The sequence below is a fragment of the Centropristis striata genome, chromosome 7 (assembly GCF_030273125.1).
Source record: "Centropristis striata isolate RG_2023a ecotype Rhode Island chromosome 7, C.striata_1.0, whole genome shotgun sequence".
In the NCBI taxonomy this organism is placed as follows: Eukaryota; Metazoa; Chordata; class Actinopteri; order Perciformes; family Serranidae; genus Centropristis; species Centropristis striata.
The window spans coordinates 7,503,437-7,647,615 of NC_081523.1; the positions used below are offsets into that span (position 1 = coordinate 7,503,437).

At 37.3% G+C, this 144,179-nt stretch overlaps 3 protein-coding genes across 3 annotated transcripts in view; 1 reads left to right on the top strand and 2 right to left on the bottom strand.

The window, feature by feature from the left end:
- The window catches only part of selenoe (selenoprotein e), a 5,263-nt gene extending 814 nt beyond the window's left edge, over positions 1-4,449 (bottom strand). Inside the window, exons 1-3 of the mRNA XM_059337641.1 lie at positions 3,792-4,449; positions 2,600-2,676; positions 1,317-1,395 (exon numbers count right to left, since the gene is read on the bottom strand). Coding sequence (XP_059193624.1) covers positions 1,317-1,395; positions 2,600-2,676; positions 3,792-3,899 — 264 coding nt within the window. The 5' untranslated portion in view covers positions 3,900-4,449. The remainder of the gene's footprint in view (positions 1-1,316; positions 1,396-2,599; positions 2,677-3,791) is intronic.
- Positions 4,450-21,219: 16,770 nt separating this feature from the next.
- scarf2 (scavenger receptor class F, member 2) lies at positions 21,220-59,675 on the bottom strand. Its single transcript, XM_059337831.1, has 11 exons — positions 59,013-59,675; positions 52,733-52,791; positions 51,856-51,957; positions 50,191-50,710; positions 49,471-49,689; positions 48,723-48,851; positions 47,144-47,247; positions 41,502-41,616; positions 41,096-41,193; positions 25,816-25,971; positions 21,220-24,075 (listed from the first exon to the last, which is right to left on the bottom strand). Exons 1-11 carry the CDS (start codon positions 59,120-59,122, stop codon positions 22,850-22,852), a joined length of 2,838 nt encoding a protein of 945 aa, XP_059193814.1. The 5' UTR covers positions 59,123-59,675; the 3' UTR covers positions 21,220-22,849.
- Positions 59,676-65,059: 5,384 nt separating this feature from the next.
- prodhb (proline dehydrogenase (oxidase) 1b) lies at positions 65,060-86,837 on the top strand. Its single transcript, XM_059337384.1, has 14 exons — positions 65,060-65,515; positions 67,203-67,411; positions 73,189-73,223; positions 73,313-73,462; positions 74,002-74,066; positions 74,170-74,286; positions 75,438-75,511; positions 76,353-76,434; positions 76,853-76,945; positions 78,220-78,366; positions 80,380-80,555; positions 83,237-83,335; positions 83,472-83,560; positions 86,284-86,837. Exons 1-14 carry the CDS (start codon positions 65,144-65,146, stop codon positions 86,472-86,474), a joined length of 1,899 nt encoding a protein of 632 aa, XP_059193367.1. The 5' UTR covers positions 65,060-65,143; the 3' UTR covers positions 86,475-86,837.
- Positions 86,838-144,179: the final 57,342 nt, after the last annotated feature.

Below are 144,179 nucleotides of genomic sequence, written 5' to 3' on the forward strand. Positions count from 1 at the left end.
ACACTTACAGGAATAAAAGTCAGTGGGAAACACAGAACAGTTGTAATTCCAGGGCATAAAAATGTTCAAATTCATATCAGCATTCATACACTCTAAGAAAAGATTCAGGAGGTTAGTCTTAGTGACTTAAAAACATGAGCCTTTTCAGCATGAAAAATACTATTTGTTACATGTCCATTGTTTTATTAAGTTAATAACTTATTTCAAGAAGTTGATCAAAATTAAAAAATGAAGGATGTCTTAACTTAGAAGTATATTGATTTTAGATAAGCATTTCTGCCTTCACTTAACAAGGAAAAGTATTAAGGTAATGAAACTTAATATTGTATTACAATATGTCTGACTTAAGTGAAATTAGTTACTTATACTCAATAAAATTGAGGTAACAATTTGACACAAAAATTACTAAAAAGACACAAAATTACTAAAAAAGACACAAAATGACCAAAAAAACGATACAAGAAGACTAAAAAAAGACACAAAATGACTAAAAAGACACAAAATTACTAAAAAAAAAAGACACAAAAGACCAAAAAAAGACACAAAAAGACCAAAAAAGGCACAAAAAGACCAAAAAGACATAAAAAGACCAAAAAAAGACACAAAATGACTAAAAAAAGGCACAAAATGACAAAAAAAAAAGACACAAAAGACCAAAAAAAGACACAAAATGACAAAAAAAAAAGACACAAAAAGACTTATACTCAATAAAATTGAGGTAACAATTTGCATGGACTTTTCTGTAGTAGAAAGAAAGTAAAATAAAGGAGTTATAGCAACTTAAATAGAGTAATTTGACCACTTATTAACACTAAAACGTTGATATAAAAACTGAGTTGGTTCAACATAATGAAGCTTCTAGAGGACAAAACAAATCATGTTAGTTGTACTTGACTATTTGAGTTCGTCCAGCGATAAAAGTCTCATAGGAAATACTCAATAATGTCTTAGTTGGAATTACTTAAAAAGATAAATGCAAATTGTTACAACAATTTTTTTAACTTGAGCCGGTGTCATTTTTTTAGAGTGCACCAACTATGCTGTTTCTGTACAAAAAAATATAACTCAGCTGTCAGAAACTCTAATTTATATACTCTCTGGCTCTCTCTCCTCCTTGCCATCTGTTTTTTCTGTAACTCTGCCTCGCTCTTTCAAACACACGCCGTCTATGTGACTTGCTATCTGACAGAGGATCTCATATCAGATGCAGCAGCCTTAAAACTTCCCTACATGAATCTGTCTTGACATCCCGGAGCTCCCTGGATAAGCCCCATCACAAGCCGGATGTGTAAAAGATCCCTGAACTCACGTCTCACCTTTACAACCTCGTCCTTTTCGTTATAGAATATCAGACGGGGTTTCTTCTCCTCCGATGAATCGTATTCCAAGTTGTGGCTGCACAGGAAAGAACGGATCAAGGGCAAACAACAGGTAGGCAGTGTTGTGAAGAATAAAGCATCTGCGTTTTGTTATTTTTAGCTTTCACTCAACATGATTTTTCAACTTGGAAGAGCTTGGGAAAAGCTCACGGAGCCGCCTGGTGCTGGACTTGGCACCTTGCTACAAACAATGCTTTGTTTATGAACGAGGTCATGAGAAAATCTGTGGTGTTTTTTTATGGGAAAAGGTCATTTTTTTAACCCTCTGGAGTCTCCAAAAGCACCAAATCATGACTTCTTGATCACATCCAGACTAGAAAACAAAGCAGCGTGGAGCCCTACTGTAAATTTACCTCTAAAGTTCTGGCTGTAAACTCCATGAGGCCAGTTTCAGTTTGATGATGATATACCAAGTAAAACTGGAGACAAGCTCAAATATATTTAGTATAAAATGATAGAACTGGATGTAACCCTCTTATATGTTAGATTTGACACCTTTGTTCACATTTGCAACATTTCAGATTCTTTATTGAGCATGATAGTGTTTTGAAAGTAAAACAAGATTCAAAATCACATTTTATGTTGGACTAAATGACTAAAAAAGACACAAAATGACCAAAAAAAGACACAAAAACACCCAAAAAAGACATAAAAAGACTAGAAAAAGACACAAAATGACCAAAAAAAGACACAAAAAAGACACGAAAGGAGAAAAAAAGGCACAAAATGACAAAAAAAAGACACAAAAAGACAAAAAAAAAAGACTAAAAAAAGGCACAAAATGAGAAAAAAAGGCACAAAATGACTAAAAAAAGACAGAAAAAGACCAAAAAAAGACACAAAAAAGACACAAAATGAGAAAAAAGGCACAATATGACTAAAAAAAGACAGAAAAAGACCAAAATAAAACACAAAAAGACTAAAAAAAGACAAAATTACTAAAAAAAGACTAAAAAAGACACCAAATTACTAAAAAAAGACACAGAAAGACCAGAGAAAGACACAAAAAGACTAAAAAAGACACAAAAAGACCAAAAAAAGACAAAACGACACAAAAAGACCAAAAAAGACACAAAATGACAAAAAAAAAGGCACAAACTGACTAAAAAAAGACACAAAAAGACCAAAAAAAGACACAAAATGACAAAAAAAGGCATGAAAAGGATTCACAAAGGACAAACTAGCCCCAGACTCCATAGAGTTAACAAGCAGAAGGATACTATAAAGCCCAGCGCTCCAGAAGGAAATGATGGAGCTCGGGCATTTTCTTTATACCTCATCCGACCACACTGGGAGCCTGCAGGGACGACAACAGACATTTGTTAAAGCAGCATGACAAATAGCATCGTGCATGCTTCGTTATATGTGTGATCAAAGGTGCCAGGAATAGGTTTCATATCTCAGCAGAATGAAAACTGACATGACAGCACATGGCTTATCCCTAATCTTACTCATGTTCCCATTCACGGCGCCCCCTGTCCTTTTGCCATGTGAATATTTACTGTCAGACTTGATTTTCTCTCAGGAACATTTTAAGAACATGAAGGTGAAGGCGAGACACTACAGGCAAAAACTGGTACATTTTGAGGGTTTTGGAGCTATTTTTCACGAAAACATTTCTTCTTTTAGAATTAGAAAACATCAAAAACAAATATTTAAGGCAGGGGTCTCAAACTCAAATTACCTGGGGGCCACTGGAGGCAGTATCAAAATGACCAAAAAAAGACACAAAATTACTAAAAAAAGACACAAAATTACAAAAAAAGACACAAAATTACAAAAAAAATATACAGAATTACTAAAAAAAGACACAAAATGACCAAACAAGACACAAAATTACTAAAAAAAAGACATAAAATGACAGAAAAAAACTAAATTAATTAAAAAAGACACAGAATTACAAAAAAAAGACACAAAATGACAGAAAAAAGACACAGAATTACAAAAAAAAGACACAAAATGACCAAAAAAAGACACAAAATTACAGAAAAAAACTAAATTACTTAAAAAAGACACAAAATGACCAAAAAAGACCCTAAATCACTTGAAGAAGAAACAAAATGACCAAAGAAGACAAAATCATTAAAAAAAGACACACAATTATTTAAAAAAGACACACAATTACTAAGAAAAAGACACAAAATGACCAAAAAAGACACAAAATGGCAAAAAAAAGACACAAAATGGCAAAAAAGACACAAAATTATTTAAAAAAAGACACAAAATTACCAAAAAAAGTAATTAAAGGGACCTTCCACAAAAGTAAAGCACCATTCATATAAAACTCACATTAAACTTTCATATCAAGGTGAGGGCCACAAAATATCGTCACGAGGGCCGCAATTGGCCCGCGGGCCGCGAGTTTGAGACCCCTGCCTTAAAGTAAATAAAAATATTTCTACGTGTACTCACCAGCAGTTTTCCTCTGGCGATTTCAAGCTTTTCTTCAACCGCGGTGTCGTTGTCAGAGTCTGATGCTCTGACAGTGAGAGCCAGAGTGAGCACCAGGAAGGCCCACATGTTTAAAAATCACAAATTAATATTCCTGACTGCTTTTGCTCAAGTTACAACCAACAATATCTAACCTTCTAATCCACTTGGACAGTTTCTCAGTGTGGACCAGACCACCACACCCTCCTGTGGGGGAGCAGTGCCCTCCTGTGTTCAGTATTTCTAACTGTTTATTGTAGTTTTCCCATCACAAAGTCTTTAAACTCTGAGAAGTAGGTCACTGGTTCGCCATATTCTTCTTTTTTTTTGTAGCTTTTAGTTATTAGGCTGGTTTTGATTTTCCAAAAGCCACTCAGAGCCCCCCTGGCTTTAAAATTTTTATAGTTTCTTCCACATCAGATGTCATTGGGGGTCCACAGAAACCACAGAACATCTGGGCTCTTATCACTTTTTCCCATACAGTTAAGTTACAGGTGGCTGATGGCCACTCAGAGCCAGACACGCTCTCACAGCAGCTCACAAGACTATTTTAGCTAAACTGGGTTTATATAGACATCCTTAACCCTCTGGAGTCTCCAAAAGCTCCAAATCCAGACTTCTTCATCACATCCAGACTAGAAAACAAAGCAGCGTGGAGCCCTACTGTAAATTTACCTCTAAAGTTCTGGCTGTAAACTCCATGAGGCCAGTTTCAGTTTGATGATGATATACCAAGTAAAACTGGAGACAAGCTCAAATATATTTAGTATAAAATGATACAACTGGATGGAACCCTCTTATATCTTATATGTGCAACCTTTGTTCACATTTGCAACATTTAAAATTCTTTATTGAGCATGATAGTGTTTTGAAAGTTAAAAAAAAGATTCAAAATCACATTTTATGTTGGACTTAAGGACTAAAAATATATTAAATGACCAAAAAAGACACAAAAAGACATAAAATGACTAAAAAAAAGACACAAAATGACCAAAAAAAGACACAAAATGACCAAAAAAGACACAAAATGAGAAGACAATATTACCAAAAAAAATCCACAGAAGACAAAAAAATAACTAAAAAAGACACACACAAGACACAAAAAGACCAAAAAAGACACAAAATGACTAAAAAAGACACACACAAGACACAAAAAGACCAAAAAAAAGACACAAAATGACCAAAAATGACACAAAATGACTAAAAAAAACCACAAAATGACAAAAAAAACCCCCACAAAATGACTAAAAAAAGACACATGGGCCTAAAGTAACCCCACTAAGTTTTTATATTCTATATCTTTGCTATAAATTAATTTCATCATTCTGTATTGCAGGTTTTCCTCAAATAACTTAATCATACATCCTATTTTTTGGTTTTCATTTCTAACTTTTTGAATAAAACCCCCTTTTTTTTGTATCAATACACATTTTTGACCCATGTGTGTAAACTTGATGTAATAATACAAAAACTATTTTTCTTCACAAAGTATAAAAGGAAAATGGATATAATGATCTGTTGTATTAAAAAAAGAAGATATTCAAACACACAGCCAGCATGAAATAACATGAGTCACTCAAAGTGTCAAAAAGCAGACATTTGAAAAATGTCTCCTCAGAAATCATGACCCAGTTTCTCATGATAACCCACAGACATTGTTGTGAGCATTTTCATGAAGGAACTGTTCACTTTCTATTATATTTCCTACATGAAAGTGCACAAAAAAGCTCTTTTTTTTTTTTAGTTTTGGGCTATTTTTGAATACTTTTCCTTATGCCTGTATATATACCACTTAAATATGCTTACCATGCCATGTTGGTATCATATTTCCAGCACAACCTGACATCTATGACCTCATCATTATTTTTTTTGCACAATCATGCTCAATGAAGAATGTTAAATGGTGCAAATGTGAACACAGACTGCAAATATAAAATATACCAGGAAACATTAGGAAAACATCAAATTAAATATGTTTATCCTAAATAAATTGGACTATATCTCTGGTTTTACTCGGCCTATCATCATCAATAAAAAAAACATGGCAAACAGCATGGAGCGTCAAGCCAGGAGTTTAGAGGGAAGTTGGTGTCAGAGCTTGTGACTTCATGAAGGAGTCATGTGATTTAGTGACCAAAGCATGACTTCTTCACCTTTTACCTCTAAAGTTCTGGCTGTAAACTCCATGAGGCCAGTTTCAGTTTGATGATGATATTCCAAGTAAAACTGGAGACAAGCTCAAATATATTTAGCATAAAATGATAGAACTGGATGTAACCCTCTTATATGTTTTATTTGACACCATTGTTCACATTTGCAACATTTAAAATTCTTTATTGAGCATGATAGTGTTTTGAAAGTAAAAAAAAGATTCAAAATCACATTTTATGTTGGACTAAAGGACTAAAAAAGACACAAAATGACTAAAAAAAGACACATAAAGACACAAAATGACACAAAAAGATACAAAATGACAAAAAAAGACACAAAATTACTAAAAAAAGGACACAAAAAGACACAAAATTACTAAAAAAAGACACATAAAGACACAAAATGACACAAAAAGATACAAAATGACAAAAAAAGACACAAAATGACTAAAAAAAGGACACAAAAACCACAACATGACTAAAAAAAGACAAAATGACTAAAAAATACACAAAATGACCACATTTTAAAAAAATAAAAAAAAAACACAAAAGAAACACACAAACACACCAAAAAATTACAAAAAAAACCATAAAAACACATAGAACATACACATAAAAACCACAAAAAACACACAAAAATCACAGAAAACACAGATAAAAGCACACAAAATATTACAAAAAACACAGATAAAAAGACACTAAAACAAAAAAAGATTAAAAATGTTGAAACACACACTGCAAAATCTGCAAAATCTCTGAAAAAAAAAAAGGAAAATCATGTTACACTTGGTCGTGGTGATGTAAACCATTGCTGAAAAAGTTGATGCATTAAATTGGACATGGAAACTTTCGTGGACTCCAGAGGGTTAATGACATCCCCTGCCCTGCAAATCTTAAAACATGTTTTCCCCACTGCATTCTGTATACATAAAGTAGTTTTTAGACCAAAACATCAGCCACAGATGCAATGAGACAACATGGCGAGCCTCCGGTGCATTTCTTCCTCACTGTGCTGGAAGTTGCATGAGAAGCAATGTTTAATTCCATTGTGTGCTCGTGTATGAAATCAGACCTCATGACAGCGCAGCACATTTGCACTGTGTTAACACCCTGGAAGAGGAAAACATCTCTCCCCTCCAAGTTTTACCCTCTGTGCTGTAAAAAAAAAAAAAAAAAAAAGAAGAAGCAATTGCATCAGGTCACCACAAGAGGGCGGCAACACCCACATGTACACTTTATGGCTGTTTGGCGGGTAAAATGTACTTCCAAATCCTAGCCACAGACAATTATGTTTCCAACAAAAATAAACCATTCCTGCCTGGAATGCTAAAGAAAAACCATCTCTGTGTCTCTATCTTTTCCAGACACAGAGCCGTGCAGCTCTGCATGTACTGTTTGAGATTATGTGTCAAATGGCAGTAAAACAGTCCCCTTTTTTAACAGGGTTTCCTCCCCTTGGCAGCCATCATAAATCCGTGGGCCTGTACGCTTCTCTTGGAGTTAAACATTTGCATCTTTTTTTAAAGTTCCACTCCTGTTTCTCACAATGCATGGTGCAGCCTGAGAAAAACTTTATGATTTAAAAGGGAAGAAAGAGTTGATGAGAAAGGGGAAAAACACAAAGAGGGTTAATGTGGGGGTTGGGTGCTCTGGCTTTGGCTGACTCCTCACTCTATATGTGTGGATGCATACCATATGTGTTCACATTCAGCATGTTTCAGCTTACATCATGTGGCTCATGCCAAAAAGGGGATGTTGTTATTATTAATTTGCTGACGAAGGGGGAAAACGCAGTCGTTTATAACTCGCGGAAAAGAGAAGATGAAGACGTACGCGACTCTCGTTCTGAGCAACTTTTTCCAACTTTTTTTTTTTACAAATTGCAACACTTGCAGCTGGCTCCAGATCAAACGCCAAAACACCTCACTGTAATCCTGCCCCCCTCGGAGAGCTTGTTATAAGGACACACACACTTCCTGTTCCTCCAAAGCACCGGATGCTGCCAACCAGCCAGCAGGACAGTAGTTTGTGTGTCTGCTTTCTTATGATGTGTGCAATTCAATTTGGTGAAAAATATTTTGGCTCTGGTGTCTATTTCTCTGTGCTTTGGTGGAGATATTTATTTATATGTTTAAGGATGAACAAGGGAGATGAATAAGAATATAACTTTGAGTATAAACAGTTATCTATGTATGTGTGTGTGTGTGTGTGTGTGTGTGTGTGTGTGTGTGCTTATCTGTCTGGAGCCTCGGGGCAACTGGGAGGGGGGGCAGCTGCCTGTCTGCCTGCTGTGCTGCAGTCTGCTTATAAAGAAGAGAGGCAGTGTTGAAAGAAGTGAGGGCCATGTGGAGGCCTTCATTCAATAAGAACACAATGCTAATGAGTGTGCTGCTGCTGTACACTGTACGGAGAGTAGACATAACCTCGCCGAGGTCCAGGTTCAAGGTGCAAAACATTATTTCCTCGACTTGGAAAACGTGTTTGTCCACCACAGCGCATAAAAAAACATCACATCTGGTTAAGAAAACTAAAAAGTTCCTGTGTTAGCAGGCCTTTCTTTAGAGAGAATAACTTTCATATTAAAGGCTAAACAGCATGTATTTGAGGACATATTCACTACAAAAAAGCCAACTTGTATTTTTTGGCTTAAAACAGTGATTTAAGTTGGTAAAACTTGGAAATATAAATTATTGACATTTACGGCAATAATGTAAGTTAGCACAACAAAGGAAGCCAGTTGTCTGCTCAAAAACAAGTTGGGGAGTTGTTGTTACTTATATCTTTAAGTTGGGGTTCACAACAAGGGACAATAGTTCTGCTAGCTCTTGTTTCTTTGTTGTGAAATGCGGGAAAGCGGTGAAATTCGGTCATTAGCGAAAGCTAGCGGCTAACTGATGCTAGCGGCTAACTGATGCAAGCAGCGCTGCTTGTTACAGCTACAACAGTAGCCATTAGCGTATCAACGCTAACTCAAAATTGTGGTCGCAACATTAGCTGACATTTCATAGCGGTGTTACAATCGTGCCACTTCAGCACATTGCAGAAGTTAGCAGAAGTAAGGATTAAAAGTTATTACAATGTAAAATTATAAGTTAGTACAACTTACAATTGAGTTGACAAAAATCAGAATTCAGAGTTGAGCAAACTCAAAAACAAAACTTAAAATATTTAGTTTAATTGTCCAACTTAAAATTTTATCGAAGTTTGTTGCCTTGAAATTTTGAGTTCACCCAACTTTTCCTTTTTTTGCAGCATGGAGCCTTTCATCAACTACATTAAAGACTTAGATTTAACGGATGAAGAAGTGGATAACTAGTCTTTGTGGACAATGCAGTTTCCGATCTTGTCAGATTCATATTGCTTTTATGTGTTTTAATTCACAGCAATTACAAATGATACTCAATTGTATATAGATTACCATTTTATTCAACAGGAGGAGCATACCTGTTCGAAGTGTTATGTTTAGTTTGTTTTTATTTTTCTGTCTATCTAAATGCAGCTATCTTAAAATGGAAGGGTAATACTTTACAATAACCAACTAAGTGATGTTTATAGATGGTTTATAAACCAATTATTAACCATTTACAAAGTGCTATACCTATTTAATCTTTAAATGTTTTCAACCAATTTCTTAAAGGTGTATGAATCATTTCAAAATCATTAACATACTAAATATGGTGTTAAAAATGTTAAAATGAGTGCAACTAAAACTATTGATAAACTATTAGTTATAATGTATTGGTTTGTTAATGGTAAAGTAACGATAAACATACATTAATACACCATCTATTTGTCATTTATGAATGATGTAGTTAGTTAAACATTAATAAATTGTGTATTTACCATTCTAAATGGTCTTTATATGGTTTATAAATGCTGATTAAACATTAATAAACTCTGTTTACCATTTATAAATGATGGTTATTGTAAAGTGTTACCTATGGAAGTTGAATGATGATACATGAATGTAAAAGCTGTATGTCAAAGTGTTAAAAACTAAAAAAGTTCCTGTGTTTATTGTATTAGATCTACATGGAAACTTGTTTTCTGCAGCATTTGACTGTGATAATGTTGCTTTCATGGCCTTTAAAAACAAGGCGTAATGTCCAATAGAATTAAAAATAATCACGGTAAACTCTGCAATAAAAACAGGGGTGCTGAGTGAAATGTCTATGCGTGACACTAACCGTAAGCAAATTTACAGCTCATGGAGTAAACGAGAACGTCACAGAGTTTGATTTAGCTTGTGGTTGGCTTGAACCTACGACCTAAAATAAGTGGCTCCAATTTTCCCCACACAGGGAGGCCGCAGAAGGCTGCGAGACGCTGCTGGCCTTGGCAGAGGATGTGTGTTGTACAGGCACGGATGACGAGGATGGTTTGCTGCCAGTGACCTTGTTTACAGGGTCTTTGTTGGGTTGTTGTGGAGGCGAGAAAAGCTGTTTACTGAGATTACGGCCTCTAGGTATGCTATAGGAAAGATTAGAAAGATTAAAATAAAAAAAATCAAATACTTTACATACTTTCAATACATCTCCCCATAAAACTTCTATACCTAAGTTCAAATTTAAAGAGAATTTTTACACAGTGATACTACTTTACTTGCTGGAATAGTTCAGGACAGGGATGGGCAACTTAGAGGGGGCCACAATTTTTCATCAACACTACCACAGGGCCACATATAGGACCGTGCACTTAACCAGATATGATGAAACTGCAATTTTAAATATGTTTACAGAGCAGTAACTTAACATATTTCATGCTCAAATGCATGTATAACTGTATAAATAGGAATACAAAAGGTTTGAAGCAAATAAAAAATAAACACTTACTGTGATTTCTTTCATTTTCAGTGCAAAAACAGAAGACTAACATTACTTTTTTCATGCTCAAATGAATGTAGTTGTACTGAGGGCCACTTCAAGTGAGGGTGCGGGCCGTATGCGGCCCCCGGGCCCCCAGTTGCCCATCCCTGGCTTAGGAATTACACTATTAGTTAGATGGGAAGATTGATATGGAAAACAATAGGAATTCATTACACCCAGCCAAGAAAAAGTCCTGCACATGATCCCACTTAAAACAGTGAAGTGCCATATTTAGAGAGAGTGAGGCTAGCTGTTTCCTCTCAGATTCATTATAGAACTTACAGCTAAGTTTCCCCCAGTGGCCACTTGCAGTATTGCAACAAACTGCATTTTCCCCATAGACCACTATTATAAAACAGGTGTAAACTGTTGAAAAAACTCCTTCTATTATGAACTTTGATCCATAGAGGTTTTATATTAAATATTACAACTTTTCTAAAGCAAAGAAAGGTGTTTTAAAAGCAACATGGTCTCACAGAAATCTGTGAAATAGCCATGGATTCACTTAACTCAAAATCCGTGGAATAGCCACGGAATCACTCAAATTTCCGTGAAACTGACACAGATTTTTCTACAATGCAAGTTAATGACAGTCATATCCCGTGGCTATTCCAACATACAAAGTGATTATGTACATTCACTGAGTGAAGATATAGAAAATAAAACATATATTTCTCGCTAGAAATGTGATCAAAATCAATTTTTATGCAGATACTAAGTCAAAATATTGATTTTTTCACTAAAAATTAGAGAACTGTCCGCCATGTTTTTTTTTCTGACCGCCAGAACCTTGAAAGTCACGTGACTTGGACACAAACCAATAGGAAAAAATATCCATGGAATAAAACAGAAGAATCCTTATTCTCCTTTATAATAATTCATTATATGCAATGATTAAGATGAATAGTTGCATTAGAATGTGCGAGAATCATCAAATTTAGGCTTTTAGGGGAAAAATGTTCTCCGGGGGAGCATGCTACCGGACATCTGGACTTTGTTTGGGTCCTTCCATCATAGTCTCAGAAAATCCTGACAGACATGAAATGCCCAGCAGTATGTTCAGGGTAATGAAAGGAGGAGAGATGTTTTTGGGTTCTTCACTGAGTCAGCTTCAAGTCAGTAAATTTGTTTGGCTGCACTGGGAATTTCATGCACAAACTTCTTTTTATTTATGTAAATATGTTGGTTGTTGTTTACACTAACAGTTCATTTAATAATGTTTGAATAAAACACATTTTGGTTAAGGCATGGAGTGGAAAAATAAATCATTGGGTTGAAATAATTGGCTTGACAGTTCAAAAATCCCATCTGCGCCCCTGGTTGCAGCTGACCCCGACCTCCGACCTCCCTACAGGGGGCAAATCAAAAGCGAATTTCCCTGTGAGGGTCGGATAAGTATCACAATGCTGAAGCAACAACAAACACAATACTTGTCTTGTGTGGTCACACGCCAGAACCACAACAGTGTTTACGATTTAGCAACGAGCGCTCATTCTCAAGAATACAGCGGTGACAGCTGGCTGCGTCTGGCACGATATTTAGGTCAAGTAGTTTCACTCACAAAGATTCCAGTGTTTGCATATTTAAATAGCTAACAGGATGAGAAGATACACAGCAAAATCGGGAGTGTTAATTCAACTCACAGACTGTTAAATTGAACACTTTTTCTGAGTTTATATAGTTGTCATGGATTCTGAGTTAAGTTACACTTTGAAAAGTGTTAATATTTTAACTCTTTAATAGTGTTAAATATTTGACACCCTTGATGTTTTATGACACCACATAAGTGCACTTTTAACTCGAAATTGTGTAATTCCTTTTCACTTTGAGTGTTCATTTTTAACATACATCGTGTTATTTTATGACACATTAAACTGTATTTTTAAAACTAAAATTGTGTTTTTCCCTTTCACTGTGAGTGTTCATTTTTTAACATGCATTGTGTTACTTTGACACATTAAAGTGTATTTTTTAACCCTAAAATCATGTTATTTCCTTTCACTAATGTGATAATTAACATTCATTGTTTTGTTTTACTAAAAGTGAATTCTGTCTTTAGCCGAACATACAAGTCACAAAATCCAACTGAAGTGAATCTAACTCAGGTGTCAGGTTTTAACATGTAACTCAAGTGATTGACAACGCTGGCAGAAGTTTTTGATCACTACAAGTGTCACTCCAAAATCAACACACTGCAAAAAAAGAAAAGTTGGGTGAACTCAAAATTTCAAGGCAACAAACTTCGATACAATTTTAAGTTGGACAATTAAACTAAGTTTTGTTTTTGAGTTTGCTCAACTCTGAATTCCGATTTTTGAACTTATAATGTTACATTGTAATAACTTTTAATCCTTACTTCTGCAATGTGCTGAATTGGCACGATTGTAACGCCGCTATGAAATGTCAGCTAATGTTGCGACCACGATTTTGAGTTAGCATTGATACGCTAATGGCTACTCTTGTAGCTGTAACAAGCAGCGCCGCTAGCATCAGTTAGCCGCTAGCTTTCGCTAATGACCGAATTTCACCGCTTTCCCGCATTTCACAACAAAGAAATAAGAGTTAGCAGAACTATTGTCCCTTGTTGTGAACCCCAACTTAAAGATATAAGTAACAACAACTCACAAACTTGATTTTGAGCAGACAACTGGCTTCCTTTGTTGTGCTAACTTACATTATTGCCCTAAATGTCATTGTCAATTTATATTTCCAAGTTTTACCAACTTAAATCACTGTTTTAGGCAAAAAATACAAGTTGGCTTTTTTGCAGTGCACTTACCAACTCAAAATTATTAACACTGAAAAAACGACACTACAGATTTTGCTGTGTAGTTAGTAAGGCCTGGGAGTGACGTCATAGATGGTGGAGGTGAAGGTTTTTGACGTTGAGTTGGGAAGGAGGCGATGGCGAGGGCGGATTTGCACTGATGGATGTCCAGTTGCTGGCCACATCAGAAGAGCCGGGGGGCAAGCAGACAGCAACCGCTGCTCCCCTCCCTCTAATCTGTGTCTGGGTAATCAGAAACACATGGCTCCCCATAATGGCTCCAGTGTTGTTGCTGTGAAGTAGAACAGGGCTGTGAGGGTCGGGTACACACCAGCACACAGCCACGGCGACGGTAAATATACAGCTAACACTTCCCGTCACATGCCACCGCACTGCAGCCATAAAATAGATCCGAGGAAAGGTTGCCGTGGATACGAAGGGTGTGAATAATCCCAAACCTGGAGTGTGATGAAAACAGGGACATGTTCCTAAAAAGATAAACAATAGCTACTTAATAAAATTGAGGCAACAGATTGCACGCAATATTATTAATTAAATCTAACTATGTTACAAGTTGAGTTAATAACTTAACAGGAAGTGTTAAGTGTCAATTAAAAACAGACTAATTTTATTGTGTTGGATTCATTCAAAATTCTCTAGATTTGGAATTACAAACACATAAAGATTATATTTAATGTGGTCAAAATAAGTAGATACTATCTCAAACACTTTTATATTATTAATACAATGATGTAAGGGTCTCTGGGGGGAGTGGAATGGCTGTTGGGTTATATAACAAAATGAAAATATGTCTCTTTGATTGTACTGTTTACTGCAACTGTGAATCAATAAAAAAAATATATATAAAAAAAACATTTTTATATTAAACGTACTTAAACAACTGACTCAAAATCAAAGACGCATTTATATTTAATACATTTTATCAAATATATTAAGTAAAATGAAATGAGTACATAATAATTTATTACAGTGCACGCTAAAAGACGAGTACATTGACATGTGTTTCTGTGACTGGATTTGGCGAGAAAAGAAAAAAAATCTGGAGTGAAAGTTTGCGTCTCAAACAACAAAGCTGTTGTAAGCTACAGTTCGTCGGTCACAGACAGGACTGATTGTCGGGACAGTTGGGGTTCAGTGCATAAAAACATAAGCCATCTGCTTATTTTCCTTGGGTTTGGGCAGACACATTCGGTCTTGTGATCATTTTCCGTCCCAATATCTGGAATAAGGCAGCAGCTCTTTCTCTCTTTCTCTCTCTGCTGCTGCTCCAGGTTGGAGTGAGTGAAAAGCACAGAGAAGAAGAAGAAGAAAAAAAAAGGAAAACTTTGGATCAGCCTGTGGAATTATGTGAAAGCTGAAACCTCAAGCCACATTATGAAGTCTGAAGTCCCACTTTACTGCACAGATAGCGGATGGATGGGTGTGTGAGGGAATAAAGCACGGGGGGAGGAAGGAGTGAATGAGGGAGAAGGAAAATAGGCTACGGAGGAAAAAACACAAGAGAAAGAGAGAGAGAGAGGGTTTAAAAGAAAGAATGGAAGCGAGAGAAAGAAAGAGCATCTGACTGATCTGCTTTCTATTAGCCGTCCAAATCTTCTCCACTAATACACTCATTCCATAGAATTATGCTGACAAAGGGGGAAAAATCCAGGGCAATTTGAAGCCCCAGACAACTTTTTGCACACCCCTCCATGTGAAAGAAAAAAAAAGGGGGAAGAAAAATCTCCATCTGGGCAGAGAGAGAGAGCAACTGTGGCTTAATTACATTCCTGGCTTTTCATATTCATTTGTATTTCCACATTTACAGAACTTGTCAAGATGAAAACTCTGCGCATGTGTCTTCCAGAAGCTCTAACAACTGCTGGAATAATGATGCATGGGTCCGGTTTGAAGTGCTTTGACATGTCACGGCTCAAGCAAAGTAAACAGCAGTTTTCAGTCTCGTATAATAACTTTTCTGACCAGCTTATTCTTCCCAAACTGAGACTCCTTCAGCTTCAGCTTTTCTGACCTAGTTTCTAAAGTTCTCCAGCTCGTCTGAGCGTCTATTTGGGAGGTCGGCTTGTTGTGCGGTTGCTCTTAATTTGTGCATTAAAAAAGTTACTTTTTTGCATGACTCAAGTTAATTAGGACAGCCACAGATTTCATTGTGCTAAGATGACAACCCGCTTAAATACTCTTCAGTATGTACTGTACTTCTCTAATGTTTTTTGCTTGTTTTTTTGTTTTGTTTTTCTGTAAAATTCTCTCCTTTTTATGCTTATAGATGTCCTCTTTTACAACATACTTAACTTATATTGTCTTAGATTGAGTCATCTATTAATCATTATTATTATTATTGTTGTTTATCTATCCATATATTTACTTGTTTTCGCTTTCTGGGGTGGGGATTCTGTTCTGAGTCTTCCTGTATGTCTGTGTTTTATTGTGAAAAAAACGTAATAAACAAAGTTTAAAATTTTTTTTTTTTAAAAAGTGACTTTTTTTAAGCTTCGGTGGCACTGCGAGAGAGTTTAGGGTCTATTATAATGACGGTTTTAAATCGCGGCGTGATTAGATGTCACTGGAAATCTATAAACACACATTTGATGCTGGTGCTGTGTCTCCTCCCCATCCTGGTTGTGCGCTGACCTCAGTTCTCAGTGGTTTTGGCTCAAGAAAAGCACCAGCTCCATTTCCAGTAAATGTCATTTCATAGTTACTGCATTTCCACAGGGCTGAGAAACAACATTTAACGTGTGAGGGGGGACTGCAATTAGACAGTGTTTCTCGCAGACAGCGCGTCGACAGGGATAAAGAGACGAAAACAGCATTTTCAAAAAATCTCCTCTGGCCGTGTCTGATGCAATGAATCAGCCGGGGATATGACTGCATTTTAGGAAATCGTGCTGCAACAGACACACAGAAAAGCTACATTTCAAGAAAACCTTACACTGTTACATCGAGGGAAATAAATGCACTGATTACAGGAATAGGTTGCAACAAATAAGGGGATCTGCAGAGTGAAACAGCTTTCTGAATGAAATCTCGCCTTTGTTTCTATGCTTGCATGCAAAAAAAAGTTCCGCTTAAACGCCTCTTACAAGATTTCAGTGGACGAAAGCTTAATCCATTATCCTGAACTTATACGGCCACTTAAAAAACTTCTCTTCACCGAGTCCACGCTTTTTAGAATTAATATTTTCAGCCCCTTTCAAGTGTAACTCGACTCCACTTTCTTTCTGCTTTGCATTGCAGAAAATATTTGTCTTTTTCCCCCTCACTCATAAATTTCTTTCTTCCTCTCCTCGCAGGGACTGAAATGGCTACCAGATGTGGGTCCAATCTGTTCCCGTTGCCATGGAAACACAGGGACTGGAATAGGTTTTCTGAGTCCAGGGCTTTTGGCTGACTCATAGGGCCTGAGTTTTAAAGCCTCGCTGCTTCTATAGACTTGGCATGCTGCGGACGCCCCTGCTCCAAGTCATGTTTAGACTGGCAGTCGACATGTCATTGAACCCCCTTCCCACACTCCTCACTCTGACATTTTTTCGACCACGCTAGTGCGTTATCCTGCATAGTCTCTCCTTTGTGTTGCAGCGCCGGAGCCAATTTATGTTTCACACGTCAGCCTTCAATAACAAGTCAATAAAAATGAGCAAAATATTACTCTTCGCTAACTGCAGAGGGGGACATGAAAGGGCCAAGTTCCCTAATCACACGCAGGCCTTTCCCATTTACATCCATTCAAAAGCAGCATGCTCAGAAATCCATCACAAGTCGTACACATGTTCAATCAACACAGTTTATCCTGAAATGCTGTGCAGTGGCGAAAAAAGCAAAGCACAAGCTGTGACTTTCCCACAACGTGTCAAGGATAGAAAGCCAGAGCCCATGTGTTGGTATGCTCAGCTGAGAATCTTCTCCATCTGCGTGTTGAAGATGGGCAGATGGAGGCAGTTGTGTCAACATTCCTCTCAGTCCTGGCAATGAATCAGACTTCAAGCCATTGTCACATGAAAAATGGGGTGATTCAGGGGGGGAAAGTGTGTAGATTCCAATATGGGGTTTGGCTGACAGTCTCTATAGGAAGCTAAAGGAAGATTGATTTGGAGTCGTCGAGGTTTGTGGTGGTTGAGTAAGACTTTAGATCACATCCAAAAAAAAGGAAAGACATAAACCAGATCAAGGTGTGACCAAGGAGAGAACTGTGGATGTGGAAGCGCCTTAAACCTGCATTTTTTTTAATGGCCAGCAGGGGGCGACTTCACTGGTTGCAAAAAGGAGTCCGATTATTTAGAAGTTTATGAGCAAATTACCTTATTTCTCACTTGATTTACCACCTCAATAAGCATTTTCTGAGTTTGTTTATGGTCCCAATTCCTAGTTTTGCTTGACTCCTTGTCTTAGTCTTAACCCTGAGTCAGTTAATTGTAACATTTTGCTCACCTAAAAGCTTTGACCTAAAAAAAGACACTCCAGTCAGCTGTTTATTTTTCTGGTAAGTACATTTTGTTTTAGGCCTATTCTTTGCTAGCCAAAATTAGCATCCCAATTAATATCACATCTATTATGAATTTCAGATGCTTGCTAACCAAGCTAGCGCTAGTGTTAGCTTTTAACTGAGCGTTCTCCTTCCAAGCTCTACCCTCTCACCCAAATATTGTTACTTTTAATTAGGGACCGAGCACTGAAAGTGCGAGGACTCTATTGTAATTATTATTATTATGGTCACTCCAAAAAAACAAGATGGTGGCCAAATTGCCAAATTCGAGGCTTCAAAAACAGCAGTCCTCGTGCCAACAGATGATTTCCCGGTGGCTACCCTTCATCCTTTCATTACATCAGCTTGCTCACGGTGACACTGTTAACATAATTATGTTTAGTACGTATAATGTTCATCATACATACTAGCATGTTACCATGAAAACACATGCTAATTAGCACTAAACATGAGCCACAGCTGAGGCTGATGGAAATGCCACTGGTTTATGACCAAATAGTTAATTAGTACAATTCAGCCTGTGGGGAACATGAATGCCTAAACCAAATTTCATGTCATTTCATTCAATAGTGGTTGAGACATGTCACCTAAAACCACAAATAACATCATGGCGACCCAAGAGTACAAGTCAGAGGATCACAAAAGTCATAAGAATACATTGTCTGGGGACCATGAATGCCAGTACAAAATGTTATGTCAATTCATCGAATAGCTGTTCAGACAATTCATTTAAACAAAAAAAAAGTGAGGCTCACAGTGATGCTAGAGGAAAAGTCAAGGGACCACCAAAGTTATCTGGGGTTATCCTCTGGGTACCATGAATGTCTGTACAACATTTCATGACAATCCATGCCATAGTTGTTGAAATATTTCAATGGGAGAAAAAGTCAAGTTCATGTTGATGCTAGAGGAAAAGTCCAGGAATCACTTAAGTTATCAAAGACTATCCTCTGGGTACCATGAACGTCTGTATAACATAGTTATTGAAATATTTTTATTCTAGACCAGTGTGGTGGACCAACCAACACTGCCTTCCTAAAGCTATTAGCATTAGCTGTGCTATTATGGCATTAGCATGGCTTAAAAGGCAAAACAAAAAGCACTATATGCCTTTAAAAATGTGGAGATTATACAGAATCTAGAGAAAACAAGGAAATGCAATCCATGTTTGCAGTCTTTTCAATACTTTTTTTTGGTCTATAGAGATAAGATCAGCATCCATTTGTTGTCAACAAGGCTTAATCAAAACAGGCCCCGAATGGTCCACAAGTGGACCATAAATCACACAAGTTCTACAATCCTGAGAATCTCAGATAACTCCACATTTTTGTATGAATTAAACACATGTACACAGTAAGTAGAACACCGTGTCGAAGAACCTAAAACAAAGCCGCTTTGCCTTCTGGTTCCAATTACCCATCACATGACCTATCCATCTATCCTTATATCCATCCATTCATGCTCCTTCACTGCCTTGTGGCCCTGTGCTGCAATATCCCTCTCCTCCCTGCCAAAAGAGGACACATATGCAGCGCGTGATTAACTCCTTAGCACAGAGTTTCCACTGTTTTTACCCTCATGAAAGGAGCTCTTGTCCCCCCCATCCTGAAGGAGCCAAACGAACAGTTCCCTGGTTCCCTCAGGCTCTTTGAAGAGCCGCTGTGACCGAATGACTCTGGAGGACTCCTGCCTCGTCCGTGGGACCCAGCAGCCCAGTAGCCCGGAGTCACAGGAAAGGGTCAAATATCAATCAGCATCTGATTAAATCTGTTTGAAGACTACAATAAGTGATTTATGTGTTGTATTTCCAATAATACATCCCCTTTTCACCACATTGTTGTTTTAGTTGAGTGTTCGCTGGAATAAGATATTTGGAGAAGATGCCAAGGAAAGGTCAGGCCACCATAGGAATGAATGGGGTCTTAGTGAATCATGATGACTGTCACTGTAAAGCGATTAAATGAGGACGGATTTTTAAGTTCTCGTTTGACTAGAGCTACATGTATTGCTTTTTTATTCCAAAGAAGTAAATGAGGAAACACCAATTTAATAACCATACACAGATAGAAATCAAAGTTGCTAAAAACAAACCACAAAAGACAAAATATACCTTACAGTTGGTAACGTTTTTGCAGCTTTTCAGGCCCTTTTTTTTTTAAACAAAAATGCACTGTACGCCTGTAAAAACAGGCACGGGCCAGTCAGATAAAAATCGCCACTTCATAATTACACAATGTTATGGTTTTTAAGTATATGCAATTGTTTCAACAGTGGTATCATAGTAGTATTGTACAATCCTTTCTGTATGAGTTAAACTTTTTTTATGGGAGGCAATAATAACAACTGGAGGGAACAAGAAGGTTACAGATTTCCGGTGCAGCTATTAATGCCATATAATTACACTCTGCGTCATGCAGTTAAGTGTTACACAAACAATAACATCAACAGAGAACAATTACAAAGCCAATGTAAACTTTACAAGATGGAAAGTACTCATACTGTAGATTTGCTTCAGAGCCCAAAATAAGCAACATACCAAAAGAAAAAAAAAGGGAAAAAAAGCAAATACAACATGAAAGCCAGTTCATTGACACCAAAGAAAACAGAAAAACTAAAAAAAAAGGTCATATAAGCACAGCTTACAAAGATAATAAAAAGTACACAATGTATACAAGTAGAAAATGTTGAAAAAAAAAACAAAGACATGTGTTGTACCTTGATAAAAACACATAAAACAATTTTTCAAATTAGCTGTAAATGTAAAATATTCTTCATACCAATGGCACGTTAACGTAAAAACCTGTCATCCATTGTTCATAGCTCATGTTTTGAATGCTACTTTCAAAAATACCCACGTGAGCGTGGACGTTGTGGCTGGGGAGAGGGACGTCTGGCCCTGCTTAGCTGGCTGCCCACGCGACCCGGCCCCGGATAAGCGGAGGAAAATGGATCGATGGATGGATGGACTTTCAAAATAGCCATCCACCAAGTTAAAAAGCTTAATCCTCTTTTACAAACTGAAGACGTCCAGTTTAAGTTCCCACCCCACAAACTTATTTTGGTGTTTTAGCATCGACACTTGAAATAATGATAAAGATGGCAACAGCATTCAGGCAAACATGGCTTCTTCTTTTGCTTAAACTGATCCACAGTTGAGGCACATTTCAACACTCCAGGCACGGTACCATTTAGCCTTACCCTTTAACAAATGGAATTAAAGCACCCTGTTACTTTGAGTCTACTAGCATAAGATAATATGATCCTTAAGGGAGAAAACAACCTTGACAGGGTTTTCTTTTTTTTCCACACAATACCCCGATGGCGTAAACAAATTCATGAGAAATGGGAGTAGCTCGATTGGTGATATTGACCTAGTTTCTCGACTAAACTGAAAGAGCAGATAAAGACACATGGCAATCTCCTTTTGTACTCTGGATCTGTGGAGAATACTACTAACAGTCGTGACTTTTACAAAACTATCCATTGCATCTGATTTTACAGCACGGGGGAAACTGCAGAGGCTGCTGTGTTGCAGAGAAAGAAAGAAAGAAAGAAAGTGAGTTTAAAGTGATTTATAAGCATGACATAAAGTGAGGACATAGGATAGCTTGGGATTTCATTTTTGGTTTAGTGGTTTAGCTGACTGAATAAAACTTACAGTAAGAGCACATTCTGGTGATTTGGTGTTAGCCGAAGTATGAAAGAGGTTTAAAAACAGCCCCTTTTGCAGAAAGATCAAAGAGCTTGTTTGGGTTTCAACAAACCATGTCTGACGGAGTCGGACCAAAGGGAGCAAAGACTTTAAATCCAAAAATGTAACCTTTCTGTATGGAAAACCCTTGAGACCCAATGCTATAGCTCAGTGAGGAATTAAAGGTGACTTACAAGCACAATTGAGTGCTAAATATAGCATAACCTGTGCACTTTGGGGTGATTTAGTTCTTTAAGGTAAAGCGCTCCTTATGATGTGGTATATCAACCTGGAAATTGCTCCTGCAGCAAAAAAAGGAGGGAAATAAAAAAACTTTCTTTTCTTTGCACAAGAAGTTCTCCAACAACTCAGACTAAAAGTTATGCTCCTAATTGACAATAATTAAGTAGATCCTCACCTGCAAAGAACCGCCTAGACATAAAGAAGGAGGAGGGTGATTTAAGGTATTGAACTGCATTTATGCATGTTGGTCCACAAACAAACAGAAACGAAATAGCTTGCAATCCTCACAGGATCTCATTTTCTTGTTATTTTTAGTACCCTTAGTACCTTTGGAGAGCGTACATTAAAAAAAAAATAGGTATCTTTCCGGCACCTGCATAGCAAATTAAAATTATGCAACCTCAAAAGAAATCCGTATATAAATATAGTGGTGGACGTACTGCAGAGGAATAGAGATGAATGAACTATGGATTATGTCTGTGCACCACTGTTCTCACAGTTGTGTCCGGCTTAGCCACAGGTTGTGGTGTGAGATTGATACATACTTGTTACATAAAAAAAAAAAAAAAAAAAGGATTCTTGAAATGAAATACTATGGTGTATAGAGGTCATTATAATACAACTCACCAATACGACTCAACTTCGCCCTCCATTTAAAAGCATTTCTCACTCTCGACTGGTCCTGGAGTCGCAGCACACTCACACAGAAAAGGTTAAAACTCCTCGATTGAAAAACTACTTTGGTTCACCTTCCAACAAATCCATTTTAGTCTCTTTGGAATCCATCAAAAGCTTTCGCCGTTTGTCTTTTAAAAAACGCTTATTTCACTACCTGTGGTGGCATGATGGCTGTCTTTTGCTGGGGTGTTTTACTTTCCGATGTATCCAAAGTGCCCTCCTTGCCTTTCTTCCTGGGCGGCTTTTTCATGGGCGTCTTCTTTGGCGTGGTATCCAACGTCGGGTCCCCTGCCCTCGAGCCGTTCAAGTCCTGCTTCTCCGGGCTCTTGGCGTCGGGGTTCCCGAGGTCGGTGGCGACGGGCGCCACCATCTTCTGGAGGCTGCTCGTGGTGGGCAGCAGGGGCTTGGTGGAGCTAAAACCGCCGGACGCGGTCCTCTTGGCTTTCTGCGGGGGCGTCGGCTTCTCCCGGTGTCCTTTTGGCGTGGAGAGCCCGTTTGTCTTCGTCAGACCCGTCCCCTCGTTCCTGTTGATGCTTTGGGTTTTCTCCTTGAGCTGAGCGGCCAGCAGCGTGGCCGCCTCAGAGTTCATATGAGGGTGGATCACCTTGGGGCTCTTTGGCGGCTCCTTGGCGGTCTCCTTTGGACTGTCGGCGTTCTTCTTCTCGGACGAGGAGCTGTGGAAGTTACTTATCTTCTTGAGGGCGTTCTGAACCACGCCGTTAATGTGCTCCATGTGGCTGGGACTGCTGTGCTCGTCCCCGGACTTCTTCCCTCGCAGAGGTTTGTGTTTGCTGGGGGAGCCGTTGGCGTCCGCCTCCTTCCCGTCTTGTTTCTTCTGCTCGCGGCTTCTCTCCTTCATTTTCTGGCGCTCCTCGCTCTTGGCCGAGCCGTCGCTTGAGCTCCTCTTTTTCTCCTTCGGCACCGAAAGGGACTTCATTCCCCCATGCCCCTGCTGCTCGGGCTGGGGCGCCCCCGTAGTATTTCCGTGTATCCACGACACCTTGGGCTTGGTGGACGGGTCTGGTGGGCGTGGTTTGGGTTTGCCAGGTGAAGGTGGAGGCCGTCCGTTGCGTTTAGCCTCCGGTGTCGGAGTGCCGTCGCCATCCTTCCCGCTGCCGTCGTCCTCCTTGGACTGCTTGGAGAGGCGGGCGATGCGAGCGTAGAGGGCCGCGGTGGTGGACTCGGAGCCGCTGGTGGAGCCCTCGCTGTCGGAGGACTTGAGCAGGGGCTGCTCGCTGCCTTCTGGTTTTGTGATGCTGGTGTCTTTCAGCGAGGTGTACTCTCCGGCGTCGTCCTCATCAGGGACGGCTTCCAGCTTCTCTGTCGCCGGGCTGGGGCTGCGCTTCTCTTTGCTCTCGTTCACAGATTCTGTTGATCATCAGAAAATCAACATGTATTAGATAATATATCAGCAGCCCGAGATAAAAAAAATAAAAAGTACATTTTAATTTGACATTTTTAACCCTCCTGTTATGTTGCGGGTCAAATTGACCCATTTTAAAGTTTAAAAAACTATTTTAAAAATGTATTTTTTCATAAAAATTTAAAAATTAAAAATGTTAAAAAAAAAAAAATCTATATCATGTTAAACCATTGTATTTTATGTGTAGGTCTTTCCAATGTTCATAAAAAAGTTTTAACATGCATTTTTTCAATGAAAAAAGAGTGAATTATCCTCATTGAACCATGATCTGTGAAAGGTAAATAAAAAGTTTAATATTTAACTTTACACTGTAAGACTTTGCTGTAAATGTACAGTCAAATTCTAACAGTAAATTGCTGTATAATGATTGTACATTATATTGCTGTGAAAACAATGCATTGTGGGAGTTAGGCTATCATGATTGCTCAGGCATTCCAACGGTTACTGTTTTCAGCTGAGCATGTCGGGAAAATAAAGCCATTATTTTCGAAAAGAAGAAAAGTTTTATTTTATTTATTTTTTGTCTGGGATGAAATAATCATAATATGTTGTTTTCCCAGTAATCATAACATAGAGTTTAAATGGATTAGTTGTAATATAATTTAGAGTTAAACATTTAAAAGTTGCGCTATTTTTCTTCTTCGTAACGAGACAGTAAACAGACCTGTATTTCTATAATACAGTAGAGGTACTGTAAATTTTACAGTAACTTACTGGCGAAACTGCTGCCAGTAATTTACTGTAATTTTACAGTAAAAAGTTTTACAGTGTATTTTTTTTTCCTCATTCGAATCAATGGTCTAAGATAGAGGGCGTCATATGCTATAGAGACTCTGAAGCCCTTCAAAGGAAATTAATTATTTTGAGCGATGACAGACCACATAACTTTTAAATCAGAAACATATAAACAATGTGATTTATCTGCGACCTTCACAATTAGCAGCAGTTCATTGTTTTCGTCTGTAGAGACATTTTTTCCTTAAATCTTCCCACCAGAAAAGCCCTAATGCTCGTGTTATTTAGAGACTGTTATCTGTACCACTTCATTTGCTAATTTGTCTACACATACTTGAGACTGGAGTGGCTCCAATGCAACTGATCGTACTGTTGTGACTCTAATTCGAAACCCTTTTGTTATGTTTACAGCAATTATTTTGTGCCCAAGGCTTCTCGCTCGGAATCAATTGTTTCAAAGCCCTTGAACCATTCATGAGAAGAATGAGAAGTAAGCCAAAGTACTTTAAGAGAGCACTAAAAAGCAAGCATCAATCACTCACGCTAAAATCCCCCATAACAAAACCTGACTTGCACAGTCAGACTTCGAGAATAGAAACTGATGGAGCGGGTGTTTTCCATCAAACTTGAAGGAGTTAGTCACTGTTTGGATTCCAGCCATGTGCTGACTTGACCATTCGGTTTCCTGTTTATGCTCGCCTCGTTCTTGAAGCAGAACCTGGGCCGAGATGGGCATATGATAAAGAAACTATCTCCCTAATGAGATTCACAGAAGTGGGTGAGTCACTAAACGGTCACACTGGGGATCTTGACTCCTTCAGAGACCTGGGTCTATCAGTGTGTGTGTGTGTGTGTGTGTGTAACAGCTCCTACATGCCAAAGACAAATTAGGGATTTATGTGCGTCACACCAGATAACTAAACTGTTTATTTATTCTGACGATGACTCACCTTCATGGGGCACACAGTAAACTGGCCCCTCGTCTCCGCTCTCAAAGGAAGAGAAGGACTCCTGGGACGACCAGGAGGAGGGGGAGGGCTGCTCGGCCACCGAGGGGGGCTCGATGAAGCTGCAGTTGAAGGTGTTCTCCGGGTCGTGGTGGGCTACTGAGAACAGAAAACAAACGCAGAAGCCAAAAGGTCAGCCAGAGGGTATTGTACCATGTTACAAGAACAACAGTCTGTTCTCACTCACTCTCACAAGTGCTGCAGAGATGGAGAAAGTGTTGGTTTAAGTGAGTCTGCGGCAAAACTGTTTTTTATTGGTTTTGAATTCGAGTTAACAAAGGCCTCCACATTATGGGTTTTTAGAGGGTGAAAGTAGATATTTTTCGTGTAAGCTGTTTCTTTTGTTTTTCTTTGTCAACAGCTGAAGTGACTCAGGTTTTCCCCAGGGTTCTATTCTTAGCAGGATAAAAGGCAAACAACAAAAAAGAGCAAAGTGACCGCCGTACGAGACAGAAATCCTCAATCAGCCCGAGGCAGCCTGCATTGTTTTTGGTAGGTATGCAGCTCCTCGTTGACCCAAAAAACTAAATAATGAATTCATGTATAAATGAATAAATTATTGAGGAGTGTGTGAACTATAATCTATTGTTATTATCTCAATCTACGTGAAATGAAAGTGAAAACAATGCTGACATTGTCTTTAAAGGTGCAATGTGTAAGATCTTGCCAGAATTTTAGTTTAAACAATTCTGACCGACATTATTTACAGAATGTGAAGACGAAACGGTTTTGACATCTTTGTGTTGTGTTGCAGAGATTTCCACTGAAAATAGCATGCTAACCAGTTAGCCCAGGGGAGAAAAAAATGCCGGAATGGAGCCGCAAAAAACTTATTTTGAGCCTTACAATGAAGATAAAAGTTTAATAAGTCTACTAAGTCTAAATTACCATACAATCATTACTAAAAGGCCTTCTCGGCAAGTATGAAAACAGGCAGACTACATGTCTCTACAACTCATCTGTGCTGCTCATTTTAATCACTATGGATGCTGAATACATTCTTAAATAAAAAAATGTATAATACACATTTTAATTGGTCTTTCTCAACAGCACCGAGTTGGTCTTGCTATTCCGCTAACGCTAGCACGCCATCAATCCCGGCTAATGTTAGCATGCTATCGATTGGCCACTAGCGTTAGCACGCTAGCGTTAGCCTGTATCAATCACATTGTAGTTAAACAAATCAAATAAATGAATGATCATACACGTTTCAGTTTGGTCTCTTTCAAATGCCGAGTTGGTTTTATTGGTCAGATAACCCCGCTCCCAGGCCCTGATGTTGCGGTTCACGGTACAAGATCAGCAAAAAGTTGGTGCTGCTATGGAACCCGTTTTCCCAGCCTGGAGCCGGCTCTTTGGCGGTGGAAAACCAAAGAACTGTTCGCAATTGGCCACAGGAGAAATCCTACTGAAGGATCATTCAGCATTTTGGGAAATATGCATCTCTCTCTGAAATGGGGATTAAAAAAAACCCTAAGCAATGTCAACTCATTTAAACTAAGTATTACATGTCTCACCTATCTTAGCATACAGACTGTAAACTTCTGCCCTGAATGTGAACTTTTCCTCTAAAATTTAGGGAGATGTAATACTTGAGAATCCTACAGTAATGTCCAGTGTGATATCTGATATACTAATCTCTTGTTGTGGTAATTATGTGTTAAGGAAATGGTTTATTGCGTCATCTTCCACAGAATCCTCTCCCTTAACAATATGTAGGTCAAGTCCTGTTTCTCTCTGCCTGTCTGGCTCTCTCTCTCTCTCTCTCTCTCTCTCTCTCTCTCTCTCTCTCTCTCTCTCCTCTTCCTTCCTCCCCTTCAGACACAGCAGCTTTCTGCTGACCCTTCAGTCTCAGGACAGCTGTGGTTTATGAGCGATACTTGCGGCTGGATCTTCCCATCTGGCGTGAGTTTTGGCTTAAACTGTTCTGGGCGTTAACTTGACATGACCGACCACATCAGATGCTCCTGTTTACATGCCCGATGACACATGGGTCCATCCGATTGTTTAGACCTCAGATAAACCCTAGGTGGAAGAAATCCCCTAACTGTACCAGGACCCTGGCCAGGAACAAATCCCAGCTCCTTAGCTGTTGTTGTTTGACTGTAACAGAAAAAGATGAGCTACTTTAAGTGATCTACAGGGGGATTTTTGCAGACTTGGTGACTTGGAGATGCACTATCAGAGGAAAAGCTGCATTTAATGTGTAGTATCACAGCATGGGGAGCCTATTTCACACATTTTTGTTTACATTCTCACTGTATCTCCCCTTGTTGGTGTTTGATATGCATGTGATTTTAAAATGTTACAAAACAGAACATTTTTTTGCTTTCAACTTTAGCAGATGATGTGTTTGGTGGTTCCTCTCACCAGAAAGTGTAAACTAAACATGTCTGGTTTATTTTTCATCTTAAGCCCAACTGATGTTTATTCTCTCGCTTCCTGCGTCCATCCGTCTGCCTCACACCATGTGACTTTCTGTTGTGCTTTCAACATTTTCTCAAAAAACAACGACCAGATTTAGTCACAGTCTAATCAGAACTTGTGCACAGACATGTTTGTACAAAGCCCTTTTCAAGGTCTCAAATTATAATTTTTTTCCCTTGAACCTGCAGAGTTATATTACTATTCCGAAATTATAGTTTTGACTAAGAATTACACTGCAAAAAAAGAAAAGTTGGGTGAACTCAAAATTTCAAGGCAACAAACTTCGATACAATATTAAGTTGGACAATTAAACTAAATATTTTAAGTTTTGTTTTTTGTGTTTGCTCAACCCTTGAACTCATAATTTTACATTGTAATAACTTTTAATCCTTACTTCTGCTAACTTCTGCAGTGTGCTGAATTGGCACGATTGTAACGCTCTTATGAAATGTCAGCTAATGTTGCGACCACGATTTTGAGTTAGCATTGATACGCTAATGGCTACTCTTGTAGCTGTAACAAGCAACGCCGCTAGCATCAGTTAGCCGCTAGCATCAGTTAGCCGCTAGCTTTCGCTAATGACCGAATTTCAACGATTTCCCGCATTTCACAACAAAGAAATAAGAGTTAGCAGAACTATTGTCCCTTGTTGTGAACCCCAACTTAAAGATATAAGTAACAACAACTCACAAACTTGTTTTTGAGCAGACAACTGGCTTCCTTTCTTGTGCTAACTTACATTATTTAAGTTTTATCAACTTAAATCACTGTTTTAGGCAAAAAATACAAGTTGGCTTTTTTTGCAGTGTACGACCTCAGATAGTCTGTTTTAAATTCTAGCTGACATACTGAGAAACCAAATGAATTAGGTTAATATTTATTGCTACACTGGTCTGAAAACATTGTTCTGTTAAAAAGTCATGTAAACCTCTGAACTACATGTTGGAGTTTGGGAGTCTTTGTGTTACTCGCAGGGTGGATAATGTCAACACAGGTGCAACATTTCTACAATAAGCAAGTACAGATGTGTGTAAAAGGGGAGAAAAAAGACCAAAAATAACAAGCGATGTGTACTGTATGTAGGGGGGGACTTCCATCCAAGGGCACCCATTTATGTGATTATTTAAGGATATCCTGTTTACCAGAATAGTGCCACTCTGCTCTCTCTACATGTGGAGTGAATGTTGTGGCTACATGGCTCTATTATTCTGACTGGATTAACTTTAAAAAGGAAATCAGCTTTGTGTGGATGTAGTAGATTAATAATAATATACAATATACAGAACCCAGATAGAAATGTTTATCCAGAGGTGTGGATGATAAAAAAATATTATGCTTGAATTCAATGAGAGGAATAAATAAATTAATAGGATCTGGTCTTCAGTGGTGGAATGTAACTAAGTATATTTACTCAAGTTCTGTATGTGCAATTTTGAGGTACTTGTACTTGTTTTGTACTTGAGTATTTAAAGTTTATGTAACTTTATACTTCTACTCCACTTCATTTTGAGAAAAATATTGTACATTTTACTCCACTACACTTAGCTGACAGCTTTAGTTACTTCCCAGGGTCAAGATGTAACATAAAAACGTCATAAATGTAAAGCAATTAGATATTTTCAAATAATTTTAACCCTCCTGCTATGTTGTGGGTCAAATTTACCCATTTCAAAGTATAAAAATGTAAAAAATAAATAAATAAATAAATAAAAAGTAAAAAAAAAAAAAGTAAAAAAGTATTTTTTCAGAAAAAGAAAAAAAGAAAAATGTAAAAAAAAATGTTTTTTTTTCAAATCAATGTCATATAAAACCATTATATTTTATATGTAGGTAAACATACATTATTTTTTATGAAAAACAAGTGAATTATCCTCATTGAACCATGATCTGTGAGAGGATAAAGAACAAAGAACAAAATTGCACTAAATATTGATTGAAATGGTTAGTAATGGAGTTATTATTGAAATATAAACAAAGTTTACTGAAGTAAGGGATCTGAATACTTAAAGTGTCTACATGGATCCACACCTCAGAGTTTTAATTTAACACTTTTTCAAGTGTTGGTACCTTTACACTAGTTAGTGTAAATTTGACTCTTTTTGGTGTTAAATTTTAACTCCAAAAAGAGTCAAATGTACACCAACTCAGTGTTAATATGGGTATGCTGATTTTACTGTGTACTGTGCAGCAGCGGGCAGACAGACAGAGACTCTGAGGGACTGAAGAATGTGGAGCAGCCAACCTATGCAAAGACCGCAGTTAAGTTAGTCAACAAGCTAACACATGGGTATTTTGCGACATTACTCGCATGCAGTGACGAACAACTGCTGCCCTTGAAACCTGCTCCCTCCAGACTGCGGGTCTAGTGGGGCAGATTGTTCTGCAGACTGGACGCCACTGTGATCCCTCCCTACATGGAGGCCAACGCACAACGGGCCATTATTGACACATCCCAGCTGCAGAGCTCCGCCACCACAGTTGCTCAGTGGGGGGATGCGTTCACAGACCTGAGGCAGAGGTAGACTAGAGGCCACAGAGCTGGGCTGAGATAAGGAGGTTGCTAGTTCAAATGCTTGGTCCAGCTGTGGAAAATCTGGGCATCGAATGTGGATAGGACTTGCCAATAATAAGAAGAACAATATGTTTGAGCCTGAAATAGCTTGTGTCAGGGTTACACGATTCCCTGCAGAGTCTAAAACAAACACAGTACGCTGAGTGACATCCAACAAACTCGTGCTGACCTTTTCTTTTTTTGTTCCATTTTGATTAATACTCTGGAGTCCATGAAAGCACCGGCACATTACTTCTTCTTCTTTCTACGTCGCCATGACGTCACAATTCAATTCAATTCAATTCAACTTTATTTATAGAGCGCATTTCATGCACAAGGCAGACTCAATGTGCTTCACAATGGATATACATAATCACAGTTAAAAAAGAAAAGAAAAGAAAAGAAGAGAAAACAAACAAACAATTAAAAAAAAACAATTACGAATTAATTGAAGAGTGCAGGTAGACAAGCTATGCCATATTCACCACATACACACTCAATTACTCACACATGCGCATCCACTCCCACAACCACACATGCACACACGCACACAGTTCAACCGAATGCTGTTGAAAAAAGAAAAATCTGACTGATAGCCAAGTTTGTGTGGAGAAAAAGGAGCCATGCATGTGATGTAAGGACAGACTGAAAGATGCTAAACAGAGACAGAAATGAATGCATAGGAAGTTGACAAATTTGAAGCAAAATCTCCTGGACTTCAGAGGTTTAAACCTGAATGCTTATCAGCTGCCCACAAGACATCATGTCTGACATCTTTTTTCAGGCTTAACAAGGAATGCTCATAAATAGTAAGAGGGACCTCCTTTATTAAAATAACTCCAGTTACAGGCTGGTTAAAGCACTGAGAGCGACTTCACGGGGTAAGAGAGATACCTTTTGGTGTCTCACACCTGCAAAAATCTACAGTTGCTGCAAACACATACACTGCAAAAAAAAGAAAAGTTGGGTGAACTCAAAATTTCAAGGCAACAAACTTCGATAAAATTTTGAGTTGGACAATTAAACTAAATATTTTAAGTTTTGTTTTTGAGTTTGCTCCACTCTGAATTCAGATTTTTGTCAACTCAACAAGACTGTAACGCCGCTATGAAATGTCAGCTAATGTTGCGACCACAATTTTGAGTTAGCATTGATATGCTAATGGCTACTCTTGTAGCTGTAACAAGCAGCGCCGCTAGCATCAGTTAGCCGTTAGCGTCAGTTAGCCGCTAGCTTTCGCTAATGACAGAATTTCACCGCTTTCCAGCATTTCACAACAAAGAAAGAAGAGTTAGCAGAACTATTGCTTCTTGTTTTGAACCCCAACTTAAAGATATAAGTAACAACAACTCACCAACTTGTTTTTGAGCAGACAACTGGCTTCCTTTGTTGTTACATTATTGCCCTAATAATACATACTGTAAACTGCAAAAAAGCTAGCCAACTTGTATTTTTTGTACTAAAACAGTGATTTAAATTGGTAAAACTTGGAAATATAAATTACTGACATTTAGGGCAATAATGTAAGTTAGCACAACAAAGCAAGACAGTTGTATGCTCAAAAATAAGTTGGTGAGTTGTTGTTACTTATATCTTTAAGTTGGGGTTCAAAACAAGAAGCAATAGTTCTGCTAACTCTTCTTTCTTTGTTGTGAAATGCAGAAAGCCAACTTTCCGAGTTGCCACTAGGCACTTGAAGTCTCATTGTAGCTGTGCTGCCTCGAGCTGGAGTCCACACATGTAAACAACCCTTATCATGTTTCAAATTACAGTTGAGTTGACAAAAATCAGAATTCAGAGTTGAGCAAACTCAAAAGCACAACTCAAAATATTTAGTTTAATTGTCCAATTTAAAATTTTATCGAAGTTTGTTGCCTTGAAATTTTGAGTTCACCCAACTTTCCTTTTTTTTGCAGTGTAATCACAGTCAACTTTTCCTTGGTAAATAAAGATGAAAAAAGCAGGTGGTGCTGCTCTCAGCCCTAACCCGTGGGGAAGCATTTGGACACAGAGGATGCAAGGAATGCCGGACAGACGTGAATCTGTTGGGCGTGGAGTAAATATGCTTAGAATGGAATGCCAAACTACAAGCAAACAAACTGAGATGAGCCAAGAAGCGAATAGGTGACAGTGTCCATGTTGCTGTTCCTCTATCAGAGGTTGTTGTCTTCCCCTCCTGTTCCTTTCTCATTTTGCCTTGCCACATCTGTTGCCACTGACCCTGGTGTGGATAAATCACAGTTCTGACACGGGCTGGGGTAAATTTGACCACTTCCTGTTTCCAGCCCCATTGGGCCCCCTCTGGAATGTGTGTGCAGGACTGTGAAGCCCCAGTCAGAGTTTGAGTTTCTAAATGTTGGCAGAGCATGCTTCTGTGGGTAGCCCAACAGAAAGCAGAGTAGCAAACATTTGGATAGGACAAACCAACCAGGACCAGGAAGGACAAGAGACGCATGCAAGTTGTAACAGATTTCACTGGGTATTAAAGGTCTGATCGGTACATTAATGTAGCAGCTTCTTACCGGTTTAAACAGATGACATCACATCACCCCGATTTTAGCTTCTTTGCACTGGCTCCCTGTTTGTTTTAGGATTGATTTTAAGATTTTACTGATCACTTTTAAAGCTCTTTTAGGTCTGGCTCCTAGCTATTTAACAGAATTATTAACTCCATACGAGCCGACCTGCGTCCTCAGATCCTTGGTTCCTTCTGACCGTTCCTAAGTCAAAACTAAGAACTAGTGCCGGAACTTTAACGTTAATTTTTGTGTAATTAATTAATCTTAATTAACGCTTTAAAAGAATTGACGCATTTTAATCTCACTTATTTTTGCACCGCGGAACGTTTCTCACTGGCTGAGTTTCAGGCGGACCGATTATACTGGAGCACCAACTAGCGTTGATGAGTTGAGACAACAACAAACCACAGTGAACATGAAGGAAGAAGCTGATGAGACCTTTGGTTGGCCCCGTGGATGATGGGACATTTAGTTACTAAAAACCAACGGATGGAAGCGTCCATAAGAGCATGGTTGTGTTGCTATGCAACAAGGAATTCACATATCACCGCAGCACATCCAGCCTCAAGTATCACCTCAATGCTAAACATATAGCAGCTAGCGGCTATTGTGCTAGCTAGCGTGGGTTGTGTTTTACTTCAAAAACCAAAGTATTCTAGTTTACAGAAGGTCTACCTACCTATAGGCTACCTGAATTTATGAAATGTACTATATTCCTATATATGCTACTGCTACACTTAATGGCAAAAATTGCACTGGTCTGTTGGACTTGAACAAAAATAAACAATATTTTTGTTGCTTAAGCTTATGTATTCAGTCATTATTCAATGGTAAACTAAAAATGTGAAAAAAATTACTTCTCACTGAGAAATAAAAAATAATAATATTCATAAAAGAAGACAAAGACAAAATAACCAAAAAACAATAAATCAAATTAGAAATAATTATAATAAAAAAATATAATAAAAAACAACAGAACTTTTCAAATTCTGTAGCTACGAACCAGGGTACTTTTAATTGGCATAATTGGTTTTATGTACTCTACCCAATTTTTCCATAGTCTTTTAAATTTGTCCTCCTCTAGTATAATGGGAAAAGTTAACTTTTCCATCACATAAATATTATGTATAACCTCCACCCAGTCCTCAATCTTAGGTTCCTCCTTCTTCATCCACTTTCTGGTAACTGCTTTTTTGCTTGCACTTTTTTACTCCTTTTATTTTCTGTGTATCTGTCTTGTGATTGTTCCTGCTCTGTCCCTTATTGTTTTTCTTTTAATGTAAGAATTGTTTTTAGCGTTATGGCATCATTCTCATCGTTCTCTGTCCAAGCGCTTTGTAAACTGCTGTTTTTAAAAGGTGCTATATAAATAAAGTTTTTATTATATAAATAAAAGTTATTATGGTAGTCTTATTTGCTGCTTGGGAATTAAAATATGCTGACAAAAATAGATTTTGCAGATGTGAAAACGATTATTTGTTTGCCTGAGATGACGTTGCTGTTTTAGCCCTGCGGCTCGCTGCTTCACATGGTCAAACTGTTCACAAACAAGCGTATAAATATCCAATATGTGACGACAAAGGCCACTCTGTCCCAGTGTTGTTTTTTTAACCGAGGCGTAATAAAGACGGAGTCTCGCTTAAAGAATCAGCTGAATAACTGAGAAGGCACATGTTGCTCAGACATGGAAAAGAAACCAGGTCATCAACTCGTTCCACAGCACGCTGGCGTCAACAAAGCCCTTCAAAGAGTCACATTACAGTTTCATAATGACGCTTAACTCTGTGGAGTCTGGGGCTGTTTCGTCCTTTTTTTATTATTTTCATCCTGCCTGTATACACCACTGAAAACATGTTTAAATGCCATGTTGGTATATGTTTTTTCAGCACAACCTCACCTATATGACCTGATAATAATTGTTCCTTTTTGGTTCAAAATGTTGATACAGTAAGTCAGAATAAAAAGGTTTTTATTCTAGTGTGACTGTATTTTATTTGTGTCTTGTTTATCGTAACAATTTTGGTCATTTTGTATATTTTTTAGTCATTTTGTGTCTTTGTAAGTCTTTTTTTTGTATGTATATATTTTGTGTCTTTTATAGTAATTTTGTGTATTTTTTGGGTCATTTTGTGTCTTTTTTGGGTCATTTGTGGTTTTTTTTAAAGTAATTTATTGATTTTTCAGTCATTTTGTGTCTTTTTTGTTTATTAATTTTGTGTCTTTTTTGGTCATTTTGCTTCTCTTTTAAGTAATTTGGGTTTTTTTCTGTCATTTTGTGTCTTTTTAAGTAATTTGGGTTAATTTCTGTCATTTCATGTCTTTTTTTTTTTAGTAATTTTTAGTCTTTCTTGGTCATTTTGTGTCTTTTTTGGTTATTTTGTCTTGTAATTTTGTATCTTTTTTAGTCATTTTATTGTCTTTTTTTTGGTCATTTTATTGTCTTTTTTTTGGTCATTTTGTGTCTTTTTTTGGTCATTTTGTGTATTTTTTGGGTCATTTTGTGCTTTTTTTTTAGTCATTTTGTGTCTTTTTTGGTTATTTTGTCTTCTCATTGTGTATCTTTTTTAGTCATTTTGTGTCTTTTTTTGGGTCATTTTGTGTCTTTGTTTGGGTCATTTTGTGTATTTTTTAAGTATTTTTTGTCTGTCATTTTGTGTCTTTTTTATGTAATTTTGGGGGTTTTTTTGGTCATTTTGTGTATTTTTTGGTCATTTTGTGTCTTTTTTAGTCCTTTAGTCCAACATAAAATCTGATTTTGAATCCTTTTTTTTAACTTTCAAAACACTATCATGCTCAATAAAGAATTTAAAATGTTGAAAATGTGAACAAAAGTGTCAAATATAACATATAAGAGGGTTCCATCCAGTTCTATCATTTTATACTAAATATATTTGAGCTTGTCTCCAGTTTTACTTGGTATACCATCATCAAACTGAAACTGGCCTCATGGAGTTTACAGCCAGAACTTTAGAGGTAAATTTACAGTAGGGCTCCACGCTGCTTTGTTTTTTAGTCTGGATGTGATGAAGAAGTCTGGATTTGGAGCTTTTGGAGACTCCAGAGGGTTAAAGCTTAAGCAAAGTTCGGAGACTGCTGTGCAACACTTTGATCATGTTGTTTTCCAACCGATCACTCATTTCATCTATAAATGTCAAAAAAATAGAGACAGATTCCCATAACGAGTTCCCACAGCCTGCTCCCATGGCTCGCTTTGTCAGAACAACAGTCCAAAGATTCACAATGACAAACGGGCAAAAGCAGCAAATTTGACAAGCTGGAGCCAGGGAGAAGTTTAAACAGTAAATCGATCACAAGACTGCTTGAATATTAACTTTCTGTCTCTAATTCATTAGCTGACTAATTGCTTCAGAGTTCTGCAAATGCCACTTTCTGTCAATGTTGTTAGCCATTATTTATCTCCTACTTCAATTTGTAACAAAAAACATGGTAACACTTTACAATAACCATCATTTATAATGGTAAACTGATTATTAATGTTTAATCATCATTTATTAACCATATATAGGCCATTTAGAATGGTAAATACATAATAAATGAATGTTTAACTAACTAAATCATTTAAAAATGACAAATAGATGGTATATTAATGTAAGTTTATAGTTACTTTACCATTAACAAACAATTAAAGGTAACACTTTACAATAACCATCATTTATAAATGGTAAACAGATAGTTTATTAATGTTTAATCATCATTTATAAACCATATATAGGCCATTTAGAATGGTAAATATATAATTAATTAATGTTTAACTAACTACATAATTTAAAAATGACAAATAAATGGTATATTAATGTAAGTTTATAGTTACTTTACCAATAACAAACAATCAAATTATCATGAATAGTTTATCAACAGTTTCAGTTGCACTCATTTTAACATTTTTAACACCATATTAAGTATGTTAATGAGTTTGAAATTATTCCTATACCTTTAAGAAATTGGTTTAAAACATTTAAAAATTAAATATGTAATAATTGGTCTTTAAACCATCTATAAACATAATTTAGTTGGTTATTGTAAAGTGTTGCCAAAAACATTTGCATAAGGAGAAGGGCTCTTGGAGGGCGCAGGATTCTGCCAAGGCATCTTGCAATGTCAACGTTCCGACTTGATGTGAATTGCGGAGCAAATTTCCCATCGGAACTAATTTTCCGATTATTCCGACACCACATGAATACAGCACAAACACCCTATATTGCAACACTGATGATGATTTATTGTATCTGCCCTGTAATTTGGATCCCCTCCAAAATATAATGGATTCTTCCTTGGCCTGTGCTACACCCTTCCACGAGTTTCATTAAAATCTGGCCGGCGGTTTTTCCGTAATCCTGCTGACGAGACATATAGAACTTAGAGCATGGGTCTCAAACTCGCGGCCCGCGGGCCAATTGTGGCCCTCATGACGATATTCTGTGGCCCCCACCTTGATATGAAAGTTTAATGTGAGTTTTATATGAATGGCACTTTACCGTGTTGTGTGTGGAAGGTCCCTTTATCGCGCAAGCTGGCGTTTTGTTTCACTTGTTTCTATGACGACGTTAACAAAAAGAAAGGCAGCTGCTACCGGACCGTTTATTATCTGCCGTGTTGTTGTTACCGCAAGAAGTGGAAATGTTATGTAATGTCATTATGTGTCTTTATTTGGTAATTTTGTGTCTTTTTTTTTGGTAATTTTGTGTCTTTTTTGGTAATTTTGTGTCTTTTTAAAAAATAATTTTGTGCCTTTTTTTGGTAATTTTGTGTCATTTTTTAAGTATTTTTGTGTCTTTTTGTATTAATTTTGTATCTTTTTGTAATAATTTTGTGTCTTTGTTAGTAATTTTGTGTATTTTTTTGTCATTTTGTGTCTTTTTTTGTCATTTTGTGTCTTTTTTTAAAGTAATTTAGTTTTTTTTCAGTCATTTTGTGTCTTTTTTTTGGTCATTTTGTGTCTCTTTTTTAGTAATTTTGTGTCTTTTTTTTGGTCATTTTGCGTCTTTTTTGGTCATTTTGTGTCTTTTTTAGTAATTTTGTGTCTTTTTTTTGCAAATTTCGATACTGCTTCCAGTAGTCCACCTCTGCTTATACAAACACTTGAATCTTTAAAGAGATTCTGTGTATTTTTAAACTGTTTTTGAACCCAGAACAAAACCATCCATTTTAAACTGTGTGTGGCAATGTTTTAAAGATCATCATATCTCTCTCTGTGTCTGCTGTAAAAAAAAAGAAAAGAAAGACTGGGGTCACAGACAGATCCGTCACAGACCACGAGACCTCCGCATGGAGCAGCGGAGCCGCAGCGTCCACCCAAACAGTGCGTCCTTTGATAGCGCGTCACTCAGCACGGCCCGGGCCCCCCGACAACCGCTGGCCTTCTTTTAATAACACGGCCTCCTCCTCGGCCCAAGAAAAAGTTTCTTGGGGAGGAAGAAGACGATGGAAACGAGTAAAGAAAATGGGAAGAAAAGAAGAAGAAGAAAAAAAAGCCCCAGTTAAGGGTTGTAATAATATGAACACATGGCATTTGAGGGTGCCAAGAATAATAAGGGGCTCTAAAACCAGTGCATTCCTTTCAAATGAAACCCCATACTCGCCTGGCTGCCACCATACACTTTTCAACCCTGTTCATCATCGAAGAAGGTAGCACCAGTAGACGGAAAAAATGCTCTCTGACTGCCACTCACTGCTGTCACTGTCTGTTTTCAAATCACACGGCGTCTAAATGTCAAGATCTGAACATCTGACATTAATGACAGGCTATTAATGCAGCTATGAGTGATTGTAGCAGACTGTATTGTACCAGTAAGTCCCGAGAGGATGATTACATAAAACGCAGAGGCTTCTTGCACTGCGGTGGGATATGAGAAAGAGTTTTTGGGGGCAAAATGACCAAAAAAGATACAAAATGACCCAAAAAAGACACAACATGACCAAAAAAAAGACACAGAATTACCAAAAAAGACACAAAATTATTTAAAAAACACATAAAATGACCAAAAAGGACACAAATGTATTTAAATTAAGACACAAAATGACACAAAAAAGACACAAAATTACTAAAAAAGACACAAAATTACCAAAAAAGACAAACTTATTTAAAATAAGACACAACATGATCCAAAAAAGACACAAAATTACCAAAAAAGACAAACTTATTTAAAATAAGACACAACATGATCCAAAAAAGACACAAAATTACTAAAAAAAGACATTAAATGACCCAAAAAAGACACAAAAGGGGGCGTCCCGGTGGCTCACACCGGTAGAGCGCCAACCATGTATGCCGTGTGCTGCAGCAGAGCCGGGTTCGAATCCGGCCTGAGCTCCCTTTGCCGCATGTCTTCCCCTCTATCACCCCCTTTCTATCTCTCACTATCAATAAAGCAACAAAAATGCCAAAAAAAATAATAAAAAAACCCCCCCACAAAATTACCAAAAAGACACAAAATTATTAAAAAATAAGACACAAAATTACTAAAAAAAGATCCCAAATTACCAAAAAAGACACAAAATTATTTAAAATAAGACACAAAATGACCCAAAAAAGACACAAAATTACTAAAAAAGACAAACTTATTTAAAATAAGACACAAAATTACTAAAAAAGACATAAAATGACCCAAAAAAGACACAAAATTACTAAAAAAGACACAAAATTACCAAAAAAGACACAAAATTATTTTAAAAAAGACACAAAATGACCAAAAAAGACACAAAATTACTTTAAAAAAAGACACAAAATTACCTATCTTTATTATCAAAACTACTATACTATAAAAAAAAAACGCTCACTCTGACTGCCACTCATTGCTGTCACTATCCATTTTCAAATCACACTGCGTCTAAATGTCAAAATCTGAACATCGTTACATTAATGACAGGCTATTAATGCAGCTATGAGTGATTGTAGCAGACTGTATTGTACCAGTAAGTCCTGAGAGGATGATTACATAAAACACAGCAGCTTCTTGCAGCACTGCGGTGGGATATGAGAAAGAGTTTTTGGGGCAAAATTACCAAAAACAATCACAGAATTACCAAAAAAGACACAAAATTATTTTAAAAAAGACACAAAATTACCCAAAAGACACAGAATTACCAAAAAAGACAAAAACTTATTTAAAATAAGACACAAAATTACCCAAAAGACACAAAATTACCAAAAAAGACACAAAATTATTTTTTAAAAAGACACAAAATGACCCAAAAATGACACAAAATTACTAAAAAAAGACACAAAATGACCAAAAAAGACACAAATGTATTTAAATTAAGACACAAAATGACACAAAATTACTAAAAAAGACACAAAATTACCAAAAAAGACACAAAATTATTTAAAATAAGACACAAAATTGCTAAAAAAAAGACACAAAATTACCAATAAAGACAAACTTATTTAAAATAAGACACAAAATGACACAAAAAAGACACAAAATTACTAAAAAAAAGACACAAAATGACCCAAAAAAGACAGACACAAAATTACCTATCTCTATTATCAAAACTACTATACTATAAAAAAAAATGCTCACTCTGACTGCCACTCATTGCTGTCAAAATCTGAACATCGTTACATTAATGACAGGCTTTTAATGCAGCTATGAGTGATTGTAGCAGACTGTATTGTACCAGTGAGTCCCGAGAGGATGATTACATAAAACACAGCAGCTTCTTGCAGCACTGCGGTGGGATATGAGAAAGAGTTTTTGGGGCTTACCGACTACTTTGGGCAGTTTCTGTCGCCTCAGTGGAATACGGGGAAGTTTAGTGCTGATTCGGCTGAATCGTCCGCACAGGATCCGCTTGGCTTTTTTGCTGTTGGTAGAGATGTCTTGGTTAGGAATCGAAAAAAAAGGGATGACGCCATGGAAATCCAAATGAATCATTCAAAAGAGGCATATTAAAGCTGGCCCCGTGCCTCCTTTGAGGGCTCGGGCTGCAATGTCAATATATAAAAAGTACTTAAAATACAATTTGAATGCATTTATTCATTTGACAACGTGGTACCTGAGAGAGAAAGCAGAAAGAAAATAATTTCCTCTGTTTTCTTAACCTCCTGCTTGGAACCGGAGCCCCCCCGTGGTGCACTATACTAGAGGTGAAGACAACTATCTGTCACTCACTTGTGGTCGTCTTTGTGTCGACACAGGCAGCAGCAGCAGAGCAGCGAGAGGAGGACGATCAGCAAGAAGGAGACCAGGGTCCCCGCCGCGATCACACCCATCCGCTGGTTGGGCTCTGAAACAGGAGACACAGAGAGGGAATTCTGGGTGTGCCACATTGGTGAAAGTGCCAGTTTCAACAAATCTCTCTCTCTGTCATCACTAACTCTAGAGACCTTGGACATACAGCAAATAATTATGATTTACTGTAAAGGTGAATCCAAATGACTGGAGGAAAGGATTTAGATAACTGTTTATAATCCTTATTGATGTGATAGTTTGATAATAAAGATTTTGTAGCCCCCACCTTGATATGAAAGTTTAATGTGAGTTTCATATGAATGGCATTTTACCGTGTTGTGTGTGGAAGGTCCCTTTAATTACTTTTTTTTGGGTAATTTTGTGTCTTTTTTGGTAATTCTGTGTCTTTTTTTGGTAATATTGTGTATTTTTTTGGTAATATTGTGTCTTTTTTTAAATAATTTTGTGTCTTTTTTAATAATGTTGTGTCTTTTTTTGGTAATTCTGTCTTAACTAAAGGAGACGCAGGGAATTCTGGGTGTGCCACATTGGTGAAAGTGCCAGTTTCAACAAATGTCTCTCTCTGTCATCACTAGAGACTCTAGAGACCTTGGACATACAGCAAATAATTATGATTTACTGTAAAAGTGAGTTCAAATGACTGGAGGAAAGGGTTTAGGGTTAGGGTTAGGGTTTTTTAAAATATTTTTTTGTCTTTTTTAAATCATTTTGTCTTTTTTTGTTAATTTTGTGTCGTTTTTTTTAATAATGTTGTCTCTTTTTTGGTAATTTTGTGTCTTTTTTTGGTAATTTTGTGTCTTTTTAAAAAAATAATTTTGTGTCTTTTTTAATAATGTTGTGTCTTTTTTGGTAATTCTGTCTTTTTTGGTAATTTTGTGTCTTTTTTTGGTACTTTTGTGTCTTTTTTATAATTTTGTGTCTTTTTTTAGTAATTTTGTGTCTTTTTTGTCATTTTGTGTCTTTTTTTTAAATAATTCTGTGTCTTTTTTGTCATTTTGTGTCTTTTTTTTTAATAATTCTGTGTCTTTTTTGGGTAATTCTGTGTCTTTTTTGGGCATTTTCTGTCTTTTTTAATAATTTAGTGTCTTTTTTAATAATTTAGTGTCTTTTTTGAGTAATTTTGTGTCTTTTTAAAATAATTTTGTGTCTTTTTTGGCCATTTTGTGTATTTTTTAAGTAATTTAGTTTTTTTCTGTCATTTTGTGTCTTTTTTTAATGATTTTGTGTCTTTTTTTGGTCATTTTGATACTGCCTCTAGCGGCCCCCAGGTAATTTAAGTGTGAGACCCCTGGAGCAAAGCGTTGCATTAACTGATTTCCAATAGCTGCTTGACATGAAGCATATCTGAGGAATACCGCAACAGGCTGAAATTCACTACAAATGATACTCTATTAATCTTATCTCCCTCAAGACGCGGGGCCACTTACGCTTTCATTGCCCATTTCCTGCCAGCAGCTTCCTCCCCTCGCCCCTCTTTATAGCACGCCCCATCCCGCCATGACTAAAGGAGATGCAGGGAATTCTGGGTGTGCCACATTGGTGAAAATGCCAGTTTCAACAAATCTCTCTCTCTGTCATCACTAGAGACTCTAGAGACCTCGGCACACAGCAAATAATTATGATTTACTGTAAAAGAGAATCCAAATGACTGGAGGAAAGGGTTTAGATAACTGTTTATAACCCTTATTGATGTGATGGTTCGTTTTGATAATAAAGATAGAGCACAGCACGGGTCTCAAACTCGCGGCCTGCGGGCCAATTGCGGCCCTCGTGACGATATTTTGTGGCCCCCACCTTGATATGAAAGTTTAATGTGAGTTTTATATGAATGGCACTTTACCGTGTTGTATGTAGAAGGTCCCTTTAATTACTTTTTTTTTTGGGTAATTTTGTGTCTTTTTTTGGTAATTCAATGTCTTCTTTTGGTAATTTTGTGTTTATTTGGGTAATTTTGTGTCTTTTTAAAAATAATTTTGTGTCTTTTTTGGTAATTCTGTGTCTTTTTTTAAATAATTTTGTGTCTTTTTTTAGTCATTTTGTGTCTTTTTTTTTGGTAATTTTGTGTCGTTTTTGGGTCATTTCGTTATTTTTTTAAAAATAATTTAGTGTCTTTTTTGGTAATTCTGTCTTTTTTTGGTCATTTTGTGTCTTTTTAAAAAAATGTAGTGTCTTTTTTGGTAATTCTGTGTCTTATTTTGGTAATTTTTGGGTCTTTTTTAAATAATTTAGTGTCTTTTTTGGTAATTGTGTGTCTTATTTTGGTCATGTTGTGTCTTTTTTAAGTAATTTAGGTTTTTTTCTGTCATTTTGTGTCTTTTTTCTGTAATTTTGTGTCTTTTTAAAATAATTTAGTGTCTTTTTTGGTAATTCTGTGTCTTTTTTGGTCATTTTGTGTCTTTTTTAAAATAATTTTGTGTCTTTTTTGGTCATTTTGTGTCTTTTATAAAATAAATTTTGTGTCTTTTTTGGTCATTTTGTGTCTTATTTTGGTCATGTTGTATCTTTTTAAAATAATTTAGTTTTTTCTGTCATTTTGTCTCTTTTTTTGTAATTTTGTGTCTTTTTTGGTCATTTTGACACTGCCTCTAGCGCCCCCCAGGTAATTTGAGTTTCAATAGCTGCTTGACACGAATCATCTCTGAGGAATACTGCAACAGGCTGAAATTCACTACAAATGATACTCTATTAATCTTATCTCCCTCAAGATGCGGGACCACTTACGCTTTCATTGCTGATTTCCTGAGCAGCTTCCTCCCCTCGCCCCTCTTTATTGCACGCCCCCCCCTGCCATAACTCATCGATGATTTATTAGCGCCCCTCCCTCTTCAAGTGGGATACACCCCAAAGATAATAACGGCTGTATTGCATGAGCATGGACGGCGTTAGGGCGCTCCCAAGGACAGATGACAGCAGGAGAGCAGCGAGCCATCAGTTAAGGGCTAAGTAGCGTCGGCCCGCCGCTCTTTAACTGTCACTGAGGCTGAGATGGATTGTCAGGCGGCCTGGGCGTGGCGTCTTGTCACTGCGCTGTGCTCACAGATGGATAAAGGATGGAAAACAGTTTGGGTGGGGGGGTAAGGTAAAGTGACAAGGGCTTATGAAATCACTGACTAACTTGTCACCGCCCATCACGTCCACCGGCCAAAATCAATGCTACCTAAACAACAATATTCTCCCTGCCGGCCGGCCTGCAGTCCACTTTTTCCTTTTACTCTCACTCTCCCTCAAATTTATTCTAGTTAACAGGGTTCGTACGGTGTTGTATTTTCAATAGGGCCGGGACATTAATTAAGATGAATTAATTACACAAAAATGAATGCGTAAAAAAATATTGACGCATTTTAATCGCACTTATTTTTGCACGGCGGAACGTTTCTCCCTGGATGAGTTTCAGGCGGACCGATTATACTGGAGCACCAACTAGCGTTCATGAGTTGAGACAACAACAAACCACAGTGAACATGAAGGAAGAAGCTGATGAGACCTTTGGTTGGCCCCGTGGATGATGGGACATTTAGTTACTAAAAACCAACGGATGGAAGCGTCCATAAGAAATGATAATAGTCAGGGTTTCCAATGTTCTGAATGTACTTGAAAGTATTATGTTTTACTTAAAAAAACAAAGTTTATAGAAGGTCTACCTACCTATAGGCTACCTGAATTGTACTATATTTCTATATATATATATATATGTCATTTTGTGTCTTTTTTGGGTCATTTTGTGTCTTTTTAAAATAATTTAGTGTCATATTGTTTCTTTTTTAAGTAATTTAGTTTTTTTCTGTCATTTTGTGTCTTTTTTTTATTTTTATTTTGCCTCTTTTTTTGGTCATTTTGATACTGCCTCCAGCTGCCCCCAGGTAATTTGAGTTTGAGACCCCTGTTATAAAGCTATTGCTACACTTAATGGCAAAAATTTCTCTGGTCTGTTGGACTTGAACAAAAATAAACAATATTTTTGTTGCTTAAGCTTATGTATTCAGTCATTATTCAATGGTATACTAAAAATCCATGTGAAAAAAATGACTTCTTACTGTTCTCAGGTCAAATATTTATATGCTTTTAAAATGTGATTCATTTCGATTAATTAATTACAAAGCCTCAAATTAATTAGATTAATTTTTTTTAATCGCGTCCAAGCCCGAAAAAAAACTAAAACTAATAAAAAACTAAACTAAACATTTTCAAAAACTAAAAACTAAACTAAAACTAGCAAACTCACTTTAAAAACGAATTAAAACTAACTGAATTTGAAAACAAAAATTCACAACGAAATTAAAACTAAAACTAATGAAAAATCCATTTGGGCTAAGATAAATAAACCAAAGGAAATAAAGGCAAAAATGTAGTATGACCTCTTTGAATCTGGCACCCAACACATAGCCCATTACAAAAACACTAAAACTAATAAAAACTAAAAACTAAACTAAAACTAAGCATTTTCAAAAAATAAAAACTAAACTAAAACTAGCGAACTCACTCTAAAAAAGAATTAAAAGTAACTGAATTTGAAAACAAAAATTCACACTGAAATTAAAACTAAAACTAATGAAAAGTCCATTTGGGCTAAGATAAATAAACCAAAGGAAATAAAGGCAAAAATGTATTATGACCTCTTTGAATCTGGCACCCAACACATAGCCCATTACAAAAAAACTAAAACTAATAAAAACTAAACTAAAACTAAGCATTTTCAAAAACTAAAAACGAAACTAAAACTAGCAAACTCACTCAAAAAACGAATTAAAAGTAACTGAATTTGTAAACAAAAATTCACAACGAAATTAAAACTAAAACTAATGAAAAGTCCATTTGGGCTAAGATAAATAAACCAAAGGAAATGAAGGTAAACATGTATTATGACCTCTTTGAATCTGGCACCCAACACATAGCAAAACCATTACAAAAACACTAAAACTAACAGTAAAACTAATAAAAAACTAGACTAAAACTAAGCATTTTCGAAAAATAAAAACTAAACTAAAACTAGCAAACTCATTCAAAAAAACGAATTAAAACAAACTGAATTTGTAAACAAAAATTCACAACGAAACTACAACTAATGAAAAATCCAAAACTATTATAACACTGGTCTCCTTCCAGAGTTTTCTTCTCTCTCATATTTTCTCCATCCCCCTCTTTATTTCTTCCTCCTTCCTCTCTCTCCCTTCCTCTCTCTCCCTTCCTCTCTCTCTCTCTCTCTCTCTGGCTGGACAGGAACAGAGCCAACAAACACAAGCCATAAAAAGGACACCGGTCTGGGTCTGGAAACGCTATCAAGGGCTCGCTACGTTAACTCTCCCACTACACACGCTGACCTGAATAGATGTGTTTGTTGGTGCTCAGTGTGTACAGCCAACTATTAGACATTTAATACACAGGCAGCACTAGTGGCATCTGGCTTTTTGGACACTTCACAGGGTTATAATTCTTTCGGTATGTGTAGTAAGACTGAGAAATAACTGTTTGTGTCTGAAAAGGTATGTTATTAAAGCGCAGAAAAGCCTTTAAAACATAAGCATGTGGTTGCTGTTTTGAAAAAAAAAAGGAGTTTTTCTTACGGAGGAAGCAAGCGCCAGACACAGGATCACAGTTCTTGTCATTGCACGAGCAGGTTTGGTTGCAGTTCACTCCATACTGGCCAGGTTGACAGGTCATATTGCAGCTTGAGTACAGACAAAAACAACATCTGTTTAATGTTCATTCCAAGTGACAGATGCATAAAATAGGACACAGAAGAAAGAAAAAAAAGACAGAAAAAGGCAAAAACTGGATCAGGTTTTTGTTCCAGGCTAAATCTTTTCCTGTGATGGAAGTTTGCACACTCTAAGAAAAGATTCAGGAGGTTAGTTAGTATGCTTTTTCAGCATAAAGAAATACTATTTGTTGCATGTCCATTGTTTTATTAAGTTGATAACTTATTTCAAGAAGTTGATCAAAATTAAAACATTAAAATATGTCTTAACTCAGAAGTATATTGATTTTGGATAAGCATTTCTGCCTTCACTTAGCAAGGAAAAGTATTAAGGTAATGAAACTTAATATTGTACTACAATATGTCTGATTTAACCCTTTGATGCACAACATGGGTCTAAAGTGACCTGACAGAGTTTTTATGTTCTATATCTTTGCAATAATTCATCATTCAGTATTGCAGGTTTTCCTAAATGAGTTTGTTTTTGATCATCATACATCCTAATTTTTATGTTTCCTTTATTAATTTTGAATAAAATCTCTTTTTCTGTCACTACTCTTCTAATACACAACATGGGTGAAAAATGAGCCTGGTCCATTTTTTTAGCTTAGTAGCTTGTTAAGCTAACTTCTTAGCTAACTTCTTGGCTAAGTATTTAGCTGAGTAGCTTGCTAAACTAACTACTTAGCTAACTTCTTGGCTAAGTAGTTAGCTTAGCAAGCTACTTAGCCAAGTAGTTAGCTATGCAATAATACAAAAACTTTTTTTCTTCATAAATTATGAGAAGCAAAATGAAAATAATGATCTGTTTTTATCAAAAACAAGATATTTAAAGAATACTTAGAATATTCAATGATAAAATAAGTTGATATCAAAAGATAGAGCACAGAAACACACAGCAAGCAATGAATAACATGGGGAAATAAATGCGGGTCATTTTTGACCCATGTTGTGCATCAAAGGGTTAAGTGAAATTAGTTACTTATACTCAATAAAATTGAGGTAACAATTTGCATGGACTTTTCTGAGTAGAAAGAAAGCAAAATAAAGGAGTTATAGCAACTTAAATAGAGTAATTTGACCACTTATTAACACTAAAAGTTAGTTCGGCTATAAACGTCTCATGGGAAATACTCAATAATGTCTTAGTTGGAATTACTTAAAAAGATAAATGCAAATTGTTAACAATTTGTTTTAAGTTGAGCCAGTGTAATTTTTTACAGTGCAGGAGTTTAACTTTTCTTTTTACAAGAGTGTTCTTTATCAGAATCTGTCAAAAAAAAAAAAAGTATGCCTCAAAACACAGGCTCACTCATTCAATTCCCAAGATATAGAAGCGTGTGACAAGTAATAAGAAAGCCATCAACCATTTTCCCAGTGAAAAGTATAAACACAAAGTTTTTTTTTGGGGGGGGGGGGGGGGTATGAGGTGTCTGATGACTTACTAGGTGCCATAAAATCCAGCGTCACACAAGCACTCTCCGGTGACAACGTGACAGATGCCGTTAAAACAGTGACTGCAGTTGTTTTCACAGTTCTCGCCATATGTGCCGTTGGGACAGCGCACCTCGCACCTAGCACACACAAAAGGAATGTCATGATTACAGTCATTTTCAAGCCACAGGCATTATCACAGTATGGAAAATTATATTACAGTAGCTACTAGTTAACCCTCTGAAGTATTCGGCTATTATGTCAGTTAAAAAAATCTGTTAAAAAATCTACACCATGCCATGTTGGTATCAGTTTTTTCAGTGTTACCTCACCTATATGTCCTGATGATTAATTTCTAACTTTGACTTACTTGATCAAAATTTTGAACCCAAAAGAAACAAAGGAAAACATAAAATCTGATCTTGAAAATGATGTTTCACACACAAAAATCTACATGTTGCAAATACGAACACAGGTTGCAAATATAACATATAGCAAAAATGAGGATAATCTCTAGTTCTATGTTTTTATACTGAATATATTTGACATATATCTCCGGTTTTACTTGGCCGAATATCATCAAAAAAAAAAAAATCTGGCATGGAGTTTCAAGCCAGAAGTAATGTGCAGGTTGTTTCATGGACTCCAGAGGGTTAAAAGCACTGCTATTATGTTTTTGACACGGGAAATGATCAAACAAAATGTGTTTTTCTGCATGTTTCTTTTACACGTTTCAGAGTTTTGTGTGTGCTTTCATACCTGTCCCCAATCCAGCCGGGGTTACAGTGAGAGCACTTGCCATGAATGGGGTCGCAGTGGTGGCCGTCTTTACAAGTCGGACACACTTCCTGGCAATTTTCGCCAAAGAAGCCTTTTGAGCAGAGCTGGTCGCAGCGTGTCCCGTTCCAGCCTCGGTCACAGGTGATGCAACGTCCCTCTGTCACCTTACAGGGCTGCTGGCCCTTGCAGTGCCCACATCTTCAAGTAAAAACAGAAAAGGACTTGTCATTTCTTACACACACAGACAAAAATTCCTCCATGCAGTAAAACTGATTAAGAATCTGGAACCTGATGAAAGGAATCTGTATTTGTATGCTAAAAAATGCTGCTTTCATGGTCAGATAAACAACTCAAACAGTGTTCTTTTCAGTATAGCAACAGTATCGTGTGAGAATGTCACAGTCCGTGGAAGGTAAAGTACTTAACCTGAATTGCTTTTACATGTTGGCTGATGATTATGGGATAATGTGAATACCAACTCCCAAATCTCACTTTATTATTGCTCCATTAAGTGACACGGTCAGATATTTTGAGGGTTATCAGCTGCAGCATATATCAAATCTTATTTCCTATTAAAACCACAAAAACCGCACCATAATATGGATCAGACAAGGGAATTGAGCATTAGGCATCTGTAAAACTGCATGTTTCCTGTGCTTTTTATATGGTACATTTGCTCTCTGCCAAGATTTTTCCCACCTGTTCCTGCAGTTTTGACCATAGAATCCAGCAGGACACGGTTCCCTGCAGAACTTCCCACGGTAGCCCGGCGTGCATGTACACGAGCCGTCCGCCTGGTTGCACTTGCCGTGGATGCACTGGCAGTAGCGTTCGCAGCGCGGGCCCCACAGCCTCTCTCGGCACTGGCAGCGTCCCGTGAACTGGTCGCACGGTGAATTGTTACAGTTGCACTGGATTGCACAGTTCCTCCCCGTCCAGCCGGGATTGCACATGCAGCGCCCCGTCATTGCATCGCAGATGGAGTTGATGCTGCAGTAGCAGTTGTTGTTGCACTGCGGGCCCCAGACGCCGGGGTGGCACGTGCATTTGCCCGTGTCTTGGTCACACTTGCCCTTTTGGCACAAGCAAGCATTCTCGCAGTTAGGCCCCCAGCGGTTGTGGTTGCAGGTACACTGGCCGGTCAAGTCGTCGCACTGGCCGTTGGGGTAGCAGTTACATTTCCCCTTGCAGTCCGGGCCCCAGAACTGGGCAGGGCACTCTGTTGAAGACAGAGCAGTAATCAGGAAATGGGAAAGAAATCTTCTGATTTATCAGATATCCTTAAACTGCAGCCATGCTAGTGACTCTGTGAGGCTGTACAGCATGGGTCTCAAAGTCATGGCCCGCGGGCTAATTGCTGCGGCCCTTGTGACGATATTTTGAGGCCCTCACCTTGATATGAAAGTTTAATGTGAGTATGAATGGCACTTTACTGTGTTGTGTGTGGAAGGTCCCTTTAATTATTTTTTTTGGTAATTTTGTGTCTTTTTTTATATTTTTGTGTATTTTTTTGGTAATTTTGTGTCTTTTTTTTATATTTTTGTGTATTTTTTGGGTAATTTTGTGTCTTTTTGGTCATTTTGTGTCTTTTTTTGTAATTTTGTGTCTTTTTTTGGTCATTTTGTGTGATTTTTAAGGAATTTAGGTTTTTTTCTGTCATTTTGTCTCTTTTTTTTTAGTAATTTTGTGCCTTTTTTTGGTCATTTTGATACTGCCTCCAGCGGCCCCCAGGTAATTTGAGTTTGAGACCCCTGATGTACAGGCACAGCTGTGCTTTGCAGTAACAACATGCTTTTGTTTTGCAGGTACAATGTTAGATATCAGAATCTCAATTTGTATTTGCCCAATACCTGCATTTATTACCAAAATTATTACCATGTATCTTGTGCAGAATTTGAATGCCTGTACCATATTTCATGGCAATCCTTTCAATAGTTTTCATAACATTATAGTGTCATACATGTCATACATGACTATGCTATGCTTTTTTTTCAGTGCAAGAACAGCAGACCAACATTAATTACAAGAAGTAATTTTGTGCATTTCTACACTGCACTCAAATGCATGTAGTTGTACTGAGGGCCACTTTAAGTGAGGGTGCGGGCCGTATGCAGCCCCCTGGTCTCCAGTTGCCCATCCCTGTCCTATGGGCTTCAATATGATATGGCTATCCAATAGTTTTTGAGATAATTCAATCCAAAACAAAGTGGTGGACCAGCCAATACACCAGTATTCCCATCTCCAGAGCACGAGAGCTGAAACTTGTGAAATATGTTCAATTCATTTGACCTTTAAACACCACAGCCAGGTGACAGAGACAAAAGGTAGAAATGGTGATTAAAAGAAATGTAAGAAATCCCTTACTGGTGTCACAGCTAGCTCCAAAGTATCCATGACGACAGCGGCATTCATTCGGCCTGACACACACCTCGTTCTCCTTGCAGGTGAAGTTGCCTTCGCAGAGAGCTTGGGTGAACAAGAATAGACTGCATTATTCAACAGCACAATGAGCTGTGTGACATGTGCTGATTAAACCTCTGAAGTCAACTTCCTATACATTCTGTCTCTGTTTAGCATCTTTCAGTCCGTCCTTACATCACATGCATGGCTACTTTTTCTCAACACAAACTTGGCTATCAGTCAGATTTTTCATTTTATTTTAATTAACAAAGTATAAAGCTGCCAGGAACCCAAAATACAAACAAAAGACACAGGTGTCTATGGAAATGTAGTTTTTTTTTAACCATTTATACACACAAAAACAACAGAAAAAACAGTCTATTTGCATATAAATTAAACATAGTAATAGTTTTCATTGTAGAAAGAAAATTCACATTTTAACCCATTGATGCCTGAAACTGTCTGTAAAACCTCTGGGCGATTTTAAAATAAGCCCCCAAAACATGAAGTTTTTCAGGAAATTCAACAGAAGTGTCAACGCTTCTACTAAATAATCGATTTTTCAGCCTCTGTAGCAGATAGAACTGAAATTCAAAAAGTATTTGAGAGCTAATACAAATACTACAAAACGATGTATCCGCTTTCCAGGCTTCAATGGGTTAAAAATGGTCTAGAAACATAAATGCCACACTGTGAAAACTCCTATGATTGCACTTTCAACTAGCTTTCTCAGCTTTTCTACATATAATATATAAATAAAGTTATTACTGTAAATAAAACATGTGTATTTTCAATAAATAGATGGATTCCAGAGGGTTAATGATCTCTTCATGGTACATACGTGTCAAGCATTCATCCCCTAGCTGCCCCCATCCACTGCAGCACACTGATCCTGGTGATCTGGAAAAGAAGTTATGGGATTCAGAATGAGAAGACCTGGCGAAAATACAGCGAAACAAGCACATATCAAAGCGAAGGGGTCCACACCCAGAGCCTTTGATCTTACAGTTCTTATTGATGTGGCTGATGCCAAATCTGCAAACGTATGCAGGGCATTGTGTGTGAAACATATGCTGCGAACATGGTTGTGTAATTATCTGAATGTGGGTCATTCCCATCTGTATACAGTATGTACACTACAGAGCAAAAGTTTGGAAGCAAGATCAATCAATCCATCCATCCGTTTTCCTCCGCTTATCCGGGGCCGGGTCGCGGGGGAAGCAGGATCAAATTTGTACAAAATAAGATCATAGTTTCATTGCTGTACTTTGCAACAAAATAAACATTATTTTTTTAATAAAGAGTCACCTATTAGAACACATTTTTACTATAATTATCAAGTCTTTGGGTTTTTATTGCTTAGACTTTAAGTATCCTTCTTTCCTTAATGTATAAATCTGAACTCTTGTTTTTTTACTCAGCTGCTTCAGTTTTAGCCATTTCTGTGGTAGTTTGTCAGAGATATGAACACAGTTGAGATTTATTGGGATTTTTGTATCCAAACTCTCAAAAGCCAAAGAGCTAAAGCGAATAATGCAAACTGTGATTTTTTTTTTTTTTTACTTTTGCACTGAAGTAGTGACTCTTCCAAATCTTCTCACCCCTAACTAAACTAAAACTCTTTTCTGTTGTTAACATTTATTCAGCAATGGCTATACCTAAAGGTAAATTGAGGAAGAGGGTTCTATTCAATAAAGGTAAAGTCTGATCATGCACATCCAAAAATCCAAAGAATCCATACTGGTTTTTAACCCTTTATCGGGCGAAGAACTTTATTATATATATATACTATATTATAGATTAAAGTGGCAAATCTACAAGAAAAAAAGTTGCAGATTTAAGAGATTTAAAGTGGCAAATCTATGCGAAAAAAGTCGCAGATTTACGAGAAAAAAGTGGGGGAAAAAGCAACTTTTTTCTCCCAGTTTCACTTTAAATCTCATAAATCTGCTCATTTTTCTCTCATAGATTTGCCACTTATAATATTATTACCCCCCTCCCCTGGGTCCGTATGTTTTTTTGCACATTCCACAGTCCACATTCTGGCAGTATGTAATATCCTCCAATATTCTCTAGAGCTGAAATTTGGAATTTGCAAGTATTTCAATGAGTGCCCTATTAAGGGTTAAGAAAGCCATTGCATACAGAAAATGTAAGTTGCTTCCAAACTTTAGGCCTGTAGTGTACATTGAAAAGCCCTTAACGCCTGAATCTGTGTAGTTAATCAGTTACTTAAGGTTGCCTCAGCCTTTGGGGAAGTGTGATAACTCAGAGACAATATTTTGCAGCCAAGTTTTAGGCCTGTCAGGAAAGGACGGATGCGTCTCCTCTTCCTCCCACGCCTCTGACCTCTGTGGGGCCCCTGCAACACGTCAGCTTCCCCTTAAGTGTTTGAAGATGGCAGTTTGCTCTCAGTGAATGAGCAGGGAGCCACGCTGTTTTTTATGCTGCCAAAATAGGCGCGTGGTCGAGATCACAGGTCTACGCTCTGTGTGCTTTCACTTGTTATGGCAGGAAGATGGTGTCTAAATAAGCCTTGGAGCGTTTAATACTCTGGAGTCCATGAAAGCACCGGCACATTACTTCTTCTTCATTCTACGTCGTCATGACGTCACAATATAAAATCGAAGCAGCGTCGATCCATCGGGGGTCATGAATCCCTCTTGATTTCAAGGGATGTAATAAATCTAATGTGTTAAATATAGATGAGTCAGCATTTAATTCATTAGTAACTAAATAAGGGCTACATTAAAGGTTTATTAATGTATTTAAATAGAAAAATCACTATAGAAAAGTTTAAAAATAAAGGCTATATCGCGAGAATAAGGACATGTGTAACATCTCTCCTGCAGTATACACAGGTAACCTCACCTAGCGGTAAACTCACCTAGAGGTAGCCTCACCTAGTGGTAACCTCACCTAGCGGTAACCTCACCAAGCGGTAACCTCACCTAGAGGTAACCTCACCTAGAGGCAACCTCACCTAGCGGTAACCTCACCTAACAGTAACCTAACCTAGCGGTAACCTCACCTATCAGTAACCTCACCTAGCGGTAACCTCTCCTAGCGGTAACCTCACCAAGCGGTAACCTCACCTAGCGGTAACCTCACCTAGCGGTAACCTCTCCTAGCGGTAACCTCACCTAGTGGTAACCTCACCTAGCGGTAACCTCACCTAGCGGTAACCTCTCCTAGCGGTAACCTCACCTAGTGGTAACCTCACCTAGCGGTAACCTCACCTAACAGTAACCTCACCTAGTGGTAACCTCACCTAACGGTAACCTCACCTAGCGGTAACCTCACCTAACAACAGAAACACAGAGCTAATGGAAAAATGGCGAAGCGTCAGGGAGACGAAAATGCTGAATGGAATGAAAGAAAAAGAGAGGGTACCATGAAAGTCACATTGAGTTCGGCTTCATAGAAGCAATGGACAATGGGGGGGTCGCCAAAGTTTACAATGGTAAAAATGTGGGTCCCTCAAGAAAAAGGTTGGGAACCACTGATCTAAAGGATTGGCTTAAACTACATCCTAGTTTTTGATTGATGGTGACAGTACAAAGAAGAGATTTAATATATTTAGTATAAAAAAGTTTTTAATAGTTTTACATTTTTTTATATTATATTTGCAACCATTTGGAAACTTTAACTCACATGTGATCTATGCACTTTATTCCTATGACTAAAACTAATTTGCACATGTATTCCAGGCACTTTATGTATTTGCACTCAGAAATTTTGTTTCCATATGAAATAATCTTACATATTTGACTTGATTGAAAATTCTTCATTGAGGATGAAAATGGCTCAAAATGTTGATCCAGTAAGTCAAAGTGAAAAATAATTATCAGCTCATTTAGAGGTTGTGCTGAAAAAACTGATACCAACACCACGGCATGGTAAAGATTTTTTAAGTGGCAGAATGAAAAGTATTCAAATACTGACAAAATAGCAGCACTGGATGCAGCTTTATGCAGCCCATATTTTGACATTCTCCAGGCCACATGTATGGTGTTGGCCCTTGTTGACCCTTAACACAAGGCCAATCCATGTCAGAATTAGAAAAGAAAAATCACAAATTAATGAGGTGTTTGAAAGCATGGCTGCACTCCTGTTTTGCCTTTCATTATTACATAAATAATGTATCAACTACCTTTGCCAAGAAGTTCAATAGCTGCTCTTTAACTGATTCAAAACCCCATTTTTCTGCTCCAGCGCTGAAAGCATTGCATTCAAGTCGGAAAAAAACACAAACATAATGGGCAGAAAGGGAAAATAAGTGAGTGGTGAGTGGAGAGTTCTCTGCAGTGAATGTTGAATACTGGATGCAGGGCAAGAGGTCAAACTTGTGGAGCAGTGAAAGCCAGGACTAAATATATATCGCACTGAAAACTTCACAAAGCACTAAAATAGGCTATATGAGTTGCTTTTAAATGACAATTTGTTACCCGGTGAAGCAAAGAACAATCTTTGTGATGACGGCACAACTTGATTACTCCACATTTCAGGTGAGTGCACAAAAAAGATGCAGCGTGTGGCTTTTCAGATAAGCTATGTTTTTAGTTTTGCTCCAAAAAACTTTGCTTATGTGACAAGATAAAAGAGAAAGAAAGAAACTAAGCTGATTATTTCTTATCTCACATATTGGAGAACAATCCCTGGATTACAACGGCTGTTTCTTGTCTACTACAATTTCACGGACATCAGTCCAACAAGTTTGGATGCTGCAGTCAGTAATTGTGGACTTTTGGGTTTGTTTTTTTCTTGGACACTAGTTACTCTGGCTCAGCTTTAATCCTAGAGGTCATCACACTATGTTTTGGGATACCTTAACAGTTGAAAGAGCTCTCTAGATATGAAGACTCCTAGAAAATAACTATATCACTATTCACAATATTGATCTACACTACAGACCAAAAGTCTGGAAGCAACTTACATTTTCTGTTCATAATGGCTTCCTTAAAAACCAGGATGGATTCTTTGGATTTTTGGATGTGTTTAATGTATGATCAGACTTTATCTTTATTGAATTGAACCTAGGGGTGTGCTATATCGTTCACGATAATATTGGTATATTTTTTTATGATTAAAAAAAATGCATATCACGATATTGGCAACATTCCTACTTCTTGATGTAGTGGTTAAAGTTGTTTTAATCACTAAAAGCTACTTACTCTCTGTCGCTAAACACTTGCAGCTTTCAAAATAAGAGCACGGTGTGTTAACAGAATCCACCACAGAACTTACAAGAAGACTGTCAAAATAAGATGCCTTAAATAAAACATACGAGAACCTTTATTCTCCTTTACAAAATGTAATTAAAATATGCCCCTAAAAACCCTATATGGTTATTTTTTATTATTTGCTCATACTCAAGAGTCAAGAGTAAACTTTTTTGTATTTGGCAACTGTTGAGATTTGCACTTCAAACTACATTTTAGATTTTTTATTTTTTATACAGACTAAAAAAAACATATTTTCTATATCTTTTTAAGTATTTTGTAATATCGTGAAGAATAATCGTTATCGCAAAAATAGCCTGAAATATGTGAAATATGTACGTGATATTCTTTTAGGGCCATATCGCCCAGCCCTAATTGAACTATTTTTGTTAATTGACCTTTAGGTATACATTGATGTTACCAGACCATTGCTGAATAAATGTTTAACAAAAGAAAAGAAGGACTTAGTTTTAGTGTTGAGAAGATTTGGAAGAGTCACAACTTCAGTGCAAAAGTAAAAAAAAAAAAAAAATCACAGTTTGCATTATTCACTTTAGCTCTTTGGCTTTTGAGAGTTTGGGTACAAAAAATCCCAATAAATCTCAATTGTGTTCATATCTTTGACAAACTACCACAGAAATGGCTAAAATTGAAGCAGCTGAGTAAAGAAACAAGAGTTCAGATTTATACATTAAGGAAAGAAGGATACACAAAGTCTAAGCCAGGGATGGGCAACTGGAGGCCCGGGGGCCGCATACAGCCCACACCCTCACTTGAAGTGGCCCTCAGTACAACTACATGCATTTGAGCATGAAATCTTAAAAGTGCAGTGTAAAAATGCACAAAATTACTGATTGCAATTAATGTTGGTCTGCTGTTCTTGCACTGAAAAAAAAAGAAATCACAGTAAGTGGTTATTTTTTATTTGCTTCAAACCTTTTGTATTCCTATGTATACTGTTAAACATGCATTTGAGCATGAAACATGTTAAGTTACTGCACTGTAAACATTTAAAATTGCAGTTTCATCATATCTGGTTAAGTGCACGGTCCTATTTGTGGCCCTGTGGTAGTGTTGATGAAAAATTGTGGCCCCCTGCAGCATTTAAGTTGCCCATCCCTAGTCTAAGCAATAAAAAACCCAAAGACCTGATAATTATAGTAGAAATGTGTTCTAATAAGTGACTCATTATATAATAATCACGTTTATTTTGTAGCAAAGTACAGCAATGAAACTAGGATCCTTTTTTGTGCAAATTTGATCTTGCTTCCAAACTTTTGGCCTGAAATATCAACTGTAAACCATAATTTATTCCTAATACATCTTAGAAATTCCACCAAAAGTGCTTTATCAACCACACCGAGTTATCAAACGGTGCCACGAATACTGTGGAGGCCAATGAGAGCGCCCCCTACAGAGAGACAGAAACCAGAGCTCCTGTTCCAGATGTACACATCTGTTTAGCTGCTTTCTTCAATGGACTCCTCCTCCTGCTGCTGCTGCTATACAGCGGACTGTTAACACGTTATAAGTGGAAAAGAAAGTGGCATATGCGAGTATTAAATAAATGCATATAAGAAAACTTGATATAAAAGTAAAAGAAAAGTTTGCAGAATGAATCCGGTGGTTGATTTTGGATATTAATAGCGACTTTTTCACTCTAGTGAGAACCGTTATTCATGCACATAAGGCCACCACTGCAAGTTATGAATGTCGTGTACTTTATTATTCTGCATGCATGTTAAAAATACTAATACTGGAATAAGATGACGCACTTGTTTTGGTGGAGCTATTTTGTAGAAAGTTGCATCCGGAAGCAAGTGAGAATGAAGCAAACAAACTTAAAAAAAAACACGTATTTGTTGGATAAATCCTATTTCCTTCTGCACTGATGCTTACCCAGGTGTTTTGCATACATTCCTGCCTTTGGAGTTGAGTTCTTGGCTGAAAGTGGAGCAAAAGAAGAGACAAACCACCGCAACAACAGCAAAAGAGTTCTTCACTTCCATTGTACAAGCAGCAGCATCCTTCTAGACGCCGTTTTCTCTCCGCATTCCCCCCTCTCTCTCTATTTCCCTCTCTCTCTCCGAAAAGTGATGATGAAGGCTTTTCACTCGTTTTTACGCGCTCGGAAATGTTTTACGCACATAATCCACATGCATCAGCGTGATAAATATCAAATCCTGGTCCAAAAGGGCGATTTAAAAACTCTCGCAGCCACCTACGCCATCGAGAAACTCAGCAGCAAGAAGAAAAAAAAGTGACCAGCGACAGATCCCAACCGAACAGATGAAAAAAAAGTCATAAAACCAAAACTTGCAAATCGTAGTATTCTTGATTCTCGCCGTTTACTCCATCAAAGTTTCTAAAAGAGGCCATCATGCAAAGCTCCTGGGTCCAGACTCATTATGGAATAAAAACAACTTTTTTTTTCTATCCAACAATAATGTCCTCAATGCGCGTGGAAACGTGTAGATATGATGAAAGTCTTGACAAAAATTAGAGGCGAAATAGCTGCCTTTCGCTTTTTCCTCTCTGAGGAGAAGCGCTTTAGCCGTAACTTTTGTCCTCTCTTGCGCTCTCAGGAGTGGCAGGAGGGAAATTCCTGATTTGTTACTCTATCTTTGGCTTTGTGCGCCATGCGTGCGCCACCAAATTTACATAGGCCTGTGTGTGTGTGCAACAGGGGCTGCTGCAGAGGTCTGGGCTAAAACAATGTCTTGTGGCTCAATTTGCCATTTCCACAAATAAAATAAAAAATATTTTGGTGATTAGGGTAAGAATGCATTGCTTTTTTGTATAGTGAAGGTAACCAATATTGTCATAATTTTCATTAATAATGTCTTATTTAAGCATCTGTCAATCGTCTAATTAAAAAAAGACATGGTTTTAGATTTTTTTATGTACAGAAATCTGCTTAAAAATAGCATTAATTAAGGTAGTTTTTAATTGATGCATTGGGAGAGTGTGTGTGTGGGGTGGAGGGGGCAGCAGTGTATTAACTGCGTTAGACAATAGCTCCCCCGTCTGTTAACACCACCGAAGTGATTGTGGCATATGGCACCTCCTGCACTAAATACTGTCCTAGTCAAAAAGTTTGGACAAACTTTCTCATCTTATTCTATGTTTTTTCTTTATTTTTATTATTTTCAACATTGAAGATTAATACTTCCTTTCATAATTTCCCTTCATATCTGCTTACAGAGGCTCCATACTTTGGTATTCTCATATTCATGTAATTCAATTATCTTCATCCCTCAATAGTTTTAAGTTAAGACTGAAAGCTTACCTGTTAAATCAAGACTCCTAATAGCTTATTTTCCAGTCTACTTGTCATTCTATCATTATCTCTTATACATGCTCACACACTCAAATCAATTTATTTATACACACCGATGTATTTATTTCTGACTTTTTTGTGTGTGTGCTATAAAATGGCACTTGTATTTGCTTTCTTTTTTGTTGTTATTTGTTGTTACTTTCTCTCATTGTTGTTGTTGATTTACTTTTGAATTTTACTGTATTTCTTGGGGAGGTGCATCTTATAAGCCCATATAGGGTTTTTTAACCTCTCCCGCACTTACTATTCTTCTTTAAATTCTGATTTTTGTAATTGTCTTTTCTTATGGTGCAAATAAATAAATAAATAAACAAACAACTTTTAATCCCTTTCAGTTGTCAATACAGCCAACGGCACATGGATCATCTTTTTCTAGCAACACCTATAATCAGCAAAGAAATTGGTCGTCGAGCATTCAAATTCAAAGCTCCATCAGATTGGATCAACCTTCCTTCCTCACTTAGGTCTATCACTTATTTTCATATTTTCAAATCATCTTTAATTAAGCATTTTCAAACATTCTGCTCTTGTTTCTAATCTATCTCACCCTTTTTTTCTTTTTCTAGGACTCATTCTACCCATATGCTTTCTACTTGTCCACTGTACTGTATATATGTGTGTGTATGTGTATATAAATATGTACAGTATACTTCACTGGTGCATGCAAGCAATGTATTTTTAAGGGTGTTTAAATGTATGCTTATGTGTCCACAGGCCCACCTCTATTTTTGAAAAGGGATTTCTGATCGTACGTGTGTGTGTGTCCTTGTGCTTATGTGTTTGGTAATATGTTTAGTATTTACTCTTTATTACCTTTGTATTGTTTGTCATTATTTGTAAGGACGCCCTCGAAAATTAGATGGTACTTCTCAAGGGGCTATCCTTGAAATAAAGTATAAAGAAATACTGAAGACATAAAAACAATGAAATGGCACATATGGAATTATTTAGTAAACAAAAAAGTGTTAAACAAACCAGAATGTGTTTTATATTTTAGATTCTTTCGAAGTAGCCACCTCTTGTTTTGATGGCAGCTTTGCACACTTCTGTTATTCCCTCAGTCAGATTCATGAGCTGCTCACCTGGATGGTTTTCAGTTAATAGTTGCACCTTATCAGACACTCCAAATCAGGTCCAATAGCTTCTGATCTTGTTTGTGCAATAAATACAAAAGTACAATTCTCCCATATGCATACTGCACTTTAAACAATCAGTGTCTCTGTTCTGTACAGTCTCCCATTAACACAAACTCTCTTATAAGGTTTTAGATTTATATATTGCTTGCACTGATTTTTTTAATACATTTTTTTATTTAACAGTTACTTGGTTTTTTAGTTTAAGGTTAGTTGGTTTTTATTTTACTGTCACTGTCACTGTCATTTAACTGTTATTTATACTCCACATATATATAGTGTTACATTTTAAAGTGTATAGTGTTAAAGTCTTTTCTTTTGATGTGACCATTTGTATAGAGTTCTAATGTTTTCTCTTCTCTAGCAATTTTTGTCTGACTTGTCATTTGGGAGCTGCTCTGACGAACACAATTTCCCTGTGGGGGTTAATTTAAAAAAAGTATTTCTATCTATTCTATCCATTGTCAAGAGTTAATCTGTGGAATTTCTTACCTTCTTAATGTGTTTGAGACCATCAAAGCAAAAATAACCCTAAAATATAAAACATATTCTAGTTTGTTTAACATATTTTTTACTACATAATTCCACATGTGTTCCATCATATCTACAATCTAGAAAACATAATAATCTACAATGTGGAAACTTCAAAGACTTAGACAGACCTTATTGTCATGCAAGTTATGAACGAAATGTCGATGCATTGGCTCACAGTGATTGTATTGTGCAGATAAAGAGTTGTTACATTGCACAAACTTCTTGCCCTAACTTCTACCAGACATGTTGACTTAAGTCATTGACTTGAGCCGCACAGTTTGCACTGTTTTGTTGACTTGCAACTTGACAGAAAATTAATGACTTGAGTTAGTTAATGTTATTATTAGCCTAAAAAGTCTAAGTGTGTGTGTGTGTGTGTGTGTGAGGGGGGGGGGGGGGGGGGGGGGGGGGTTAGTACTGCCGTTACTGATGCTGTAAACTGTATAAAAAAATGTTAATAAATAAATCGTAAAAAAAAAAAAAATGTCTTAAAGTTTCGTTTTTAAGTTGACATCATGAAGAAATGATGCGTCGCTGCTTTTGTGGACTCCAGAGGGTTAAATAGCATGAGATTATTTGTCATGCAAATAACGCTGAAGGCAAAGATTCAGAGTTGTTTGCTGCTGATGTGGACACCATGTACGTGAAGATTATGTGTCTGATTACCTTGAATATTCATCAGCAAATCCCAAAGTGGTGAGGTATTTTTACCAGCTGTGACAGCATGTTGTCTGGTCTTGTTTTCACCTTGTGAGTGAGTGTCTGTGTTGCTGTCATCATCACCGCTGTTTTGATTACTTTGCCAGATGTTTGCATGTCTGCCTGTCCGTCTGATTGTGGACAGGTTTTGTCACCATGATAGCACTGCAAATGTGCAAGATGCAGTCACGAAACTCTGCAAGTTTGTAGTTGAGTTCAAAATGAAGCCTGAGTTGGAAGATGCGTGTGGTACGAGCGTGGGTGCTGAAAAGGCAGAGGTAGGAAGAAGGAAAGAGGCCGTAGGCAGTCCCACTTTACATTAATTAGTAAAGCAACTAATTGCAAGAAGGTCTCTAGTTCCATGTGAAAAAGATTCCTGAAATAATTGTGTCAAAACAAGCAGTTGTGTAAAGAAGTAACTTTTTAGGTAAGAGCAGCAACGTCACAATGGATAAACATTATAGTAAAGTAAAATAAAAGTGGGTTATATAAGAATAATCAGCCAAATGTACTTGCTATGTACAAGAGCACTCATCATATAAAATGCTACTGTATGTTATTATAATGTAGTATTAGATTACACACATTTTTTTTGCACTACAGTGTGTTTTTATTTGCAGCCTACGCTGTACAGTTTATATTCAGACCCATCTCTATTCGCATAGTAATGTTATTATACTTAACTTGTAATTAAACGATGTCTTATCTCTGTTATTAATGTCACTGCTGTAACACTAAATTCCCCATCATCCTGAAGCTGGTTAAAGCTACTGTACTATACAGTTTTGTCTTTAAACCAATGCATCATATTTATTTTAAAATGACTAATCTGAGTCTGCAAACATGTAACTACAACTGTTAAATAAATATGTGGTATAGAGTAATAACTAGAGGCTACTTTAACTTTAAAAACTAGACCTACCACTGATGGTAGAACAGGCTGTAAAGGCAGAAAGTACCCCAACAATCTTATTTGTAACGAGAAATACTTGTAAAAACATATAAAATGCTATTGTATGTTATTATAATATACTATTAGATTACACACATATTTTTTGCACTACAGTGTGTTTTGCCTTAAGCTGCATTCTACCGAAAATTCCAGCAGGGGGTGCTAAATTTGGCTGCAAAATAATCTGTCCATTCATTTCAGTGGAAAATGAGAAATCTGCTCACTTGATTTATTACCTCAGAATTTTTTTTAGGACAACACTATGGTCTTAATCGCGAGTAAAAAAAAATATTCTTCAAGACAATTTAATGTTAATAGTTCTGATAATGGCCTCATTTAGAAGAAAATAGAAGATAAAGATTGTATGATTTGGGGCGTGGCTACCTTTGATTGACAGGTCACTAACAAGGCGAGACGTCATCAGGAGAGAAAGCAGAGCAATGCGTATCCATGGCAACGTGACCCTGTCACTGTATTTTCACTTAATGACAGTTTATTTGAACATTCTGTTCAGTAAAAGTGTCTTGTTCAGCGTTTGGTTGGACTAACAGACACTCCAAGGAGTCGCTGTTCATTTTTCTGAGGTAAGTAACATACATTTTGTTTTTGTTTTTTGCTAGCCAAAGCTAACATCCCAGTTAATGCTCCAGCTAATGCTAACATTAATTAGCAGCGACTTCTCCCAGTCAGTGATCAGATCCCTCTCGCTCCTCCACAGTCCAAATATGGTCTGCTCCCCGTATCGGAAACAAGATGGCGACAACTCTAACGCTATTTTATACAGTCTATGCGCTAAACTCGATGCTTCCAACGGGCCGTCCACAAACCAATGGGTGACGTCACGGTGACTACGTCCATTATTTATATATAGTCTATGGTCTAACCATGTTGAATTATTAAGTTTCTTTTTCTCAAAATAACTATTTCTGTGTCTCTTTATATCTCAATGTACATCCATGTATTACCCAATATACACGTTGTATATTAACACTACGCAAAAGTATTACACCTCATTGTACATTCCACTTTCACACACAACCTAATTTGGCTATAATTGAAAAAGCTTCTTAATCTCCCACCATATTAATATAATAATACTTCCTACGGGCACTGCACTAGTACTTGTAAAATCACCGCTGCAGCCGTGGGAAAGTCAGTTACTCAAACCTGGAGCGCACCTGGGCAGGGCGTACAGTGAAAAAAAAGTTTGGTTGCCATAAACAACTGTTGCGTCACAGGCTCTCCACCAATAAAGTGATGCTAATGTGACTGTTTGGCTTCCTCTCTGTTTACACTGTAGCGTGCGCAGCTTGCCCCGGCAGATGGTCTGTGTAACTCCACCGCTCCGCTGACATCCACCTCCTCCAGGCTGATGTTTAATGTCAGAACCGGGCCAGCCCTGACACGGGCGGCAGGGGCGGACAATCCCTTTAAGCTGTTCCTCTGCACCCGGAGACTACGGTCCTCGACCCCGGCGACCCAGACGGAGCCGCAGGACGATGTCAGCAGCCGCCTCGGCTCTCAACATGACTCGGCACGGTCGGAGTACCCCGGACAGCCCGGGAGAGGAGGCAGAGACGGTACCACCACCACCACCACTACCGCCGCAGCTGCTAATGAGATCTCCGTAGACTTTGACCAGACACAGGGGGCTTATAAGAGCAAAGACTCATTAGAGCTGCTCAGAAGTTTGGTGGTTTTCAAACTCTGCTCCTATGACTTCCTGGTTGATAAGAATACCGAGGTAATGAGGTGTCTGTCTTACCTTGCAACCGTGAAGTTTGTTTGTTAAAGTTGCTCAGGTGACTTTATGTTGACACCAAGGAAAGGTTAACATAATTGTTTACTCCTGTGTGACTAGGCGGGAAAAAGGAATCAAAACACTAACAGGTGTGGGTTCAAAAGGCACAGAAATTTGTCTCCAGACTTATTATTTCTGAGGAATATTAAATGCATATTGTCACCCTGTTAAAATAATTTTTAAGTTTTGCAGGAAACACAGAAAACTTCACCAAAAGTGTAACATATGACATTTATTGATCATTTCACTCAAAAAGGATGTAAGAAAGAATGGCTATTGGCATAGTAATAACACTGTGTGTAAATTATGTAACTTAAGAGAAATAAATGACGTAGGCAATTTTTTTAACATGCGTTTGTGACTTAAGCAAGATATGGTAACACTTTATTTTGAAGGTGTCTACATAAGAGTCACAAAAGCCTGTCATAAACATGACATGACAAGTATCATGAGCATTAATGTTACTTCAAAGTGTCATTCATGTTCATGACACATCCCATGTCATGTTTATGACACACCCATGTCACTCTTATGTAGACACCTTCAAAATAAAGTGTTACCACATCTTGCTTGAGTCATAAAGGCATGTCCAAAAAATTGCCTAAGTCATTTTATTTTGACTTAGGCATAATATATCTGCACACTTGACATAGGCCATTATCTTAAAGGGGTAAAATCACATGATCTGATCAACTGGGGATGTAGGCGATTTTACCATAGGTGGAAAAAATTGACAATAAAAGACTAAGGCGATTATTTTAACAGTGTGACGATATTAAAACTGTTAACCTGTATTAATGAATGCAGCTAAGCCTGGGAGTGAGGCTTAGCTATAGCTAGAGGCTGCTATGCTACTTATATTATCACTTGAAAGGTCTTAAGCTGAAGATAAACAAAACCATAGTCAGCTATATGTCATTTTTTGGAACCTATAGACCCAACTGTTTGCGCCGCAGGCTTATGTAGGCTACCACCCACCTCTCAAGTTACAACCTGTTTTTCTGAGCATGTAACCTCTGCAGCCCCTGTTACGTAACCTTAGCATGATGACAGACTTTCAGACTATTTAAATGCTAATGTAGCCTACATCTAGTAATGCTAACACACGGCAGATAAATGGATTAGTCACAAGACACACTTTCCCTTCAAAAGAGGCAATTTCTTCCAGGCCATGTTGTGATGCATGGTGCTTTAATAGACTTGCAGCTCTGCATGCTCATTCCTCCTCACGCTTATTACATCTTCATGTAATCAATGGAATCAATGGAAAGCTTGGCTGTGCTTGTGAAATGAAGCAGCTACACCAACTGTGTAGTAGTAATATGATCTGGCATTAGTCTGATTTGCAGTGTGGCTGCAGTGTTTCATACTTTGTCCCTGTTTTAGTCCTGTGTGCAATAGCTTGAGGGTGAGAACATGATTTGAATTCCTTTCTTATGAAGGATCAGCTCGTTATTATTTGCGGTTTGTCAGGTAAACCTGTTGCTTACAAAACTGTTGTTTACTAGACTGAGACTGTCTTTTCTTAGGTGGTGGTATGATTCAGATAAGATGCAGTGAGTCACATGTAATAGATCAGGTTTCGTAATCATAATAATCAATAAATTATGACCTCTCCCTTTCCGCTCAGATTATGGATCTCGGTAAGAAGATCATGGGCCAGAAAGCCTTCAACCAGTTCATGAAGATGACATTTTATGGCCAGTTTGTCGCCGGTGAGGACCACATGGCCATCAGGCCGCTGATCCAAAGGAATCAGGCCTTCGGCGTGGGATCCGTCCTGGACTACAGCGTGGAGGAAGACATCAGCCAGGAGGAGGCCGAGCAGAAAGAGATGGAGTACGAAAGTTGCGGTATTATCATACATTTCAGTAGATATTGCATTAACCCTCTGGAGTCTCCAAAAACGCTAAAGCATGACTTCTTCATGACATCCAGACTAGAAAACAAAGCAGCGTGGAGCCCTACTGTAAATTTACCTCTAAAGTTCTGGCTGTAAACTCCATGAGGCCAGTTTCAGTTTGATGATGATATACCAAGTAAAACTGGAGACAAGCTCAAATATATTTAGTATAAAATGATAGAACTGGATGTAACCCTCTTATATGTTAGATTTGCAACCTTTGTTCACATTTGCAACATTTAAAATTCTTTATTGAACATGAGAGTGTTTTGATAGTAAAGAAAAGATTCAAAATCACATTTTATGTTGGACTAAAGGACTAAAAAAGACACAAAATGACCAAAAAAAGATGCAAAATGACTAAAAAAGACACAAAATGACCAAAAAAAGACACAAAATGACTAAAAAAGACACAAAATGACTAAAAAAGACACATAAAAGACACAAAATGACCAAAAAAAGACACAAAATGACTAGAAAAAGACACAAAATGACTAAAAAGGACACAAAAAGGACACAAAATGACAAAAAAAGACACAAAATGACTAAAAAGACACAAAAAAGACACAAAATGACTAAAAAGGACACATAAAAGACACAAAATGACCAAAAAAAGACACAAAATGACCAAAAAAAGACACAAAATGACTAAAAAAAGACACAAAATGACTAAAAAGGACACAAAAAAGACACAAAATGACTAAAAAGACACAAAATGACTAAAAAAAGACACAAAATGACCAAAAAAAGACACAAAATGACTAAAAAAGATACAAAATGACTAAAAAGGACACAAAAAAGACACAAAATGACTAAAAAGAGACACAAAATGACTAAAAAGGACACAAAATGACTAAAAAGACACAAAAAGACTGTTGAATGTTTTTTTGTAGTTATATAAAGATCACAATTGGCCATAGAAGTGCACAGGTCTTGTTCTGTTTTAATTCTCAGCAAGGTAATGCTCTCTGTGTAGAGATCAGGTTACTTCAGAGTATTTTCCACTTGTTTGATGTTAAAAATAGGTACATTTTAATATGCCTCACAACCAGGAAGTAAACACTCCTTACAGCATGATTTGCTGGCTCCGTCATGGCCCCTTGTTCTGGATTGGTTGGCCTGACAGGATGTCTAACTTGTTAGGAATCCTGTCACATGGCTCGCACAAGGCAGCGGCCACTTGATCTGTGAGCTGATGTTCACTTGGATGACCTTATGCAAGCACTCTCTCTGGGCAGAGACAGCAGCAACGTTACTTAAGTTGTAGCTCTGAGCGTTCATGCATTATGAGTAATTAGGACATGTCGTAAGCCAAAATAAAATGTGGACATTTTGGCCCATTTAGGAATTGCTTCAACGTCAAATTAGTGAACAAAATAAGTAAATGGATGCCCGTTTCACTGGAGTGAAAAAGAGAAATGCACTTGTCAGATTCACTTAGCATGACTATAATACTCAGCCCAAAACGACTGACCTTTCTTTAGACTTTAGAGTTTTTTTTTGTATCCTGCAAAACATTTGTAGGTTTATAAAGGTCAGACATAGTGAATAAACAAGGCTGTTAGGCTGCACGTCTTAATATCCGTCGGTTAAGTCTGTTGACGTAGAGCAGGGGCGTCAAACTCTGGCCCGTGGGCCAAATTTGGCCCGCAGTGTAATTTTATTTGGCCCGCGAGGCAATACCAAATTATATTATTATTATACTATAAAAGCTGACCCGCCGGTATTATACGGCGCATTTACCGCTAATACTGCAAATCCCACAATGCCCTGCTGTTGTTTTGGCGCGTCAATCAGTACAGGACCCAGAAACGCGCTCCTCTGTGACAGTCGTCATAGCAACCTCAAGCTAGAGCTGTCTCCGAGCTACCCCTTCCCAAAAATGGCGAACAGAAAGGCAGAATTTATTAACCTGTTGAAAAAGTTTATTTTGATATTTAAATCAGAAGGATGCAAATAGAAAAGAGGCATACGATTTTTATTTAATTTTTATTTAATAAATTAATGACATTGATGTGTTTTTTATTTGATATTGTATGTTTATAAGCATTGCTGGTTCCGTATTCAATGTTAAAGCAAAACATGTTTGGTATATATTAAAAGGTTTATTTGTTCAATGTTGATTTTAGTTTTAAATTTTGGCCCATTGTGTATTTGAGTTTGACACCCCTGACGTAGAGTGACAGGTGACTGCAATGTCAGACAGCCACACAGAATGTCCTCTATTATTGTTTTACTCTGTTATCACATCCTGTGAGGCGATAAAGCTCCCAGTCGAGCCCTCTGCTGTGACTTTTTTGCCCCTTCTTGTATTTCGCCTCGGTGTATGTTTCTTTTATACCGTATCACTAGTAACAAGATATCACTGCAAAGCTTTGATTTACTTTGTTCTGGGGATGTGTGCTTGGAAACATCAAAAGAAGTATCAAACCTCGGCCTCGAAAGCTTTTGTTTGGTGAACATACACCTTCAAAACCGTAAAGCAGGAGGACAAGCTCCTTTAAGCCAGCTTGATCTCGCACAGCAGGGTTTGACAGGCAATCCAATGATCTGTCAAGATAGCAACAACAACATTAGTTCCTTGCAACAGAAAGAAGATATAAGGCACAGAGGCCCGGCTTGATGTTGAGAGCACGATACATACAATGCCAGGCTTCAGTTGCGTGGGCTATTTTCAACTTAAAATACATACCGGATCTTGTGATTTTACAGTTAGGATTTCATTAGCGCACGCTTTTGAAGGCCAGTACTGAGATTTTTTAATGTAATGGAGCTGCCAAAAACCCAATAAATTGAGCCAGTAATCAAATCATATTAAAATGTTCCTTCCCATGCCAAAAGATTACCAATAATCAGTGCTTCTAGCACAATTTGAATATTTGGCAGTGTCACACAGAAAGCATTTGAAACAGAATTTAAATCTCGAGTGGAACCAATACTGACAACAGTGTAATTTACCCCAGCTATTCAATGCTACGTGAAACTGGTTTCTATCTTTTAGGGCTGCATTGAATTATTATTTTATTCATTATAGATGATTCTGTCTAAGCAATTAATTGTAGAAAATAATTATTATTTAGTCAGAAATGTGTCAGACACCAGGGAAAAATGGCCAGCACAAGTTCCAAGAGCCCAAGTTGACAGTAAAGTGTTTTATCACGCTTAATGATGTTTTGTTGATTGACTAACTGCAAATGATAGTTTCTGCTAGGGCTGCTGTGTAATGGCAAAATTAAATTTGAGCCATTGCCCAGCCCTAGTTTCTGCCCTACTTTTATTTAAATGAAAAACTAGTGCAGTGCCCATAGGAAGTATTTATTCGTATAGTTGGAGATTAAGGTTGTGTGTGCGCTTAGCATGCTAATCGCAAATAACAGAATCTGCACATTACATGCAGACTACTACAACGTCTGCAACTCCATAAAACGCTTACTTTTCATAAGGTACCACACCATCCAGCACATTCACATTGAACATTGATCTTGCTGGAAACTATTAGAATATTATTGGAAAATCGAACCTTGTAGCGCACTTTAAAACTCCTAAAGATAGGTAGGCTAAATAGACTTACAGATGAGATGAGTCAGGGTGGAATTCAAGGAGTGAATTGTGTTACTGACCAGGTGTAGGCCTATCACGCAATGGGGCGGAGCTCCCCTAAAAGGGGGCGGAGCTCCTCTAAAAGGCGTCCGATCGGAAACAGTGCAAAGCCGCAACACGTCCTACGTAAATAATGATATTTTGAAAAATGAATTAAAAAATCTTCAAAATCGAGGATGCACACCTTTGTGCCATGCACAAGCCACATACGAAATCTGAGGTCAGTCTGACTAACGATCAGCGAGATATGCCCTAGACCATGGGTCTCAAACTCGCGGCCCGCGGGCCAATTGCTGCCCTCGTGACGATAATTTGTGGCCCCCACCTTGATATGAAAGTTTAATGTGAGTTTAATGACGTTTTTTGGTAATTTTGTGCCTTTTTTAATAATTGTGTGTCTTTTTAAAATAATTTTGTGTCTATTTTATATAATTGTGTGTCTTTTTTGGTAATTCTGTGTCTTTTTTTTGGTAATTTTGTGTCTTTTTGGTCATTATGTGTCTTTTTTTTGGTCATTTTGTGACTTTTTTTGGTCATTTTGATACGGCCTTCAGTGGCCCCCAGGTAATTTGAGTTTGAGACCACTGCCCTAGACACACATCTACACACACACACACACACACACAGTCGCTTCTTGCTTTTATATATAGAAAAGCATTAAACAGTACTGAACATGCATGTGAGACAGTTCAATTTCAGAGTAAAATTGATTCTGTTGCAGTTAAATCCAGATTTGTATCATAAAAGTGCCCACCAAATGGCATGTAATGTTAAAAGAATATAACTCCCCTCAGTTTCCTGGCTTTGAATCCTGTTGACGTCCCTGATGTCGAGCATGCTTAGTGTTTAGTCATCCATTTGGTTACATGGGCTCCCCAGCTCCCTGTGATGAGGGGCGAATAGGTCAAGTGTGGTGTGACGCTACAACCGCCCTCTCTGGAGGGTCAGCAGGCTGACAGCACAACAGTTCAGCATATATAGGGTCAGTAAACTTGATGTCAGCCTCTGGCATGCCATCGCCATGAGACCAAAATGTTCACATAAAGAGAGCAACATTCCAAATAAAACAATTTTTAACCCTTTGATGCACAACATGGGTCTAAAGTGACCCGATATGTGTGGGTTTTTATGTTCTATATCTTTGCAATAAATTATTTTCATCATTCAATTATCCAGGTTTTCCTCAATTAGTTAGTTTTTGGTCATCATACATCCTCATTTTATGTTTTTTATTTTTTTATTTTTTATGTATAATGTATTTTTTTTTATAAAATCCCTTTTTGTGTCACTACTCATCTAATGCACAGCATGGGTCAAAAATGAACCATATCCATTTTTTAGCTAAGTAGCTTGCTTAGCTAACTACTTAGCTAACTTCTTGGCTAAGTATTTAGCTAAGTAGCTTGCTAAGCTTAAATTCGCATTTAGTCATTTAGCAGACGCTTTTATCCAAAGCGACTTACAGGAAGAATAAAAGCAAACAATCAAGGTATAGTGCAATAAGAGCTATTCAATTGCATCAATAAGTGCTAGTGACAATTCTGTAAGGAGTAGAATTATCTAAGCTAACTACTTAGCTAGCTTCTTGGCTAAGTACTTAGATAAGTAGCTTGCTAAGATAACTACTTAACTAACTTCTTGGATAAGTATTTAGGTAACTAGCTTGCTAAGCTAACTACTTAACTAACTTCTTGGATAAGTATTTAGCTAAGTAGCTTGCTAAGCTAACTACTTAGCTAACTTCTTGTCTACGTAGTTAGCAAGCTACTCAGCCAAGTAGTTAGCTATGCAATCATACAAAAACTTTTTTTCTTCATAAAGTACGAGAGGCAAAATGGAAATAATGATCTGTTATTATCAAAAAACAAGATATTTAAAGAATATTTGGAATATTCAATCATAAAATAAGTTGATTTAAAAAGCACACAGCAGCATTAAATAACATGTGGAATGAATGGGATCATTTTATACCCATGTTGTGCATTAGAAGGGGTGTCAATATGTTGTGCATCAAAGGCTTAAAAAAAAACAGGCATTTGCTGCATTTCTGATGAACCTAATATCTCTTACAAATGCAGTGCAATTTAACTTGTTTTTACTTCTTCTCATTCAGCTCGTGTGTATCTGCTGCAGAAAAAGAGAGCAAAGGTAAGATGTTTGTTTTGCCGTCATTAATGTGCACAGTATATGATGTAATTAGAAGTAACAGGCATGCAAATTGTGTTTTCACCCCCCAGGTGGGGACCACAGAGAGAAGAAATATAAAGCGCACAAACAGTTCGGGGACCGTCGCGGGGGCGTGACTGGAGCCCGCACGTATTTCTACGCCGATGAGGCCAAATGTGACCAGCATATGGAGACTTTCATCAAATGCATCAAAGCATCTGGTAAATAAGCGGAAATTAAACTACATCAGTAATACGACTTAACAAGATGACTGTTTTGGCAGTTAGTTGGAAGTTGGAACTCATTTCTGGCTCATATTCTTATACCCACTCTATTTGTTTCATGCAGCTCAGCCTTTAAGCATGCATCTACCATCATTTTTTGTGTATTTACTTTTATTGTTTTCATAACAGAAAAATATATACAAATTAGAGATAGTTGGTGGAGCTACACAGAACAATACATGTTTTTTTGACAGTTTTTGACATGAGACAAACAAAACATGGGTATAAAATAAATGGCACATCAGCAGAATAGCACTAATTCAGTTTTTAGACATTAAATCAAGAAAAGGTTGCCAGATTTTTAAAAAGATATCCTCTTTAGCAGATATGATATACCTGATTTTCTCCAAGTGTAATACATTTCCCAGCTCTCTCAACCACATTTCAAATGTAGGAGCCCTTTCAGATTTCCAAGACTGTAAAATTGCATCTACTATTTGATTTATAATAAAACTTTAAGTCTGTTCGACCTCTAGGTGGGAGTTCAATGGACGGGTTTTCTGCCGTCAAAATGACTGCTCTTGGGCGACCTCAGTTTCTGGTAAGCAGCGAGGGCTGATTAAAAGGTCAATGCTGTAATTTAGCTGATACTCTTGCGGTAGTGGACTGACATCACACTTTTTTAATCGATTTTTTTTTTTAAGCTCCAGTTCTCAGAGGTCCTGGTGAAATGGCGGCAATTTTTCATCTTTCTGGCATCACAGCAGGGGAAAGACGGCGTGGAGGCCTTAGAGCAGAGGCTGGAGCTGAAACAAATGCAGGTGGAGTTTTTTCTTCTTCTCTTGCTTAACTTTAATAATGTTTTATTTATTTAGTGTTTATTTGATATGGACATAGCAATTACATTGGACAGACCAGATGCATTGTTTAAGTGTTTTAGCACAAGTGCAAATTTGCAACATGTGTCCATAGGCAGTTTTTGAAAAAATAGGGCAATTAAAATACCAAGAATGGAAAAAGGAAGCACCAGACTAAGGCCCCGTTTACACGAGGACGCTTGTGGGTAAAAACGACAAAATATGTTATCGGAAGTGCCTTTCGTTTAGACGGTGACGGCGTTTTTGGGGCTTAAAAACGCAAAAATCTGAAACCACCCTCCAAAGTGGAAAAGTTAAATCCGCTCCGCCGTAGCGTGTCCATCTACACTGACAAGACACAAAACTCTGCTCAGATCTGCTCACGTCACGTATGTGTTTACGTCACATACATGCTCCAGTACAGGAAAATAAACAAACGTGGGATTATTTCCATGCGTGGGACCTTCAAGCTGCTCTGGCAGCTCTAATAAACTTACAGGAGTTTTTCCACCAAATGTACAGGATATGTACAGATAGTATTAGTGAACAGAGAAGGATCTGGAATTACCTCTATCACATTTTGGATGCAGCAATTCGTCGGAGGCGAGCCAGACGGCTGTGAACGAGACCTGGGAGATCTAGTGATGGTGGAGAACTTTGTGGAAGGAGTAGCTGATGAAAATGTGTGGCGTGAAAACTTCTGCATGCCCAAAGATGCTCTTATCGCTTTAAGTGATGCCGTCTGGCATGCATACAATCGAATTTCACACACTTTTGCGTCACCGTATGCAGGCAGATTTCCTCCCGAAAATGCTCGTCTAAACGAGGAATAGAAGTGAAGACACGACGCCACTTTTGCGTCTTCTGTTCAGACCGTCCTCGTGTAAACGTAGCCAAAGATAATCAAGAAAAAAAACAGCAAGAGAACAATGGGGAAAAGAAGTCAAAGAAGTATAAGCATTTTTCAATAAGGAACATAAAAAGTCAACAGAGCAAAGGCAATATGATCAGGCAGTAAAACAGTTAAGAACTATTCATGTGTGCACTGTTGATTAGATTTTAGCCACTGTTTGTAATAGAGATAGATGTGTTTCACTACCTCTATGTCTGTCTAGGAATTCCTGACCAAACTGGGAGCTAAAGGTGATTTTTATGGCTGGTTTACTGGACGAAAAGACGAATCGCCTGGGTAAGCATGAACACAGATTGCTGAAATATATGAGAAATATCTCTGAAATATCAGTAAAACAATGTCAGGGTTCCAAAGGGGAAAATAGTTATATTCAAAGCAACTTAGAGCAAATTATTTCTATGAAAAATGTATTATACGAGAAGGACTAATTGCACCCTAATGGATAGCATTGCTTTTTGCAATTTTTAATATGTTCTTGATATCATTTACTCACATTCAATCACAAAATAATCATCTCCACTTTACCAATATGCCAAACAAAATGCATATTTTATCACAATATTTCTTCAGAGTTCACTTTACACTCCATGCACAGTATTGTGCTATATATTTCTTTGATAAATTCTTGTTGTAGAAAAAGTATTTGTTTAAAAGTAATAATTGAGCAACACAACACAGCAATAAAGATAAGATTGATTTCAGTTAAAAAGCAACACAACACTATGAAAAACATTTGTATATTTTATATACCAACTATTTTTTATGTTTATCTTGAAGGACATGACTCGTTTGAGTGAAATTACAAAGATACGGGTCATATTTTCTGTCTTTTTTGGTCATTTTGTGTCTTTTTTGGGTCATTGTGTCTTTTTTTAAAATAATTTTGTGTCTTTTTTGGAAATTCTATGTATTTTTTGTTCATTTTTTGTGTCTTTTTTAAGTAATTCAGTGTTTTTTCAGGCATTTTGTGTCTTTTTTGGTAATTTTGTGTCTCTTTTTGGTCATTTCGTGTCTTTTTTTAAGGATTTTGTGTCTTTTCTTTGGCCTTTTTTTAATTTTATACTCATTAATACACTGTTGCCATAACACTGTGACTTTCTATCTCCTGCCTTGACAGAACCATTGACATGCTCGACTGGAACGGCCTGATAGATGACAGAACAAGCATATCGGACCTGCTGGTTGTCCCAAATGTAGAGGTCAGTGGCATAAAAGGCTGTTCGTAAATGCAGTTAAAAGAATATCCCAGACTGTTTAAATACAATTGAATAACCCAAACCGCCACTAAAAACACAATAGCGATTTATTCCTTGGCTCCCAACTTACTGTTACATGTTACTTAAAGGTTATATCCAAGCTGGAGCAAATTTAAAGTCTGTTTCAAAACCAGGATATCAGAGATTTCAAGTGTGAATCACTCCACTCTGAGTTGAGGAAAAGGCCTCTTTTAATTGCATGTCTACCAAATCTGGCCGAGTTACCTTCGACATATCTGTTGACCTCAGACTAGAGACAGCTGAAGGGTGGATAAAGTGAGAAGCACTAATAGGTGTCATGCTGTGTGATATTTGGTTCATTAGCATCTCATGGTGCACGCTCTCTGGTTTGTTTGCCCAGCTAGGTGAGCTGGAGCCGCTGCTGGAGAAGTTCACTTCAGAAGAGGAGCAACAAATGAAGAGGATGTTACAGCGCATGGACATCCTCGCCAAGGTAATCTCACAGGAGACAGGTCACTGTATGCAAAAATATGCACGCAGAGCAGTGATTGCTCTTTTTGTTTTGCTCTGAAAGGAACAAGCACTTTAAGTTTAACCAAATGTGGCGTGTTTGTGAACGAGGTGGCATGTAAATTGTTTGAAACCTGTTTAATAGTTGCACACCTACACAGTGTGACAAATTAATAGCAAACTGTGATTTCTTGGTTGCCATGATATTCTTTTTGTGTCACATTAGACAATCCATCTTGTTTTTTTATGCTTCTTCAATAGAGATAGAGAGAGCAACACATTCCCACACACTGAAAAAGATCCATTCACTTCAGTTAGTTATTGTGTAAAATTCAAATCATCCAACAGTGCCTTTTTATCATGACCAAGGCCACTGCAGTGCCTCCAACCACTGTAATGGCTCCAGTGGGCAGTGGGTATTATTTGTATTCAAAGCCACTGCATGTGTGACAGAAGCAGTAAGCACCATAATTTAATAAAGAAGCATTTTTGTTTATTAACCCTTTGATGCACAACATGGGTCAAAAATGACCCTCATTCATTCCCCATGTTATTTAATGCTTGCTGTGTGTTTCTGTGCTCAATGTTTTGATATCAACTTATTTTATGATTGAATATTCCAATTATTCTCTAAATATCTTGTTTTTGATAACAACTGATCATTATTTTCATTTTGCCTCTCATGCTTTATGAAGAAAAAAAAGTTTTTGTGTTTTTACATAGCTAACTACTTGGCTAAGAAGTTAGCTAAGTAGTTAGCCTAGGAAGCTACTTAGCTAACAACTCAGCCAAGACTCTAGCTAAGTAGTTAGCTTAGCAAGTTACTTAGCCAAGAAGTTAGCTAAGTAGTTAGCTTAGCAAGCTACTTAGCTAAATACTTAGCCAAGAAGTTAGCTAAGTAGTTAGCTTAGCAAGCTAATCAGCTAAAAAATGGTTATGGGTCATTTTCCCCCCATGTTGTGCATTAGAAGAGTAGTAACACAAAAAGGGATTTTATTTTTTTTTAAATAATCAAGGAAAACATAAAATGAGGATGTATAATGATCAAAAACAAACTAATTGAGGAAAACCTGGAATACTGAATGATGAAAATAATGTATTGCAAAGATATAGAACATAAAAACTCAAACATATCAGGTCACTTTAGACCCATGTTGTGCATCAAAGGGTTAATAATGCTATAATTTAATTGATACCGTTCAATTCAGTTCTGTGATATTATACTCAATAAATGAATAACATTTGTTTTTTTTCCAGTGTGCCATTGAGAATGGTGTTCGTTTGATGGTGGATGCAGAGCAAACCTACTTCCAGCCGGCTATCAGCAGACTGACATTAGAGATGCAGAGGATCTACAACAAAGAGAAGCCTGTCATCTTCAACACCTACCAGTGTTATCTCAAGGTCACAAACAACTATTGGGCAAAACACTAGATACCCAAATGTGTAAATCTTGTATCTGCACTCGAAGCATGCATGCAGCCACAACAGTTGTAAATCTTGTGATAGTAGTAAAACGCTGTGACGAATCGTGTAACTCCAAATGTCATCGTGTAAAGAGATTACTGTGAGTCAGCCGGGCTGAGGAGGAAACAGTGACATAGCCAAGAAGAGGATAATGTTGGGGGGAATTTCGGGGGCTTTAAAAAAAAAAAAAATCTTTAAATACACCATTTCAAATGAAAAGCTGTTTAAGTCACAGTAGGGTTTCATTTACGTGATTTCAACCATATTATTATTCTATCCAACATAAAAGCTACAGCATTGTGACATAAAGATGACACTTATTACCTGTCAGATGAATTACATGTATAGGTTGTAGATTATTGCGGGTCCCACTTTGTCACAATAACAAGGTAGTTGCTTACCTTGTTAATACCAGAATAAGGTATTTTAAGCAAGTTTTCAAAAGGGTGTTGGTTCTTCCAATGAGTCATTTACATTTAGCCATAAATAGAACCAAGTACAACCATATTTGACTGATTTTGGAAGAAAGATGTTTTAGGAGATTTCTCTGATTTAGTTCCTTATCATGAGGTGTGTTTCCACTGAATACTTTTTGGAAAGCAGCTGTGTTTTGGCTCCGCCCACTAGTTAGTTCCCCTAGGCCTCTGTTCCCATACAGCTACTTTTGTAGCGGCTGAGGAATGGAGTTCGAATGTGACAACAGACTGACGCGGCAAGCAGTGTTGCCAACTTAGCGACTTTTTCTTTATATTTAGCGACTATTCAGACCCCAATAGCAACTCAAAAAAAGCGACTTTCTGGTGTTATTGGAGACTTTTGGAGACTTGTTCCTACTCTTCTTAATGAGTAGCAGGCGATGTCCCAAAGCACTCACAAGCGGCCCAGTCCTCCCACAGCAGTCTCTCCCAGCTGCAGTCAGCAGACCAGGAGATGTTAACCCCTCAGCGACCAGTTTGCACCAGTCTGCAAATTAAACACGCATGCGCGAAATTGCTGCCTCAACTGTATCCAATCGGCGTCGACTAGTCAGTAGTGGCTCAGAAAGTACCTACGTGAGGCAGGTACTTTCTGGGCGAATCCAAGCCACACCCATAGCGGCTCACTTAGGTACGGAAAGTACCTAATGGAAACACGCCTAAAGTTATTCTTTGTAGTCCAGGCTAGGTCAGGTAGTAACAGGTAGGTCCAAACATGATGTAGGGATAATATTTTATGCTGTATAAAATCATTTGGCTCCGTTATACAGGGTTGGTATGGGTGCTTGAAATCCTTGAAAATTCTTGAATTTTAATGTTGAATTTCAAGGTTTGAAAAGTGCTTGGATTTTGGATTAAGTGCTTGTAAATGCTTGAAATTCTTACTGTATTTCTCTTGTAATCTGACTACAGATAACCGCATTTTCAATCGAAAAAAAATATATAAACTGAATAGTCTATAGCCAATCTGAAATGAAGACCGCTTTTTCTAATTCATAGTGGATGTGAGGGCTCCTGCAGTAGGCCTATTTGTGGGTCTTTCCTCCTAGTTTGGGTCGTGTTTAGTTCCACCAGCTGCCGGTTGATTATTTTTGTGAGCTTCCTTTTGCTCCTAGATTCCCATACCAGTATGTTTTATGAGACTAGCAAACTACTTTTAGTTGTTAAAAGTGTAATACCATTGCTGGTGGTATGGTTAAGTGAAATTACCCCTTTTAGTATCAAAGTACTCATCTAAAACATGCCATTTACAACCGCTGAAATGTCCTGGAAAAGCTTGAAAACGGACCTTGAAAGTCCTTGAAAAGTGCTTGAATTTGACCACTGAAAAAGTGTATGAACCCTGGTAATAGTTGACCAATTAGGTCTACAGTACTTAGTAAAATTGGCAATGTGTTACTCTGCTTAGTATCTAAACATGAAAGACTTGCTTTTGATTTATTTTAAGAGTAAATCCTTTTCTTTTGCTCTGCAGGAGGCCTACGACAACGTGACTATGGATGTGGAATTGTCTCGACGTGAGGGTTGGAGTTTTGCAGCCAAGCTGGTGCGCGGAGCCTACATGTATCAGGAGAGAGAGAGGGCCAAAGACATCGGTTATGAGGATCCTATTAACCCAGATTATGAGTCTACCAACATAATGTACCATAGGTAAGAGCTAAAGTGTGTTCGTTTTTTTATTCACCCTCTGGAGTCTCCAAAAGCGCCAAATCCAGACTTCTTCACGACATCCAGACTAGAAAACAAAGCAGCGTGGAGCCCTACTGTAAATTTACCTCTAAAGTTCTGGCTGTAAACTCCATGAGGCCAGTTTCAGTTTGATGATGATATACCAAGTAAAACTGGAGACAAGCTCAAATATATTTAGTATGAAATGACAGAACTGGATGTAACCCTCTTATATGTTAGATTTGCAACCTTTGTTCACATTTGCAACATTTAAAATGTTTATTGAGCATGATAGTGTTTTGAAAGTAAAAAAAGATTCAAAATAACATTTTATGTTGGACTAAAGGACTAAAAAAGACACAAAATGACCAAAAAAAGACACAAAAAGACACAAAATGACAAAAAAAAGATTAAAAAAAAAGATTCAAAATCACATTTTATGTTGACTAAAAAAGACACAAAATGACAAAAAAAAGACACAAAATGACAAAAAAAAAGACAAAATGAGAAAACAGAATGAAGACACAACATGACCAAACAAAAACTAAAAGACACAACAGACACAAAATGACCAAAAAAGACACAAAAAAGACACAAATGACCAAAAAAGACACAAAATGACCAAAAAAAGACACAAAATGACCAAAAAAGACACAAAATGACCAAAAAAGACACAAAAAGACACCAAATGAGAAGACAGAATGACCAAAAAAACCCCACAGATGACACAAAATGACAAAAAAGACACAATAACAGACACAAAATGACCAAAAACCCCCACAAAAAAGACATGAAAAGGATTAAAAAATGGACAAAATAGCCCAAGACTCCATAGAGTTTACTGTTGCCCAAATCTGAATTGGCAAAGTCTGATTTGTTTCATCCAAGCCTAACTCTCATTTCATCATATTCACACTGAGAAGCTGTGTGCTGCTTTAACATTTTGCTGTAGGGAAGCAGGCAGTTCTGAGTTGAGGTGTCTTGCACAAAGACACCCCAGGAAAACACTTTTTTTTTTCTTGTGCCACCTAGATTTTCCCCATGTGGTTCACAGATTTAAACTGGCCACCTACTAGGCACAAATCTGCAGCAATGGACAGCCCAGGGATTTAATTTTAAAGGAAGGGGTCCTTCAATTGAAGTTTCTGGGTTTAACATCTTGTGTCAGCAAGCTTCCACCCTGTTAAGTTATCCCAGTGCAAGTTACAGAATACCATCCAGCTCCAGGGGGTTCTGTCTTGTAACAATTTTCTGACATTAATAGATTAAGGCAAGCTCAAAGAAATCACCCTGTGGAGATCAATATGTTTTGCACAAAAAGAGCAAAGGCCACCCTCAAGCACTCTATTGGATTTTGAAGTAAACATCAACATGTGAGATACAGACAGTTTAGCTGATGGGCTGCAGCACAGCATGAGGTGGGATTCAAAATATGCAGATGATAAAGCACATGGATATTAACACAGCTACACTAGCTGGAAAGCAGAATCTAGAGGTCCTCCCCGATTTATATGTGCAATTTTTTGGTAAACAAGTTCAGTGTTTGGGGATAATTTTGCTGTTTAGTTGTGGAAAAGTTAGAGAAGCACCAGTGCAAACTTTTCAGTCCCAGTCTGAACTGATCCGATACTACAGTTTAAATAATTAATGTGGGGAAGTGATTGGAACAATTATTTTATTTGTAAGGCAATAGGGGTGGGCGATATGGCCCTAAAAGAATATCACGATATTGCAGGCAATTTTTGCGATAACGATATTCTTGACGATATTAGGAAATACTTAAAAAGATATAAAAAAACATGATTTTTTTTAGTCTGTATAAATAATTAAAAATCTAAAATGTAGTTTGAAGTGCAAATCTCAACAGTTGCCAAATACAAAAAAAAATGTTTTACTCTTGACTCTTGAGTATGAGAAAAGAATAAAAAATAATCATTTAGGGGTTTCGGGGGCATATTTTAATGAATAGCGAAATCCGTGTCAGTTTCACGGAAATTTGAGTGATTCCGTGGCTATTCCACGGATTTTGAGTTAAGCAAATCCGTGGCTATTTCACGGATTCCTGTGAGACCATGTTGTATTTTCCATTGAAAATGCGGTTACCTGTTATCTGTATTGCAAGAGAAATACAGTAAGAATTTCAAGCATTTACAAGCACATAATCCAAAATCCAAGCACTTTTCAAACCTTTAAATTCAACATTAAAATTCAAGCATTTTCAAGCACCCGTACGAACCCTGATTATTGCTGCACAACCCTTTTGACTGAAATCTGGGAGGCTAAAATAAACCATACATGCCCCTAATTGTAACTGGCAAACTGAATGGTTCAAGTCTTTTAATGAACAGTCCATCTCTAATTCCAGTATATGATATATACAGTGTATAAACATAGAATTGAATTAAATAAATCGGCCCCATTGTTATAGAATACAGTGTTATCTGATCACTTATGTAGTCTGCACCACACAGTAAAGCTGACATGCCAATGAGAGGTTTCTTTGGAAGCGTTCTAGAACAAACAATGTACTGCAAATTATTTTTTTTATAGTGAATATTCTAGTATACAACAATTATGGTAATTCCTACTTCACAGATGAATGCTCACAATTATGTCAACAATAGCACAGTTAAATTCTGTCCTCGTCTGTGTGTCTGTGTAAGGTGTCTGGACTATGTGCTGGATGAGATTGCGCTCAACGGAAATGCAAACGTTATGGTGGCTTCCCATAATGAGGACACGGTGAAACACACCTTGAGGAGGTATGGTTTTAATTATATCCAAACACACTGTTGAAAAATACACTCAGAATTGATTTTCCTTCTGTATGCATCTGTGCAAACCAAGTTATTTTTCTCAGTCTCTTCCTTTCCTTCTCTGTCTCTCTCTCTCATTCAGAATGAATGAGCTGGGTCTCTTACCCACAGAGAACAAGGTGTACTTTGGTCAACTACTGGGCATGTGCGATCAGATCAGCTTCCCGCTGGGTGAGAAAAACACACAAACACAACCGACAATGACTAGGCACGATTCCCCTGCCCTACATAAGGATGATTTGACAGTTTAACCCTCTGGAGTCTCCAAAAGCTCCAAATCCAGACTTCTTCATCACATCCAGACTAGAAAACAAAGCAGCGTGGAGCCCTACTGTAAATTTACCTCTAAAGTTCTGGCTGTAAACTACATGAGGCCAGTTTCAGTTTGATGATGATATACCAAGTAAAACTGGAGACAAGCTCAAATATATTTAGTATAAAATGATAGAACTGGATGGAACCCTCTTATATGTTAGATTTGCAACCTTTGTTCACATTTGCAACATTTAATTTTTTTTATTGATCATGATAGTGTTTTGAAAGTAAAAAAAAGATTCAAAATCACATTTTATGTTGGACTAAAGGAGTAAAAAAGACACAAAATGACTAAAAAAATACACAAAATGACCAAAAAAAGACACAAAATGAGAAGACAGAATGATAAAAAAAAACCAAAGACGACACAAAAAGACACAAAATTACCAAAAAAGACACAAAATTACCCAAAAAGACACAAAATGACTAAAAAAAAGACACAAAATGACCAAAAAATACACTAAATGAGAAGACAGAATGACCAAAAAAACACACAGAAGACATAAAATGACCAAACAAAGACACAAAATGACCAAAAAACACATAAAATTACTTTTAAAAAAAGACACAAATGACTAAAAAAGACACAAAATGACTAAAAAAAGACACAAGAAGACACAAAATAAATAGAAAAAGACACAAAATGAGAAGACAGAATGACCAAAAAAACCCCCACAGAAGACACAAAATGACAAAGTCACTCTTACAAAGATACGACAAGACATGAAAAGGATTAAAAAATGGACAAAATAACCCTATAAGACTCCATAGAGTTAAGTTCAGCCTTTGCAGGATCTGTATCCACTTCCCTCCCTTACATCACTCAGCTGTGTATCTAAAGACTTATCTGCTACACACAGATCCCTCCCAGACCACTCGGACTGCATGAAGTGCACATGTAGAAGTCAGTGTGCAGTCCATAACATGACATATGAACTGAGACACCTCACTATTGACAAGCTGTCTCGACGAAGCGCTGCTGCCGGCTTTCACCACTTTGTTTGTCAGTCAGAGACAGACACAGAGTCGGCAGGCAGTTGTCTGTCAACGTGAGCCTTGACCGCTATTGATGTAAACAGACACACATGTATTCCTTTGCTGTTTCCTCCAGGGATAAAACAGCCAGCGCTGTGCCTTTCAACACTGACACAATAAAGAAGTTGTTCTATGAAATAAAGCAGATTGGAGCCGGGATTCTAATTCCCACATCACTAACTACACCAATGTTTAAAGGTGCCACATTATTCATATTCTATTCCAGATATGCCGTTTCTCAGAATATCCCTTTCATAACTGTTTTATTGTACCGTGTCTGATGTTTTGCTAGTAATTGTGGATTAGTTGAAAGGACATTTATTTCAATGAGTAAGCCCTGGCAAAACAGTCACAGTATGTGAGCCTGACTGGCAGACAACAGCAGCTCTTCTAATTCAAATGCAGCAAACTGAGGGTGCCTGTGCAAATGCTGCAAACCTGCCTGATTAGAAGGATTGTAGCGATCAGTCAGCGAGGGAAGCCAATATACATGACGTCCAGTTGTGGTGTGTTCTTTGGAGCTTGTCGAAAATAACCTGTAAAAATGAAGTTCTTCTGAAAGTGTGACAACTGAAGTCGTGGCTAGTCAATCAAAAATCACACTTTTAAAAAGGTGCCATAGGTACAGATCTTGACTAAATGTAATTCCACACGGTTGAGTATCTACATCAGGGGTGTCAATCTCAAATTACCTGGGGGCTGCTGGAAGCAGTATCAAAATGACCAAAAAAAGAGACAAAATTACTAAGAAAAAGAGACAAAATGACAAAAAAAAGAGACAAAATGACAAAAAAAGACACAAAATGACAAAAAAAGACACAAAATGACAAAAAAGACACAAAATGACAAAAAAAAATACAAAAAATTACCAAAAAAGATGCAAAATTATTTTAAAAAAGACATAAAACAGAAAAAAACTAAATTACTTAAAAAATAAACAAAATGACCAAAAAAAGACACAGAATTACCAAAAAAGACACAAAATTACTAAAAAAAGACACAAAATGACCAAAAAAAGACACAAAATGTCTGAAAAAACACTAAATTACTTTAAAAAGACACAAAATGACAAATAAGCCAAAATGACCAAAAAAATAAACAGAATTCCCAAAAAAGACACAAAATTATTAACAAAAGACACAAAATTATACAAAAATGACAGAAAAAAACTAAATTACTTAAAAAAGAAACAAAATGACCAAAAAATACACAGAAATACCAAAAAAAGACACAAAATTATTTAAAAAAGACACAATTATATTTAAAAAAAAAATTATACAAAAAAGACACGAAATTACCAAAAAAAGACACAAAATTACCAAAAAATTTAATTAAAGGGACCTTCCACACACAACACGGTAAAGAGCCATTCATATAAAACTCACATTAAACTTTCATATCAAGGTGAGGGCCACAAAATATCGTCACGGGGGCCTCAATTGGCCCGCGGGCCGCGAGTTTGACACCCATGATCTACATTTATCATGATGCTACAAAGCTCTTTTTTACGTTGTTTTCTCCCATCCCACCTGCTTCACCTCCAGGCCAGGCGGGCTTCCCCGTCTATAAGTACGTCCCCTACGGGCCGGTCAACGAGGTGATGCCCTACCTGTCTCGAAGGGCCCAGGAGAACCGAGGCTTCATGAAGGGAGCCCAGAAGGAGAGGGAGCTGCTGTGGAAGGAGCTGAAACGCAGACTCGCCTCTGGGGAGATTCTCTACAGACCGACGTACTGAAAACACAGAAGAAGAGACAAAGAGTGTGTCAACGTGTCAAGGTTTCATCTCCTGGAGTTGACGTGTGCTGCTGTGGCTGTCTGTTCCCTCTCTCAGCTCCTCTTCTACGCCGTCCTGGAGTTTCCTTGCTGACGGACTGTTTCTGCATGTCACTCTCTTATTCTGTCCTCGCCTTGTTGTTTTTCTCCATTCTGTGTTGTTACCCCCCATCTTTTCCTTTGTGTACTGCCCATGTTCTCTCTATTTCTTTGCCTTATCCGCCTCTGCATCACATTTTATGTTGGACTAAATGACTAAAAAAGACACAAAAAGACAAAATGACTAAAAAAGACACAAAATTACCAAAAAAGACACAAAATTACCCAAAAAAAAGGACACAAAATGACTAAAAAAGGACACAAAATGACTAAAAAAAGACACAAAATGACTAAAAAAAGACACAAAATTACCAAAAAAAGGACACAAAATGACTAAAAATGACACAAAATGACTAAAAAAATACACAAAATGACTTAAAAAAAGACACAAAATTACCCAAAAAAGGACACAAAATCACCCAAAAAAGGACACAAAATGACTAAAAAGACACAAAATGACCAAAAAAGACACAAAATGACTAAAAAAAGACACAAAATGACTAAAAAAAGACACAAAATGACCCAAAAAAGGACACAAAATAACTAAAAAAGACAACAGACACAAAATGACCAAAAAAGACACAAAATAACTAAAAAAGACACAAAAAAGACACAAAAGGACAGACTGCCCATGTTCTCTCCATTTCTTTGCCTTATCCGCCTCTGCATCCATAAGCATTCCTCATTTTGTCTTCCCATTGTCTACTGAGCTCTGGTATCCATCAAGTGGGCATCTTTACTACTCCAAAAGGACTCCCTAAAATGTCAACGAGACCGGGGCGGGCGTCCCCTTTTATCACCCCATTTATCTCGGAGAGGGACAACAATAATAAAAATAACAGGCTTGATTTAAATGCCAGTAAAGGAAACATCAATATTCCCCTCCTATATTATGATTTTTTTGACTCTCGGACAGCCACGCGGTCCCCAGAGGAGGCTTCTCTGCACGGTGTATTTGTGTGGTGTGTTTGTACTCGCTTGTTTGAAAATGATGCCTGTTTATGAATCAATGAGAAAGTATAAATGGCTCCTCGCAGCACATCCCTCTCCTTCTCAGAGTGCAATGCTTTTGTTATTGTATTTACTGGAGGAAGCTATATTCTCGGTCACTGAGGTGTTACAAGAGAACATGCAGTGTTCAGTATTCAGCGAGTGAATCTCCTTTTAATACAGAAGCCTGCAAGTCTGGCAGGTGGTTTTATTTTCTTCATGACAAGATAATATGCAAGGGAATAATATTTTTTGGAGGGGTTGCCTTTTGTTCTTATTGCATTTTTGATGGATTAACACTGCAGTTTTTATCTTTGACAATGTACATATATTTGAAGCAGGTTATTCCATTTGTTGCTTTTACATGTCTCACTTTATGGACCTGTGAAATTGCTCAATGAATAAATATGCACTGTATGAACGGGAAAAAAAAGTCGACTTTTTGTTTCAAGGAGGACTGGATGTTGTTTTTCACTGCAGTATTGTAGCTGTGAGCTATTTGCACAGCTTGGCTTGTTTTGGGTTTTAATTTTGTGACATCTTCCACTTGGTTATTGATACACAATTAGTATTTGAGTCAGAGGGTAACCAAGCTTCATGATAATTATGGCCTTGTCATTTTATGGGAGCAGTCAGTGCTCTGTAGACCATCATTTAATTACCCATGATGCTACGCTCAATACAGATCACAGAAATTGGATGCATTAATCATTACTCAGAAGAAACTTTAGTGGCTGTTAAGTTTTACTGAGGCAAAGCGCCACAGAGCTGTCACTGCTGCTGTATTCTATCGGTTTAATTAAGAATCAAGCCCACTTTTGATGTAAGATGTGCCTTTGGGTATACATTTGCCAACAAATCCCTTCTTACAGGGCACTGGAGTTTTCCTGGTTAGCTACACTTGCAAATAAGATTTAGAGGACACACTATAGTGTGAAGAATTCTACATAAGTTCCAAGTCAATCAAAACAAGCAAAAGGCTGTGCATATTTTTTGGTACTTATCAACATGTCTCTGTACTTTAAAAGCACACAGGCATGTAATAGAGTCAGCCGGGGATAATTTACTTTACTAATGAGTGTTGACTTTGAACTATGCAAGATATGAAGGATGGCATACGTAACTGATTTCTATGGGCTTCTCTGCCATTGGTTCCACGCAGGCGGCAATCTCCCTGTCTGAGCATGGAGGCCAACCAGGAAGTGCAATAAGCTGCAATCCACCGAAAATTCCAGCAGGGAGCGCTAAGTTTGGCTGCAAAAAAAATCTGCCCATTCATTTCAGTGCAAAATTTGAAAACTTGTCACTTGATTTATTACCTCAGAAATTTTTTGCAGGACACTATGGTCTCAATCACAAGTAAAAAATCATCTTCAAGACAATTTAATGTCAATAGTGTAAATAATGGCCCCATTTAGAAGAAAATAGAAGATAAAGATTGTATAATTTGTGTGAGCCGTCAAATTGACAAAAAAGACACAAAATGACCAAAAAAGAGACACAAAATTACCCAAAAAGAAACAAAATGACCAAAAAAGACACAAATTCACCACAAAATTATCAAAAAAAGACACAAAATGACCAAAAAATGACCAAAAAAGGCACTAAACGACCAAAAAAAGACACAAAATTACAAAAAAGGCACAAAATTTAAAAAAAAAACACACAAAATTACCAAAAAAAGACACGAAACGACGAAAAAAAGACAAAATAAAAAAAAGGCATACAATTACCACACAAAAAAAGACACAGTATGACAAAAAAAGGAAAAAAATGACAAAAAAAAGACACAAAATGACAAAAAAAAAGGAAAAAAATGACCAAAAAAGACACAAAATGACTAAAACAAGGCACAAAATGACAAAAAAAAGGAAAAAAGGGTTGTGTGTTTGGCTGTGCCCATGGCTTTGTCTTTCAGTGGGACCACGCAGCAGCTCTGTGCCTTTCAAAGCTTCATGTTCATGTTATCAGCTCTGATTTGCAAACATACCGAGCATTGTTTTTCAGGTCCAAAAATTTGAAAAGATTTTTGCTTTTCTGTAGCACAATGGAAGGATTGGCTTGCTGCTGCATTCCAGCAGGCACTTAATCTCTAATCAGCATTTATGTGCCAATAGATGAACTGACAGAAAGGAGTACTACGGCTTTGAGCCGCCCAGGAGTATTGTGTATTTTTATCGTTTGACAGCAAACTGGGAAATTTCTGTACTGGCTCACGGTGCACGAAAACAGAAAATTGGGCCCGTGCTCATTCAATACAACAACTGCAATCATAGCCTCAGTAATTAAATGATGCTTAAACTTTGTTTCGCTCCAGGACGGCTGGGAGAGGTGAGAAAAATCATTTTGCAATATACAGTAGAAGGCTGATTCATAAAAAAAGCTGGAAAGGGAGTTTTCATTTGTCAGCATAATGCGTCCCCCACCTAAACATCTACATCAGCAACTTTATCTTCTCACTTCAGTAACATTTAGTTGGAACCACAGACGAATAATCAGGGAGTCCATCACTATACTCCTACAAATGACTGTTGCAATGGTATTAATACCGACATTCGAAAAGGAGTGAGAAGAAGTAAAACTTATAAACTCACACCCCTTCTCCTTAAATATGACAAGTTAAAATCCTTGTCTAAACATGTCTTGTATTACAAAACATAAATATAATTTACCTATACACTGTAATTATACATACATACATGCATACACATGCCCACATATGCATACACAAACACTCGCACACGTATACGAAAGGAAAAGAAAAAACTATACAAAATGATAACAAGTGTAAAAAAGATAAAAAAATAAATAAACACAGTATCCTCATAACACTTGGTGCTACCCAACATCTCGAATTACACTGCAAAAAAAGCCAACTTGCATTTTTTGCCTAAAACAGTGATTTAAGTTGGTAAAACTTGGAAATATAAATTATTGACATTTAGGGCAATAATGTAAGTTAGCACAACAAAGGAAGTCAGTTGTCTGCTCACAAACAAGTTTGTGAGTTGTTGTTACTTATATCTTTAAGTTGGGGTTCACAACAAGGGACAATAGTTCTGAGTGGTCGCAACATTAGTTGACATTTCATAGCGGCGTTACAATCGTGCCAATTCAGCACATTGCAGAAGTTAGCAGAAGTAAGGATTTAAAGTTATTACAATGTAAAATTATAAGTTCAAAAATCTGAATTCAGAGTTGAGAAAACTCAAAAACAAAACTTAAAATATTTAGTTTCATTGTCCAACTTAAAATTTTATCGAAGTTTGTTGCCTTGAAATTTTGAGTTCACCCAACTTTTCTTTTTTTGCAGTGTTACGTTAAATTACTTTTAAAAATACTTTTAACCCTTAAATTAGAACTGCCCTCATGAATACTAAATAATTTCTGTGTATTTATTGGTAATACATTATTTTTTTGCTTTGTAGATTATTTGAGCTGTGTGATAGCCCACGATGTCTTTAAATTTTAGTAATTTGGACTGTAGAAATAATGAGTTTGTTATAATTATTCACAAGGAGTATTCTGTATGACAGGTGGGTTCAGACGTTTGAATCATTTCGGTCTTTAAATGAATTTTTAATCGAGTGGAGTTGGAGGGTAGATTTCAGAAAGGCCTTCAACAATAGACAGTGGACTGTATTTCCTGACATTGCAACATAATCGCTACATCATTTCTACATGGCCGGTCAGAATGACAAGCACAGTATAACTCAGTATATCGGCATCAATGAAAATGCTGCGAGACACGTTGTCAATATTTTATAACAACATCTGAGACTAACTTGGCTCAAATGTCTAACAAGGAGAAACAAGGAGAAAGGAGGTTGTTAACTTTCTGCTAGACACTGACATTTCCCCAGTAAGATAATTGGCAACACTTTACAATAAGGTACACAGAAAATCCCAAAGTAATCACCAAAGAAAAGCTCAGGAGCAAAACCAGAAACTAGGTGCTAATTAACGAATATCCCACAAATAGTGCCTGAATAATTGGAAATGTGTCTAAAGTCTAAAGTCTGCCTAGAGTTGATGGGAGGATATTTATGAGCTGTTTTAACCCCTTAAATCAAAATTTTATCAACCCACCGGCCTGAAATTCTTTCTTTTAGAGGCTCTAGTGGGCTCAGATTTTAAGTTATAATACTCCAAAGTTAGGCTGAATTATAGCAACATTTTCAAAGGGGTCCCTTAAAGGAACAATCCACCGTTTTTTCATATTAAAACATGTTATTCGGTCAAGTAAGACGAGTTGATACAGACCTCTTGCGTCTCAATGCGTGCACTCAATCGCCCTGGCGCGCGGCGCCACTTGGCTAGCACTTAGCTTAGCCCCGTTCATTCATTAGGATCCAAACAGATGGACAGTTAGAAGCGACCAAACTCCTCCACGTTTTCCCTATTTACACGACGAGCACTTCGACTCGGCGCAGTAATATCATCACTCCTGAAAAATCTTCTCCCCTCAGGAGTGATGATATTACTGCGCCGAGTCGAAGTGCTCCCAAGTGCTATTCCGCCATACATTATAGTTCTCCTTTTTATCCGCTTAGAAAAGCGCCACGTTTTATTTTGTGTTGCCATACTTGGTCGTTTAACTACTCGTGTAGCTGTATTTAAATAGGGAAAACGTGGAGGAGTTTGGTCGCTTCTAACTGTCCATCTGTTTGGATCCTAATGAATGAACTGGGCTAAGCTAAGTGCTAGCCAAGTGGCGCCGCGTGCCAGGGCGATTGAGTGCACGCATTGAGACGCAAGAGGTCTGTATCAACTCGTCTTACTTGACCGAATAACATGTTTTAATATGAAAAAATGGTGGAGTGTTCCTTTAACCTCTGACTTGATATGATATCTGAATGAAAAATGACATGTGTCAGGATTAATAATATCATCCTGAGGTACACACAGCTCAGTGTCTCCAGGAACTGCGTCTGGATGACTGCTGGAACAGCGCTACTGTATCGGTTTGTAGCCAAAAATAAACTGGTTTTGCTGTGATTTAACCCTCTGGAGTCCATGAAACAACCTGCACATTACTTCTTTATGATGTGAAGACATAAAAAAGAAGCAACATCGAGCCTTCAGCCATCAGCTTCCCTCTAAAGTTCTGGCTTGAAACTCCATACCAGATTTTTTTTTGATGATATTTGGCCAAGTAAAATGGAGACAATGTCAAATATATTTAGTATAAAAATATAGAACTAGATATTATCCTCATTTTACCTCTTATATGTTATATATTCAACCTGTGTTCATATTTGCAACATGTACATTTCTGTGTGTGAAACATAATTTTCAAGATCAGATTTTATGTTTTCCTTCGTTTCTTTTGGGTTCCAAAAGTAAGTCAAAGTTAAAATTTAATTATCAGGACATATAGGTGAGGTTGCACTTAAAAAACTGATACCATCATGGCATGGTTAAGATTTTTTAACAGATTTTTTTAACGGACATAATAGCCCAAGATTTCAGAGGGTTAATTGCAATAACCACATTAAAGTATGTCAAAATAACTCCAACGTGATCCTGATGTGTAAAAGGTCTGGATTCATGCTTTACTTACCGTCTTGGGGACAGATCTGACAAAGAAAAAACAAACGTTCAAAATTCTGCATGGAGTTCAGGGTGATCATGGCTATGCTGGCTGCTTTTAATATAGCAGTATGATATTTTGTGGCCCCCACCTTGATATGAAAGTTTAATGTGAGTTTTATATGAATGGCACTTTACCGTGTTGTGTGTGGAAGGTCCCTTTAATTACTTTTTGGGTAATTCTGTGCCTTTTTTTGGTAATTTTGTGTCTTTTTTTTTTATATTTGTGTTTCTTTTTTGATACTTTTGTGTCATTTTTTTGGAAATTTTGTGTCTTTTTTAAATAATTTTGTGTCTTTTTTTGGTAATTTTGTGTCTTTTTTAAATCATTTTGTGTCATTTTTTAAATCATTTTGTGTCTTTTTCTAATAATTTTGTGTCTTTTTTGGTCATTTTGTTTCTTTTTTTGGCTCATTTTGTGTCTTTTTAAAATAATTTTGTGTCTTTTTGGCTCATTTTGTGTCTTTTTAAAATAATTTTGTGTCTTTTTTGGTAATTCTGTGTCTTTTGTTGTCATTTGTGTCTTTTTTTGGTCATTTTGTGTCTTTTTTTGGTCATTTTAATACTGCTTCCAGCAACCCCCAGGTAATTTGAGTTTGAGACCCCTGTTGTAGACCAAGCAACATTCAATCACCCCAACAAAACGTTGTTCATGCATTTGTGTACGTCTTCAACATGGTTCGTCCATGTACGCTACCTTGCTTCCACTGTTTTTTCTGTGCAGAAGGGCTGTAAACTACAGCAGCATGAAGCTGTAGAAGATGTTCACATGAAGACGGTGACCTCTGACCGAGGATTAGCTCTTTACTAATGATATTTCAGGCTGTAAAACTTGTAAAAGCAATTGATGTGTGAAGATGATCTCATATAACAAAATGAATGAGTATCATAAGCTTCGCTGTGATCCAGAATTAGTACAAGCGGGGAATAAAGAATGGATGCAGGGATGGATGGACAAATCATGAGCCTGTGGAAAACAGGCTCCACCAAGAGCCAATTTCCCGTCTGGCAGACATTAAAGCATCACGGTGGACAACTTTGGGTTTCGGCAGAGTTTTATTTGACTGCGAATGACTCCAGCTGTGTCTTCACTTGTCATCTACATAATGTGAAACTATTGCGGCCTTGCTCCACATCACCACCTGTCCTGTCAAGTTCATGCTTGAAACTATTTGCCTGTAGGCAGCAACGTGTCAACAGCCTCTGGTAAATTAGCACCTGTGGATCTAGGGATTAACTAGGACTTACAAGTAGTAAAATCATTTCTTTATCTGTCAAAACTTGCATTTTGTCTGCAACTGTCGTGGCATTTTCCTTTTTTTTTATTTTTAATTAACGAATAAACAAAAAAGGACAGTGGATTACTTATTAGGAACCACAATATGAACATGACACTAAAACACAATTCTAGAAAACGAAGACTCAGAACCATATTTACAAATTAGACGTAATGTAAACCCAAATAACATATATACAATAATATAAAGGACAACCACAACAACAACAACAATGAAAACGATGATACACCAGTACAAAGCCACACGGCAAAAACGGACAAACAAACAAACAAAAATAAAAAATAAACATGAATTTACCCTAAACAGAAATATAGAGAGACAGGTAATATACACAGATTCCAGTAATTTTGTGTTTTTGTGAGGCAAAAATTTTAATAATTTTTAATAATTTTGTGTCTTTTTTGTAATTCTGTCTTTTTAAGTAATTTTTTTCTGTCATTTTATGTCTTTTTGGGTTATTTTGCGTCCTTTTTAAAAAAAAAATTGTGTCTTTTTTGGTAATTCTGTGTATTTTTGGGTCATTTTGTGTCTTTTCAGTCATTTTGTGTCCTTTTTTAAATAATCTTATGGGGGGTTTTTTGGTCATTTTGTGTCTTTTAAATGATTCAGTTTTTTTCTGTCATTTTGTGTCCGTTTTTAAATAATTTTGTGTCTTTTTTTGGTCATTTTGTGTCTTTTTTTGGTCATTTTGTGTCTTTTTTAAAGTAATTTTGTGTCTTTTTTTGGTCATTTTGATACTACCTCCAGCGGCCGCCAGGTAATTTGAGTTTGAGACCCCTGCTTTATACCAATTGAGTATAGTTTCAGGTCTAGCACTATGAATCCTGGCTGTTGACCTCTTAAGAAGACAGACATCAAAAAACAACAAAAGCCATGTTCTCTTGAAATTCCTATTTGAATTTGTACTTTGCCATCATGTTGGTCAGAAACAAATCTGTGCTGTTCATCACAGATTCTTGGTAAAAAACGTGACGAGTCATTGAGCTAAGTTGACCTCGGAGCCTGGCCTCTGAAGGAATCCCCCTGGTCGCAGCGCTCTGATGTGAACCAGCGAGTAAACAAATGAGTCGAAAACACAACAGATGGGACGGGCGATGACTAATCTCATCGGCCCAAATAGAGTGGCAGAACGGAGCGCGAATGATCAAAAGCCGAGGGAGAGCGGGAGAGATGGAAAGTTTGTGTTTTCCGTCCTGCACGCTGTCAAGTGTGCATGACGGAAAACACTTTTATTTCACACACCAAAGCATCACACTGCGCCGCCTCCATCGGTGTCATCGCTGCGCTATCAAACACAAATCACTAAAATCATCTGCCAAATCTCCTGAGTGGAAGTGTGTGGCAGAGCCTTGTCACTTATCACAGGTTCTGTGACAGTCGGGGAGGGCTGAAAAAATGCAAATAACATATCACACGCCTCACACATCCCTGGAAATTAATTTCTATTTCTTCTCTTCCAGCCAGTCTGTCGTTATACAGACTGGTTTGTGTTCTTAGTAATCTCATTTGGAGGCGAGTAAAGCTGTCCTGGAAGAATTAAAAAACCCAACGGCCATAACAGCGGCCTATTTTTAAAAAAAAATAAAAAAATGGTGTCTTTTTTGGTAATTCTGTGTATTTTTTGGTCATTTTGTGTCTTTAAAGTAATTTAGTGTCTTTTCAGCCATTTTGTGTCCTTTTTTTGTCATTTTATGGGGGTTTTTTGGTCATTTTGTGTCCTTTTTTAATAATTTTGTGTCTTTTTTTGGTCATTTTGTTTCTTTTTTTTGGTCATTTTGTGTCTTTTTTTGGTCATTTTGTGCCCTTTTTTAAATTTTGTGTCTTTTTTTCGTCGTTTCGTGTCTTCTTTTGGTAATTTTGTGTCTTTTTTTGGTAATTCTGTGTATTTTTTGGTCATTTTGTGTCTTTAAAGTAATTTAGCGTCTTTTCAGTCATTTTGTGTCCTTTTTTTGTCATTTTATTGGGTTTTTCTGGTCATTTTGTGTCTTTTTTTTGGTCATTTTGTGTCCTTTTTTAATAATTTTGTGTCTTTTTTTGGTCATTTTGTGTCTTTTTTAAGTAATTTTGTGTCTTTTTTTTGTCTTTTTGTCATTTTGTGTCTTTAAAGTAATTTAGTGTCTTTTCAGTCATTTTGTGTCCTTTTTTTTGTCATTTTATGGGTTTTTTTGGTCATTTTGTGTCATTTTTTGGTCATTGTGTCCTTTTTTAATAATTTTGTGTCTTTTTTTGGTCATTTTGTGTCTTTTTTAAGTAATTTTGTGTCTTTTTTTTGGTCATTTTGATACTACCCCCACCAAAATGCAAATAACATATCACACGCCTCACACATCCCTGGAAATTAATTTCTATTTCTTCTCTTCCAGCCAGTCTGTCGTTATACAGACTGGTTTGTGTTCTTAGTAATCTCATTTGGAGGCGAGTAAAGCTGTCCTGGAAGAATTAAAAAACCCAACGGCCATAACAGCGGCCTCCCAATCCTCCTACCTCGAAGAAAAAGGTAGACGACCAAAAAAATTAATCTTGCCTCAACTTCTTACAGTCTGCCGTTTCTCCCCCAACACCTCAACCTTTTGTTCTGTGCCAATGAATGGTCCCCATGTATAATAGATCATTAAAACGCTTTCATCTCTTCTCTTTGAGATGCACGCTGGTTTCCCCTTTGAAAGCAATAAGCGTAGCGCGAATGAGAAGACGAGAGGTTTCTCTGCGTGGGCGTTCAAGAGGAAAGTTCTTGGAGGATGCCTTCGGAGCGGAAAGGAGCAGAACAAGCGATTCGTTGCAGCCGCTGGCCGTTCCAACACTTGAACGTGATCTCGAAGGCCTCGATTTCCCATGTTTGTTTCCACACTTACACATGAAGGTCACCATGCATAACCACATGCAGGCCAGGCATACAGGAAACATATACACTACCGGTCAAAAGTTTTAGAACACCCCAATTTTTCCAGTTTTTTATTGAAATTCAAGCAGTTCAAGTCAAATGAACAGGTAAACAGGAAAGGGTACAAAGGTAAGTGGTGAACTGCCAGAGGTAAATAAAAAAAAGTAAGCTTAGCCAAAACTGAAAAATAATGTACATTTCAGAATTATACAAGTAGGCCTTTTTCAGGGAACAAGAAATGGGTTAACAACTTAACTCTATGGAGTCTTGGGCTATTTTGTCCATTTTTTTATTCTTTCCATGTCTTTGTAAGTCATTTTGTGTCTTTTTTGGGTCATTTTGTTTCTTTTTTTTAAGTCATTTTGTGTCTTTTTTGGGTCATTTTGTGTCTTTTTTTTTAGTCCTTTAGTCCAACATAAAATGTGATTTTGAATCTTTTTTTTTACTTTCAAAACACTATCATGCTCAATAAAGAATTTTAAATGTTGCAAATGTGCATTAATTTCAGAGTACACTGAGACATTAAACTGCATAATTTTCAATTCAATTCTGGAAAAGTTGGTGTGTTCTAAAACTTTTGACCAGTAGTGTATGTGTGTGTGAGCTAGGGTTGTAAAAAGTATTGTAACGTGAGGGTTCGATGTGTGGTGGTTGGATCTCACTTTATAAGGAGAGACAGCAAGATGGAGACAGATGACTTTCTCAAACAGCCTTTTTACTCAGTCACCAAACTTCAATACAACTTCACTTCCTGGTTTCTCACATCCCACCAGACTGAATCAACCAATCAGAAGCCAATCCTAAACTGTCTTAAAGACGCAGCTGCAAACATTCAACATGTAAATATGTAAATAATAAATGTGCAACATAAATACACAAACTTATAAAATTATAACATTGTAAAAGCATCTTTTAGTAAATTAACTAAAATATAAATTATATTAACTTCTGAACCTTACAGTATCGATACTCAAAAAAGTATCGATACTAAAACATTGTATCCGGATACAATACTAATTTTCAAAAGTATCGAGTATCTGAAGCTTGTTATCATAGTTGCAGTTTCTTTTTGCACAACTGTTTTTTATTATAAGTATTTAACTCTATGGAGTCTTGGGCTGTTTTGTCCATTTTTGAATCCTTTTGAATCTTTTTGTGTCTTTGTAAGTCATTTTGTGTCTTTTTGGGTAATTTTGTGTCTGTTGTTGTCTTTTTTTTTGTTATTTTGTGTCTTTTTTTGGTCATTGTGTGTCTTCTGTGGGGTTTTTTGGTTATTCTGTCTTCTTATTTTGTGTCTTTTTCTTATTTGTGTGTCTTTTTTAATAAATTTGTGTCTTTTTAAAGTATTTTTTTCTGTCATTTTGTGTCTTTTTTAAGTGATTTAGTTTTTTTCTGTCATTTTGTGTCCTTTTTTAATAATTTTGTGTCTTTTTTGGTCATTTTGTGTCTTTTTCTTAGTCATTTTGTGTCTTCTTGAGTATTTTTTTGGACTGCTTTGTTTTCTAGTCTGGATGTGATGAAGAAGTCATGCTTTGACACTTTTGGAGACTCCAGAGGGTTAACCTGTGGTTCTGTTAATTTTTACATGTTGCATTTTTCTTGTTTATAAAAATATTTCTGTTACATTTTGGGGTCTTTGTTTTTATCCTTGTGGTATCGAAAATTATATCGAGTATCGAATATTTTCCCTCATTATCGGTATAGAGTTGAAAATTTTAGTATCGTGACAACCCTAGTGTGAGCTTACACACATTGATGCAGTGACTCACATATAGACTCACACACAAGCACACCTGCGCCCACACACACACACACACACACACACACGTCCTCCCATCAGTTCCCATATCTATCAGTCTGGGGTGAGAGATGATTTGGAGCGGCTCAATGTTTTGATCATTAGTTTGGACTCATGGAGTGCAGCAGCGGTGAAAAATGAGACTGCTATCTCATGGCCACCTGTTCTTTTAATAAGAAAAAGAACAATTACCCATCACAGGATGGATTGGCTACCTGATGCCTGGGGAAGAAAACCATGTTAGTGTGTGTGTGCTCGGTCGAGTGTTTATTTGTGCCTGCATGTGTATACATCTGAATTCAATTCTGCCTATATGTCTGTAGGTATAGTGTGAAAGGTAACGCATAAATCTTCTCGGAGCACAAAGATCACATAGTGGATATGTATGAATATATCAGGTAGTAACTGTGTGCAAGCCTCGATTTCTTTGCCACAGGTTTGCCCATTTTTCACAGCTCAGAAGACATTTTTGCCCCTTGGTGAGAATGTTTGATAATTGAATTGGGTTTATAACACAATGTTCCAACTTATTCATAATTTAGTACTGTAGCGCTTTTAGTCTGCAGGTCAGACAGACACGTAGCGGTTTAGAAAAGATTCTAGAGATGTGGCTGGTTGTTGGTTTATGATAACAGAAAGGTCACATCTGATGATTGTAACCATTACAACGTTTGCCTGAATAACTACACTGTAAAAATGTCACGTTTTTTTTTACAGAAAAAAACTGGCAGCTGTGGTTACCAGAAGACCTCGTGAAAAATACAGTACATATGTCAACATCTTTACAGGACAACTTGTAAATTTGACATCCTAAAACTGTAGTAATTTAAAAAAAAAATCATTTTAAAGTTGTAGATAATACCGTCCTTTACTGCTAAATTAACAGGATGATGGATAATATACTAATTATTTATGCAAAATTTACATGCAGCTTTGCTTATTGTGCATTTAATACCAGTAAATTAACATTCAGTTAGTATTTATTGTAAACTGAATACCAGTCAAATTTACAAGTTGTTCTGTAAAGTTGTTTACATTTGTACTGTATTTTTTGCAGAATTATTCTGGTAACCACAGCTGTCATTTTTTTTCTGTAAAAGCAACAGATTTTTTTTTTTACAGTGTAGACAACAAAGACTCAGAAACATATTTATAAATTAGACGTAATGTAAACACAAATAAAATACATAGAGTAATATAAAGAACAACCACAACAACAACAATGAAAACGATGATACACCAGTACAAAGCCACACGACGAAAACTGCCATATTTTTTTTTCTGTAAAAGCAAAGGCATTTTTTTTACAGTGTACTTTAGTTTAAATACAACTTACATCAAAGACAAGGTGGATGGTTTATCATATTTTTATAGGAAAATTGCTATATTTCTGATCATCAGATCCGTTTATTAAAACCAAGATTATTAATCCACTCATACGGCTCTTCAGGCCATCTACAGCGGCTCCCTGTGACTGTGACCAAAACATTATACAAAATAATAACAGTTATTTCTTTACATTTAAATTTTAATTTATCATTGGTGTAGGCCCAAAGCACTTTTCTTCAATTGTAAAAATGTGTGGTTTAAAAACACCAGAATTTTTTTTATTTTTTTTTATTTTTTTAACATTTTAGTCAACTAAAATGTGCATCATAGTTTATGAAAATCTACAGCCCGGCACCTTAACCTCTAAATTTTGCCTCTCGGAGCTTTGATACAAGCCTCAACAGTGTTTCGAACCAATCTGCTTCAATAGAGTGAAACAGGCTTTGGAGCCTCAGTGCCAAATGGCCCATCTCTACTTAACACATTATCTATTTATTTAGCCGACTTCTATAATGGTTCTAGCACACCTCATCATTCCTGACCACTAGCCATTTCTTGAACTGAGGGTAATTTAACCTCTGGGAATTATTTACTGGTTTCAAAACTTTAATGGCACTCTTTAAAGACAACTTCTGTTAATTATAAATGTGTAATTTCATTTATGAGATGGGTCCTTTCAAAATTCATTCAGACAGAAACACATAGACGAGCTAACTGTTAGCTAACGTTACATACAAATTAGTTTACCGTTTACATTAACGTTACACTAACCGTTGCTAATGCTAAAGGCTTGTCAAACCGTTAGCATTAGCAACGGTTAGTGTAACGAGTATAACTACCGAATCCATAGCCTAATAACTTGTTTATTTACATAATTTACAATCTACAAGAGTCTACAAGAGCACTGAAAAACATGACTAGAGGTTGTCAGGCAGACTCGTGAGAGAGTTGCCGTCCGTGTCCGGCATGATGACGTTTAATGTCCCCGACAACCACTGTAGTCTCATTTAGCCACTTGTTAGCAGCATTTTTATGTTTTTACGTGTCCTTTTTAAGGACACGTAAAAACATAAGAATGCACAAGTGGGGGTATTTATTGACGTATTTTATACTTCCTTTCAAAATTCATTCAGACAGAAACACATAGACGAGCTAACTGTTAGCTAACGTTACATACAAATTAGTTTACCGTTTACATTAACGTTACACTAACAGTTGCGAATGCTAACGGTTTGACAAGCTACCGAATCCATAGCCTAATAACTTGTTTATTTACATAATTTACAATCTACAAGAGTCTGCAAGAGCACTGAAAAACACGACTAGAGGTTGTAAGGCAGACTAGTGAGAGAGTTGCCGTCCGTTTCCTGCATGATGATGTTTAATGTCCCCGACAACCACTGTAGTCTCATTTAGCCACTAGTTAGCAACCGCCATTTTAGGGACACGTAAAAAACATAAAAATTTCACAAGTGGGGGTATTTATTAACTTATTTTATGTCGTACAACAAAAAAACACGAACATCCCTTAAGCTTATGTTAACCACAGACCTTATTTCAGGCGTCCAACCAAAAACCCATTCAAACTTGAGTTTGAGAGGAGAGACCCCAGGATGCTAACATGCTAACTTATATTGAGGTTTAAGAACTGAATCAGAGTTGTACAGCAATAGGGTGCCAGAGGAATAAGTGCTCTGTAAAACACATTTATTTTGTTGAAAATAGATATGGTGAAATAGTTTTTTAAAAAAAGGCTTAAAATGACAAGTGACATGCTGAGTATGTGAATCACAACCTCCTTCAGAAGCAAACACAGAAGCATTGTGATGTTAAATTTAAATCAAACCTTTACTGTGGAAATGGAAGGTCAGAAATTGCTCACATGAACCGTTATTTTGTCACTGAATTACGAAGATATAAATTTGTTCTTTCAAGCGGTTATCAATTCTCATCATCATCTTCCTGTGAATGAGATTAGAATGAAAAATGTTATTTCCTAACACTATTTATACACACAGAAACACCCACACACTGCTGTGCATACGTGTGTGGGCATATGTGCCTCTCTGTCTGTTTCGTCATGTGCATGTGTGTAATTGGAGACGTGTGTGTATGCCTATAGAAAGCAGCACGCTTCCAGGCAAACACGGCATGGTGCTCCTTGGTTTGGGGATCCAATTGTCATGCCAGAACAGTAGGAGGAACATTTACCAGACCAGTGATGCTGAGATGAAAGCAGAGAGAGTAGAGAAGCCAGGCTGGTTTTCTTGCTGCTCCGTGGTGAGCAGACAAACAGCAATCGACCAGATTGCTGTTTGGATTTGTTGGAGATATTACTGAGGAAGGCAGCAGAGCTAAACCAAAGTAAACCATGTTTAACTGAACCCGACCCACTTCTAAAATCACCTTTCTTATCTTTCTGTTTCACCGACATTGGTTTAAGCTTTTGCTTTGTTTTAGACTTCTATTATTTTCAGTGTCTTCAAACGGTTGGCTCAGCCATATCACAAAAATATCAACAACAACCTCAGCAGATATGGGGTCATACACATCGTTTGAATTTTATTTGTCCTGGTTTTGCGATATGTTTTGTGATTTCTTTCCTTCACCCTGGCAAGATGGAGGTGAAATTGTGCTATTGTGCTAAAAAACCTGAACAAAATCTGCATGGCTCGATGCCATATGAGGAAAGTCAGAAAATATGTGTTTTTATTTGGATAAACCAACAATTTAATGCAACAATTTGCACTTGAAAAACATATATGTTTCAGTTTCTTTTTACATAACGATGGGGTAGAACAGTATGCAAAAATATCTTGAGATGTTAAGTAAGCAAAACCCTTTTAATGCATAATTAATCAAAAGCTTAATTGCAAATTACCAGCTGCGCCAGCATGTGGCTGGTATTGTTTTCATCTTATGAGTGAATGAGACTGTCCTCCCCGCAAATATCACCACATGTGTCATTTGTAGAGCAGTTTAAAATGGAACATAATTAATTTTTTAGCTAGCAACGCCCCCTAGTGGCTGACGCCGAAGCAAAAGTGATGTCAGAGCCAGGCGGCAACCTCCGGGTCTGAGCAGTGAGTCAACCAGAAAGTGCCTTAAGCTGCATTCTACCTAAAATTCCAACAGGGGGCACTGACAGCAGCTGCAGAAGCATTTGGGTCCATTCATTTCAATACAAAAATGAGAGAAACTTACTTGATTTCTAATTTCAGAATATTTTTTTCAGGACAACACTATGGTCTCACTTGCTAGTAAAAAACTTCTTCAAGACAATTTGATGTTAATAGTGTAAATAATGGTCCCTATTTAAAAAAAAAATAGAAGATAAAGAATTGTATGGTTCGGGGCGGGGCTACCTTTGATTGACAGGTCATCAGGAGAGAGGCAGAACAATGCGTATCCATGGCAACGTGTCAATAAATGTCTTGTTCAGTGTTTGGTTGGACTAACAGAGACTCCAAGGTGCCAAAATGAAAATCCCAGTTAATGCTTCAGTGCTAACATGAATTAGCAGCGACTTCTCTCAGTCAGGTTGAGGTGTAGAGGCGTGTAGTCAGTGATCAGATCCCTCTCGCTCCTCCACAGTCCAAATATGGTCTGCTCCCTATTTCCCAAAACACGATGGTGACACAAGATGGCAAACGAGTGTGACGCTGAACTCGATGCCTCAAACAGGCCAAAAACCAATGGTGACATCACGGTCACTATGTCCATTATTTATACAGTCTATGGTCAGAGCGTGAGAAAACAACTGCTGAGTGAAAAAAAAAGCTAATGTTATTATTTAAAGTTACGTCACTAAACCAAAAATAAATTTCTCACTTCTGGTAGCTGTGTCCATTTATTTAACTTTTTTAACTATCTCAACCCTAAGATCACAGAGATAACGTTGCAGCTAGGGATGCACAATATTGGATTTTTTTGCTGATATCCGATATGCCGATTTTTTACAACTCATTTAGCCGATTACCGATACCGATATTTTTTCCCCGCACAACTAATATCCACAATCAGGGCAAATTTGGCTAATTTCCCATTGACATAAAAAGTAAACATTACCTGTGTTCACTGGGAACATGTGAAAAGTGCAACTGTACAGCAATTAAACCCAAATTGAATAAAACTACATGTACCTTACAGACTGCTGCTTAGATTCAAATTTAACTTAAAACAGGAGCCCAATGTGTGACGACTCAATCTGCACTGTGCAAATAAAATCACAAAAAGTAAAAAAAAAAAAAAAATATAAGCAGCTTCAGTCCCTAATCAGAACATAAATAAACAGGTGGGCTCAGACTACACTGCACAATTCAACAAGCTACAAACAAGGTGCAACAGAGAGGTGATGTGTACCCCATTATTTAATCACTTTATTATATTGGCGTGTTGGCCGATGTCCGATAGTTCATTTTTAAAGCCAATATCGGCCGATACCGATAACGTGCCGATAATATCGTGCATCCCTAGTTGCAGCCATGCAAGAATCGTTCATAAAACTTTACCAATACCAAACTCCTGAAAAGAATACAGTCTATTTACCTGCTACATCCACAATTCATATTTTGTTGGTTTTGTTTGTCAGCTGTATGGTGCTGAACATGTGGCAGGAAGGAGGATATTTGAGAGCTTTTCCACTTCCAACAGCTGCCTGCTGTTAATGAAGATGATGCCAAAACCTCATTGGTGCTAAAATACCACACAGAGTTGAGGAAAGTGCACAGCTATTTTAATTTCAATTCTCTTTTAATCAATATTTTGCACAACTCATTATTTTACAATGATAACACAGTATGTCCATGTCATTGTGAGTTGATGAGAAAAAAATTATTTCTGCTCATTTCCTTGTGTTTTCCCATTCTCTAGTGAAATATAAAATGCTTCACTGAACAGACTTTTCAATAGAATTGTTTAAAAAAAAGAAAGAAGCTTTAACGAAAATCCAATTGGATTGAGCCGTTCTTTTCAGAACATGATGAATAAATGAATTAGTTAAATGTCTTGAATGAATGGAAATGATGTGACACTTTAATCGCAGGTCTGACTTCCCATTGTGATGAGATTTGAGAATGAAGAGACATGCTTTATACAGTAGATACATTGAATAGAGTTAAAGAGAAGAGCAGTTGGAGGTGAGCTGCGAGCCGTGTCAGCAGTATTAACTTATTTGATTCTTCTCCAAACAGGATATGAATAATTGCTTGTTTTATTTCAGGATGATGAGTCAGAGCACGAGCGCCTCCCTATTCTTACACAACCTCGGGCTGAACGTGACGCCGCGGCCTATAAGAGCGCAGATTTTGTGGATAAGAGAGCCAAGTCTGGCACATCCTCATTGATTTCTCCCTCTCTCCCTTGTGTTTGTGTAGGCTCCGATTCTGGGAGCTGCAGAAAGAGGGCGTGTGAAGGGGAAACAAACGGACATCTCATCCGTTCTCGTTCACCGTTTTTGGACACCCACATCTCCATTGAAGCTGTGATCACCATGCCCATATAAGGAAGCTGAGCCCACATGTTTTTGCTTCGCCAAATGCTCAGTATAGGTGAGCCTCTGGATTCAAGCCCAATGGTTGGAGAAAAAAACATGCTATCCCGGTGGCAAACACCAGGGGGCAGTAGTATACTTCACGGCCCTTCCACGAACCTCGACCCAGCTGTGTGTGTGTGTGTGTGTGTGTGAGAAAGAGATCCTCAGCAGCATCTTCTCCTCCACAATCCTCAGTCCTAAAAAGCCCTTTTAAAAGGCTGTATGAAAATTCATCGTGCTTTCAAACTGACCTATTTTGGGAGATTGGTTGCTTGGCTTCTCTGAAATTTTCTCTTCTTCCCCCCCTCCCCTATATTCCCTCTTATCGTGATGAGGATTTTGAAAAGACAGAAGAAATATTGGCAAGTTGCTCGGGCAGATTTAAAACACACGGAAGCACAAGCAGCAGTTTGAGACCGTTTGTGCTTAAAATAGAGCCATAACACCCCATATGGTTTTTTAAAAAATGTTTCCATGAATTACCTAAAGAACATATGGCAGCTACGCACCCACACACAGCCAGCACGCAGGCAGGCACAAAGAAACTCTTTCTTCCTTCTTTTCTCTTTTCTGCCATTTCACAAAGCTTCTTGGAAGTCCAAACATGCCACCATCACCGGGTGAGAGCACTCCATTTTCACAGACATGCATCGTAGTAAACAGAGTAATCCCCTCCTCCATGTTTTAAGGATTAATATCATCTTTATTCATAAGCATAACGGGAAGACTGCTGTCGCGCTTCTGAAGGCAACACACACATACACAGACTGGCATGCACAAATAACCATTAAGTGTGGACATGCCGGCCGGCTCAAACGCACGTGTCCTTGTCGTCTTTCCGTGATGCCATGACCTGTGGGTGGCAGATTGATTCGGTCCAGCGAGGGAGAGAAACAATCAGATCAAAGAGGAAGAGGAAGTGAGAGAGAGAATAAGCAAGAGGGGGAGTTGGGGGGGGCTCTTCCACTTTCACTTGATGGATTTAACTCTCATTCAAAGGGACAGACTTATGACACATGGGAGAGAGATTCGCTTTTCCTTCCTTTTATCTACGGAAGTACTACAGTGTTTCTTCAACATGCACAGCAGAGACACACACACACACACACACACACACACACGGGGTTGTAAAAACACCCCCGCACTCTACTATTCTCTCTGTCTGTCTGCTTGACACACACACAAACACACACCCCTCCAGCACTGTAGAACCTGATAATGTAATAAATTCCCGATAATGTAATAACCCCGATAATGTAATATAAATCTGCACTTGAGTCCATTGAAAATGTAATAAAACCTGATAATGTAATAACTTCCCGATAATGTAATAAAGTGCATTTCCCAATAATGTAATACACTTTTTACCGATAATGTAATAAAGTATAACATTAATGGGAGTGTAGAACCTGATAATGCAATAAATTCCCGAAAATGTATAAAAAATCTGCACTTGAGTCCATTGAAAATGTAATAAAACCTGATAATATAATAACTTCCCGATAATGTAATAAAGTGCATTTCCCAATAATGTAATACACTTTTTTTTTTACCAATAATGTAATAAAGTATAACATTAATTAGAGGTTATTACATTATCAGGTTAGCCTTTATTTCGCAAGTCCTGATAATGTAATAATTCCCCAATATTGTAATAATTTAACAGCAGACCACCCATTACTTGGGTTCAAGTGGTGATACTGTGTATCAACTCTAGCTCAAGAGCTCTAGCGCCACCAACAGGTCAAAGTTGAATGTTTATTAACTTTTGACCCGTTCATCCGTTTTTCACAAAGGATGCATCACTGGAACCCTTGGGCCAATCCCAGCTCAATGCATCCTCAATGTGGTTTTTCGGCCATATTGGATTTTCCGCCATATTTGATTTGATCAAAAACCTCCCATTAATGTTATACTTTATTACATTATTGATAAAAAGTGTATTACATTATTGGGAAATGCACTTTATTACATTAGCGGGGAGTTATTATATTATCAGGTTTTATTACATTTTCAATGGACTCAAGTGCAGATTTTTATTACATTATCGGGGTTATTACATCACGTGGAATTTATTACATTATAAGGTTCTACAATAGGTCAAAGTTGAATGTTTATCAACTTTTGACCCGTTCATCCGTTTTTCACAAACGAGGTATCACTGGAACCCTTGGGCCAATCCGAGCTAATTGGGGTTTTTTGCCCATATTGGATTTTCCGCCATCTTTGATTTGATCAAAAACCTTCCATTAATGTTATACTTTATTACAATATTGGTAAAAAAAAGTGTATTACATTATTGGGAAATTCACTTTATTACATTATCGGGAAATTATTACATAATCAGGTTATATCACATTTTCAATGGACTCAAGTGCAGATTTTTTATTACATTATCGGGAACTTATTACATTATCAGGTTCTACAAGCACTCATCTTCCCCCTCCCTCTCTCTCTCTGTCTCTCCCCTACTCTTCTTCCATCTCCCCGTCTTTTCTGTCTCTGGCTAACAAGCCCGGGCTCGGGGGTTGCATTAGCGAGGTCCTCGGTCCGCGGTCCCCCATCACTGGGCTGGAGGAAGGGCTTCAGAGCCCGGCTATCTGACTGATTGCCCGTGTGATAAAAGAATGAAGCTGTTAGCAAAGGAAGAGGAGGAGGAGTATCATCATAACAGCCTTCGGGGGGCCACAGGTTCGGCTCCTGGGGGCAAGATTGTGCGACTCTGATTTCCCTGCATGCTCTGTAGCCAGACTGATAAGACACAGGCAAAGTGTGTGAGGTATCTTGGTGGCATTTGGTGTGCGAGAAGTGGTGTGTGTTTGTGTGTTTGTGCGTGGTCCCAGGCGAGGATTACCTTAGCACTCATTATCACTCATGGTGAAGATCATCATTATAGCCTTGCCTGCCCCGCGTGGCTCCACTACCTCCCCTTCAGTAACTCACTGCTAATACCCACACTGCTCCGAGACACTCTGTAGGCTGCAGCGAGCAGCAAAGGGCACATACTGTACATAAAATGAGGCTTGCTAGCAGGGATGCTTTGCTTCCATCAGGAGAAAAAAAAAGCGAGATAACACAAAGTATTAGCTGCTCATCCACAGAGAGCACACATCTCGAAAGCGGGCAGACGTTTCGCCGCCGTCGGTATTGTTTCGTCTGAGTGAAAGCTGCTTACAAGCTGCTCCAGCAGTTTACAAATCTGTCTCTGGAAAACAATTTCACTTTCACAGACCTCCCTCATGCACATTGTTCTCAGTCTTCTGTGTCCTATGTGGGCATTACAGCCAGCTCACCCCTTGATCTCACTTTCTGCATCATATGCATTGTTCCCCAGACAGAAGCTGCATAGTGGATCTATTGCTTTGTGATGCAAATGGTGCATGTGTGAGATGAACTGCACGTATGTATTAATAATGCTAATGTGAATATTATTGTTGTTTAATCCCATTGCTGGCAAGGTGGAGATGAAAACATTCCAACAGTGACTCAAAGGGTTTAAAGGCAAAATGTCAGATGAGGATATTAGTGTGTTGACTTGTACTTTTCAGCAGCACAAATGCATTAAAGCGTGAATTTATGAGGCTATAGTGCACAAATCATCATCCAATTCTGACTGTGACTAATGTGATTGTCGTGATCTGGTTCCTCTTTTTATTTGGACCTCTCTGGGAGCACTAAGGCTCTGATTTTGTGCAAAAAAAATACCCCTACTATTTAGTTTTAGATTGGCAAGTTACACATCAGAAGCATGGAAAAGGAAAAATACTATGAAATCATGAAATATATGCCACACAGCAGCAAAGCCAGGCTTTTGTCACAGCAACAAAGTGAACCTTTTTCCCCCGTTTTTTCACGATTTGTCAAAAAGTAATCTTAAAACGCTGAAAGCTGTCATCTAGATCTTATTGCAAGTTGAAATATAGTCCTTAAAAGTACAACCGTATTATTATTCATGAGTGACATCAAATCGCATTTCACCTACATTTTAATGTTGACTGAGGGAAAGTGGTGGGTTGTGAATAATGTCATCTCAAACTGTTGAAGTTCTGATTATCCTGCCGCACGCCCAGAGAATAATAATACCAGCCAGCCCACATAAGAAAGACGGAGGAATACTACTAATGCTTTTCATGTGCTTTCAACATAGTTTAATGAGCTGTTAAACATACTGTTTTTACAGCCTGGCCTGTAGCCAGTGGAACTTTTAGACCTCCTTATGCTGTAAGTACCGAATCTCATGGATGAACTTCAATCACTCATTCAATAACATCAGCATAGAAACACACGCTTCAGGGGATACTTTCTTGGAGCTGATCCTGCTCTCCTTTTAAACGCAGGAAAACAATAAAAAGACAAAAAAACATCCTGTCTCGGTTCTTTAAATGCTGTTTTTGCTGTGTTATGTGGCACATAAGAATAGAAAAGAACCCAAAGGGCACAAAGAAGGCAGCAACAATGGTTATTATCCCAGCTCATTTGACAATGACATATAGAGACAATCCTAGATGGGATGTATTTAAGCGCTTTTCTGGTTGTTTTCTCCTCTTTTGTAGTTCTCCTCGACAAAAGAACCTGTGCTGGAAGTGTCTCCTGACGCTGGTGCGGTTCCAGTGGGAGGAAGCGATGAGGTGTGGCTGAGTTGAACGAGACTATTTCTAAATGTAAACAGAAGCATTCACGACCATTGAGTCGCATCTGTCTTTGTCTGCGGATCTGCCTCGGTGTCTTTTTTCTATTTTTTTTTTTTTTTTTGCCTTTTTCCCCACACATAGCTACAAAATATTCACCGACACGCACGCTCACACACAAATTCATCTCGTTCTCTATCCCATCATCCCAATTCACGCTCCCTTTCAGTTGTTTAATCACTGCAGAGGATTGTGGGACACAGCGCTGATCGGGGAGGAAAAACAGATATTGAGAGAGCAGATATTGGCTGGGCGGGAGTCGATGCAGGTTCCAGGCTAAGCAGCCGCAACCTCAGGCAACCTTGAGGTGGTTTTAGAGGAGATATAGGAAGCTGTCTGGCTCAGCAACGGTCCCTCTATCCCTCTCTCTCTCTCTCTCTCTCTTTCACACACACTTTCTCTCACCTACTTGTTTTTCAATTTCCCTCTCTTAACTCGGCTTCACATAAAAGTATACAGTGTTTTCTCTAATCCGCCCACCTCTTAAACCGTCTCTCTCTCTCTCTCCCTCTGTCACAATCATACACACACACACACACACACACACACACACACACTCTTGTACTTCTATCTTTGTGAGGGTCCTCATTGTAATAGTGAATTCACTATGATTTTAGTTGGTTTTAGTTACTTTTGTAACCACAAAATACAGTTTCAGTTAGTTAATTAATTATATTTCTTTAAACATAAACCTAATTGTAAACTTTACCCTTCTGTCTGAAATCTCAAAAAAGCCTTTAAAGATGTGAGGACCGGCTGAAATGTCCTCACTCTGTTGGTTAAAAATGTATTCCGGTCCTCACTATGTAGGAAATACACGAACGAACGAACGAACGAACGAACACACACACACACACACACACACACACACACACACACACACACACACACACACCTATCTTTGTGAGGACCCTCATTGGAACAGTTAATTCCCTTGCAAGGTTATAATAGTTTTATTTTGGATTTTTCATTAGATTTATTTTTAATTTTGTTGTGAATTTTTGTTTTCAAATTCAGTTAGTTTTAATGAGTTTTTAGAGTGAGTTTGCTAGTTTTAGTTTAATAAGAACTAAAGCATTTAAAAAAAAAAAATACTAGTTTTAGTTTTTTGTAATGGGGTATTTGTTGGGTGGGAGATTAAAAGAGGTCACAGTAAATTTATTTCCTTTGTCTTATCTATCTTCATTATGTGTGAAAAAAGTTGACAAAGACGAAAATGAAGGACATTTTCACGATAATTTTAGTTAGTTTTGTAACCACACCGTACAGTTTCAGATAATTATCATTATCATGTAACCTTAACCCTTACAACGAAGTGTGAAATCTCAAAAAAGCCTTTAAAGAAGTGAGGACCGGCAGAAATATCCTCACTTTGCAAGAATGTCCTCACAATGTTGGTTAAAAAACGTGTTCTGGTCCTCACTATGTAGGAAGAACAAGAACACACACACACACACTGACACACACACTAGACTAATCTCATCAGTTGTAACACCTAGCGGAAATGAGTCCCTCCCTGCCATTACCAGCTGCCGCATGTACAAGCATCTATTACATGTCCACGCTTCTTGGTTATGAATCAGCTTTTATTTTGCTTCTCTATATTGTCAGTTGATATATTAGTCATTTAACCTGTGGCCAGTTCAGGAAAGCTTTTATATATTTACTGCTCTGTAGAACTGGGCCCTGTTTGAAGAAGCAGGTCTACTCACTTATCTGGTTAACTTTGATTTGACCTCTGTCAGATCCAGAGGCTGATGCTTTCCGAGTTTTTGCCAGGAAATTTATTCAGATACCAACAATAAACCTGCTTCTGGAAAACAGGCCCTGGCGTCTGACAGGTCTGGATGTATCATGAGACCTGGATACTGGACTGCAAGATGCATCTCATTCATTTCAATGAAAGATGGCAGCCCCTGGTGCATATGCCGAAAAAAAAGTGTTTCTCTTTTGTGTTGTCTTTTGTGCAGCCCGCCACACATGCAAATAAGTGTCTCTGTCTCTGATCCCACTGGACAGTCCCACATTTTGATTATGTCACATTCAACAGTATCGGCTGTAGAAAAAGTTATAAAAGTATTTAACCTTCATGGTTTGCAAAGTCATAACAAAATTCATTTTTGTCTTGTTTGTAAATGCTTTTGGGGCTGCAGGGGAGTTTGTGTTGCAGTACCATAATTAGCCACTGGGGCAACTTAGTAGTAGAGTATAGACCAGGGGTAGGCAACCTGCGGCTCCGGAGCCACATGTGGCTCTTTAGGTCATCTGCAGTTGCTCCCTGTGGCGACAAGAAATCATTCGACATGAACAGTTATTTTTGTTTTCCCGATAAACTGTATTAAACCATTTAAGCCGGGAAAGCATTACCACATTTCTACCATTAAAACCGGGGGCGCCGTTGCGTTATTCTACCACCGTTTTGTAGTATTTGTAGTTATTTCCACCTATTTTCGGTCTCTTGGCCAATGAAATGCATCAGAATACATGTGAGAGCGATAACCCCAGGTATGCAGGTTGTAAACACGTGGGTAGAAGTGTGGGTCTAAGGTGTATTAGTGTGTGTCTGAATGTACTAAACCTTCTATATTCAATGGACTATATAACAACACGTTTCCAGGATAGTGAATATGGAGACTCATGAAGGACCAGGACGACTGTCTTTTACCACACAAACTCTGACTCTCGCAGTCTCTTCTGATCACCTGTATGCATAAATGGGTGGGGGAAAAAAGAAAAAAATGGAAAAGGTATATGGAAAACATAGATTTTGTATATTTGTGCTGATGTCTGTTTGTAAATGCCTTTTCCAAACAAAATAAAAAAAAGAATACATGTGGGAGTGTCGCAGTGCAACTGTATTGAAGGTTTGGACAAATAAACTATATATAAAATATAAAAAAAACTTCTCATGAAAGCCACAGGTATAAACTCTCAAATAATTTTTGAATTTCATTTCTATCTGCTACAGAGACTGAAAAATCTATTATTTAGTAGGAAGCGTTGACACTTATGTTGAATTTCCAGAAAAACTTCAGGTTTTAGGGGGTTATTTTAAAATCGGCCATAGGTTTTACAGGCATTTTTTTTTTACAGGCGTTTTATATAATCACTAGAATTTTTAAGCCTTGGGTTTTGCTGTCACCATCTTGTTTTTTTGGAGCCAGAAATGACCATATTTGGATAAGAGGATGGAGCTTCAGAGGAGCTAGGGATGGATTTAACTGACTGCAGCAACAAGTGCAAAGTTTGCTTCCATTATTTGATGTAAACCAAAAACAAGTTCACATCAATTTAAATCTACAGTGTCATGGATATGTGATGCTATGCCTCCATCTACCTCACCATGGTAGCAACTTAGTATATTTTAATATAAATTGGCCATCATTTACTAAATGAACATCATGCTGTGTTGATGAAGACTTGAAACTAGCAAGTGAGAATATAAAGTCATTAGGAAAGTGTTTAATGAGGTATTAAATCAAGTGAGAAGTCGGGTAAATTTCTCATAGATGTCTATACAACCAGATATTTTTGCAACCAGTGGAGTCGCCCCCTGCTGGCAGTTTGAAAATTACAGCCAATGTGGAAGTCCCTTATACATGCAGACTTCTGACTACGTCCACTTCTTTAATACAGTTTGTAAGGGTAGTATGGACAATTCGCCTCACTGTATCCATTTCTCTCGAGGGGAACTGCAACGATTTTAGACATCAAAGTCTGTTTACAGGTCCTGGGGAGTTCAGTACCACTGCACATGTGAAAGTGTTGTATAAAGCCTTTTGTAGCTGCAGAGGAAAATCTGAGGGCGTCGAGTTGGATAGAAGTGAACCTAGCAGACCTCTGTACCCTGCTCCTCATCTCTGTATGAGGCTAGCCGCTCGGGGCTACATTAGCTGCTACTGTACTGGCAAAACGCCCAAACCTCTAAGCTGTCAGTGGTTGAAGTGCATTGTGGGTAATGTAGGCACCAGGTTTGGACAAGTAAGAAGAGTGCATGAAGTAGAACCTTGCACATTAACTCTATGGAGTCTTGGGTTATTTTGTCCGTTTTTTAATCCTTTTCATATCTTTTAGTGTCTTTGTAAGTCATTGTGTGTCCTTTTTTTTGCCATTTTGTGTCTTTTTTAGTCATTTTTGTGTCTTTTTTAGCCATTTTGTGTCTTTTTTAGTCATTTTGTGTCTTTTTTTGGTCATTTTGTGTCTTTTTTTAGTCATTTTGTGTCTTTTTGGGGTCATTTTGTGTCTTTTTTGAGTCATTTTGTGTCTTTTTTAGTCATTTTGTGTGTTTTTTAGTCATTTAGTCCAACATAAAATGTGATTTTGAATCTTTTTTTTAACTTTCAAAACACTATCATGCTCATAAAGAATTTTAAATGCAAACGTGAACAAAGGTAGCAAATACAATATATAAGAGGGTTACATCCAGTTCTATCATTTTATACTAAATATATTTGACCTTGTCTCCAGTTTTACTTGGTATATCATCATCAAACTGAAACTGGCCTCATGGAGTTTACAGCCAGAACTTTAGAGGTAAATTTACAGTAGGGCTCCACGCTGCTTTGTTTTCTAGTCTGGATGTGATGAAGAAGTCATGATTTGGAGCTTTTGGAGACTCCAGATGGTTAAAGCTAAAACTATGTTACTTTCATAATTCACTGCTTTCACCATTTGCATGGTTGTAACAGGAACTCTATCATGTGGGAAGCTGTGAGCACAGAAATCTTTAAAACTAAATTACAGTTTGTGTAGGATGTCCTAGAAGCGCTACTCGTTACACCTATGAATTTGGCAAAGAAACAAAACTCAGTATGCTTAAATCCACACTTATCCTCCTCGGACTTGTGCAGAACATTGCATAAATGATACAGATGCTTAAATTCTGTTTGCTCAAACAATAATCCACACTTTGTCCCATTCTTTTAATTGGTGCAGACCTAACATCTTTGATAAGCAGAATATTCATGTTTAATCTGAATGTTTGGCACACAGCCTTTTGTATTTAAGTGTTTGGAAATAATATTTTTTCAACTGTCTAATCTTTTTCTCCAGAATATTGAATGGGTTCTGTTCTGTTAGCTTGACAAATGAACAGTGCCATGAAAGAGTATTCTGCTTCCTTCCTGATGTCTTCTATTTTTACATATTTGTCATACTTAAAGGGAATCGTTGCATATACTACCCACACTGCAATGACACAAAGCTGGTAGAAAATCTGCAGACAGTGTCTCACTTCCCTCCTTGTGACTTTTGGCCACTCTTCTTTGCAGAGTTGCTTTAATTCAGTCACATTGGAGGGTTTTCAAGCATGAACTGCCTATTTGAGGTCCTGCCACAGCATCTCAATTAGATTCTAGTCAGGAGTTTGACGAGGCCACTCCAAAAGCTTAATGTTGTTTCTTTTAAGACATTCAGAGATGGACTTTGTTCTTTCTTTTAGGGTAGAAATCAGAGTTCATGTTTCTATCAAGTTGCACAGGTCGTCAACATAGACTGTGTATAAATAATGGACGTAGTCACCATGACGTCACCCATTGGTTTGTGGCCCGTTGGAAGCATCGAGTTCAGCGTTACACTCGTCGCCATCTTGTGTCGCCATCTTGTTTCCGATACAGGGAGCAGACCATATTTGGACTGTGGAGGAGCGAGAGGGATCTGATCACTGACTACAGCCTCTCTTCACCTCAACCTGACTGAGAGAAGCCGCTGCTAATTCATGTTAGCATTAACTGGAGCATTAACTGGGATGTTAGTTTTGGCTAGCAAAAAACAAAAACAATACTTATGTTACTTACCTCAGAAAACTGAACATCGACTCCTTGGAGTGTCTGTTAGTCCAACCAAACACTGAACAAGACATTTTTACTGAACAAAACGTTCAAATAAACTGTCATTAAGTGAAAATACAGTGAAAGGGTCAAAGTTATGAGACCAAACCAGTAAACGTCCTCTTTTATATCTATATAACGTTATATATAACTTTGACACGTTGCCGTGGATAAGCATTACTGTGCTTCTCTCCTGATGACGGCTCGCCTTGTTAGTGACCTGTCAATCAAAAGGTACCCACGCCCCAAATCATACGATTCTTTATCTTCTATTTTCTTCTAAATGGGGCCATTATTAGAACTATTGACATCAATTTGTCTTGAAAAAGATTTTTTTACTAGTGATTGAGACCATAGTGTTGTCCTGACAATTTTTTCTGAGGTAATAAATCAAGTAAGATGTTTTCAAATTTTGCACTGAAATGAATGGGCAGATTGTTTTTGCAGCCAAACTTAGCGCCCCCTGCTGGAATTTTCGGTAGAATGCAGCTTAAGGCACTTCCTGGTTCGCCTCCATGCTCAGACACAGAGGTTGCTGTGCATCTCCACAGCGTTATGCTAGTACCACCATAGTTGACTTTTGGTTTACTTATTGTGGAGTGCTGTGTTAGCTCATTGTCAGACAATCCTTCATGTTCCTCTTTGTTAGCAGTAGTTTTCACCTCACAATTCTCCCATTGATACATTTTTTCTCAGTTTTTTTTTGTTATGGAAGAGTCATAAACTCTGACATTTCCTGAGGCAAGCTAGCTTGTTTCTTAGATCTTCATCTCATGACTGTATAAAGAGAATTGTAGTCAGTGATGAAAGCAGGGCCCTGTTCATTCATATGAAAATAGGTCAGAAGAGCATGAAGTATTTCCATGAGCACCATGGCATTATGTGATAGCCAGGAAAGTATTCTTCCACCATGTTTAATTGGCTCTCCATGGGGGCTTGGTTCATCTGGGATCTTTTGTGACTTCCTAGATGAGTTGTCAATGGACTCTTGGAGGAATTTCGGTTGGCTGGCCCCTCCTGGGAAAATTCACCACTGAGCTTTGAGAGTTTCTCTATTTGGAGATAATAGCTCTCACTGTTGTGAGAGCCTCAGAAATGGCTTCTTAACCCTTTCCAGACTGATACATTTCAATCACGTTCTCTCACATCTCTCTTCTGGAGTTTCTTGTGATTGCATCACACTGTGCTGCTTGTTTACCTTTCAGCCAACCTCACAATGCTGGAATGGTTCTATTGAAAAGATGTTTAGAGTCAACTGTGCTGGCAGTAATCAAGCCTCGAGTCTAATTGAACCCAGCTATCAGTTCAATTTGGTTCACTGGTTGAATGTGTTTCTAAGGAGGCAGTTTTCAAAAGGGGGAAGTTGTTGTTAGATAACTTTTCCCCTTCATTAAACGAAGTAGGGCTGGGCGATATGGACCAAAACTCATATCCCAGTATTTTTAGGCCCAATGGCGATATGCGATATATATTGGTATTTTAACCCTCTGGAGTCACCAATCACACCAACATTATCAAATCATATGACTTCTTCATGATGTCATGGTGTAAAAACGAAACAGTGTGTTTCCCTGCCACCAACTTCCCTCTAAAACAGTGGTTCCCAACCTTTTTCTTGAGGGACCCACATTTTTACCATTGTAAACTTTGGCGACCCCCCATTGTCCATTGCTTCTAAGAAGCTGAAGTCAATGTGACTTTCATGGTACCCTCTCTTTTTCTTTTTGAGATATTCAGCATTTTCGTCTCCCTGACGCTACACCATTTTTCAATTAGCTCTGTGTTTCCATTGTTAGGTGAGGTTACCGCTAGGTGAGGTTACCGCTAGGTGAGGTTACCTGTGTATTCTGCAGGAGGCACGTTACACATGTCCTTATTCTCACGGTAAAGCCTTTATTTTTAAACTTTTCAACAGGGTTTTTTTTTTTATTTAAATAAATGAATAAATGTTTAATGTAGCCCTTATTTAGCTGTTTTTGTCCCACTAATGAATTAAATGCTGACTCACTTTTACAAGCCGGGTGTCTTACCGGTGTTAGTACTGTAGGTAAATACTGTTGTTTCTCCCGCTGTCCTAGTCATTCTCTGTAAAGTTAAGCTATTTACGCATGTTCTTCTGGGCTTTTTAGTAGTTTAGACATTTTAAATCCTGCTTAAAATGAACATTCAGCGTGCTGTTCATTGTTTGTTTACATCCGAGTACTTCCAATATGGCCAACATCCGGGTAACTGGCTACAATGCGCTGTGTAAAACACTCTAAAAAGTGCCGGTCAGAGCTGCTCTGATTTTATTTTTTTAATAAAAGCCTCCTTCAAATAATAGCCTTCCCCTATTATTAGCCGGGTCCCAAACTGATTTTTTATTAATAGAAGCCCCGGCTACTATCTGAGGAAATACGGTAATCTTTTTTACAAAACTGTATTTTGTGTTTACTTGGATTGTCTTTGTGTGATATCAATCTTTTGTTTGAACACAGTTAAGTGTGACAAATGTGCAAAAATAGATGAAAACTCAAGGGGGGTGGCAAATGCCTGTCAAAATTGAATAGAAGCAGCCGGCACTTTGGATAGAAAATGAAACACAACATTTTCTCATTATAGATGATACCTCTTAGTTCTGTATGATTTTAACAACCAAAGCCCAAAACTTAAGCTATCAAATGATGTAGCTCCCTAATTAAAAACCAGGGACCCTTTGTAGAAATACAAAAAAATAGCTTCTCACAGCGTCAGTGAAATGTTAACAATAGGTCCAAAACGGATAACTAAGCTGTGGCGTGTAGAAGTAACCTGACAAAAAGTTACACGGACTAAAAGGTCATCTGTTGCCTCGTCATCGGCGGAGCAGAGGCAGTCGAGCTGAAGTGCGGCGTGGCGCAGACAAAGAAAGGGATTAACCCTCTTCTCCGGGACAGCAGGGTACTGTACGTGTCTGTCTGAGTGTGTGTGCATGTTTGTGTGTTTAGCCGTGGCATATCTGTATTCTGCTCGCCTCCTCTGTGCATGTGGGATGCAGCCAGTAGGTGGAAGGTGGTCTGGCATTTAAGCGTTTGACACTATCAGTGGTGTGTGAGTGAGTGTCAGGAGTGTGCGGGCGTGCAAGCGTGGGCGAGAGGAGGAGGAGGAGGAGGAGGGCGGAAGAAGGGGGTGTGTTTGTGTGTGTGTGTGTGTGGGCGGTGGTAGGGATTTCCACTGAGCCACATAGCAGATGGTGCAGATGTGAGTGGGTGTTCTTAGTCTCAGCAAGGCCAGGTCTATCCAGCAGCCGCGTGGAAGTCCAGGGATTCATCTCCGTCTCTCTCCTCCATTGAGGATTCTGCTGCTGCTTACTAGCTCATTACCAGCCTCGGGATAAACTGCGAACATTTGTACATATACAGCACAATTGACGGGACCACCTATCGTGGCAAAGTTTAGCTCCGTGAAAGCGCAGGCTTTATATTCAGCGAGGTGTCAAAGTGATGCATCATCGTCTTGCATTGCTCATCACACAGTGGAGGAGAGGGGTTAGGAGTAGGATGAGAATAAGGTTGTGAGATTGTATCTATTTCTAAAAGAGGTGTTGAGGTGTTGAGGCTGCTGACAGCTCTGATGTGTGATTGTGCTCGGTGAAATAATATAAAGGCAGATTTATACGCCATCTCTACATTATTCCTCCATGTCTGAGTGAACAAACACTTCCCCCAAATATGTTTGGTTTGACTCCGTAGTGGTAGGGGGGGAAATTCATACCATTAATAAATGCATGAAACAATTACTCCACAAATCCATTATTCAATTTCCCTATGAATTAACCATCCAAGCAATCAGCCACATATGAGTCAGTCAATCACTGTTGATCCAACAGAGGCCCCCTCAACTCCTTTTCTCCTGACACCATTTTTCTTCCATCTCAATAGATAATGGAGATTGGAGAACCACTGGAGATGGAGAGTCTGATGTTCCTGCCTACAGGGTAGCCTGGGGCCAATTTTCATTATTACTTCCATGTTCTTAAAGTATTCTATGGTGGCCTGTTCTTGACACATTGGTGGCATTTCAGTGTTTCAGTTATACACCTGTCAGCAGCTCAGATATAATGTGGCATCAAGAAATCGTGCCTTTGCACAGGAGCCGGTCCTGGCTCACCCGGGTTGAGCTGAGATCGAAGTGTAGCAGAGCTGGCTGGAAATGATGGGCTTTTCCATTAGATTATATCAGATGGCATTTAGTGATATGGCACATTTAACCTTTATTGACCAGCAGAACTTTCAAAACAGTCTGGAGTATTGTGCCACATAAATAAACTTTCTGGAGTGTTTGATTATAAAATAAAAACTGATTCATTAAAAAAAAAAAAAAAAAAAATCGGAAAAATTAGAAAAAAAATAAAAATAGTAGTAATTTGATTTACCCTATGTGAGGGATTATGAGTTGTGGGTTCTGTATATATCCTCTGTAACCTGTTGATTAAATGTGAAAAATAAAAAAAATAAAAATCACACGATTATCATATAGTAATTATTGTTATTATTATTATTATTATTATTAATAATAATAATAATAAATAACCCCCTGACCCGACCAAAAGTAGGTTTTCTATTAAAAAGCACATGATTATCATATAGCAATTATTATTATTATTATTATTAATAATAATAATAATAATGATAATAAATAACCCCCTGACCCCACCAAAAGTATGTTTTCTATCAAAAATGGCCCAAAAAAAATACTGTTTATTGTTACAAAAATTCCTGCTAAAAAAAAAGCGATCAAAACAAAACTTAAAATTTTAATATTTTTTGTCACTTTATTCTACATTTCTCATTTAAAACGTTGCCAAAAATAAACTGTTTGGAGTAACTAAATACTGTTAAAAACATTAAATTCTGCACTCCTCAGTGCAACTGGAAAGCCATGATTGACCTTGCTGAGATGAGCGGTCACGTGACAAAAATTAACTGAAAATCGTACAGAACAGTAGGCTGTTTACACAGAGCTGAGAGGAGAGGACAGGAGAGACTGTAAGTACAGATTGGTCGCCCATATTTTGGAATAAAATATTTTTGACCTCTTTCTATGAAATGATTGTGACAATGTGATTTATTATTGACAGATAAAGTGTATATCTTCTCAAACCTGTATTCATCAATCTCTTCCAAACATGTTACAATGAAAATGAAACCACAATTAACAGAAGATTGTGCCCAACTTTATTAGTTCAATTTGTTGAGACCCTTTTTCCCCCCACTGGTTGGGCTGTAGAGCAATATTTTTATGAATGGGCCCCTGTTTTGTATGCAGGAGGATGCATCTATCATAAGGTACCTGAAAACATGACCTCGTTGCCAGGAATACAAATCATCCTTTGAACACAAAATATGTTTTAATCATTAATTGGCAAATGTAATTACCTTTTTTTATATAATATATTCCTTTACTGAGCGTTTTTGATGCATTATTTTAATGAAAATCTAATTTAATTAGCTATTTAATTTAAACATTTATTAATTGACTCTAATTAAACACTGAATAAGTCCAAAATGGTGTCAAACTCCAGGCTCCATAGTTTTTTAACTGCACCAAGTAAATCACACAACCCTGTAATGGACAAAAATCTGAGTTTTAACATCCCAAAAAATAAAGTCATATTTTAACTAAAGATATGTCGGCAGCCTAATTAGGACAAAGATCCAACAAAAACATGTCAAAAGGAGGTAATTGCATAGAGAAAAGGCAGTGGAGCTGCAAGGTGGAGGCTTTTCTTCCGAACCACAAAAAAGGCTGCAAAGGGAAAGCTATCAGTGTTTAATATAATTGTAATTTCATAAAATAATTGAGTCATTGGTACTGATCAGCGATCTACTGCACCCCTGCAGATAAATTATTCATTTCTTTTGCTATGGGGCAGGCAGAATGGTACACGTCTCTTTAATTGACCCAGTAAAATGTGATCAAAATCTATCTATATTACAGCCACATTTCACATAATAACCAAACTGATTAACCCACTAAATTGCACTTTAGCACCATCTGATATGCATCAGTGTGCGTCAGATTACGTGCGGCCACTGCTGCAATATTCTCCTCCTCTATCAAAACTTCACCCTGTGGTCATTCCTCGCTTTCCTCCCTTTCATCATCTCGGTCTCATTATAATTATCATCCTCCTTCCTCTACTTTTCTTTTTCTGTATTTTTCACTTCTCGTTCCTCTATATCTTCCCTCTGCAACTCTCAGCATAGAACTCCTTCCTGGAACAAACTCCCCCAATCCTGCTCACCGTGTCTAATCTGAATCGCCATGACGATGCAGAAGGGCTCCTGCGGTCGAGGGGACGGTGACCGCAGCCCGAGAGCAGCAACACGTTCATTTCAGATTGATTAACACACGGTGCCCCGCCTCCTGGCCGCCACCAGTGGAAAGCCAATGAATTATCCGATTGACAAATGAAATGGTGATCGAAAAAAAAGCAAAAAACTGCACACACACACAAACAGGAGGACCTAATGGATGTCGATCCGACCGCTGACAGGCCAGAGGCTCTGATGTTTTGCAGACGTGCGTGACATTTCAAACTCTTTTGTCAAAGATGTACTTTGACCTTTTTCACTTATTTGTACACATATTAGACATTTGTTCATCTTTATATGGCCTCAGTATTCCCGAAATATGTCCAAAATAACCTCAAATAACCCTGTGTTCTACTGCGTATCCAAACACAATATGGAGGAAATGTCACTGCTGCCTGGATTACATTTACTGGCAACAGTTTCTACAGGAAGGGTGTCATTCAAAGGTGGCTCCTGCAAAAAACAATGCATGCACTTGTGCTTATAACAAAAAGGTGTATAACTTCTAAATGGATTCCTATACCATGGACAAACTCATAAGGCGTTTGTCGTAGACTCCTGTAAAAGGTGTTATTGCACTCAGCAGAGAGTTCCTTTGTCATTGGTGTGGGTTAGCCCCAACCTCAATACTTATAAACTTAAGAAACAGCTTCTTTCATTATTCATGAACTGTTTCTCATAGACTCTTGTGGGAGGCACTCTTGTGGGACTGGGGCGAGCCGGCCGTATACACGCGAGATCACGAGATCACGCGATAATCCTGACCATACGGGAGACCGCGAGATCCCGTGATAAACACTAAACTCTATTTATACAGTCTATGGATAAACTGTGTGTATAAAGTAAACAACAACAACAACAACAACAACCAACAGCTTACTTTGCTTCTCTGACGTGAAAGATATGTTGATCTGACCATCTATCCTTATAAAAACAATATGTTATGTCATAAATGATTGTATGATGTTCCACTTCAACAATCAGTCTCCTCTGAGACCCTTTGATTGATTGATTGCCGATCTGGTGCCCCGGTCATAACATAATGTTGATGTGAAGTAGTTTTAGGCTGCATGAATTGCGTATTGTGTTTTATTTTGAAAGGGGGCGGAAGTGTTTTACGCTGATTCTGAGTCGGACTTCCTGTCTGGTGCAATCTGCTCTGTTGAGATTTACGCGATTTGGCAGCGTCTCGCGGAGAAATAGAAGTCCTACCTAATGCTCGCGTAGAGACGTTGCTGAGACGCTGCTGTAACGTTACGCAGCGCGCCCGGTGGAAATGTTCTCATTGATTAGAGTGTTACCTATTTGCAACGGCGAACGCGGCGCTGACGTGACGCTGCAGTAACACGCCCGGTGGAAATCAGGCTGGAGGCACCATTATGCTGCGTTCGATTGCACTCGGAACTCGGAAAGATCCAATCTCCGAAAAGTGTAATAGAACGTCCCTTGAACTCGGGATTCCGACTCGGGAATTCGGGTAGGATCCAACATAGAGATATATATATGTCTATGGGATCCAAGCAGCTCGAGTAGGTCGGAAATACGTGAAAAACGTCAAAGCAAAATGGCGCCACACACCGTGAGAGATAAACACTCACTTTATGTTCAACATTTAGTCTGTTATGTGTCGTTTAATTTAACATTTGTGTTACTAAAAGTGTAGGGTTACTTTGTAGTGGTATTTGCACTCCCACTCTGTTAATTAAAGAGGTTGTGTGAGCGTAGTAGGGACAAAAAAGCACAGTAAAAGTGTAAAAAATATTATAATTTTTCCCATATTTAAACTACATTAGCCTATAAAGGTGTAATACTGCACTTCTTTTTATTATATACAGGAAATTGATGAGATTTAATTATATTTTTGTCTCTTCAGTATTTGCAGACCATAATTCCATCCTATATTTCATCATCATCATCATCAATATTTGGACCCAGAGGGGACACAACCATTTAACTGTATGTTGTACCAGGTAGCTGATTTACTTCCCCAGATTGAGCAATGAAACTGCAAATTAGTTTACCTTGAAACATTGTATATAATCAGTTTCAAAAAATGTTTTAAGTAGCTTTAACTAAAAAGCCCCAGGTACACACACACACACACTCTTGTACTTCTATCTTTGTGAGGACCCTCATTGGAACAGTGAATTCCCTTGCAAGGTTATAATAGTTTTGGATTAGTTTAATTAGTTTTATTTATAATTTTGTTGTGAATTTTTGTTTTCAAATTCAGTTAGTTTTAATGAGTTTTTAGAGTGAGTTTGCTAGTTTTGGTTTAATAAAAACACACACACACACACACAAGAATTTGCAATTCAACACAGTGTATTACACAATTCAGTGCCCCCAAATACAACCCATAAAACACCAAAAATAGTCTCTTTCTTTAAACCAAAAATAGTCCTCTTCAGGTACCCAATAAATAACCAAAATAGTCAGTTTTTGAGAATAAAAGTTGGTCAAACAAAACCCAAACTAAGTGGCGCCTCCGGCGTCTAATAAACCATCTTTGACCGCGGCTTTACCTCCCGGTTGCCGGCAGACCTCGGAGAAGAGCCGTCGGGTGGAAGCCAGGAGTTTTGGAGCCAGTGGATGAATCCAAAGGTGAGAAGCGAACACTACAGAAAACCACAGACTGGAAACTCGCTGCCAGGGATTGGCAAGCTACCGGAGCAGACCACACTCGAGCTAGAATTCTTCCTCCTCATAAGCTGCGGGCCGCCATCTTGAATTCCCCATACCGGCATTTTTGTGATTTGCTGAACAGAGGGCGTGCTTGTGTCCGGGGCGTTCCCGGAAGTATGACAGCATAGCTAAAATATATATAGGTATATATATTTTTATTTTTAATTTTTTAATTTTAATACTATAATTACAAGTTCAATCAAGAATCTCCACTATGCATTCCCCCAAAAATGACAAAGAACAAAAACAAAATTCTGCAAGGCAAAGAGTTAAATAAACAACAAAATTATCATCTCAGTAAGTCAAGTGGACACAGACACAAACTCCAATAGAGATATAAAAGTATAAAAATAAACTATGACATTAGAAAATATAATAAATAATAAATACAAGCAACAATACAGACAGATCCTCTTCAGCACTGAGACAACCCCTCTCACCACACCACTCACATTCCGACACCGTGAAAAGGTGCCCAAAGACACATCATCACGTCATTTAAGACCTTTACACTTCATCCAGCCAATCATCAAAAAACTTTGATAAATCATTGCAAAGTTTTTGTATTGGTCCATATTTTTCAGCTAAAACTAATAGAGAGGAGTGAAATATTTTAAGTTCGTTTTTGAAACATATTAGGCTAGTGAAGGTCTTTGATTTCTCCATTTACTTGTATGTATATGATATTTTCCCATAATCATAATGATATTAATCATGTCAGATGTTTCTTTAGCGATGTATTCCTTGTACATTAGGATTTGGTTCATATCGAAAGGTGTAATATTTTCCATTTTAGTACTTAACCAATTATGCAGGTTCTGCCAAAAATGACTTGTGACTCTACATGAATTGAAGAGATGTTCAATAGTTTCAGGTTCTTCAAGACAGAAAACGCAAGCTAGCATCGCTACAATATGTTTTGGATAGAAAAAAAAAACTGCTGACACCAACTGTGAGGACAAGTATTTGCATGAATGCATTTGCACATTTTGCATACACAAATTTACACTTGTTATATTAACAGTTAGTCCAAAAACATTATTTGGAGATTGTATTTGCATTACTGTAATTATGTTTAAATTTGACAAAGAAATCAATACAATAAAAAAACATAAATCATCTACTTCAGTTTATTTCTAATGCAAAATACATGTCTTATGCTCCTGTTCCTCTACCCTTATGTCCTACTCTTTGCTCTCTAATCTGCTGCCTGTGCCTTTGTCTGTATCACTTGTCAACAAAGGGCCACTGAGAGCATCTAGGAAAAACAGAATAAGTGCCTCTTCATGCATGAGGCTTTGAGGATATGATTGCAGTAAGAAGATAAGTCGTAGTCATTCAAAAGGACAAAATAAATCATGCATTTCTTCATATTTCATCCCCAGTCAAATATGGAAGAGGTCCTTGTTCCTTTGTTTCATGTAGACCTTTGTAAGATCAAGTCTGCAGCTGCTGCACAACACAGGATTGGAGAGTATTTTCACTGTCACGAAGCAAAAGATGATTCAGTGTCTTATAAGCTGACTCCCCTCAGTTGTTTTTTTTCTTTTAGTGTGAGATGTTCAATGGCAACGGTAAAAAACAAACCATGCGCTGTAAATAATAGCTGCAAAATCTACAGTTATTTAATGTATTATTCACAGTTTATCACTGTGTTTGATTTTTACAGTATAGTGCTGTATAATTTACAATTAAAAATCTGTCCTTGTGACAAAATCACAGTAGTTAAAACATTACTGTAGAAAAAACACAGTAGACAGTATGAAAAGCAAAGTAAACTACTGTATTTTTCCATTGTTATAATAATTTTGATCAGAATCAGTCCAATACAAATGCTGTTTAAATAATTAACTTAGAGTAAAGTTTTTCATACAAACACAGGAAATCAATTGTAAAACAGTAAATGTATAGAGTAATTACTTGCAATTACTAGTTTTTTCTATAAAAAATAATGATGAAATTATTATCAAATTAACAGCATTGTTTACTGTGCCATATTGCCATATACAGTATCATTAAAAATCAGTGTTTAACTGTTTTTTTGGTAACACTTTACAATAACAATCTAAGTGATGTTTATAGGTGGTTTATAGACCAGTTATTAACCATTTACAAAGTGCTATACATATTTAATCCTTAAATTTTTTCAACCAATTTCTTAAAGGTATATGAATCATTTCAAAATCATTCACATACTAAATATGGTGTTAAAAATGTTATAATGAATGCAACTAAAACCATAAATAAAACTATTAATTATAATGTATTGGTTTGTTAATGGTAAAGTAACTATAAACCTACATTGATATACCATCTATTAGCCATTTATAAATTATTTAATAAGTAAAACATTAATAAATGATGTGTTTACCATTCTAAATGGCCTATATACGTATTATAATTATAATATATATTTTTAAATCATGAATAACTAAAAGTAAAATAAGACCAAAAATAAACGAGATGAGCTATTTAAATGCACTGCCACAACCTCCTGAAAACTCCTAAACATATATTTTAAATTTTGGTGAACTCTATTCAACATATTCAGGCCAGTAACTTTGCAAAAAACAAGTGAAAGTGCATCACTGTGTTCTGTATTCACAACACAAGACAAAATGAGAGCATCATTGCAAAATAGAATGTAGCATGATAATCATTTTATCTCAGTTATCTTGTTTTCCCTGATCGTTGGAAGCCAAATTTCTAATTGGAAATACAATTTGATGAATCACGCTGCAGCCTTAGGAAGTTCTAATATAACATACAGCCAATGAAACCATCATGCATTTTTGTCTGCACAGCCCTGCTCCTTCACCCATCCCATGTTTTTTCTCTTTAGCTCTCCCATTGGTTTACACTTAAGCAATAATCCCCCTTTGTGCGGATATCAAATAAAAATAGCAACATTCTCTCAAAATGACATTTTATTGCGACTTTAAGGGGGAAAGCCGAACATATGAGACGTTACAGCCACCAGAGACACTGTCAGCGTGGAGTTTATGACAGACAATAAAGAGGTGATTGAACGTCTGTGTAATGAATAGGTAAATGAGTGAGGTTGCCACAGGGTGCACTTGATGAATGTGTGTGCTGAACACGAGAAATTATCACAGAATGTTTGTTTTTTTTCTTTCAGGCGTCCTCATCATAAGCAGATGCGCATAAACCTTTTTTTACAGCGTGCTCGCTAAACTTATTGCCTTTGCTCCACCCCCAAAGAAACAATCTGCTTGTTGCTATAATGCATTTAGCTTGTATCTAATCACCCGGCTGCCAATGCCAACCAGGGAGCAGCTACTGCAACTCGCTGCAAACTAATCAGATGCGGTCAGAACAGCATGTTGATACAAGCTAGCTAACAAGCCGAAGAAGCAGGGATTGATTTGATGCATCAATAGTGAAATGATCAGCTCGCAGTCAAAAAGAGCACAGTAATGAAAGTGTGTGTGTGCAGTTCAGCTGAGAGAGAGCCAAGTCATATTTTTAGTAACACAACCAGCTGTTCCCAGCTGTTGTTGCCTCAGAGCTTTGGTCCTATCATATGGCTGCCAGGAAGTGTGTCATATTCACTAATTGCACACTGTAAAGAATTGTTAATGATTTTTACAGTAGCTTATTGGCAGCATTTAACAAGTAGCTTACTGTAATTATTATTTACAGGAGAACTACTGTATTTTTCTTTAAAGATTTTTATTTTACGTTTTGTAGATTTCAGTAGGTTGTGGAAAATAATCCACTAAAATCCACTTTAAAAAAGAAAAGAATTAATCTTAAAAAAAATAATCAAATAGAAAATGTCTTTTCAGTGGATTATTTTGAACTTTAGTTCAATTTAACTGATAAAATGTAAAATAATAATAATAATTAATTAATCTAAAAAAAAATCAAATAAAAAAATATTTTCAGTTGATTATTTTGAACTTTGATTTTTTAAATTAAATAATGATTTTTTTTAACATTTTATCAGTTCAATTGTACTGAAGTTCATAATAATCCACTGAAAAGACAATTTTTTATTTTTTAATTTTTTAGATGAATTAATATTTGTTTTTTACATTTATCAGTTAAATTGTATTAAAGGTCAAAATAATCCACTGAAAAGACAATTTGTTATTTTTTTTAGATTAATTAATTAATTTTTTGTTTTTGTTTTATCAGTTAAATTGTAATAAAGTTCAAAATAATCGTCTGAAAAGACAAATATTAAAAAAGTTTTGTTTTTTGTTTTTTATTTGACATTTTATCAGTTTAATTGGACTAAAGTTAAAAATAAACCACTAAAAATGTTCTTTTTTAAAAGTTTAATGAATGCATGACTTCAATGAGTAACCATGTGAAATAATCCTGTTCTCAATATTGACCCAAATAATAGTGATTTTTGCCATAATTGAGCAGCACTAAACCATCCTGGTAGAAAACAAGGGAAACCACTTCATATTTTATGGTTGGCAACAAAATGTATTAATATAATATGGTGACATGCATCTCTTTTCATTGTTGGCTTCCAATGACATGCTCGCATAAGCATATACAGTCCAAAGAAATAGACATATCATGAAAACAGTCACACATAATGTCTATATTGGAAAAGCCAGTGAAGCGACTCTTCATGCTTGGTTACACTTACAGCACGCCAGATTGCCACTATATTGAATTGACTTCTCTCATGACTAAACCTATCAACTACTGCAGGAGTTCATTTAGCAATTTAATGTTTACATATTGAAGGGTGGAAAAAATCGATGACACACTAATTTCACACACTCTGTTTTTTTTTTGTTGCTTGTTTTTGATGCTTTTTTTTTTTTTTTTTTTTTTCATTAGAAAGGCAAATCCTTCCACACACCCAACACACAAATCTCTTTGGAGAAATCTTGGGATGAATAATGAGTCGCTAATTGTAATTGATAAACACATCTGTCCAAATTGATTATAATTCCAGCCCGGTTTATTAAAAGAACGCAATATGAAATTAACCAAATCCATGCTTATGTGCAATAAAACGTCAAGGCACATTTGCAGGCAGTTAACACTTTGAATTGCATTTACAGGCTCATCACATCACCGTCGATACTAGCAGGTGGTGGTTTGTCGGCCTTGTAATGAGCTTTTTATCCTATATGGATGGCTGGAAGCTACGTATTAGTCATCTGAAGCCGGGCTAGCCTCTTATAAGTGCCACCACAGGGGAGCTATGACACTCCTACATGCATAATCAGCCTGTATACTGTACTGTGCTGCACATACAACATGACGTGTGATTACCCGGGCTGTTAGGCTGCAGCGGAGGACCGGAAATGCCTGTGCACGGAGCACGGTGAAGAGAGTAGACAGCTTGCCAGCGATGAGCAATGAAGATGCAAAGGGTCCATCTGCTGAGAGCATAAGTTGGAATTTTTAATTTGTCATGCTGAAAGTAAAGTCTAATTCTCAGTTTTTGGCACCGTGATCCTCATTAATTACATGGACAGAAGCTCACCAGATCCAAAAAACCTGTGAAATATGGAATTATTGTTATTTAACATTATTATTCATATCATATATCTCAAGCATGTCAGCACTGGGTGTTCGTATAGGATGCTAGAGCAGCTAAAATGAGTCAGTCATTGGGAAAATGTGTTTTTTTCCCCTCATTTATGAATATATAAGCATGTTGCAACCACTATCGGTGCATCTATCTGCCCCTGTTCCAGTGTTCATATGAACATGAGTGATGATTAATGGCACTTATTTTATTCCGGCCTGCCAAATTGTTCGGGCAGAAGCTCACCAGATCCCCCCAAAAAACCTGTGAAATATGGAATTATTGTTATTTAACATTATTATTCATACCATATACAGTACAGGCCAAAAGTTTGGACACACCTTCTCATTCACTGCGTTTGCTTTATTTTCATGACTATTTACATTGTAGATTCATCAAAACTATTAATGGAATTATGTTCTTAACAAAAAAGTGTGAAATAACTGAAAACATGTCTTATATTCTAGTAAGCAAAGGGTGGTTACTTTGAGGAATCTAAAATACAAGACATGTTTTCAGTTATTTCACACTTTTTTTGTTAAGTACATAATTCCATATGTGTTCATTCATAGTTTTGATGCCTTCAGTGAGAATCTACAATGTAAATAGTCATGAAAATAAAGAAAAACGCATTGAATGAGAAGGTGTGTCCAAACTTTTGGCCTGTACTGTATCTCAAGCATGTCAGCACTGGGTGTTCGTAAGATGCTAAAATGAGTCATTGGGATAATGTGTTTTTTCCTCATTCATGAATAATAATAATATAAGCATGTTGCAAACACTATCGGTGCATCTGGTTCCAGTGTTCATATGAACATGACTGCTGATTAATGGCACTTATTTTATTCCGGCCTGCCAAATTGTTTGGACAGAAGCTCACCAGACCCCCCCCCAAAAACCTGTGAAATATTGAATTATTGTTATTTAACATTAATATTCACATCATATATCTCAAGCATGTCAGCACTGGGTGTTCGTATAGGATGCTAGAGCAGCTTAAATGAGTCAGTCATTGGGAAAATGTGTTTTTCCTCACTCATTCATGAATAATAATAATATAAGCATGTTGCAAACACCATCGGTGCATCTATCTGCCCCGTGTTCCAGTGTTAATATGAACATGACTGATGATTAATGGCACTTATTTTATTCCGGCCTGCCAAATTGTTCGGACAGAAGCTCACCAGATCCCCCCCAAAAAACCTGTGAAATATGGAATTATTGTTATTTAACATTATTATTCATATCATATATCTCAAGCAGTTGAGTCTGTGTATCATTTTAAAAAACTTTTAAAAACCCACTTGTACAGACTGGCATTTGTGCAATGATTTCTAACGTCTTACACATATTTTAATTTTGTATCCTATTATTTTTGCTTGTTCACTGTTTTTGATGATGTTCTGTTATTTTTGTTTTAACTGTTGTATTGCCTCCGTGATAATGTACTTTGTAAAGCACCTTGAAACCCTGGTTTTGAAAGGTGCTATAGAAATATAGTAATAAAATAAATAAATATATCTCAAGCATGTCAGCACTGGGTGTTCGTATAGGATGCTAAAGCAGCTAAAATGAGTCAGTCATTGGAAAAATGTGTTTTTCCTCACTCATTCATGAATAATAATAATATAAGCATGTTGCAAACACTATCGGTGCATCTATCTGCCCGTGTTCCAGTGTTCATGTGAACATGAGTGATGATTAATGGCACTTATTTTATTCCGGCCTGCCAAATTGTTCCCACTAGCTCCTAAGCAGACAGAGGTTAGCACAATTTAACCTCTGCTCATTCTCTTCCCCCGTGGACCAAATGAAGCCTCGGCGAGACTGATTACGCTAAGAAACACGCATAAATCATACTTTGTCAATTGTTGGGCCAATTCATTATATTTTGCACCCCACTTGGCTTAGCAATTACATTGATTCACACAGGCAAGTACAATGCACAATGGGTCTGTTTACCCTCTTATTGTCAGTGCAGGTGCCAATTTACATACCTGCTAATGCTTTCTCTGCTTGGTGTGGTGCATGTGTGTGTGTGTGTTTGTGTCTGCATTACATGTATGGATCATGCAGGATAATCATTGCGTGGGCGTCTTTACGCTTGTATTTGTGTGTTTTTTTTTGCAGTTTTGAACTCCACTTTGCAGCCGGATGTCACAACACTCCTCCGCATTTTCCTCCTCCTGCACATACCCCTCCTCCTCCTCCAGAGAGGACCAACGAGAGGCGAGATTCCACATCGAGCCAATTAAGCTGATGGGTAGGTGCTGCGCTGGCACGAGCATATGTTTACGATCTCATTATAAACACACTTCCATGTCCTGATAGGGGCCGCCTCATCATTATTCTGCGCCGAGAGTAATTCCCAGGTCCTTAATTTGGCAACGCACTGAAAACAGCTAGCCCGCCAGGAGTGGAAAGGTAAATTAAGACTGTCAGTACCTGTGAGTCAGAGGTGGGGGTAGCACGACACCATGGATGTGGCGGTGGTGGGGAGGGGTTGGAGTGCTGCTGCATTGTGGGAGATGCTCGTTGACCGGCTGGTGCTAATTAAAGATGCTTGAAGGTGTGAAATGCGGGGTTCCCTCACAGAAGGCGACGATACTGCTTCACATACGGATGGGTGTTTTTAGTTGGAAACTACTCAAATCAGCCCTTCATCACAACCTCTGGTGTCCTCAGGAACATCCTGACACAGATTTGGTCTCAAGCCAAAATACGGGAATAATAATATTTGGTTCTGGGCACATGTGAGAAGTGTTAATTACAGTAAAGGAGTGTTTTCTGGAGGAAAAACTGTTTGGATAGGTGTCACTGATGTAAGAGCTTGTCACAGTTGTGTACAGTAAAAAAAACAGTACTGTAAATAAACTAAAATCAGTGTTTGCTTTTTGTTTTATTTACAGTACTGGGTTTTTTTTTAACTGTAAAATCAAAAACAGTGTTTGTTTTTGATTCAAAAACAATCAAAAACAAACACTGTTTTTGATTTTACAGTAAAAAACAGTACTGTAAATAAAACTAAATTCAGTGTTTGTTTTGGATTTTACAGTAAAAAAAACTGATTAGTTTTATTTACAGTACTGTTTTTTACTGTAAAATCAAAATCAGTGTTTGTTTTTGATTTTACAGTAAAAAAAATAGTACTGTAAATAAAACAAAAAAATCAGTGTTTTTTTTTGATTACAGTAAAAAACAGTACTGTAAATAAAACTAAAATCAGTGTTTGTTTTTGATTTTACAGTAAAAAACAGTACTGTAAATAAAACTAAAAATCAGTGTTTGTTTTTGATTACAGTAAAAAACAGTACTGTAAATAAAACTAAATTCAGTGTTTGTTTTTGATTTTACAGTAAAAAAAAATACTGTAAATAAAACAGAAAATCAGTGTTTGGTTTTGATTGTACAGTAATAAAAACAGTACTGTAAGTAAAACTAAAATCAGTGTTTGGTTTTGATTTTACAGTATAAACACAGTACAAAATACGAGAATAATAATATTTGGTTCTGGGCACATGTGAGAAGTGGTTATTACAGTAAAGGAGTGTTTTCTGGAGGAAAAACTGTTTGGATAGGTTTCCCTGATGTAGGAGCTTGTCACAATTGGATTCCACTGTACAGTAAACAACATAAATCAAGATGACTGCAGCCACTGTTCTTTGTGAAGGTGCATATACAAACTTCTAACATCATCCTTTCAAGGCTGCAAGTGCAGATCTGTCGTTACTCGAAATAGATTTGGGGTGGAATACCACTTTAAAACTCCAGTGTTTCCTCTTAATGCACTTCTCATGTCTCGAGGGAGGAGCTCTCTGCCCACAGTCCTGTGTCACAGCAAAGAGTTACCACCTGCTTAGAAAAGGAATGAAAACTAAATTCTATTATATTAAGAATATGCAGAAGTTAACCCATAAGAACCAATGGTGACACCCGTGTAACAAACACTTTACATCTTCGAGAATCTCCCATATTGAGCTTTATGCTTCACATTAACTCATTAACCCTTTATCAGGCAAAGAACTCTATTTGGTAACTTCAGGTAATATTTCGAGAAAAAGGTTGCAAATTTTCTAGATTAAAGTGGCAAATCTACAAGAAAAAAAGTTGCAGATTTACGAGAAAAAAAGCAACTTTTTTCTCCCAGATTCACCATTTTAACCCTTAATAGGGCACTCATTGAAATATTTGCAAATTCCAAATTTTAACCCTAGAGAATATTGGAGGGTATGAAACATCGTATGAAACATACGAAAATAATATTTTGAGATAAAAGTTTATGAGATTAAAGTGGCAAATCCACAAGAAAAAAATGCGTAGATTTATGAGATTTAAAGTGGTGAATCTGTGAGAAAAAGTTGCTTTTTTCCCACATTTTTCTCATAAATCTGATTTGCCACTTTAAATCTCTTAAATCTGCAACTTTTTTTCTTGTAGATTTGCCACTTCAATCCAGTAAATTTGCAACTTTTTTCTCGAAATATTACCTGAAGTTACCAAATATAGTTCTTTGCCTGATAAAGGGTTAAATCCCTAAGAAATGTATACTCAACACCCTGTTCATGTGACTTTGACAAGAAGTGACTTCTCCAAAATGTGGCTGTCACTGGAAACAAAAAATTTGCTTTTTGAAATTAGCTACTTTTTCATATTTCTGTTACGAGGCTAAGTTTAAACCCATTTAACAATTCTAATCTGTTAATAGGCTGTCCTGTATTGCATTTAACTTGTTCTGACCATATTTCCTGAACAAATTAAAGTCACAATTTTGATATATGTTATGGAGATGCAAACAAAAAGGCAAATGGTTATTTGTTTTTATTTATTATTGATTTATTCTTATATTGTTACTTAAAAACAAATCTGAAAAATAATTCGTTATTAGCACTATTAATGTCACAATTTTGATATATGTTGTGGAGATGCAAAGAAAAAAGCAAATTTGTGTTTCTGTAAGCAGAAAATGTGTCTAGTTTTTTATTTTAAAATAAGAAATATCACAAACATAAATACCATAAACGCCCAGTGTAACGTACATGTCACAGATCTTTGACATTTAGGGGTAGTACTTTTTTAAAAACATCATAAATGTGTTCTATGTCGTTATCCCCCATAATTTCCCTTTAAGGATTACTGGGTCTGGGTTGTTATGGGTTAAAGTTTTTGGTTGCACAAGTATATTTTGATTAAGCATTTATATTTGTCTTTGACATTTGAAATCCACACAGAAGGTACAGCTGATATGATAATAATGAAATTTATAAACAAAAATACAATTTTAATATCAGGGTGCTGTTTGATAATGAATAATATCTACATAAATGCACATTTTCTGAGCCCAAAGTTCTCAACAAAAACAGGATTAAAAACAAAGCACATTAATGAATAAATCCATTAATTTTAAGAACAAAAAAACATAATTAAAAACCTTAATTCTGACAATGAAAAGGAAAAACAACTGCTTCTTTCATATTTATTTTGTAAGATTGAACTTTGTTTTTCCCTTTTTTTTTTATTTAAAATTTGACAACAGAATTGCACTTCACATTGGCCTTTTTCATTATAATATAACCTTTACCAAAAAATGATAAATGATAATACCCCTTTGCTGCCCAGCCTTGAAGTAGCAGTTGGGTTTTAAATATTTCCATGACCTACAGAGTCGGGACCTTTGGCCATCACAGCCACCTGCAAACATTTAAATTAAAAAAAATGCCAGAACAGAACAGAACAGATGCCCCATGTCTCCATTCCTCCGGGGACACAGGGCTATTGTTGGTTTTTGAATCTTTTTCATTCTGCCTGTATATATCACATAAAAAATGTTTATCATGCCATGTTGGTGTCATTTTCTTCAGCACAACCTCACCTATACGACCCGATCACTATTTTGGTCATTTTGACTTACTGGATCAACATTTTAAACACAAAAAACACACAAAAAACTTTTTTTTTTTTTACCAAAAACACAAAAAATACAAAAGTTAAAAAAAAAAAAAATCCCACATTGTAACCTACACAAAAAACACACAAAAACATGCATAAAAAACACAAAACCCCCACAAAAAAAATACAAAAAACACACAAAAACATGCATAAAAAACACAAAACCCCCACAAAAAATACAAAAAACACACAAAAACATGCATAAAAAACACAAAATGCCCACAAAATAAATACAAAAAACACACAAAAACATGCATAAAAAAACACAAAAAATACAAAAAACACATTTAAAAACCACATTTTGCTTTACAAAAAACACAAAAATAAAAATAAAAAAAATCACAAAAACATTAAACACAAAATATTGCATTGAAAACGCTGAATGCACACTGCAAAATTTGAAAAACCTCAGCAAAATCATGTTGCACTTGGTCATGGATGTTTTCACTTTTGCTGAAAAAGAGTTGATGTGTTAAATGGGACATGGAAACGTTTAGAAAAGCCAGAACTTTAGATAGATAGATAGATTACTTCATTCATCCCCGAAGGGAAATTCGGTTTAGAGGGAAGCTGACAGCAGGGCTCCACACTGCTTCGTCTTTACGTCGTGATGTCATGAAGAAGCTCTGGTGCTTTCTTGGACTCCAGATGGTTAAACGTGCTGACTCTGGGTTGAATGCTATGTTGTGTGGAAGGATTTTAATTGCGTGCAACATGCAGAGTTCAGCTCTGTGCTTCGCGTGCAGGGAGTCCCGTACAGTATTTTCAGCTTATAGTCATCTGCACCGGCCCCTGCTGGGCCTCTCACCTGTATGGACAACTCACAGCGGGGATGTTCCTGTGAATGAAGCATGACTAGAGCCGGTACATGATTTCATGCTCTGGTGCACTGTGAACACACAGACCTGCACACACAACATGCTGATGGCGACAAAGCACGCACACGGGTCATCACGGAGGGCACGCAACAGGTTAACAGTAAAGTTTCGGACACGGTGTGCACACATATATATAGTTTATATGAAATAACAAAGGAGGAAAACAGATTCTGCACAAGAACAATACGAGCGTGCACAAGATAGAGAAAGGAGGGGGGAGTTTCAGAGCACTGTATGAGCAGCAAACAGGGTTAATAAAGATCAAATATAGAATAAGTCATGAATATTCATGCATGCATGCAGCATGCTGGAATCCTGTGGAGCATGAACATAACAACACAAGTCGAAGACATAGCTGTAAATACATCCACATGATTTATGCACATGCTTCCCCGCTGGAGATTGGCCTTTCCTTGCAGCAATAACAGTAAAAAAAAAAATTCTGGGATGTTGGAAGGTAGAAGTTTTCCTATACAATAAAAATGCTTTCGAATTAACCTAAAAATGAGGCATGTCCGTTGCCGTGACAGTCAGTCGCTTCACCCCGGAGTGCTGCGATATGACAGAGAGTTTAATCTTGCCACTTTTCTCAAACCCCGTCGCTTTGAAGTGAGGGGTGGGATACGAGTGCAGTGGAACTGGACCAAATTTCACCCCGGACTCCACAAAAGGTTTTTCGGTGGCACCCGGACAGCAGGTGTTCACACAGTCACCTTGATTGGCTCAATAGGCCGTGAAAAGCAGCCAATGGCGGTTCACGTGCAGGCCTGCCTTTTTCCGAGCATCAGCAGTCAGCCAGCCATCCGGTTGCTAAGTGAAAGTGAATCTCCATCAATAATGATTAGTCAGTGGCGAGCACTCTGTCTCACCCTTTCTCTGCAGCTGTATGGATATAGATGGCTGTTTCTTTTCCACCAATATACAACATAATTACTTCTAGTGAACTGCCAAGTGCTGAAAAGAAAGTTTAGCATTAGCCTACTTCACTGGAGTCTTCGGAGGGATCATATATTGAGAGTGTGTAGCTTCTGGAATGAACAAGATAGCAGCTAATTAGTTGTAGCTGTGTTTTCTATTACCCTCTGCACTGCGTGTAAAATGCAGCTTTATTTCCCAGCATGTTTTAGTCACGCCCGGTTGGCCAAATTTTACAGAACTCTCCGACTATTGTTTCTGTTCGTCTTTTGTCAGAATTAAATCTCACCTTCACTAGCCTCCAAGTGATGCAACTCCCCGAGGAGTTGCTGGCAGGCGAGCAGATATGAGCCTCTGTGCTCTCAGCTCGTTGCCCACCAGCAGCTGAGCGGGCTCGGCATACATGGCTCACAGCGTGGGAGCAGCACATAACATGCCTGTATGCTGAGTCCATTGACTGTGATTGTGAAGGTAAACGGACAGCAGAATATGAGGTTTGTAGAACCTGATAATGTAATAAATTACCAATAATGTTATAACCCCGATAATGTAATAAAAATCTGCACTTGAGTCCATTGAAAATGTAATAAAACCCGATAATGTAATAAATTCCTGATAACGTAATAACCCCGATAATGTAATAAAAATATGCACTTGACTCCATTGAAAATGTAATAAAAGCTGATAATGTAATACATTCCTGATAATGTAATAGCCCCGACAATGTAATAAAAATCTGCACTTGACTCCATTGAAAATGTAATAAAACCTGATAATGTAATAAATTCCTGATAATGTAATAACCCCGATAATGTAATAAAGTCCTGATAATGTAATAACCCCGATAATGTAATAAAAATCTGCACTTGAGTCCATTGAAAATGTAATAAAACCTGATAATGTAATAAATTCCTGATAATGTAATAACCCCGATACTGTAATAAAAATCTGCACTTGACTCCATTGAAAAGGTAATAAAACCTGATAATGTAATAAATTCCTGATACTGTAATAACCCTGATAATGTAATAAAAATCTGCACTTGAGTCCATTGAAAATGTAATAAAACCTGATAATGTAATTACTTTCCGATAATGTACACTGTAAAAAAAGATAAACAATAGCTACTCAATACAATTAAGGCAACAGATTGCACTCAATATTATTAATTCAATCTAACTATGTTACAAGTTGAGTTAATAACAACTTAACAGGAAGTGTTAAGTGTCAATTAAAAATGGACGAATTCTATTGTGTTGGATTCATTCAAAATTCTCTTGATTAAGAATTACATAAACATAAAGATTATATTTAATGTGATCAAAATAAGTAGATTCTATCTCAAACATTTTTATATTAAAGGTACTTAAACAACTGCCTCAAAATCAAGGACGCATTTATATTTAATACATTAAGTAAAATGAAATGACTACAGAATAATTTATTACAGTGTAATAACCCCGATAATGTAATAAAAATCTGCACTTGAGTCCATTGAAAATGTAATAAAACCTGATAATGTAATAAATTCCCAATAACGTAATAAAGTGCATTTCCCAATAATGTAATACACTTTTCACCAATAATGTAATAACGTTTAACACAAAGCACCTTTAGATTTCAAGAAGCTGTTGAATGCATTCGTGTTGTCATGGATACCTCGTTTGAGAAAAACGGATGAACGGGTCAAAAGTTAATAAACATTCAACTTTGACTTGTTGGTGGCGCTAGAGCTCTTGAGCTAGAGTTGCCTACACAGTATCACCACTTGAACCCAAGTAATGGGTGGTCTGCTGTTAAATTATTACAATATTGGGGAATTATTACATTATCAGGACTTGTGAAATGAAGGCTAACCTGATAATGTAATAACCTCCCAATAATGTTATACTTTATTACATTATTGGTAAAAAAAAAAAAAGTGTATTACATTATTGGGAAATGCACTTTATTACATTATCGGGAAGTTATTACATTATCAGGTTTTGTTACATTTTCAATGGACTCAAGTGCAGATTTTTATTACATTATCGGGGTTATTACAGTATCGGGAAGTTATTACATTATCAGGTTCTACAAGGTTCTTCCTGCCCACTGAGCTAGTTACAGTGCTTGTTTGCAGCAGGCTTTAGTCCAAACATTGAAAATGACAAACAAACATTGAGCGTTTTTTCAAAAGACCCATCTAAGTTAAACCGGAGAAAGGCAGTGAGGCAATTTCTAAGCCAACAGCCTCGTCAGAGCATATTAGGCATCCGATTGCCACTTTCATTCTTCTCATTTAGCTACAGATATGCTACAAAACTACTTTTTTCACCCACTTAAGTTTGCACAAATCATATTTATGCTATGCCATGTTATACATATGCATATACAGTTTACGATTCAGCCGAAAAAGAGGAAAGGAAACCAATTTCCCCCACTGCACCGTAACTAAAAGCGCTTGTAGAAAATAGAAAATGGATTGCATTAACGTGCAGTGCACACTGCGTGGCAGAATGGATATTGAATCATTCCTGTGGTCCCCCACGAGCACGGAGAAGAAAAAATGAAAGCAGTGAAGTAGTAAGTGTAATGGCACCCGTGAGAACTACCTCTAAAGCCCGTATCTGTAACCCCTCCAAAACCCCGACCAGCGATGTGACACAGTGGTCAGCGGTGGGGAATCACATGTGATGATCATTCTAAACAGTGGCGGTCCTACAAAGGGGCCCCCAGGGGCCACTGCCCCTGTGAAGAAGCCCTTGGCCCCTGCTGTGGCCCCTGCTGTTGTCAAATTAATAACAAAACAATCAATTTATAACGATGATCGACGGAACAATTCTGACCTATTTTTTGTTCAAACAATATCTCATTGTACACAAAAGGAACCCAGAATGTGTACATTGTGTAATAGTTTAATTGTGCAATAAAAGCTTGGGTAAATAATAATAATAAAAAAAAGATCATGCTCACTGTACTGCACTTTAAAAAAATAAATAATAATTGTGCACAAAAATGAGAAATGTCATTGTCGTACAAAAATAACTGTTGTTGGTAAGATTCATTTTTTTCAATCAATGTATTTGTATCTTCCAAATAGACTTAAATTAACAGCAAAGATGATATTTAACCCTTTATCAGGCAAAGAATTATATTTGGTAACTTCAGGTATATTTCGAGAAAAAAGTTTAAATTTACTAGATTAAAGTGGCAAATCTACAAGAAAAAATGTCACAGATTTAAGAGATTTATAGTGGCAAATCTGTGCGAAAAAAGTCGCAGATTTACGAGAAAAAAGTGGGGAAAAAAGCAACTTTCTTTCTCCCAGATTCACCACTTTAAATCTCATAAATCTGCGCATTTTTTTTTTGTAGATTTGCCACTTTAATCTCGTAAACTTTTTTCTCAAAATATTATTTTCGGATGTTTTTTTTTTACACATTCTGGCAGCACGTAATATCCTCCAATATTCTCTAGGGTTGAAATTTGCAAGTATTTCAAGGAGTGCCCTATAAAGGGTTAAAGTGGTGAATCTGGGGGGGAAAAAAATTGCTTTTTTCTCGTAAATCTGCGACTTTTTTCACACAGATTTGCCACTTTAAACCTCTTAAATCTGCAACTGTTTTTCTTGTAGATTTACCATTTTAATCTAGTAAATTTGCCACTTTAATCGAGTAAATTTGCCACTTTTTTCACAAAATATTACCTGAAGTTACCAAATATAATTCTTTGCCTGATAAAGGGTTAAATATGATCTTTGCTGTTTTTTTAATGTGCCCCTCTGACGGTCTAGAACCACCACTGATTCTAAAGATCTTCGATGGATTATCAGTTTTTCGTCCAGTTCTGCCTATCTACTTGTGTGTTTTCTGAGTGCAATTTCTGATATGGGCCCCTTCTGGCGACTCCGAGGCCAGAGGTCCCTGGAGAGAGTGCATCCTTTAATTCCTCTAAACAAATAGATAGCGGGTTAGCCAAAGCGTCTCTGTGGTGGCACAAGACCAACAACACACAGCTGCCTGGCTGGCTGCAGCTGATCCGCCTCCAAGACATGCTCAGGAGGATAGAGATCAGAGAGAAAATCAGAAAGAGACAGACAGAGAGAATGTGTGTGAGAGAACACTGAGTGCTGCGAAGGAGGAGGAGGGAGGGAGGCCGACAGACAGACAGGGAGGAGGATGTATGTGAGAAAGCTTGCAGAGCTGCATAGAGAGAAGCAAGCGAAGGACAGAAGGAAAATGATGCAAGGTGGGAACGTGTTTATGTGTGAGAGAGATCCAGCAGATATATATGCCTATGCTTGCTGCTAAAAAATTGAAATTCATCCAGGGCAGAATACAAGATCCATCATGTTTTTTGTTCTCGACGGTTGCAAAACAGACAGATTTAGATAAATAAACCGACTTTTCATCATTTAAAAGTCCAGCCGCATTTCATTTCCAATACCATCCATAATCATGACCTTTTCTTCTCTCGTATGAAGCAGTTTTTTTTTTTTTTTTGCACATTGTACTGTTTTTTCTCTCAGTAACTAACTAAATATATTTAATGAGGTACTGGAAATCTTTCCATTTTATTATTACAGGGTTATTTTTTTGACGTGGAATTCATTTCTGAAAAATGACCACAATTACCCAAAAGAAGAGTTTCATCTATAGAGCATCCACATATATTATATATATTACGTACATATATATCTCACATCTTTAATGCATTAAACATACTTATAATGCATTATAATCTTTAGCACTGTACAATTATACTTGTAAGCACTTTTAGATGTTTGTAACTTTATAATAAGCATTTTTTAATGACTTATAAGGTAAAGCATCTCATTACTCTCATTATTGCTGGTCACTCACTTACATTTTTTCCACAAGGATCACAGTGTTTTATGATTCTGACATCTGTAATCACTTTTAGAGTGCATTAAATTATGATTATAAGTTACTCTAATTGGTCATTGGATGCTTGAAGGAAATCAATGGTATTGTGAAGTGCAGTGATGATATTCCAGATGTATAGGCAGACATAATACATGTTTATACATAATTTATGTCACTGAGTGGTTATTGTTTACCCTAAGTAAAAAAATAAAAATGAAAAATCACTAAATCTATGCAAGAGCAACACACGGAATTCACTTATTAGTTTACCAGTAAAAAAACAAAACAAAAAAAAAACATAGAAATTGAGGACTAATTTGACAAAAAAAAATTTTAAACACTAAATCGACTCAAATGATAGATAATGCCTGAACATTTTTTTTTACCTGTAGCTGTATATTTTACTTTAATGCAAACATTTGAATAACAAATGTGTTATGATCAACAGGTGAAAATAATGCACTGGAGTTAGGACTG

What these genes read in the sequence shown, in the direction of transcription:
- scarf2 (XM_059337831.1), bottom strand. Translation starts at nt 59,122, where the DNA reads ATGGAAGTGAAGAACTCTTTTGCTGTTGTTGCGGTGGTTTGTCTCTTC. An exon ending in GGTCAAAACTGCAGGAACAG is followed by an intron (nt 49,690 to 50,190) that starts GTGGGAAAAATC and finishes TTTTACTTGAAG; the next exon opens with ATGTGGGCACTGCAAGGGCC. An exon ending in GTCTGGCGCTTGCTTCCTCC is followed by an intron (nt 41,617 to 47,143) that starts GTAAGAAAAACT and finishes CTCCTGTTTCAG; the next exon opens with AGCCCAACCAGCGGATGGGT.
- prodhb (XM_059337384.1), top strand. Translation starts at nt 65,144, where the DNA reads ATGTTTAATGTCAGAACCGGGCCAGCCCTGACACGGGCGGCAGGGGCG. An exon ending in TGGTTGATAAGAATACCGAG is followed by an intron (nt 65,516 to 67,202) that starts GTAATGAGGTGT and finishes CTTTCCGCTCAG; the next exon opens with ATTATGGATCTCGGTAAGAA. An exon ending in TCAGATCAGCTTCCCGCTGG is followed by an intron (nt 83,561 to 86,283) that starts GTGAGAAAAACA and finishes CTTCACCTCCAG; the next exon opens with GCCAGGCGGGCTTCCCCGTC.